Below are 144179 nucleotides of genomic sequence, written 5' to 3' on the forward strand. Positions count from 1 at the left end.
TGCACCATATCCATGGGAATATCAGTAGGGAGATCGACCTCTGCTAATGCTGACAGACCTAGCGTTTGTAGTTGATCTCTTGATAAAACTTCTTGAAGAGACGGATGAGGCTGTTGCATATGGAATTTCAAAGTGAATCTGGTTTGAGTTTTGGAGGAAGGAGACCGAGGGATTTGATGGCTGAGCACCTAAGTGTTGGCCTTCTTCTTTTTGTCTTTCACATCATCCTCATGTTGGCTAGAAGACTCTGAGTCAGAGTCAGAGACAGAGCCGGAGTACGCTTTGTAGCTCTCATCACTATGATCAGTGGAGGACAGATCGGTGAGGCCATGGCTAGGGGTTTCTAACGTCTTCTTTCTTAGTAGAACTTTGAGATGTATCAATGGGTCTGTGTTGCGACAAGAATTTCTTCCTAGCTTGCTTGCTTGTACCAGCCATGTGAATTGTTCTTGTTTTGAATTGCACTTTGTGCATGTATCCTCAGAAACTTACAAACCCACAAAAGCGTACATTCACGCAATTAGTGAGCAGAGCATAAAAAGTGTGAGATCGCTGAAAGAGGTCTCTCCGTGGAGAACAGCATAAGGAGGATAAGTGCGAGGGTTGATACGGTGCGGCAATAGACTGTAGGCAGGGGCGAGGTGGTGGGGTTAGAGTAGAGACAAGATGGGGAAGGGGTGATGGTAGGTTTGGGTAGGGGCAAGGCACTGTATGGGTATGGGCGAGGGGATGGGTGTTGAGGGGATAAGTTAAGAGAGATAGGGACGAGGGGAATGAGGGTAGGGGCGAGGGAAGACAGGGGACGAGGGGAGGGGAGATAGGGTGAGGGAGGGGTGGTGAGGGGCGAGAGGGCTTTTGGTAGGGGCAAGGGAAGAGAGGGGACAAGGGGGATGAGGGTAGGGACGAGGGGGATTAGGGTAGGGGCGAGAGTAGACAGGGGACGAGGGGAGAAGAGATAGGGCGAGGGAGGGGTGGTGAGGGGCGAGGGGGATGAGGGTAGGGGCGAGGGGGATTAGGGTAGGGGCAAGAGTAGAGAGGGGACGAGGGAAGGGGAGATAGGGCGAGGGAGGTGTGGTGAGGGGTGAGGGGATTGAGGGTAGGGGCGAGGGGGATTAGTGTAGGGGCAAGAGTAGAGAGGGGACGAGGGGAGGGGAGATAGGGCGAGGGAGGGGTGGTGAGGGGCAAGGGGATGAGGGTAGGGGCGAGGGGGAGATAGAGAGGGGAGAGGGGCACTAGATAGGTGGGTGAGGGGCAATAGAGAGGGATAAGGGCTAGCAGATATGGGGAGAGGGCAGTTAGGCCTAGGAGGAAGTAAGGGGGGTTAGGGGCAGTGAAGGTTAATGTAGGAACTGCAAGGCAATTTAGGAAACTAGAGATAGACAATTCGTGTTACTGAAAGAAGAGTGGGAACTTAGAAAACTCTCCCAATGCCCCAAGTGTGTTACACTAGAAGAAGAGAACGATGAAGAGAGTTTTACTTCATAGGAAACTATCACAGGAGACAATAAGATCTAGCCGAGGAGTTCAACTAGAGAGACCCCAATAAAAGCGTCAAACAATACAGATGATAGAAAGCATTATACAAAGAAAGAATGATTGGATTTTGAGAAGTTCAAGATGAAACAAGTACCCCAATTACACAATGTAGAGAAAGTTTACCTTAGGAGGAAATGTGGAGACTCCTACAGGCATAGCAGAGACTGAGAGTGTCCAGAGACATTAACATAACACCGGCTCTGGTGGAAAGGTAATGGAAAGAAAAGAAATGGGAGATTCAAGAACCTATACTTATAGGCATAACAATTACAGGTGGTGAAACGGCTGCAAACTGTTTACTCAGAGGGATAATAGCACTTGAGTCTGGAGCCATTTACCAGCGGCAAGGGAACACCATCCAAAGTTACAAGCTGGATCGCTCCTTGTGGAAAAATTTCATGTACCATGAATGGACCTTGCCAAGCTAAAACAAACTTCTTTGCTTTTTTCTGATATCTAGCTTGATACAGTAGCACAAATGATCCTTGCATAATTTTTGGCTTTCTGAGATGGCGATCATGCCATGCCTTGTGACGAAGCTGCTCTACTTCAAGAGCCTGAGAAGCCAAACGGTGGCTTTCTTTCAATAGGGCGAGACGAGATATAGAGGCAGACCCCAAACCCCCATTGGCACGGAGACTGCCTACCCGTGGAGATCCTGAATTGAATTCAAAGGGTGCTATTGCTTCCAAACCAAAGGCTAACTGAAATGGGGTGTGGTTGGTCGTGGCTTTGAAAGAAGTGCGGTAAGCCCAAAGAGTGCCATAGATAGCTTGAGCCCAAGACGCCGTATGTAGATGACATGCTTTTCACAGAAGGGCTATCAAAACCTTATTTGTACTCTCGACCTGTCCATTTGCTCTACGGTAATAGGAACAAGACTTACGGTGAAAAATCTTGTAGTTGGCAAGCAAGGTTGAATCCATTTCATTAACAAAGTGACTACCCCTATCACTGATGATCTCCAGGGGACATCCAAACCTACACAAAATATTTTCATATACAAACTTGGCTACAGTATTGCCACAGTGCAATTAGTTGTTGCTAGTACCTCTGCCCACTTGGTTGCATAATCTGTAGCCGCCAGCAGATATTTTCGGTTACCTAGTTGGGCTGAGCGAGCAATTGGACCCACAAAATCTATGCCCCATCTCTCAAAGGGTAGCCATGCCATAGAGACTTGCAGAGGACAGTTGGACTACTTGCTTGGTTTAGGTCCACAGCGTTGACACACATCACATACTTTCACATAGGCAATTGCACCTCGAAAAACGTAGGGCCACCATAGACCACTCTGTAAAATCTTCTGGGCGATAATGTGACCCTGGTAATGGCCACCAGTGGGACCACTGTGGGCATCCTCCAAAATATTCTCAACTTCATGAGGGGAGACACACCGTCTCAGAACACCATCTGGTCCAGACTTGTAGTGCTGACCTCCAATTGAAGTGAATGGCCTCGACTTTAAAATAAATCTTCTCTTTTGCAGTGGAGATGCATTCTCAGGGTACGGGCCAGTAGATAGCAAATGCAATACATCACCGTACCATTCCGGAGTGAAATCCACCTTAAAGAGACTGCTATCTGGAAAGTCATCTGAAACCCCTGTTGCTTCTTCACCTGTGTGAATGCGAGAGAGGTGGTCAGCAAGGACAAGATGTTTGTGGGGGCCGAGTACCACTTCAAAATAAAACTCTTGAAATAAGAGTAGCCATCGCCATACTTGACCTGCAACTTGCGGCTTATTAAGCAGATAGCACAGGGCATGGTGATCAGTAATAATTACTGTGAAGTGGACTCCTAATAAATAATGGTGCAACTTTTGTAAAGCATACACAATAGCCAAACCTTCCCTTTCTGTGGTGCTATAGTTGCACTCTGCCTTGGTGAGCAAGCGACTTGCATAGTGGAAAGGGCGATCCAAGTTGTACTACGTACTAGGTTGAGTCAGCACAGCACCCACAGCCAATTGATTGGCATCAGTATGCACATGAAAAAGAAGAGACCAATCGAGAGCCACTAGAATAGGTGCTTCAGTTAGGCATTTTTTGAGGTATGCAAATGCTTCAGCCTCAGGTTTGGACCATTGAAAGGGGACAGTAGCACTGGTGAGTCAGGTCAATGGTTGAGCCACTTGTGCATACATGCGTATAAACCTGCGATGATAGTCTATGTGGCCTACGAAGCTCTGCACACCTTTTGGGTTGATGGGAGGTAGTAACTTCAAACTTGCTACTATCTTCTCTGGGTCAGGTGCTAAACCTTTAGCAGACACTACATGGCCTAGAAGTGTACCTTCAGTGACCAAAAAATAACATTTGTTCAGATTGAGCTTCAGGCGTGCCTCCTTGCACCTCAGAAAGACAACAGAGAGCTGAGCGAGGTGCTCCTCTAGATTTTCTACTAGGGTTGAACACCGAGCACCCAAGAAAGTTGAAAAATCATCCATGAAGATACCAAGATGATCCGTAAGCAAAGGACAGAATATGATATATACTACTCGATTGAAGGAAGGTGGAGCGTTTTTCAACCCAAACGACATTCTAGTGTAGATAAAAATGCCCCAGGGAGTTACGAAAGCCATTTTAATTTGATCACCAGGATGGATGCCCAACTGATTGTATCCAATGAACCCATCCATGAAATTGTACAATACATGTCCTGCTACATCTTCTAGCACACGCTTAGTGAAAGGTGTGGGAAAACCATATGGGATAGTTACCTTGTTCAGAGTGTGGTAATCTACGCACACATGGATTTTATTGGACTGCTTCTTAGGTGCTATCACCATGGGTGATAACCACTAAGAGTGCTCCATAGGTACAATGATTCCTGCCTCTTGCATTTTTGCTAGCTCTGACTTGACACCCTCTGCATACTTTGGGTTGAGCTTGTAAGCTCGGCCTCTGACAGGTAGTATGGACATCCAATTCTGGTGGGATCCCTTCCAAATCCTTGTAGGACCAAGCAAAAACATCTTTAAAAGAGTGTATAAAAGAGACTACCTGATCGAGTAACGTGGGATGCTCCCATAACCAAGCTGCTAAGAGGACGTGCTGAGGGTTGTCAGGGTCACCCAGGTTGATGTCTTTGACTGGGTCATGAGGTGTAGCTGGAGAGGGTGCCTCAGAAGATGAAGAGTGAGCTGCCTCTTGGAGCTTCGAGACATCATGGGCTAGTTGATCGATTGGAAACTCCACATACTCCTCTTGTAACCATCCTGGTGGAAGCTCCTCGGAGGGTAAGTCTGTAGACATAGCAAAGTGCTTTTGAGTGGGCGGGACGTCAAACCCGGAAGATGTTAGAGGAAGAGGTGGAAAGTTTGCAAAATCATGCAGAGGAGATTTCTTCCCCCTTCGGTGATGTGTTATAGGTTCACCAAGGCCGACAATTTCCATCATAGGAACACTTGAATCATGGTCATCAGGGACTAGCACACTTGCTTCTTTGACTAGTACACTTTCTGTTGTAGGACTTGGGTCACTGGTGTCAACCTGAGGAGCCAGGAGAGAGTGTGTTACAGGCAGTGACGCTTGAATAGAGACCACATAGCACGGCATCTATGTGGTAGCTTCCAACCACTACAGCATGTCTTCGTCAGACCCGTTAGGTGGGAGAGGCTTCTCGGGGTCAGGGTTGGACTGTACTGACAACGAGCTGTGTTGAACCACTGGATCCATACCTCCTTCAAGTCAAATTGGTTGCATGGGGGATCCAGGAGTATGTATCCACATGGCGTCGTTTTCCCAATCATGAAGTGCCTTAGTATGCCACAACCATGGTCTACCAATAAGCAAAGGAAATCCTCCCTCCACATAGGGAAGACTGACCACCACAAAATCCAAGCTAAATGTGAAGTCTTGTACCTTTAGAGGCACCTTATCTACTATGCCCAGTAGATAGACTGTCCTCTGGTAGGCTACAGACCTAAAGCCAACATAGTAAAATTTGGCATCAGATTGATCCCGGATCCACCATCCACGATGACGCCTGAGAAATGATGCCCAGAATATATACAGTGAGATGAGGACTTTTGTAGTCGGTGAGGGGAGCAGCTGGATAAGAAATCATGTAAGACTCTGAGGGCTATACAGGGAGGTGCCCGCCATTAGGCCCTACACCCAGGTACAGAGAGTGAATGACTGAGAGGGTGTCACTTCTGAGGGTTGCATCTAGGTGGAGCATCTCATAAAGGGACACTTGTTGAAAGGTGTTCTTCAAGATTGCTTCTGTTGTGGGCTTAGCTCCTTCAATCTGGGCTTCCTTTGGAACTCTGACCTATTCCAAGTCAACCACAGCTTCTAACAAGGCTCCATCAATGTTTGAAAGCATAGAGATTCGCCTACTCTTAGCACCAATGGAGGGCTGATCAGTTTGCTCAGATTGTGGAAGTGGAGATGGATGAGATGGACCTGTTGGCAAGCTCAGACCCATAGCTGCTCTTTGTGCCCAAGTGAGTACGTTAGCGGGCTCCCCCACTTGTTGTGGCCGAACTGTATGAGTAGCAGGTGATGGCTGAGGGGTGGTGTTCACTGTGATCAGATTGATCTTTGGGAATGTGAATTCTTGTTGGTTCTAAGTTGGGCCTGAAGATGAGGATGTCCTTTTCTTGGGACAATCCTTATTGTAGTGGTCGTTAGCCTCCGGATAATGACAGCAAGGAGGAGACCCTTTAGGTAAAGGACACTTGCTTTGGTAATGCCCATATTCTCCACATCTATAGCATAAGATGGGCCAATTTGATGGACGAAACGGGGGACGAGGTGTTCTTTGTTCTTGTTGCATGGAGTTGCAAGGTGAGGTGTAGAAACTCTAAGGGGCTGAGGGAGCATGAGTATGATAAAAACTTCAAGACGGAAAAGTACCTGACATACCTTGGACAATAGGGGTATTGAGCAAAGGTGGCATGTAATTTGGATGGCCATAGGGGGAAACCATATTGGATGTTGGTGCTAGCCTTGTTGGAGAGAAGGTCCTAGACATTTTTGTATTTGCCGTAATCTCTTGATGTAGTAGCAATCCTTGTCTTCATGCCCAAACTTTTTGCATAAATGGCAATAAGAACGAAGGGGACAGTCATGTGGAGGTTGTCCTAGAGAGCGACATGAGTTGCACCATAACATAGACTTAGTCTCCTACTAAGACCTAAGCTCTTCTAGGTCTCTCTTGATTTGATCCAAAGCGTCATGATGTGGGGGCTTCTCCTGTCTAAGAGAGATTGATTTCTCCTCTTGAAGAGTGCATTGTAGTTTTAGGGCTTCAAGTTCCCTACGTAAAGAAGTCAACGGTTCAGATAGACTCTCCAAGAGTATAGAGGCAGTCTCTACCTGAGAAGAGTTGGTAAACAGCTTCCTTGCCCCCTATCCTAGTAGCAGCCGCAAAAAACTCCTCCAAGGTGGCATCAGGTCGGAGATTCTCTCTCAGTTTTTGCTGAGAAGTATTTGGAAGAGCCTTCTCTACCCATTTCTTGACCATGAACTCACTTGGTGGTTGAGGAAGCTTGGCGACCAGAGACTTTGTTCGGGTCATCAGTTCTGCAAAAGTCTCTTTGGGCTGAAGCATCAGGTTGGCCAACTCATCCAGAACCCTTTCTTGGAAGTCCCCTAGTTTGAAAGCTTCACAAAACTGCTGTCTTAAATCTGCCCAAGTTGAAAAGTGATTCTCTGCAAACTGACTGTACCACTTGTCTGCTAAACCATCCAATGTTGATGGAAACAACACCAAATAAGCATCTTCTCTATTAAGACCACGACCTCTACAGAGAGCTACAAACCTCCTTGCATGGTCCTGCATCTTCTGAGGAGAGTCCCTTGAAAGTAGGAAACTTGATGTTTACCTTGGCCAAAACACTGGTCAATGCCTCCATGGCCGCTTGCTCAGGAGCCCGTTGCTCAATAGCTTGCTGTAACAAAATGGGAGAGAGCTTTATGGGGAAGGTGACCTAGAAGATGTAGAACAGGATGGAGGAATGGATGATGCCGTATGTGGAGGTATGGGTGATGAGGTTGGTGGACTTCTACTAGGTACCAAGGGTTGACGTCTTCTGTTGTAGTGCTTCAGAGGACTCATTAATGAGCTTTGACGCTCTAATGACCACCTTGTATGTGTCATGCAGTGACCACAAACCCAACCAAGCTTTGGGCAAGAAGACTTTTAACTGGTTGAACACGTCTAGAATCTACTAGACCAGGGCAAGTGACTAGACCACCTGGCTGGACCAGGGACAAGGAAGGACTAGACCAGGATGAGAGCTTGGTTGGACCAGGGCAAGAGAGGACCATACTAGCAGGGTGAGAGACTAGGTCAGCTAGAGTAAGCTGTCTAGAAATTGGACCAGACCAGCAGGTTGCACTAGCCAGGCGAAGTAGGCAAGGCTAGGTAAAACCCAGCTAGCTCCTTGATTTGTACCTCAACAGAGAGTGAGACTTTAGTTGAGGTCCCACCGGGCGTGCCAAAAATGAGAGCACTTGTAGCGCGGATAGTGTGGCGTGCTCTCTACAGTGGGTGCTCCTCAGTGAAATGTGCATGACATCTCACTCAAAATAGAATGAAAACAAAGGAAACAATAGATAACAGCTGATCAACATAGAGACAAAGCAGCAAACCAGAACATATGGACTCAACTATCTTAAAGAACCGATACATACTCTAGCATGGCACCACACTCAGCTCCAGCCCAGAACTCACGGGTACAATGGGGGTGTCGAGGCTCATATGTGTAGGGATGGTGCATACGTGCTGTGTGTATAGACTCGCTACTCTAGACGACGACGTTGGACCATATATGAAGAAGATGATAATCCTGACCCAATAGCTACTACTCACATGTACAATCATAAAGAGCCACCAATGGCTCATAAATGTTAGCCATCTAAGTCTATCCCCAAACTGAATGGTGGTGGTGACCTAGCCACGATGTCCACTAGACCACCGTCCGTATCCCTGCCACATGTCACTGCCCAGCCCGGAGAGTTTGTCCAGTGTGAACCTGTTGCACACATGTATACTTTATACCTTATTCTTTATATGCATATGAATGAGGGGTCCACACACTTTATTCCCTCAGAGTGAAGCTCCACCCATACCATGTGCTCATATCTTCCCTTCCCCGCTCTCTCTTGTGCTCTTTTCGCTCCCACATCGTCAGCACCGACCCTACATAACTCTTTAAGATTTCGGGTACCAGAGATGATAACCCATCTCTCCATTTGCATCATAGCCAATGAAGATACATTTGTGTGACTTGGGGTCTAGCTTATTTCTATGCTCTTTAGGCACATGTGAAAATGCCTCACACCCAAACACACGTAATCTGTCATAATTAGGCTTCTTGCTATGTGCATTCTTGCGATCCTGAGAAGGACCACGACTGTGACTATGACCTCTTTGCCATTTGATCGTTTTTCTAGCTACTTCCACTAGCCATATATGCATCACCATGCCCACTAGTGTCAAGGGATTGACGTCGAATCTCTTTCGTGAGCAAAGCACTAGTAACATCACTCAAAATAAGCTTACCCTGAAGGCCAAAGTTACTAATGGCAATGTTAAACGTATCCCATGATGCAGGCAAAGAGCATAGCAAGAAAATGGCTTTGGTTTCATCATCAAAATTCAGCCCCTTTGATGTCATTTGCGTAAACAAGCTATTGGACTCCTTTGGGTGGGAATTGACAATGCTACCTTCCTTTGTGTTCAAACTCATAAGCTTCTTCACAAAAAACACTTTGTTCGATGCACTCTAACCATCTGAAGCTGAGCATAATGATTCCCATAATCCCTTTGTAGTAGTCTTGTCCATAATCGTAAAGAAAATGGACTCACTAAGGTGTAGGCAAATAGTCACCATAGCACCAGGATCAAGCTCCTCCCACTCATCATCAGTGTAAACATCCTCTTTGTGCTATTTCAATGGCATTGCAAGGCCCTTATTGACCAAGAAATCAAGAGTACGCTTCTTTCATATCGTGAATTTTGTGCCATCAAACTTCTTGATATAATACTTTTCTTTCTCAGAAGTTCCAATCATGATGACTAACAAAAAAAAAAAGAAACCAAGAGAGTGAGACTAGATTTATGGAAAATTTTGGCAGAGTCTCCTCTATTCAGAGATCACAATCTTGACCAAAAACTTAGCAAAATCACTGCAATGTCAATGCAAAAGAGTGCAATAAGCAACCTAAAGGACTCATGGAAAAAAATGGCAAAGTCTCTCTGTGCGGAGATCAAAATTTCAAGTGAAACTGAGTCAAAAAACAATGTTTAAACCAAAAAAAGTAATGATTGGGCATAAACTGGCATATACCGCTCAAAAGAAGTGTCAATGACTGCTAACTTGACGTCAAAGCACGTATACCTGTCTATACATATCCTATGACGAGGCCACGAATAGGGATCTCCAACAACTTAATCCACCTCATATTGGGTAATCCAACCCCTAGTGTTCGACTTCAAAAAACCTCATGCAACGACCCTCGCAAAAAGGTCCAAAAGCACTTAAAATCACCACAGTATGCATACACGGTCTGTATATATATCTGTAGCTTTTCAAATACCTTGCAACCGGTTAGTCAATATCAAAAAAACTTTTCAAAATTTGCACAAACTTCGTTTTGCAAAGTTGTAGATTTTAAAAAAACGATCAGGTATTGCAGGAATGGGCATGAAATGGAGGTAAAAAAAGATCTGTAAAAATTTGCAATTATCTACCCTCAACCTGTAGGCACTCTATTAAGCGTGCAAAAAAATCGGTGCATGCGTTTTTCATAAAGATAGCAGGAACCAAGCTGAAAATTGACCTTTTACTCATTCAAATTTTTGCTGCAAAAAAGTGTTGAAAATTTTGCAGTTTCATCACAATGTCTGCCGTGATGTTGCAATGATGCAAAGCATTCACTCCGTCACTTCAAGAGTGCAGGGTGCGTATAGAGTGTGAGTGACAAGAAGAAGAGCAAACACGAGCATGATGTGGGTGGAGCTCTTAGTGGGGTTTGGAATGACCTCGCTACTCCTTATTGTTCTATATGATCAAAAGAATATGTAAGGTTAGTACGATCAGTGTGATGGGTGTTCGGCCAATTGGCCTAAACCTAACATCAAGCATATTGGCATGCAATGATTTGCAAACAACTTGCACCATGGTGAGAGAGATTCCCTTCAACTCTCCCTCATTGGCCATGGTCTTGAGTTTTTGGAGAGCTTCCTTTTAATTTTTCCTCATCTTGTTGGCATGTGTGTCACTAAATGTCCCAATAGCTACAATTGTTTGAATTGCACATCTTATAGGTGAGGCCTACGAAGTTTTGCTCTTAGCTATAGTGTAAACTAGACCACAAACAATGAAATGGTAAACCAAGTGCTAGTAGTTGAGCGTAATAGATAGCCACCAATGATGATTATTGAGGTTCAAGGCATGGTCGTGATGGTATGTGTAAGTCTCATCACTTGCATGCACTTGTGCACTATGTTCATCATGCATCACATGGGTGTGGTGCTCAAAACCAAATCATTGTAATCAAGCATATATTTTTGAAAATCGAGGTAACCAAAAGTAACATTAATTGAGTGACAAGAATGTAATATGTGTCCAAATAAATTGGTAGAGAAACAACTTAGTACAAGATGACTCAATGTGGAGAAAGCCAATGAGTCTAGAAACTTGAAGTTTCTCTCAAAACATGATATTTTGTAGTTGTGTATATTAATTTGATGTGTAATCATTGCACACAACATTCAACAGAGGAGTATTACTTAAAAATTTCCAACTAGATAACATTCATTCCATAGCTTTAGGAACCATTGGACATTGTTGCTGGTAGGGATGTTGTACATTGCCTTGAAGACATACAAGCACAAGCCATCTAAAATCTGCAAGAAAAATCATAGTTTTTTGTGAATATTACTGAGAACCTTTACACGTGGGCATCAACTTATTCTTTTTGTTGGTAAAGGGTATTGCTAAAGTTTGTAGCAAAAGTTGAGTGGTGCTACGAATGCTAGTAATTCAAGCATGCAATCACTACATGCAACCCTTGAGACTCCCAAAACTATTCAAACCTTGTTGATTGACATCAAATTCAAGACAAATAACTGCATGCAAGTCCAACGAATAAAAAAGTAGTCCATTTTGGTTTCAAATAAGATAGTTGATGGAGACTGCACACTTGCAAAATTTGGGCAAGCATAATCCTAGATCACATTTGCAAGAAAATCTTGTTATTTTTCAAAAATACTTTGTTGCACTGGCTTGTGGTCTCATGGAAAATGACTTAACCACGTCAAGTAAGAAAGTGTGCAAAACATCAACAAAGACTTTGGAAGACCCTTTTAAAATGAGCATGCAAGAGTGTAAAAATGCTCTCACTCTTAAGAGGAACATAACCATTAATAGAAATTGTTTGGTTTTCCAAAGTTTGTTTCTCATTCTTTAACTATATTTCCTTTAACTTCATGATGGTAGCCAATGGCTTTTGACCAATGTGTGTGCATCCTCTTTATGTGAGATCACAATGTCTTGTATGTTTATCAAAATAAATGCATGACTTTTATGGAACTCTAATGCAATCTTTTGAATGTGTTTTTCTACACAACAATAGGGTTTTAATATGGTACAAGGGGTACCTGAGTTGATATTGCTGGCATACACTCATTGCTGACCTCTCTCTATCCCATGTTATACGCATACGTCCTTTGTGCATGTAATTTTGTTGGGAACCCTAGCCTACATACGATGAGGTCAATTTGGGATTGTAAATGGTTAGAAGAATAAGATTAGCATATTTCCAAGTAGGAGTTGGTGAATACAAGTCAAGAAATTTTGTCTTATCTTGAAAGTACCACTTGTTAGGACACAAAACCTTTAGTGGTTTCTCTATAGATGGATGCTGTTGAAAATGTGGGTAGTGCATAAATTATACATGGCAAAACACGTTGATTGCAAGATACATCCGACATGGCTATGGGCATGAAGCTGTGTGTTGTGTGATGTCTCTTGGGGTGCGCTTGTAGGAGTCTGAACTATTTTTGTTGGAAGAAACATGAGGGAAGCTCCCCAATTTCCACCACTTTTTTCAGTGTGCTCAATCCATGGACTCACGCATGTCAATTGGATGAGGGCCAAATGCTTTTTGGCATCATAGGAAAACTAGGCATATACGAGCTCATTTACACACTTAGCCATTGTGAGAGAGAAAGAGAGCACCTTTGTGACCTTGGGCGGACTACGTGGTTTTTCCCGCCGTAGAAGTCACTTGGACCACCATTGATCACTCAATCTTATAGGTATGCTCCGTATATGATACCCAAGCCTTTTATACAATCAATCATCACGCGTATTAGCAGTAGGGTGCGCAAAATCAAATCTAATATTTGTTGCATAAAGGGATTTGGAGCATCGCACCACATGACTAGCAAGAAATATTGGTTTTTTCTTAAAACCCTCGATAGAAAGCATTCAATGTAACTATTGGAAATAATGCTAAGTGTCCCACCCAAGGGTTCTGGAACTGTTCCTTTTCTAGTAGCTATAAATTGAAAGGAAAACTCTCTGATGAGGTGTATATGCATACATCAAGAAGAATTTTCTCTTAACTTTAGCAATCATAGATCATGGTCTTGAAATTCACTTCAAGAAAACAAGTGGAGCAATCTTGGATTCGAAAGGGCAAACAATGGGCACAGCAACAATCTTACAAGCTTAACATGCTTATAGTCGCTAGAGAAAGAGTCTCAACTAAAGGTTGGCAAGAGAGATTTGGCTTCCTAAGCATTGCTATGTTAAAAGAGATGCAAAAATCTAGAATACTTGCACATATGCCTACAATCTCATATATGCATGAAGTTTGTAAGCCTTGCATGACGGGCAAGCAACAAAGAAAGGTGTTTCCACAAGGGTCGGACTAGATCACAAGCTCCTCTTGAGTGGGTACATGTGGATCTTTGAGATAATTTTTCTACTTGTGCTTTGGGTGTGCTAAGGTTGCAAGAGATGGGAGGATGGATGGAGGAGAAGCACAAGCAAAGAGAAAGAGACTCAGCAGAGAACTTGAATGTGCTATTCCAAAATGCTTTCATTACAAAAAAAAAAAAAAAAAAACTATTACAAAGTTTCTATAGAGCCTTCTAGGCATATAGTAATTGACCTTAACCACTCGATACTTCAACCACTCAAACTACTGGTGCATGCTCATCATGCCTTACGTGACCTAATCCATGTATGTAGCTTTATTGCTAATAGGTTGGATGCTTCTACATTTTGCTATTAGTTGATGATTTTAGTAGGAAGATGTGAGTATATCTGATTTGTGAGAAGATTGGAGTTTCATGTGGATTCAAAGTGTGGCATAAGCTTGTAGAAATAGAAACAAAAGAGAAGGTTAAGAAGCTACCCACAAATTGAGGACAAGAATTTTCCTCAAATGTATTCAAATTATACTAAAACAAGCATGGAATCAAGCATCAACACACCACTACTCACATACTGCAACAAAATTGATTGCATTATGGTAGAGATGACATGTTGCATGCTCAAAACCAAAGAGATACCAAGTTTGTTTGGGTGAAGCAAAAAAAACAATGATGTATATCCTCATTCAAAGCTACACAACGGCTCCAAAAGTTATGACACCTCTCGAGGCTTATGCAAGTAACTAGACTTCATTTTCTCATTTCAAAACTCTTGGGTGTTTTTGTTATGCACAGAAGTGGTATTTGTGAAAGATCCTGCTCAATGGAGAAAGCAAAATTTTCATTTCTCTCATTACAGAAAAAATAACTCACCATGTGTCAATACAAACTCAGGTAAAAGTTGAGGAGGAGGAGGTGTCTCCTAATGAAGATAGCTTTATGGTGAAATTTAACCAACTTGTTGTAGCACTATAGGAAATAAATTACCAAAGTGGGCTCAATAGTTCTTTGATGATTGCAATCCTTGTGTTGACACTCCTAAGGTATCATCTTATGGTTTTCAAGGGTAAAGGAGAATAGATGAATGTAAAGGGGCCTTTTAATACATCATCAATATGGCTATAATCGTTGAGATCATGGATTCTAAGGAACCATCTTTGGAGAAGTCCATGGCCGATCCAAAAGAAGAAGAAGCAATGCACTTTGAGTGTGAAAACATAATGAAGAATAGATAGTAGATCAGCCACCAAAGAAGAAGGTCACTGTTACAAAATGGATTTGGAGAAAGCTACACAGAAGGCCAATTAGTACCACAAGGATTTTCAAAAGTTAAAAGTTTTGATTTTAGTGAAACCTTTGCTCCAACAGCTCTCATGACCACTATTTGCACAATGCTCTAGCTACTGATAAGAATTAACCAAGTTTTAGTGAAGGTTGAAGATTTTAGTCAAACCTTTGCTCCAACAGCTCGCATGACCAGTATTTGCACAATGCTCTAGCTACTACTAAGAATTAACCAAGTTTTAGTGAAGGTTGAAGGTTTTAGTGAAATATTTGCTCCAACAGCTCGCATGACCACTATTTACACCATGCTCTAGCTACTGGTAAGAATTAACCAAGTTTTCTAATGAATATAAAACTCAGCTTTTCTAAGTAGACATCACAAGGAGGGGGTATGTAGTTCAACCACCACGCTTTTAGTTGCCCCATTTTGAAAATAAGGGTTGCAAGGTGAAGAAGATTTTTAAGGCTTAAAGCAAGATAGATAGACAGTTCTTTCAAACAAAAAAAAAAAGGAGTGCTTTAATGCAAATTTTTATGCGATGAAGAATGTAATTTTTTTCATTATTATCTTAGGGATAGATTACTTGATTATCACACGTGATTGTGAAGAAATGCACTGATCATACTCAAAAAGTTTAAGTTCAAATTTTGAGTTGATAAATTTGGGGCTTCTAAACTACTCTTTACAAACTGAGATTTGGTAAACTTCAAATGGAATTTTCAATTCTTGGCGAAAATATCGAAGACAGATCATAAAAGCATTTGAAATTATAAAAAGCAAGCATGTGAGGACTCCAATGAAAATGAATGCTCTCATTTCAATGAGTGACTCTTCACTTTGGGATGTCAAGAAGTACAAGAAGCATGTTGGGAGATTTATTTTCTCCTATAATTCTAGACTAGATACTTGGTTTATAGTTGGGGTAGTGAGCAGGCTCTCCAACAAACCTAGAGAATCTCATCAAACAGCATGTATGCTCAAAGGTACTTTAGACTATGGCCTTTTCTATGGTCTAGGCACCAACACTTTCAGTGAATATTGTGATTGATTGTGATTCCAAATTAAGTTTTTGGTTATCATTGCTTACTTGGTTCAAAGACATTTTCTTGGATCGGTAAGAAACAACCAACTATGGCACTTTCTTCAAGAGAGTCAATATAAACGGCTTGCTTTGTAGCTTGTGAAGCTATTTATTTTACAAAAAGTCTTACTACTTTAGGTAGTCGAATGAAAATGACAACACTCCATTGTACCTTGGCATTTCTCCATGTGAATGCAGCTACCCAAAACGTGAACAAACCATAAATATTTGGTCCAAAGAACTACACTTTGTCCCAAGCCACTCACTCTCCCACAAAATTCACCTCCACTGGAGATCGATATAAACATTACTAATGGGTGTGTCAAGACAAGAGGGAAGGAATCTCCTACTTGCAAATTTTTCTTCCATTCTCTTACTTGCTCACAGCTATTCCATCACAATGAGACTTTGATACCATGAAAAGATGAAAGAGAGAAGAAGGGTTGAGCTCTTGCAAGCGCATGTTCCACACTCATAACCATTGACAAGAACGAGACAAGAACACAAAGGGTGTGAAATTGTACATTCTATTTTTTCTTCATGGAGTATGCAACCCTAATTGTAATAGTTAATAGCCATGAATCCTAGCTCATGTTGAGATTGACAACTCAACATGAATGCCTTCTAAGTGAAAGGTTTGTAGAGGACATGCGTACTTTTGAACTTAAATACATTGGTGGGGATGGCCTCAAATACAAAGAGCCTTCATAGCCCTGTGAAAAGCATTGTTAGCAAAGCCACAAAAGTAGAAGACCTTATGCAAAAGTTCTTTTTGGCACACCCTAAAAGTAGCTACCAATTGCTAAAAAAATGTGAGACTTGGTTTATGGTAAAGAACGCAATGACCATAGGATGCATATTTTTTAAAGCTTCCCCTTAGTGAAGTTTGAACTTTGCTTTGTTAAGTTTTTAGTTCTACTCATATTACAACCTCAAATGTAGTAGACCCATGTATTGCCTTGCAAACAACCAACACTGATGTAAAAACTTGCCTCAAAACTGATGCGTTGGCTCTCACCATTAAAGAAAACATATCATAAGTCAGGTGTTTCCCTAAAAATGTGATTGTTGATGATACTACTTTTATGGTGAACACATAAAAACATATACAACAAGCTTTTGAAGATCAATTTAAGGATATAACTTCACCTCTATATGAACAATACCATTGTACACAAGGTGAGGAACTCATAAGGGCCTCCCTATGGACATGGAAAGGTAAAGTGGCAAAAATTCAATGGTTATACAAATATTAGTGTGTATTCAAATTGTGGATGGGTTGAATTTGTGAGTAGCTCAAATGTGGTTGATTGTGAAGATGTTGAGCCTCTTGTTGGTGGTGATAGTATTAGCTTCTCCAAGCCATGTCAATCAACAATTTGGGCAAAAAGATGGAAAACTATGGTTGTGGTGCTTTGTATACAAAGTATACAAAGATATGTATCCAATGCTTTCGAAGTTGCTACAATTGGTGCATAACAAAAGAAGCGAAGTTTCTTCTTTGGTCAAAGTCAAATTTTCTTTTGGAGAGATTTGGGTCTTCTTCTTGTATTATCAATATCAAGTGCTTAAAAGAAATCTAGGTTTGATGCAATCTCCCCTATGAAATTTAGAGTTTCTTTGTAGATTTGAAGATTAGGAGATGCAAAACGCACAAAGGTTAAAGGACTTTGGTGAAAACCCCTTGAAAAGCAAGGAGTTTATGATATCTAGAATAAGCCTACTAAGGTTTCCACAGTTTACTTTTATTTCAATTCCTCCTTTGTTCAAAATAAAAAGTTGTTTTGTAAGGACTTGTGGGACTTCCCCCCCCCCCCCCCCCCCCAAAAATTGTGCTTAAAAGAAAAAAACTATGCTTATTGCATAGGTCGGACTTCATGGGATTACCTCCAAGATAATTGTGCCAATCATTGTTTAATGAGCAAGAAGACCCCCAAGCTTTTTGAGAATTTCAATCCCTATGAATCTATACCCAAAAAAGAAAACTTGAATCCCCATGAAGCATGATTGGGATCAATCCTAATGCACACACGACAAAATAGCGGAATAACTTAATGACTTGAACTAATGAAGTTAGTTAATCTCAGAAGCCAAAACCCTCAACTAATGATAAGTCAATCCTTTAAAATGGAAAGGGAGAAGCTGGCATATAAGATCTCTTACGAGGAAAATTTCTCTTTTCTCAAGAAGTACAAGTTGTGCCTTCGTTGTGAGCTACGAAGACAACGTTTTCAAAACCTTTTGGCTACAAGCTATGATTAACAAGGTAAAGGTTCAGTTTGGCAGTAAAAGCAAAAAAAGCCAAGTCATTTAAGTCTATGAAATAAAATGACCCATCAATTGACAAACTAAACACGAAGATTTCAACCATTCACATGAAAGGTGGGTCCAATCACTAATGGAAATAATGAATTTTCAAATGTCTGCCTAACTCTCCTCTCTCTAAAGCTTCTTTTAGAAAGCCAAAAATGATTGGGTGGTCAACAAAAAACAAGGCTTTGATACACTTTGACAAAAGGCTTTTAAATGGCTATAGAAAATTATGGGGGCTCCCCTCTTTACCATATGCATTCAAAAGAAAGGGTATTCTCAACCAATGTGTATTCGAACTTTACCCTACGTAAAACAATAAAGATATCTAAATTCTAAATATTTTAACTAAACCTCTAGAATATAGATGAAGCATAGGACAGCATGTTGATGTTTTTAACTCAAGCAACACCACAATTATTTCCCTAGGGCAATCTTCTATTTGTACATTCCTTAATGGAAATCATTGAGAAAAGTAAAGTTTTTCACTGTATAGATCTTAAAGAGGTGTTCTTCGAAAACATACAACTCCATGCTAGGAACAAAAAGCCCGTTAACTTGTTTCTCATGTTCCATTGTTGAGTTGCAATCGAACTAAACACATAATTACTTTAATTGTAAAATCTTTGTTATGTTGGTACCATCGTATTTTCGTGTCTTTTGTGTAAACAAAATCATGGTAACACCATTCAGTTACGTATCCTTTTGTACAAGCATCACGTTCGTAGCTAATGAGATTATACTCCATTCATCGATCAAAACCATAAGAGCTTCAAGTCCTTTACATGTACACCATCCAATTTCTCAACAAGACAAATTGCCTTGTTTTAGTCTTTATAAAAGGCGAAATAACATTCATGGTTCGTTGGCCTCATGTGTATTTTTCTGTCCTCTCCATTCTACGGCTGCAAAATAAAATCTCATTGTGGTCTATACATTGACTCAATCAAGTAGTGTATTTTAGGCTTTTGAGCATTTTCAAACTCTTTCCAACTGGAGATACTAATGCTACCAGCCCATACTCGACAGTCATGGCAGGAACATTAGAGAGGAGAGAAATTGCTGTACACAGTAGTAGTTTCTACCTCTTAAAAGGCGGTACAAACAGGAATGATTATGTATATCGATGGCAAATATGTTAGTCTTATGAGCTATGAAATGCAACACAGCGATTGGTTGCATACCTAGACATATAAGTTTACAAGGGCAAGACATCAGCATAGTCACGATACATGGGCATATCACCTGAGAAAATCCGTTGCTTTCCAGATTGCAATGTCTCTGACTAAAAAGCTGTGAAAACGAGAACCTTGTGTGTCCCAGAGCAGCAACTATCCAGAGCGGTGAAGCATGATTTGTTATGAACTTGTTTATATACACAGAATGTGGTAAACGCGTTACATTATTGTTCATCTAATTTCTGCAGTATCAAGGCGTAATTGAACTTGAAGTTCTGAAAGCCTTTTCTAGACCCATCAACTAGCTCCCCAACTTGTGGCTCTGAGACAGGAAGAGGTAAAAGTGGAGTACTATCTGCAAATACAAAAAAAGAGGGAAGAGAGGTGGACTCTCTCTCTCTCTCTCTCTCTCTCTCTCTCTCTCTCTCTCTCTCTCTCTGTGTGTGTGTGGTGTGTGTGCGCGCGCGTGTGCACGAGCGTGCTCATAAACTGCATTTCAGCTGGCAATGTCTATGCCATCCTTCAGTCTAATGTATGGATCGTGCATCATGGTAATCAGCTGTGGCCGCTTTCCGAGTCATGCTTGTGGTCACTGGTGGCAACACACATTGTCTCTCATTTGGCAGAGTCATCTACCTTTGAAGGAACGTGTTTTCTTGTGACGCTGCTTAGTGAGAGCTCTACCTGTTGGCAGTGTGTTACATGCACGGCATATTGCGCATTCCCGCTACCTAAGATGCCTTGAAGCTGAGGAGACCGTGCCACACTTACTCTGGCGTTGTCGCCACTCCAGAGCCTTCATTTGGCAAGTGTGGACTGCCCTTCGGCTGCATTTTCCTTCAGGCGCTTCTCACAGACGCTTTTGGCTTTTTGGGGTGCCTCCAGTCACCGCAATCTCAGTTTGCGGTGTTCCTTACCTGGGTCAGATTTTGGACTCTCTGCATGGCAAGCGACAAGCGGCTGGCCAAAAGAAGGGTGAAACAAAGCCCACCACCCCTTATGAGAGGGCAGTAGCCTGATCTCATGCCAGTCAGCAGAAATAGCAGTATCAATCTCTCGCATACATGTAGCAACCCCTCGACAGATCCCATAGGTGGTGCCAATAAGCTCTGCATCAACCAAGGAGGTGGCAGGCCTTAGACCAGCTATGTAAAGATGGTACCAGACCACTTTCCCATCTGGCCCAATCAATGAGTGTCCTCTCCCCAAGCTGTCAACCCTCTCAATCTGACATATAAGCATTCCAAATCAACAGCTGCCGCTCAAGCTCCTTCAAACAACGAGGGGACTGTTGAATCAAAGCACGACATAGAGTCATCCGCCACCTCAACAAGCATCGCATAAAAGGTCACAAATGAGACATATCCGAAGGGGGACACAAGGAGGACATGGAGACACGAGGAGGACATGGATAGAACCAACATTGGAGTCGGGCACAAATCTGGCTTTCTATAGAGAGCATCTTCTCCAACTCACAGGGGATGGGTTTGTGATTCGACCCAGCTATATGGATACACATCTATGAGGGATACCAGCAGCTAGCAGGATATGCCGCCTATGCAATACAGAGCCAGAGACGGAGATGCATTATATATGTCAGTGCACAGTGTATTATGAGATACAAGGTCGCTTCCACCATCTATTCAGAGAAGGCTGCGGACCCTTCTCCAAAGTCATGAGCTATTAGGACCAGAGATGAGGATGGAATCATCACCCATCGTATCTTTCTCTTCTATTGGGCACCCATTGTATCAGTGATCACACATAACCCACATTGTTCATGCTAGTAGCACTTCTAGATTCATTTAAGTATCTTTTTTTTTTGTACTCAAACATGACTCACCAGTTTGTAACAGATTCATCTCATAGGTCATTTTGGCCTTTTGACGACGCTAATATATCGTTTCATTTCATCTCATCTCATCTCATCTCATCTCTCTCTCTCTCTCTCTCGCTCTCTCTCTCTCTCTCTCTCTCTCTCTCTCTCTCTCTCTCTCTCTCTCTCTCTCTCTCTCTCTCTCTCTCTCTCTCTCTCTCTGTGTGTGTGCCTGTGCGCACGTCACCTACTGTCTGTGTGCGCGTCACCCAACTCTGCGACCTGCTGCCTGTGCACGCCTTAGACAGAGATTAGGGTTCGCGTCACCTGCTGCCTGTGTGCACGTTGCCCAACTCGGCGACCTGCTGCCTGTGCACGCCTTAGACAGGAGTCCCTGCCTGTGCCCTGTCTGCCCCGCCCCTACCTGCTCGCGTCACCCCCTGTGCGCTCTGCCCCCTGCAGCCCCGCCCCCTGCCCCCTCCTGTTGCCCCCCTTCGTGATGCTGCGCCCTGCCCCCTAGCTGGACAGCAGAAGCTGGTGGTCAGATACGCAGGCGGAAACAATGCAGACGGAGACATCATACTCGTAGATGGCGGCAAGAACGCATGGGTGGCATCATCATACACGTAGACGGCAACATCGTTCACACAGGTAGGCGCTTTTACTCCATACGCATAGGAGGGTCATCATACGCGTAGCTCAGCTGGGCATCATACGCGTAGGATTCAGTGGAAAATTCTGTGTGCAAAATGGTAAGTGAGCCCGATACATCTCTTGAACGACAAAACATGGAAGCAATCTCCCCTGCATAGGACACGGAAGCCGTCAATGTCTCACCTGTTTGCAAGTTGCGAGCAAAAGCAACCTTCATGCTCACGAACAAGCGGATGGCGCAGATGGAGAGAGAAATGAAGGAGTGGAAAACAGAGATGGAAGGATGGTGGAAGGAGAAGGCCAACCTCCTTCAGATGGTCTTCAATGAAGGCGCGCAGTGGAAGAAGGAGAAAGAGAGCCTTAACGCAGCAATACAGACACTCAACGAAGAAGTCTCAACCTTCAAACAGGAGAACCCAAACGCCGAGATACGGACACTCCAAAAAGAAGTCTCAGCCCTTAAACAGGAGCTTGCTGATAGAGTAAGCAGTGGACTAGAGGAAGGCGAATTTCAGCCCTCGGCAATAGATGAAATCAAGGAAATCAAGGAACACGTAAGGATGATCACAGAGGAAGAGAAACTGAGTGTGGCAAAGACATCTTCATGGGCGGAGATGATAACAAGGACACAAAAAAAGGCAAACGAAGCCGAAAAATGGATTGAGGTCGCCAAGAAAGGGAAAGGTCAAGAAACTCCTTGTACACCGACGCTTATCAACATGACCCTCGAAGAGGAACAAAGAAGGCGGATGCGAGCATTGCATGTGAGAGTGACCGATCTCAAGGACATAAACAATGTGGACAAAGAGGTCACAAGCCTTACATCCATGATGGGGATTGTCACGAGGACGTGGCAGTTATTAACCATGTCACAGAGATGTGGCAACTGCTAACCTTGGTTGTTGGTTTCTTTCCAATGGGGTTTATTTTATTTATTTTGAGACCCTCTTTTTGAAGTAGCAAACGGTCGGACATTGTATGGCCAATGTGAACGGTAGATTCACCCGCAGACGGGAAGTGGTCGGCACTGGAATTCGTATGGTAAGAGGATGTCTAGGCTCAGAGCAAGATCATATAGGTCCCCCCGTCGCACTTAGCAAGTTGGTGGATACTAAGAAGTGAACTCAATTAAGGCGTAAAGTCAAGGTGGGACTACCAACAAAAAGTATCCGACAGTTGGGCCACATTGCATTTTTGGATGCGGTCCCAATGAGGATAGATGGTCAGAAGACCAGTGGGAGCCCAACGGAAGCATCTCCTAAAATTTAGGGAACTGCTATTTTGGGCCACGAAATGTGTTCGCGTCATTACCTTCGGTATGACTAGGGGAACACTTTACAACTCTGCCGCGAAGTCAACTGACGCACCAGTTGAGATATTTTTAGCAGGGAAAGCCCAAACTCGGAAACTGGGCGACGTGTCAGCTTGTGAGCGATTCTGCCACTCTGGGAGGCAAAAACGAGCTGCATATCAACAAAGGGGGCGCCATTTTCAGCCACAGGCGGATTGTAACAGGTACAGAAGCTATGGAATGCTTACCTTGCCCTCTATGCACAGTATGGTGACGGGAGTGATGCCCCGCACGCTACATACTGCTCTCTTTCTCCCCTACGTGCAGTTATGTGATGCCCCACAAGAGGGCTACTCATTTGACTGATGTACAGTTGTGTGGGTTCATGCTTTTGTGCTGAGGCAAGAGCCTCCATGAGCAAGAACAGGGGTAGCTAACTGCTGCTCCAAAGCAGGCACTGGTGAGGGTCATAACCTCACCGTACAGGTGCAAAATCAGCGTTGTGTATGCGCTGTAATTTGACTGTTTTTCAGCCATACGGACGCCAGGATCATTGGGAATCGTGCCCCACTGGCAAAGGACAGTTAGGGGACTGTTTGGGGCTGAAAACAAGGCAAAAACCAGTAAATACAGCGTGCTGAATTTACTGTTTTTGGACAGGAATCAGAGGGTATACGACAGTGCAAGCGAGTTCCAGCAGGGGAATTGGTTTCGCGCAAGTTTTGGGGCTGTTATGCTGCCGAAATTTGGCCAAATCAAATGGTATCTAGGTGGATACACGTGAAGGATTCCCAGGACCTTACCTTGTAATTTACCCTCCTAAAGAATAAAGAAATACCGAAAGGGGCGCCAATTTTGGGGCCTACAGGTTGTCGGCGTCTGCTCGGAGCATTCTAGCTTCCGAGCCGTGTGTGTATTCAAGTGTTAACTCCCGTCGCAGGTTCTCTTTGCAAAGTGCTCTGTGTGTGTGTTTAAAGTAAAGAATTTCGGGTGAAAGCCAACGCCTACCGCCCTACGGGCCGGTTTCATGGTTCCATCGCCGGGATATGAATCACTTTTTCCTCAAAGAGTGAGCCTGGATTGTTCAGGGTAAAGACACAGTGCAAGAACGCGGGGATTACACTATGGCCGACAAGGGAAAGGGAATTATGGAAGAGGGTTCCTCTCCAAAGGACAGGCAGGAGATTCCTATGGTTTTTGAGATTGGCGAGAGCTCACGGCCACGTCAGTCTGTACCTCCTGCCAACGTGAATGTCCCTCCAGTAGTACAGGGCTTTATGACAGGGCAACTTGAGGATGATGCGTTTAAGACTCAGTTAGTTGCCGCGGTGAATGTCTTTTCGCAGCTGGTGCAGAATCCGAGGTTTATGGAATTCTTGCAAGCGCCACCAGTGCAACAGCAAAATAGGCAACCTACGCCGCGTACGGAGCTTGTTGAAGCTCAAGCCCAGGTACTTCATGAGGCGCAGGAGGAAAGGGAACACTCGCATGTTGCGGAGTCGGGGGCTCCAAAGAAGATTCCTCCCGTGCTTGAACAGGTGGCTAGAACGCCTATTCCACAGGTTATGCCAGTTCAGCCCGCCACCTTTCAGAGCCAGCATGCTGTTTTGAATGGACAGGGAGCTGGATACCAGGCTATGCACTCAGTTTTTCCACCACCCACGGTACATCCTGGGTATTTCGGGGGTGGATCAGTGTTCCAAAGTATGGCTGGTTATGCGTCTGGAAGTCAGCCGTACATGCCAGGAACAGTGTTCGGGGGTATGCAAGGCATCATGCCAAACCCCATGTATGGTACTATCGGCATGCAGCAAGGTTTCCACGGCAACCAGGGCCAGTTTGGGGTGCCACAGGGTCATTTTGGCATGGCTGGTTTTTCTGGACAGCAGCCAGATATCGCACCTCTGACGCAAAATGTGAACGGCCAACACGTGCCGATCATGCCTAGTACAGTGCCCATGTTACAGACCATTCCGTATGACAATTTGGGGGCACTAGAGAAGCCGAAGGCTTACAAAGAAGGTGGTGCAGCGGTAAAGTTCAGTACCTTCAGTGGTTTCGAGGACAAGACAAAGGCACTCACTTTCCTCCAGCAGTTTGATACAGCTTATGCGGGAGGGAATTTTACAGAGGCCTCGAAGGTCAGGAAAGCTGCCACTTTCTTAAAGGACAATGCGCTTACCTGGTGGACGACATTGTTAATGCAAGGACAGGCACCCGCCACTTGGGTTTACTTCAAGCAAATGTTTGCATCTGCTTGGCTATCAAATGAATTTGAAGCCGATGTCTTGACAAATTGGCACCAGCTTACGGCAGCTTCGTGCAAGAGCTTGCTGGAGTACAATAGGAGGTTTTGTAAAGCATTACTCTCAGTGACCTCCTACAGATTTGTGCCACTGACAGAGCAGATAGAGAAGTATTGTTGTGGGTTGCCTAAAGGGCTTCGCGATTACTGTACAAAGAATAGAGTGGCTACCCTTACTCAGCTTATGGAAGTTGCGAACACTGGTCTTGCCCTGTTGAAAGGAGAGGACAGTGGATTTCCGAGCAGTGATAAAGGAGGGCAGCAAAAGAAAAATTCAGCGAAGAAGCCCTTTGTGAAGACGGCTCCTGATGCGTCACAGGGGTCAGAACAGGCCACCAAAGATAAGGATTCAAGTGGGACTTCTGGAGCGTAGGCAAAGAAACAGAAAAGGAAGCCTTTTGTGCGCAAGTCGCTCGAGGAAAAGAAGGTCCTAATGGCCGAGAACAAATGCTTTATATGCGAGCAGCCTGGTCACTTTTCTATCAATTGTCCACAAAGGAAAAGGCCAGCTGACTCAGAGGATAAAGAAGACCAGAAAGGCAAGAAGCCTAAACCCACGGCAGGTTTAGTGCCAGACATGGTGGGTGACAGGCCCAGCACAGATGCCAGTGAGTTATGCAGGGCATGGGGTAAAGTTAGGGATCAGACGGCACTCATCTTCTTTGATCCAGGTGCCAAAGCCAACTTTATCTCACCAGAGTTAGCTATGAAGCTCGGCATCAAAGCTGAAGAGATGGGGTACACAGCAGAGGCAGGGTTGGCATGTCCTGGCCACTCAGAGTGTGTTACTCCTATCATTGGAAAACTGCGTCTGCATATTCAGTCGTATGTGGACACTGAAGAGTTTTACATCATGCCGCTGGAAGGTTGTGATGCCTTGTTGGGGATCCCGTGGATGTTCCGAGTGCATGGAGTCTTGGATACCTACAACAAAAAGATCACTGTACAGCATAGGGGCAAAACTCACATCTTGGATGTAAAGCTTAAAGGAGAGTCAGTCCCTATTGTATCTGCTTCTGCTATCACTTCTGTAATAAAGAATCATCTTTCTGTGTACTTGATTTTTGCACGTGATGTCTCAGACAGGGATCAGTCAAATTTATCTGTGTTAGATAAAGAAAGGTCAGCATTTTTGCAAAAGTTTAGTGACTGTTTTTCTGATTCATTACCGTCGCAATTACCGCCAGAGAGACCTGAGGACCATCGGATAGATTTGGTGCCAGGGTGTAGCCCACCAAATAGACCTCCCTACAGGGTTAGTGCGGCGCAGCAGAAAGAGATTATGGGCCAGGTTGAGGAGTTATTAGAGAAGGGGCTGATTCAGCCTAGTTCTTCACCCTTTTGCTCCCCAGTGCTCCTAGTGCAGAAGAAGGATGGCTCATGGCGCATGTGTATTGATTACCGTGCGTTGAATAAGAATACCATCAAGAATAGGTTTCCTATTCCTCGCATTGATGATATTCTCGATCGTTTAGAGGGTGCTGCAATTTTCAGCAGGATAGACCTGAAGAGTGGGTACCATCAGATTCGTATAAGCCCAGAGGATGTGCACAAGACTGCGTTTAGAACGACATTTGGTCTTTATGAGTTTCTAGTGATGCCGTTTGGGCTAACAAATGCTCCTGCCACGTTCAACAGAATGATGGACCGGATTTTCCGCTCGCATCAACAGTTTGTTGGAACATTCTTCGATGACATGATTGTGTATTCGAAGAATGAAGAGGAGCATAGGCGTCACTTGACCATTGTGTTCGAAGAGCTGCGCAGTCACAGGTTATTTGTCAATCCTAAGAAAAGTGACTTCTTCCTTGAAGAGATCCACTTTCTGGGCCACATAGTCTCAAAGGATGGTGTTAGAATGGATCCCGCAAAGGTCGAAGCTATCAAGACATGGCCAGACTTGAAGACTGTGCACGATGTCAGAAGCTTCTTGGGATTGTGTTCCTACTATAGAAGGTTTATCAGAAATTTTGCAGAGATAGCATCGCCTCTTCACGCATTGCAAAAGAAAGAGGTCACTTTCAGATGGACCCAAAAAGAGATTTCAGCTTTTAGTCTCTTAAAGGAAAAGTTGACTTCAGATCCAGTTATTGTTTTGCCAGATCTCAGGAAGTCATTTGTGGTCCAATGTGACGCGTGTGGCAGTAGCATCGGAGCAGTGCTAATGCAAGATGGACGGGTAGTAGCATATGAAAGCCGAATTTTGCAAGGGCCAGAGAGGACTATGCAAGTCTATGAGAAAGAACTCTTGGCCGTTATTCATGCGCTTTCTAGCTGGAAGCACTACCTCTTAGGTGCTGATTTTGTTGTCCAAACAGATCATCAGACCTTGCGATACTTCTTGACACAGTCAAAGTTATCCGAAAAGCATATGCGATGGGCAAACATTCTTTCCATGTTCCACTTCCAGATTATGCATGTGGAAGGCAAGAAGAATGTTGTGGCTGATGCGTTATCAAGAAAGCCACAAATTTCAGCTGTGTCAATTCCTTATCATCATGAGTTAGATGACATGAAGGAACAGTATACTGCTGATGAAGATTTTGCAAGGATCTTTGAACAATTACAAGAGGGGCAACATCACGAGCACTACCTCCTCAGAGATGGTTTTATGATGATGCATGGCAGACTTTGTGTCACTAGGCCACTGCGACATAAGGTCATGGAAGAGAGTCATGTCCCACCGTATGCAAGGCATCGTGGCATTGATGCAACAGTTAAAGCGGTAGAGACGTTCTTCTATTGGCCTACCTTGAGGAGAGATGTGGATGCCTTTGTGCGAGCATGCATAGTTTGCCAAAAGGTCAAGTTTGACAGGCAAAAGGCACCAGGGTTGTTACAACCACTGCCGATTCCGGATAAGCCATGGGAAAGCATTGCTATGGACTTTATCTTTGATCTTCCAAGGACGCCAACAAGGAATGATGGTATATGGACCATTATCTGCAGGTTCAGCAAGCAGGCCCATTTTATCCCTATCAGGAAGAAGATAAAATCTGATCAGATGGCACGCTTGTTCATGTACAATGTGTTTAAGTACCATGGTATGCCACAATCGATTATCAGTGATCGTGATCCTCGCATGACCAGTTTGTTCTGGAGAGGATTGTTTGAGAACATGGGTACTACGCTCAAGTTCTCGTCTTCGTTTCATCCACAAACTGATGGACAGTCAGAAGAGGCCAATTCTACTGTCTTAGATCTGCTGAAATGCTATGTGTCAGATAATAAGGGCAAGTGGGAACAGTATTTGCCTATGCTTGAGTATGCGTACAATAATACGGTGCATTCGTCTACTGGCAAAGCACCTTTTGAAATTGTTGAAGGCGGCAAAAAGGTTCCTCCCATTTTGCACACAAAGGACAAGATCTTTGAGGCAGATCGATATGTTGAGAACATGGATGAGATGTATAAGAAGATTAAAGTTGCCTTGGAGAAGACTCAGGCAAAACAGAAAAAGGCTGCTGATCGTCACCGTCGTGAATTGCTACTATCACCTGGTGATTGGGTTCTCTTAAGGTTCGAAAAGGCAAGATTAAAGAAGATGAAGGGCAAGGAACGGCTGTTTCCTAAGCTCAGCATGCGTTACTATGGGCCTTTTCAAGTGCTTGACAAGATCAACGATGTGGCTTACAGGTTGAAATTGCTTGATGCGTGGAAGATTCATAATGCGTTTCACGTGAGTCTTATAAGACCCTTCGTGGGTGATGTGCCAGAAGATATGCCAGTTGAGGATCAGCCAGAAGTTGAGGAACTTGATGAGATCCTGGTACCTGAGCAAGTTTTGGCACATAAGGACAGAAAAGTTAAAGGACAAGTTGCAAGACGCTATTTGGTGAAGTTCAAGAACTATTCGCCTATGGATGCAAAGTGGATGGAAGAGCATGAACTGTCAGAGTCACCAAATGTATTGCAGCTTTACCTTGAAGCCTTTGGGTTACAGCCTACTTATGCCCCAACCCAACGTGTGCAAAAGAGGGGTAATGATAGAGCTAGTACATCAAATGTACATATGAATTCAGTGCCATAGATGGAAATGGCAAAAGTATGAAGGCCTCATTAAGTCATTTGTATCTATGCATGTTACGACCTTTCTTGCGGATACATGCGATGATAAAAGAGTGTTAATAGCACAAGATCATCAGTGGCGTGTATTTATGGTATGCAATCGAGGACGTTTGCGATTTCAAGAGGGGGGTATGTCACGAGGACGTGGCAGTTATTAACCATGTCACAGAGATGTGGCAACTGCTAACCTTGGTTGTTGGTTTCTTTCCAATGGGGTTTATTTTATTTATTTTGAGACCCTCTTTTTGAAGTAGCAAACGGTCGGACATTGTATGGCCAATGTGAACGGTAGATTCACCCGCAGACGGGAAGTGGTCGGCACTGGAATTCGTATGGTAAGAGGATGTCTAGGCTCAGAGCAAGATCATATAGGTCCCCCCGTCGCACTTAGCAAGTTGGTGGATACTAGGAAGTGAACTCAATTAAGGCGTAAAGTCAAGGTGGGACTACCAACAAAAAGTATCCGACAGTTGGGCCACATTGCATTTTTGGATGCGGTCCCAATGAGGATAGATGGTCAGAAGACCAGTGGGAGCCCAACGGAAGCATCTCCTAAAATTTAGGGAACTGCTATTTTGGGCCACGAAATGTGTTCGCGTCATTACCTTCGGTATGACTAGGGGAACACTTTACAACTCTGCCGCGAAGTCAACTGACGCACCAGTTGAGATATTTTTAGCAGGGAAAGCCCAAACTCGGAAACTGGGCGACGTGTCAGCTTGTGAGCGATTCTGCCACTCTGGGAGGCAAAAACGAGCTGCATATCAACAAAGGGGGCGCCATTTTCAGCCACAGGCGGATTGTAACAGGTACAGAAGCTATGGAATGCTTACCTTGCCCTCTATGCACAGTATGGTGACGGGAGTGATGCCCCGCACGCTACATACTGCTCTCTTTCTCCCCTACGTGCAGTTATGTGATGCCCCACAAGAGGGCTACTCATTTGACTGATGTACAGTTGTGTGGGTTCATGCTTTTGTGCTGAGGCAAGAGCCTCCTTGAGCAGGAACAGGGGTAGCTAACTGCTGCTCCAAAGCAGGCACTGGTGAGGGTCATAACCTCACCGTACAGGTGCAAAATCAGCGCTGTGTATGCGCTGTAATTTGACTGTTTTTCAGCCATACGGACGCCAGGATCATTGGGAATCGTGCCCCACTGGCAAAGGACAGTTAGGGGACTGTTTGGGGCTGAAAACAGGGCAAAAACCAGTAAATACAGCGTGCTGAATTTACTGTTTTTGGACAGGAATCAGAGGGTATACGACAGTGCAAGCGAGTTCCAGCAGGGGAATTGGTTTCGCGCAAGTTTTGGGGCTGTTATGCTGCCGAAATTTAGCCAAATCAAATGGTATCTAGGTGGATACACGTGAAGGATTCCCAGGACCTTACCTTGTAATTTACCCTCCTAAAGAATAAAGAAATACCGAAAGGGGCGCCAATTTTGGGGCCTACAGGTTGTCGGCGTCTGCTCGGAGCATTCTAGCTTCCGAGCCGTGTGTGTATTCAAGTGTTAACTCCCGTCGCAGGTTCTCTTTGCAAAGTGCTCTGTGTGTGTGTTTAAAGTAAAGAATTTCGGGTGAAAGCCAACGCCTACCGCCCTACGGGCCGGTTTCAGGGATGGAGAAGCCTTTGCACACAAAGGCATAGAGGGTAGGTAAGAAAAGTGATGGCACGGGAGAGTCTTCAAAGGGGAGAGCTCTCATACTACGCTTCCCCTCGTTGGAAGAGAAGAAGGAATTCTTGAGGAAGAGGCCCACTCTCAAAAAGACAGGTATTTTCCTCGGTGATGGCCTGACTCTCTCACAGCTCGCACATGAGGCGGCAAGGGAGAAGGGAAAGATGGCCTTCTACAGAGATGGACGGGTGGTGATTTTAGAGCGGCGCATTGCATAACAGTGCGAGACCTATGGGACCACACTGAAGATGGCTACCTGGAATTGTAATGGATCTATGAGGTTTGACGTGGGTGCATTTGAGGACAGTTTCAAAGACAAGGATATTGTATTCTTCTCAGAGACTCATCAGGCCCCTGGACAGGTGATGCCACATGTGGTGGGATACAAATGGGAGACAGCTCACAGGACAAATGCGAGATCTGAGAATGGGAGTAGAGGTTCAGCAGGAGTAGCAGTGCTATTCAGAGAGGAACTACAACCATTACTGCATATTGTACGAAGAGATGATCATGCTAGATATATGTGGGTGAGAATGAGAGCTGACACATGTAGATTCCTTTATATTGCCATATATTACTTTCCTCCAGTACATCAGTGTATGCTGCATCTAGAGGGCAGTCGCCTTTCTCTATACTGGATGATGACATATGGGAGTTTTCTAGGAATGGTGATATCATTCTCTTAGGGGACTTCAATGCCCGAACGGGCAACTCGCAAACAGTCTTCTACGACACTTCAGATGAGATGCTTAGAGAGCTGGATGTGGGTGAGTTGGGACTTGACAGATGCTCAGATGACAGAGAGCAGACGGAGTATGGGAGATACCTCATGGAAATGACGACTACAGATGGATTAGCCATACTTAATGGCTTACAGCGATTTCCTGGAGCAGCCGGTTTCACATGCTTTCCACACAGACATGGGGCCAATACAGTTGATTATGTTATGACACAACCGAGCTTTGTCCACTGCATTCAGGATTTCACAGTGGGAGCCAGACCAGTGGGCATAGCAGTAGATCATGCTCTCTTGACACTGTCCGTTAAATTTCAGTATAGTACAACCCAGACATCAGGAGGCAGGTCACACACCCGCTATACATTTACACCAGAGACTGATTTCTTTTATACAGAGGAGATCTGGGACCGTCTATTGGAAGGCACGGCTAGCACAAATGGTACAGGCCTCTCAGTGGAGGAGTGCACCACTCTACTAACTGAGACACTGCATGGGGCTGCATCAATGGCATACCCACACACTCAGTCGGGCAAGAGACGACATTCTGGGAGCATGCCCCAGAATAGTTGGTATGATGAGGAGTGCAAAGAGATCAGAGCCCAGCTTCAAAGGGATCTTCTTTTAGGAGTCATCACTTACAGACAGTCTCGGATTGCTTTCCGACGCCTTGTGCAACGGAAGAAGCGAGCTTACCTAGCTCAGATGGAGCGAGACTTATATCAAATGTTCTTGAGTAGGGACTCAGGAGAGGCATGGCGACTCTTCCATGAGTACTCTCCTCCCCCAGTGATTACTTCACCTGATGTGTGGGGCCAATATGCGACGTCATTATATATGGTTCCTTGGCAGGAACCCCTTCCAGACCCTACCAAGCCTTGCCCAGCTACAAGCACTTTCTTTACATCTGAGATGGTACAAAGGGCCATTGAAAGGATGAGGACGGGAAGGCATATGATCATGACAGTCTAGTAGCGGAGCACTTTATACATGCGAGGGATATGCTGATGGAGGTTCTCGCAATGTTGTTCAATCGTGCCATGCGTGAGGGATTACCTGAGACTTGGAGGTTGTCTAATATTGTGCCCATCTTCAAGGCTGGTGACCCTACAGAGCCTGGGAACTACCGCACTATTATGGTTGGACACACATTGGCACGGTTGTATGCATCTATTTTGGAGCAACACTTGAGTAATTGGGCAAAGGGCGAGGGTGTACGAGCAAAGGGTCAGGCAGGCTTTGGGAGGGGTTTCTCCACTTTGATCATATTTTGACACTCAGGGCCATCATTGAGGAGGGCAGAGCACATGGGAGACGGATCTATTGTAGTTTTGTGGATTTTCGCAAAGCATTTGATATGGTACCAAGAGCTCAATTGATGCGCAGACTACAGGAGATGGGGGTGCCCATGGAGGTGATTTGGGGGATTATGGCTTTGTACAGATCAGTGATGGGACATGTACGCACTCCGGAAGGGGTATCTGATTTAGTTCACTCTACTATTGGAGTGAAACGGGGCTGCCCATTGTCTCCTACTCTATTTGGTATTTATGTTGATGAGGTGTCTGATTACATTGACAGAGAGGGTGACAAGGGTGCCCAGCTGGCAAGGACGTGGATCCCATTGTTGCTATATGCTGATGATATTGTGTTGATATCTGACTCACCAAAAGGTATGCAACGACATTTGGATGCACTACGCAGTTTTGCAAAGGATAGTGGATTGTGTGTAAACCTAGGTAAAACCTAGGTTATGGTGTTTAACACCACACCGCAATGGGTCAGGAGATCAGTACCTACTTTCAAATATGGTCAAGAGATTGTGGAGTATACAGATGCATACACTTACCTGGGGGTAGTCTTTCCTGGGCCGAGATTTTCTTTGAGAAGAGCAGCAGAGACTAGACTAACTAGAGCTGGTGCGGCTCTGGGAGGAATGGAGAGGATGTGTTCGCAGGTGTTCAGTTCCAGGAACCTAGGGCAAAGTTATGGCTCCTTGATACTTTGGTTGCCTCTACTATGTTATATGGGGTGCATGTTTGGGGACCTTCTGTAGGCCAGGATGGTTGGAGGCGTATGGAGAAGCCCCTGGTATCTATGATCTCTCGGCTGATTAGAGCCAAGGCTTCCGTACCGCGTGATATCATTCGAGCGGAATTGGCTGCCCCCTATGGAGATTGAGGCGCTTACCAGATCAGTCTCCTTTGTACACAGTTTGTAGGATACTGCCAGAGACAAATATGCCAGGGTGGCTCTAGAGTCCTCCAGACAATTAGCTCTTAATGGGGATACATCATGCTATGCACAGATGGCATCATGGTTTCACCATGGACAGGCTGCCTCCTTTTCAATACTCTCTACAGGCACCCTTGAGGTCTCTGACGCGGGTAGAGATTAATAGACTCATTCGTCAAGATTTGATCCAACTGGACACGAGGAGGACATGGATAGAGCCGATACAGGAGTTGGGCACAAAGATGGCTTTCTATAGAGAGCATCTTCTCCACCTCACGAGGGATGGGTTTGTGATCCGACCTAGCTATATAGACACGCATCTTTCTCATGGTTTGCGTTGTGCCATTGGCCAGATACGCACGTCCTCACATCAGCTCGAGATTGAAACTGGCAGATTCAGAAGGACACCAACAAATAGCAGGATATGCCACTTATGCCATCTAGAGCCAGAGACAGACGTACATTACATATGTCATTGCACAGTGTACTATGAGATACGAGGCAGTTTTCATTGTCTATTCAGAGAAGGTTTTGGGCCTCTATCTAGGGTCATGAGTTATGAGGATCAGAGATGTCTTGGGCTATATCTACTTGAGTTACACAGGCATAGAGAAACTTTACTGAGGAGAGCTCAAGAGAGACAACCCCAGAGACACATCACAGATTTCTTTACACTAGATATTGTACACCCAGAAGAACAGACAGAGGAGCAGCCAACAGTGGAGAGGTCTGCCCGCACTACTGGCATTCTCATAGACCGAGCATTGGAGCTAGGGAGATCTAGACGACCCCGATGGAGAAGAGGAGCTACACAGTTTCGAAGGAGGCTATAGCAAAGGATTCGAAGCATGCTTTTCCGTCGTCCAAAGTGCAGATGAAGATGAATCTCTATGAAGATGGATCTCTACTTCCCTCCCATATTGTCTACACATTGTACTGCTTAGTTCACACATTTCACGCCTTTCACCTTTCACACCTATCAACTTAGTTTAGGATTCTGTAGTATTTATACTTTGTTATCCTAGTTTTATTTATTTTGTTAATCTGACTTTGTATCAGATACACCACATTGTAACTTTCTGGTCTCATAGGTCACTTTGGCCTTTTGAAGACGTTAATATAACATTTCATTTCATTTCATTTCTCTCTCTCTCTCTCTCTCTCTCTCTCTCTCTCTCTCTCTCTCTCTCTCTCTCTCTCTCTCTCTCTCTTCAAGTATCTTGGCCTTGAGGTTCCATCCAATCATAAATGGAAGGATTGTGCAATGTGTCGCTTGGAAGCCGGAAAGAGGGCTTATTATGCATTTGAGAACATGTGCAATGCTGGAGAGATCAAGTGTTGGGCTCTCAAAAAGTACCTCTTTGACACATTGGTGACACCAATGCTTCTTTATGGAGTGGAGGTGTGGGGTGGAAGCATCGGGAAGTCTACTTGGAAAGAGTTTGAGAATGTCCAAAAGCCTTTTCTCACCAACTTTCTCCAAGTCAAGACACAAACACCCTACATGCTCTTACTTCTTGAGTCCGGATTGCTTTCCATTGAGGTCTTGGGCATGCAAAGGGTTGTGGAGTACATGCGTAAGACACAACGTAGCCCTTTGCATTGACTTCCTAGAATCGCATATGAAGCAAGTCAAAAGGTTCAAAAGACATGCAAGAGCAAAATACTAAGTTCGGGGTGGATGCTTGACATCAAGAAATGGTTTGGAAGATGGGATGCATGTCACTTGGTCAAGGATGCGTCGATCGACTCCCAAGTTAATGAGGCCTTCTTACAACGCCAATGTATCACGGCTTGGGAGAAATCTGGAGGTTCTCCCTTCAGCCATTACACCACACACGTTGCCCCAAACTACAAATCTCTCTTCTTCTCCGAACGAGGTAACCGAACACATCCCTACATCCTTGAGCCCATCCCGTTGAGTGCGATCCGCACCATTGCCTCCATTCGTCTTAGCTCCCATTCTCTACGCTGCGAGACAGGACGTTGGGGCACTGGCGAGGAGTGTCATCGACTTTGCACCTTATGCCCTCGTCAAGTGCGAGAGAGTGAGTACCACACACTACTTGAGTGCTCAGCTTTTGACCACATTAGGTCCTCTTTTCCCCATATATTCAACCATGAGCTCTCCCTACATACCTTCCTCTCCCAACCACGATGTGGACTCTATTGCGACACTCATTTCAGCCATTTTTGAGCATCGAGAGTCACTTATGACCTCCACTCACACCACGTGACATGTTCATTTGGTCCCATAGGTCATATTTAACCTCCGAGGACGATAATAGAACTCTCTCTCTCTCTCTCTCTCTCTCTCTCTCTCTCTCTCTCTCTCTCTCTCTCTCTCTCTCTCTCTCTCTCTCTCTCGGGATTCCCTACTTGATCATATCTTCACACTTTGAGCGATCATTGAGGAGGGTAGAGCACATGGAAGGAGGATTTATTGTAGCTTTGTGGATTTTTGCAAAGCCTTTGAGAGGCTCAAGAGCCAGATTGATACGGTGACTGCATGACTTGGGAGTCCCATAGGAGATTGTACAGGGTATCATGGCACTCTATGAGATAGTTATAGGGAGAGTACGGACAACAAAGGGTCTTTTAGAGCGTGATCACTCTACTATTGGGGTGAAGAAGGGATGCCCCATTTTCTCCAACTTTGTTGGATTGTGTATTGATGGGATCTCTGACTACATTGAGACAGTAGGGGATAGATCATAGAGGGGCACAATTATGAGGAATATGGGTACCTCTATTGCTTTATGCTGATGATATTGTGCTTATTTTAGACTCTCTAGAGGGTATGCTTTTCATTCCACCTTTACGAAGATTAGTTGGAGGGGGTAACTCTGTTTGACTCAAAAATCATCTTATCCTTCCAAAAGCTCACATTCTTCTCATAGGCCTCATGATAGCCTTCACAATCCTTTTGTTGATGATGATGGTCATCACACCAAATACAATTCTTTTTAGAAACAAATCATCTTGCCTCCTATCGAGGACAAGGATGGTACGTACCACAACCTATGGTACAACCAACCTACTTTGCATCGCCAGAGGCTGCTCCGATATACTCTATTGCAAATCAAGGACCCAGACCGCCTATAATTAAGCAACAACCACCGCCTAAGCAAAGGCCAGAGGCAAGTGATGGTCATAATTGTGAGCGCTTGACCATTGGAAAAGCTTGTGAAGCTTTAGACAAGATGCTATGATTTAGTCACTCGAGAAGACTTCTCTCTCCTATACTAATCATCTTGAGCAAAGTTGTTTCTTTTGGACCCTCCATCAAAATGGGTCCATTGGTTTTGAAACCTTTCTTGAAAATTAGTGTTAGCAAGGTAGTTGTTAGTGGTGGGTTAGTGATCCAACTTTGGCCGGTCTTTTGGAAAAATTGATTCGTGTATGCTAACTATAGTCTATAAGACTATAAGTTCCCCTATGGATTCCTTCTCTCCAATTGACCCAGTCTTGAACTTCTGCCTTGGATCTTCTTGCCAAGCTCTCAAGATCGTCCTTAAAGTGGTTCGATACTTATAGATCCCCTTAAAGTTTATTCTAAGAAATGGTTCTCCAGAGCCCCAAAAAACGAGAGTTTTGGACTCAAAGAGGCGCATGATTTTACTTCACCTGAAGCTAGATAGAATGTCCCCTTACTCTTCCCCATGGGTATTAGCCTTTGATTTATCGAAATTCTCAAAAAAGTCTTTAGGATCATTTGGTAGAGAATGGATCATTATATATACCTTCATAAGGTCAGAATAGTCTGAACTTACGATTTAAAAGAAGGATAAACACTCACAAAAATACAAAAGAAAGGGACACAAGAAAACAAGTAAAAAAGAAAAAGCTAATTGCTACTAAATGAAAGTAGATAAAACAATTTTTTATAATGATTTTAGAAAAGGCATAAGCAAAATAAGTTAAAGCAACTTACTTTACTAAAACTTGAATCAAGTACTCAACTTTAAACTAACAAGGATAAGACATCTCAAAGACTTAATCCTAGAAATCAAACTCCACACAACAACTTCTAAAGCAACAACTTCCTAATGTAAGCTAAATACGAGAAATGATACTACTACGAATCTACCTAGTACAAAGTTCAAAACTTGACAATATGCGACCTCAATTTCGCTGCTTGTTCAAACAAGAAGAATAAGATTATCACCTTTACCATGCATCCTTCTCAAGTCGTCAATGCCCAAGAGTAGGTGCAGGTTTGTATAGAGGTCATGCATGTTTTAAATGCACTCTATAAAACCAACAAATTGAGTTTCTATCACCCTCTAGAGAGAATGGATATGTCATATTTGTGTGTGTGTGTGTGTGTGTTATACAGGGAATGGCCATTTTTAGGTCACCATTTCCCCTTCCCAATCTAGCTTCCCCGTTACGTGTTTCAAAAGTGGACGTCTGAAACAAGAAATGGCATTTCATACGAATTGCCTTTCTGCATTCCTCGTTCCAATTTCCCATTCTTGGTGTGTGTGTGTGTGTGTGTGTGTGTGGACAGTTTGTTGGTCAAGCTTATGCGGATGACTCTTTGATGATGTGCAACAGATTATGCATACTCTTCACTTGTTTGGATTGGCAGCAAGTCTCAAAGTTAACTTTTGCAAATCCAAGCTATTGCCTCTGAAAGAGTGTGACTGGCATAAGATATTGTGGCCTAGGGAGATTGTTCCTCCCCATGTTCTGGTTCGCCATTTGGGTTATCCGCTGGGTTGGAATGTATCGGCTATTAAGAAAACGGATTGGGTGCTCCAACGTCTACATTCCAAGTTGAATTATTGGAAATTGTCCTCGTGGCCACTTCATGTGCGTCTCAAGATTGTCCAATGCATCCTTGTGGCTTATGTGCAGTTTTACTTGCCTTTGTTATCCTGGCCTCGGTTGCGCTTGCAATCCCTCATGTCCAATATTTTAGAGCATTTTTGGCGGACCTCGTCTAGCAAGAGGGGCCTTCGGCTTCTATTGATGGACAAGCTGTGTTCTCCCAAGCGGCTAGGAGGGTTTAATATTTTGGACTTGAGACGTCATCTTCTGGCTCGGAAAGCTATGTTGTTGCCCGTTTTGGTGGAGCAGCAGCAACCCTGGGCTCTCATGGTCACACATTTGTGTGCGCACACTGTCACCCCTTCTTTTGGTCATTGGAAACCGACTTATTGGGATGTTATTTTTGGGAAGCTTGAAGGACACATTCCTGGATGTCCATTTACTTCTTCTCTAATTGTTGATTGGAAGGTTGTCACTTCGCATTTGGCTTGGGATGGTCGACAATCCTCTGGGGGTAACTCTCTTCGCTTGGAGAGTCTGTATTGGAGCAGGGTTTTAGCTTCGACTTTGGTTCAACTGTCTCCTCGCCAAGCGTATTTTCTTTCCCAAAAAGGAATCTGTCAGGTGCATCAGGTGGTTGATGACTCGGGTTATGTTCTTTCTTTCGCTGATGCCGTCTCCTACTTTCGGTTGGGTCTTCACTATTCTCCTCTCTGGCAGGAGATTCAAAACATGCTTGCTGCTCATTCGCCCATTCCTCCTCTGGATGAAGACTCTCGCTTCTCAGATTGGAATCTGGCTACTACTAGATTGGACTGCATCTCAGCTGCCAGTGTCTATGCCATTCTTCAGTCTAATGTATGGATTGTGCATCGGGGTAATTAGCTGTGGTCGCTTTCCGAGTCATCCTTGTGGTGGCAACATGCATTGTCTCGCATTTGGCAGAGTCATCTGCCTTTGAAGAAACGTGTTTTCTTGTGGCGGTGCTTGGTTGGAGCTCTACCTGTTGGCAGTGTGTTGCATGCTCGGCATATTGCGCCTTTCTGCTGCCCCAGATGCCTTGAATCTGAGGAGACCGTGCCACACTTACTGTGGTGTTGTCGTCACTCCAGAGCCTTCATTCGGCAAGTGTCGACTACTCTTCGACTACGTTTTCCTTCCGGCTCTTTTCACAGACGATTTTGGCTTTTTGGGGTGCTTCGGTCACCACAATCTCAGTTTGTAGTCTTCTTCACCTGGGTCAGATTTTGGACTATGTGGGCCATCTGGCATCATAGGAACTCCTTAATGTTCCAGGGCACTTTTGTTGACCCCTTTCCCTATTTCAAATTATCTCTTGGTCAAGCGCTGCATTTTGCCTATGAAGCTGGAGACATCACTCTTAATGCCTACAAGATTTACTTTGACTGTTTCTAGCCTTCGGAGCCTCATAGTGCTCCATCTTTTGTATCCTTATCTTTTCGTGGGTTTTCCTCGCTTTGAGGTTTCCCACTTGTAAATTAATCAAACCAGATTTACAACCAAAAAAAAAATATGTGTGTGTGTGTGTGTGTGTGTGTGTGTGTGTGTGTGTGTGTGTGTGTGTCAACGTTAGGATTTGGATTTGACGGCCATCCACCATGCCAAAGGCTTTCAAATTGTCATAGGAACGGCAAAGAAGGAAACAAGATGTCCACAGCACGGTAGAATGGAAAATCGCCCATCCACGTGGATTGGGAGGATTTTGAGTATATTGTCTACGGAATGGCATCCAAAAAAATCGCTTGTCCAAAACAAATTTTGATAAACATATTTATATGTATGTTAAATAGTTATAAAAGACACTACAGAGGGAATTTGGAAACTTGGAAAGTAGAGGGATTTGGGAAAATCGATTTAGGGGCAAGGACGGACCAAGGTTGTAACTTGTAAGTTGTGGCTTGGCTACGGAGTCCGGACAGCCGAAATCAATTTGAAACTTGCTTACACAACTTACATCCAGATTTTAATTTGAAGGCCCAAGGGATAATACTTGTGCCTGGTAAGTGATAACTGGTTCGAACGAAACGCAGTGCGGCCTCAGCTTGAGCCTTGCGAACAGAGAAGTTGCGCGTTGACTCCTGAGTCGAGAGACTCGACCTGGGTCCTACTCCTTGCCAACGCAATGGCGCCCCACTTGCTACCTGTTGCCGCCCCAGTGCCCACGTTGGACTAGAAGCTTGAGAGCGAGACGCCCCCGAGGCCTGGCAACTGAACGGTCTGCAGAATGCACTTGAGTCTTGCGTCTTGGCCCCTATCCCACTTGCACCCTATCCTAACTAGTAACGTTGGTCTGCAGAACTCACTTGGCAAGTGGTAAGTACTAAGTGTCCATGGACCATTGTTAGCGTTTATTTTCAATTTTGAGAGCTATGCAATGTTCATTGTTCCCCTTACTCCTTGACTCATTTATCACAAAGAGAGTCTGACCAAAACTATTTCCTCTGAACAGTCTACAGAAACTTGAAAGGTTATAACTCGGTCACGTGCATTGTGGTCCGTGAAGCAAGAAGCCAATATCACAAAGAGAGTCTGACCAAAACTATTTCCTCTGAACAGTCTACAGAAACTTGAAAAGTTATAACTCGGTCACGTGCATTGTGGTCCGTGAAGCAAGAAGCCAATAACATCGACTCCTAAGCGTGGTGCACCGTTTGACGAAGAGATGGGGCAAGAGATTGAAAAGAAGGGTGGACTTTATCATTGTAACCCAGGTGCAATATTTATCTTTTTTCTTCGGTATTGTGTCTCAAAGAGTCTTTGGAATGGTATTGTTACAGTATTTGTTTTCCTTTCAAATTGTTTAGTCTCCTCGATTTTGTTTTTGAATTGCAAACTGAGCTATACTTAGTATGTTTTATTTTGTTATCCTTAGCAGCTAAAGTCAAGTTATGGCTGCTCTAAGAAGTCCTAAGAAAAGCAAAAAGCAAAGAACTCTTTATAAGTCTATTGGTTTGCACGCTTTGCCTAATTAGTATGTTTTATTTTGTTATCCTTAGCAGCTAGAGTCAAGTTATGGCTGCTCTAGGACGTCCTAAGAAAAGCAAAAAGCAAAGAACTCTTATGAGTCTATTGGTTTGCACACTTTGCCTAAGGAGACTGGAGAGGAGGCACTTCAAAAGGAGGAAGCAGAAAATAAGAAATACCATCGAGTGTTTCTAGAGAGCTAGAAAATAGCTCATCCATGGGCTTATTGTATCATCGACAAAGATGGTAATGAACGAGTCAAGTGTAAGTGGTATACGTTCGCTCATAGGAAAAATGTTTATGCAAAGCCGGAAAGGGCTCACTCATTGCAAAAACCTGCTCTTCAAGTGCATGAAGACTCTAGAGAGCATCATGATGCAAAGCTTTTGTGGTTAGAGCATGAGCGAAGAAGCACTTTATCCATTGAAAAAGCATGTTGCTATTATGGCAGATAGCGAAAAGGAATGCATTTTGTCATGCATGCAAACAAGCTGGTATATAATGAAAAGGTTCTTGCCTCTTGAGGAGTATCCTAATTTATGCAGTTTTCAAAGATTTATGAGAAATCCAAATATGCCACTTGCCAATGAGTATTCATCTTAAACTGGGAAAGATGCAGGCAAACAGTTTGGCAAGGCGATTCAACATGTATACTTTGAGAGACTGATGCAAGATCTAAAGAGTAGTCCATATTTCTCTATTCAAGTGGACGAGAGTACGGACATTAGTGTCAAACAATATATGATTCTCTATGTCACATACATTGAAGATGCTGGCAATGGGGCAGCATGTACAAAGTTTGTGAAGCTTTTGGAGCCTCGGAATGCTACTGCAGAAGCTCTTTATGATGTTTTGATTGAGTTTTTTAAGAGCCAAAATGTAGCTATAGCCAAGATGGTTGGCATTGCAACAGATGGTGCAACTGTCATGACAGGTTCACATGTAGGGGTAGTGACAAGGCTTAAACGAGTGGTTCGCCATATCTTGTAAGCTTTCATTGCATAGCTCATAGATAAGCTCTTGCATCCAATGATGCTTTTAGTAAGCATAAAGAGTTCAAGTACACTGACAAAATTGCAAGAAAGCTTTATAAATGGACTTCGAGGTCTCCAAAGAGACATGCTTTTCTTGCGGATGTGGTGAGAGCTTTTGGAATTGGTATAAGGGGAAAATTGAGACCCCAAAAGATGCATGATGTAAGATGGCTCTCAAAGGGTGAGGTCTTGATTAAGGTTATGCTATTGATGCCTCCGTACTTGAATATAATGAGGAGTGCAGATGCCTCTTTATAGGCATCACTCACTAATTACAAGGTGCAATTTCTTCTTCACTTTTTTGCCGATGTACTTGGAGAGTTGAATATCTTGAATTACAAGTTTCAAGAGCTGTTCGTTATGTCAACAGGAGCCTCTTGAAACTTGCAATTCAAGATATTCAAATATCCAAGTACATCGGCAAAAAAGTGAAGAAGAAATTGCACCTTGTAATTAGTGAGTGATGCATATAAAGAGGCATCTGCACTCCTCGTTACATTCAAGTACGCAAGCATCAATCGCATAACCTTAATCAAGACCTCACCCTTTGAGAGTCATCTTACATCATGCATCTTTTGGGATCTCAATTTTCCCCTTCTACCAATTCCAAAAGCTTTCACCACATCCGCAAGAAAAGCATGTCTCTTTGCAAACCTCGAAGTCCATTCATAAAGCTTTCTTGCAATTTTGTCAGTGTACTTGAACTCTTTATGCTTACTAAAAGCATCATTGGATGCAAGAGCTTATCTATGAGCTATGCAATGAAAGCTTACAAGATATGGCGAACCACTCGTTTAAGCCTTGTCACTACCCCTACATGTGAACCTGTCATGACAGTTGCACCATCTGTTGCAATGCCAACCATCTTGGCTATAGCTACATTTTGGCTCTTAAAAAACTCAATCAAAACATCATAAAGAGCTTCTGCAGTAGCATTCCGAGGCTCCAAAAGCTTCACAAACTTTGTACATGCTGCCCCATTGCCAGCATCTTCAATGTATGTGACATAGAGAATCATATATTGTTTGACACTAATGTCCGTACTCTCATCCACTTGAATAGAGAAATATGGACTACTCTTTATATCCTGCATCAGTCTCTCAAAGTATACATGCTGAATCGCCTTGCCAAACTGTTTACCTGCATCTTTCCCAATGTAAGATGAATACTCATTGGCAAGTGGAATATTTGGAGTTCTCATAGATCTTTGAAAACTGCATAAATTAGGATACTCCTCAAGAGGCAAGAACCTTTTCATTACATACCAGCTTGTTTGCAACTTTGCATGCATGACAAAATGCATTCCTTTTCGCTATCCGTCATAACAGCAACATGCTTTTCAATGGGTAAAGTGTTTCTTCGCTCATGCTCTAACCACAAAAGCTCTCTAGAGTCTTCATGCACTTGAAGAGCAGGGTTTTGCAATGAGTGAGCCCCTTCCGGCTTTGCATAAACATTTTTCCTATGAACGAACGTACACCACTTACACTTGGCTCATTCATTACCATCTTTGTCGATGATACAATAAGCCCATGGATGAGCTATTTTCCAGCTCTCTAGAAACACTCGATGGTGTTTCTTATTTTCTGCTTCCTCCTTTTGAAGTGCCTCCTCTCCAATCTTCTTAGGCAAAGCGTGCAAACCAATAGACTCATAAAGAGTTCTTTGCTTTTTTCTTTTCTTAGGACGCCCTAGAGCAACCATAACTTGACTCTAGTTGCTAAGGATAACAAAATAAGAGATACTAAGTATAGCTCAGTTTCCCATTCAAAGACAAAATCGAGGAGACTAAACAATTTGAAAGCAAAACAAATACTGTAACAATACCATTCCAAAGACTCTTTGAGACACAATACGGAAGAAAAAAGATAAATATTGCACCTGCGGTTGACCTCACGATGACAAAGTCCACCCTTCTTTTCAATCTCTTCGTCAAACGGTGCACCACGCTCAGGAGTCAATGTTATTGGCTTCTTGCTTCACGGACCACAATGCACGTGACCGAGTTATAACTTTTCAAGTTTCTGTAGACTGTTCGAAGAAAATAGTTTTGATTAGACTCTCTTTGTGATAAATGAGTCAAGGACCAAGCGCGTGAGTGTGTGTCTCTCTCCAAGAATAGCTCAAATTCACTTATGACGGTAAGTGCAGCTATAGACTCATGATAGTCAAGACTCAATCCATAAGACAATATAACCATCAACTTCGTCATGCATAGTCTATAGCGTCCCCACTAACGTCAACAATGCCCAATGATAGTTTATTTTGGCCCATATGGTAATTCCCTTGCCCCATAGGTTGCCCAATTGATGACCATTGAAATATTGACAATTTTTTTCCCGAGAAAAGATCCTTCCACAAGTTAATGAAACTGCTCATAAGGGCTACAAACCACCCCTACTAAAGAGGGCTACATCAAAAACATGGGAAGACTCTCCCAGTGAGTAAGCAAAGAATGTACAATGAGGGCTAAATCACAAGATGGGAGGAGGAAAAAGCCACACTGGCACACCCTAGACAATGGTGAAGAAAGGCCCTGGACACCAGAGTCGCAGGAAAGCCTCTCTGCGCTCCCGCATGTGGTTGGAGCTACCCTGAAGTCTCTCAAATTGATCCCTGAGAGTGTAAATCAGCTCAAGCCAAAAGTCACGAACAATCTCTGCCGATCGGACAGAGCAAGCCTCTAAAATGCGGAAGCAACAGGCCCACCAAATGAACTAGAGTGTCAGGCCACAGATGAGCTCCCAACACCTCTCTCTCACTGCACCACTCCTCGGGGGTTAAGCTCTATGGCAAACTAGAGCGTAGTTCGACCCCCCTGGATCACTATCATCCTGCTAGTGGAAGCCAACTCAAAATGGAGGGTAGGGCTCGTGAGAGTGGACCAGGCTGCAACACCCCAAGTACACTGTCGAGCTGTGGAAAGAGCTGGCATCAGCTGAAGAACCCGAAGCCAAACCTATTGTGCCATGGGACAGTCCCACAAACAATGACGCTGACTCTCCAAAGGATGGCCACAAGTTGTTGTGTACTAGCCAGCTCCCAACTGCTGTAGCTCCGTTGCAACTAGCCACTGAAACATAGTTACTATCCTCGGCTACCTGTTGTCCCACAATCGCTCCCAAAAACCTGACAAGAACTCAGTTGTGAGACCCTTCTCCTGCCAATGAAGTGTTGCTGCCTCTCTCCGTGCTACTAGTATGTGACGCTCCAAGCGAACTGTGTACTGGAAAAAGGAAGTCCCAAGGTGATCGGCTGAAGAGAAAGGATCCCGCCGGAACCACTCTCCTGGATCCCACTGCACTCGTGCCAAAGGGCAGCTCTCCCAAGCCCAAAGCCACCAATGGCCTATCTCAAGGTCTACTAGGTCAAGATCTATGATACAGGTCCTCCCACAGATACCCGCAACACGTATCCTTTGAAAGAAACACTCTGCAAACTGTGGAGCCTCTACTGAGACTCTGTGAAGGCGACCCTCTCCCTAAACCTCAAAGAACATGTGGACTCCGAGCAAGTTGGACCTGCAATGAGGACCTCCAGTCGCGTGAAGGCCCCCATCCATTTGGGAGCTGCTGCCTCTAGAGGGGTGATCCACTCAGCTGGTAAAGCCTCTGTAATATCCCAACACATGCTCTGCACCCCCCTCATGCCTCGTAGCTGGATGCTTTGAACCTCCTCGGACAAGCCTAAAACTTAAGCCAGCCACCGAGAGTGCGGGCTGGACCCTCTGCCATGGGACCACAAGAAACATGAGGCCTACTACCAACCAGGTGGTCTCTCTGAGTACTAACCATGGGGTTCCAAACAAGAGGATACCTCAAGCGCTCCTCCGTGCAAGTGGGTTGATGCTGCTCCAAGCCACTCCTCAATTGCTCCCAAGACCTAAGTAGGCTCGCATCAAATCAATCCTCCTACTCACGCTAACCCTACGCATCTCTGTAAAAATCCACCTGATGGACGGGCTCCAAGGGCCGCCCGCACGAGGGACTTGACCTCGAAGCCGGTGAAGCAACAGCTCCTTCCAGGGTTCCTCCCCTGGAAGTAGTCCTTTGACCACAAACTTCCCAAGGAGAGCTTTGCTCTCTGAGCTGGGTCAATGATCCACAGGCCCCCTAAGAACATGGTAAGGTGATGACCTACAATGCAACTTTGGCCCGGGCTAGCTGGGTGTCGCGCCCTGACCACATAAAGTTTCTGATCATTTTCTCTAGCTGGCTGATTCAGGAGCTCGAGAAGATCCAGCAAGACGTGCAGCACCTGGTTGGCCACTATGACTCTGCCTGCCAAAGAGAGCCGTGCCGAACTCCAGTGAAGCAGTTTCCTCCTGATGGACAAGAGGAGGGGAGCAGTCTGCTGCTCAAGGGACAAATCCAAGCCAATCTCACAACCCAAATAGCGTATTGGAGTCCTAGGGGGAATCTACCTGAAGCCCTCACCCGACGACCAATCAAGCCTAGAAGCACTGCCAACCCAGAAAGCCATTGTCTTCCCCAGTTGATCGGTGCTCCTGATGCACAACAAAACACCTCAAGAGCCTACTCACACCTGTGCAGATTGGCCTCTTGGCCCTCCAGGTACATGGATGAGTCGTCAGCAAACTCAGCGTCAAGTAGCTCGTCTCCCCTAGTAGGGAGCTCTAAACGTCGCAAGCCAACCTAATGTGAAGTCAAAAATCTGCTCATCGCCTCAACATAGAAAAGAAAGAGGAAGTAGGCATGAGGGCAACCCTGTCTAACCAAACTAGTGAGTATGAAGCGTTTCCCTCTTCCCCCAGCCAAGAGCCCTGACTGTGCGCACATTTGTAGAGACCTGACACACCTCTGATCCAAGCATTTGAGAACTCCATCTTCCGTAAAGTGCCCTCCAAGACATCCCAGCCAACTCTGGCGTAAGCCTTCTCAAAATAGAGTATCACAAGATCCTCTCCTCGGAAACGTGCCAGGGTAGATGCCTCCAAGAAGGTGAAAATGTTGTCAAGGGTACTATGCTCCTTGAAAGAACCTATTTGGGTCCCATGAATAATGCTCTCAAGTAGCAGCTGGATACTCAAACTCAGAGCCTTTGCTAAAATTTTGTAGGTTGAGTTGAGAATGGTGATGGGTCGCCACTGCCGAATCTCATCCAAGGAGCCTCCCTCCTTGGGAATAAGGCAAATCAAGCCTCTCACTCATGCTGTCACGCATCTCTCAAGTGTGCAAGATGTACTAATAGGCCTTGAAAAGATCCAAACCAAGCAAGTCTCGATACTCCAAGAAGAAGTTGGAGATCCTCCCTTGGACAGCTACCTCGGTGGAGTGCTCTGAGGGCCTCATGGAGCTCCTCTGGCTGGAGAGGAAGCTCTAGTCTCTGAAGACTAATGTGTCTCCTCAATAACAAGGCAAGGCATCTCCACCCAAACCTGCTCTCTGCATGCATCCTGACGCTCTGATTACGACTAAGTTGATAGCAAATCACGGTAAAAGTCAGTAGCAATTACACGCATATCCTAGGCTCTAAAGCAACTGACCCGTCGGGTCTCCTCAACTAGCTAACACTGGTGTGCGCATGGCGGGGCCCAAAGTCTAAAGAACTCCCCAGTAACTCTGTTACCCACCTGGGTCCACTGAGATGCCTGTCAATAAGGCAAACTCATGACGCCGTTCCTCAATGCTAGTTAGCTCCTGTCGAGCCTGTTGCATTTGCTCCTCCAACCAAGGACTATCTGGGTGGTGTTCCTGCAACCGCTACAAGGAAGCAATGCCCCGGCGGAGACGCTTCTCCTCCTTGGCTGTAGTCAAGCGAGCTTCACACTCTTGGAGCAAGAAGCGACTAAGCTCAGTGAGTCCAAAGGCCACTCTACCAACAATGATGTCTTCAATGTCCAAACTCTTTGTCCAAAGTGCCACCATCAGCTCTCTGAACTCTAGATCCAACAAGACCCTCTCAGGGATGCGCAACATTGTACTCCCACTCCTTTGTTTGTTTGTCACAGTGAGAATCACTAGCGCATGGTCAAAAAATGTAATCCTTGCCAAAATGCCAACAAAGTCACAGATGTGGTCACTGGCGTAGAAGCGATCTATCCGAGATAGATTCACTCCTTATTCTATATGGTCAGAGCGAGAGAAAGACAAGCTGTCTAGGGGCCGCACAAAGCCTACATCCTGCCAAACATCAGAAACCCTCAAGATCATACATAGACTGAAACCGGCCCGTAGGGCGGTAGGCGTTGGCTTTCACCCGAAATTCTTTACTTTAAACACACACACAGAGCACTTTGCAAAGAGAACCTGCGACGGGAGTTAACACTTGAATACACACACGGCTCGGAAGCTAGAATGCTCCGAGCAGACGCCGACAACCTGTAGGCCCCAAAATTGGCGCCCCTTTCGGTATTTCTTTATTCTTTAGGAGGGTAAATTACAAGGTAAGGTCCTGGGAATCCTTCACGTGTATCCACCTAGATACCATTTGATTTGGCCAAATTTCGGCAACATAACAGCCCCAAAACTTGCGCGAAACCAATTCCCCTGCTGGAACTCGCTTGCACTGTCGTATACCCTCTGATTCCTGTCCAAAAACAGTAAATTCAGCACGCTGTATTTACTGGTTTTTGCCCTGTTTTCAGCCCCAAACAGTCCCCTAACTGTCCTTTGCCAGTGGGGCACGATTCCCAATGATCCTCGCGTCCGTATGGCTGAAAAACAGTCAAATTACAGCGCATACACAGCGCTGATTTTGCACCTGTACGGTGAGGTTATGACCCTCACCAGTGCCTGCTTTGGAGCAACAGTTAGCTACCCCTGTTCCTGCTCAAGGAGGCTCTTGCCTCAGCACAAAAGCATGAACCCACACAACTGTACATCAGTCAAATGAGTAGCCCTCTTGTGGGGCATCACATAACTGCACGTAGGGGAGAAAGAGAGCAGTATGTAGCGTGCGGGGCATCACTCCCGTCACCATACTGTGCATAGAGGGCAAGGTAAGCATTCCATAGCTTCTGTACCTGTTACAATCCGCCTGTGGCTGAAAATGGCGCCCCCTTTGTTGATATGCAGCTCGTTTTTGCCTCCCAGAGTGGCAGAATCGCTCACAAGCTGACACGTCGCCCAGTTTCCGAGTTTGGGCTTTCCCTGCTAAAAATATCTCAACTGGTGCGTCAGTTGACTTCGCGGCAGAGTTGTAAAGTGTTCCCCTAGTCATACCGAAGGTAATGACGCGAACACATTTCGTGGCCCAAAATAGCAGTTCCCTAAATTTTAGGAGATGCTTCCGTTGGGCTCCCACTGGTCTTCTGACCATCTATCCTCATTGGGACCGCATCCAAAAATGCAATGTGGCCCAACTGTCGGATACTTTTTGTTGGTAGTCCCACCTTGACTTTACGCCTTAATTGAGTTCACTTCCTAGTATCCACCAACTTGCTAAGTGCGACGGGGGGACCTATATGATCTTGCTCTGAGCCTAGACATCCTCTTACCATACGAATTCCAGTGCCGACCACTTCCCGTCTGCGGGTGAATCTACCGTTCACATTGGCCATACAATGTCCGACCGTTTGCTACTTCAAAAAGAGGGTCTCAAAATAAATAAAATAAACCCCATTGGAAAGAAACCAACAACCAAGGTTAGCAGTTGCCACATCTCTGTGACATGGTTAATAACTGCCACGTCCTCGTGACATACCCCCCTCTTGAAATCGCAAACGTCCTCGATTGCATACCATAAATACACGCCACTGATGATCTTGTGCTATTAACACTCTTTTATCATCGCATGTATCCGCAAGAAAGGTCGTAACATGCATAGATACAAATGACTTAATGAGGCCTTCATACTTTTGCCATTTCCATCTATGGCACTGAATTCATATGTACATTTGATGTACTAGCTCTATCATTACCCCTCTTTTGCACACGTTGGGTTGGGGCATAAGTAGGCTGTAACCCAAAGGCTTCAAGGTAAAGCTGCAATACATTTGGTGACTCTGACAGTTCATGCTCTTCCATCCACTTTGCATCCATAGGCGAATAGTTCTTGAACTTCACCAAATAGCGTCTTGCAACTTGTCCTTTAACTTTTCTGTCCTTATGTGCCAAAACTTGCTCAGGTACCAGGATCTCATCAAGTTCCTCAACTTCTGGCTGATCCTCAACTGGCATATCTTCTGGCACATCACCCACGAAGGGTCTTATAAGACTCACGTGAAACGCATTATGAATCTTCCACGCATCAAGCAATTTCAACCTGTAAGCCACATCGTTGATCTTGTCAAGCACTTGAAAAGGCCCATAGTAACGCATGCTGAGCTTAGGAAACAGCCGTTCCTTGCCCTTCATCTTCTTTAATCTTGCCTTTTCGAACCTTAAGAGAACCCAATCACCAGGTGATAGTAGCAATTCACGACGGTGACGATCAGCAGCCTTTTTCTGTTTTGCCTGAGTCTTCTCCAAGGCAACTTTAATCTTCTTATACATCTCATCCATGTTCTCAACATATCGATCTGCCTCAAAGATCTTGTCCTTTGTGTGCAAAATGGGAGGAACCTTTTTGCCGCCTTCAACAATTTCAAAAGGTGCTTTGCCAGTAGACGAATGCACCGTATTATTGTACGCATACTCAAGCATAGGCAAATACTGTTCCCACTTGCCCTTATTATCTGACACATAGCATTTCAGCAGATCTAAGACAGTAGAATTGGCCTCTTCTGACTGTCCATCAGTTTGTGGATGAAACGAAGACGAGAACTTGAGCGTAGTACCCATGTTCTCAAACAATCCTCTCCAGAACAAACTGGTCATGCGAGGATCACGATCACTGATAATCGATTGTGGCATACCATGGTACTTAAACACATTGTACATGAACAAGCGTGCCATCTGATCAGATTTTATCTTCTTCCTGATAGGGATAAAATGGGCCTGCTTGCTGAACCTGCAGATAATGGTCCATATACCATCATTCCTTGTTGGCGTCCTTGGAAGATCAAAGATAAAGTCCATAGCAATGCTTTCCCATGGCTTATCCGGAATCGGCAGTGGTTGTAACAACCCTGGTGCCTTTTGCCTGTCAAACTTGACCTTTTGGCAAACTATGCATGCTCGCACAAAGGCATCCACATCTCTCCTCAAGGTAGGCCAATAGAAGAACGTCTCTACCGCTTTAACTGTTGCATCAATGCCACGATGCCTTGCATACGGTGGGACATGACTCTCTTCCATGACCTTATGTCGCAGTGGCCTAGTGACACAAAGTCTGCCATGCATCATCATAAAACCATCTCTGAGGAGGTAGTGCTCGTGATGTTGCCCCTCTTGTAATTGTTCAAAGATCCTTGCAAAATCTTCATCAGCAGTATACTGTTCCTTCATGTCATCTAACTCATGATGATAAGGAATTGACACAGCTGAAATTTGTGGCTTTCTTGATAACGCATCAGCCACAACATTCTTCTTGCCTTCCACATGCATAATCTGGAAGTGGAACATGGAAAGAATGTTTGCCCATCGCATATGCTTTTCGGATAACTTTGACTGTGTCAAGAAGTATCGCAAGGTCTGATGATCTGTTTGGACAACAAAATCAGCACCTAAGAGGTAGTGCTTCCAGCTAGAAAGCGCATGAATAACGGCCAAGAGTTCTTTCTCATAGACTTGCATAGTCCTCTCTGGCCCTTGCAAAATTCGGCTTTCATATGCTACTACCCGTCCATCTTGCATTAGCACTGCTCCGATGCTACTGCCACACGCGTCACATTGGACCACAAATGACTTCCTGAGATCTGGCAAAACAATAACTGGATCTGAAGTCAACTTTTCCTTTAAGAGACTAAAAGCTGAAATCTCTTTTTGGGTCCATCTGAAAGTGACCTCTTTCTTTTGCAATGCGTGAAGAGGCGATGCTATCTCTGCAAAATTTCTGATAAACCTTCTATAGTAGGAACACAATCCCAAGAAGCTTCTGACATCGTGCACAGTCTTCAAGTCTGGCCATGTCTTGATAGCTTCGACCTTTGCGGGATCCATTCTAACACCATCCTTTGAGACTATGTGGCCCAGAAAGTGGATCTCTTCAAGGAAGAATTCACTTTTCTTAGGATTGACAAATAACCTGTGACTGCGCAGCTCTTCGAACACAATGGTCAAGTGACGCCTATGCTCCTCTTCATTCTTCGAATACACAATCATGTCATCGAAGAATGTTCCAACAAACTGTTGATGCGAGCGGAAAATCCGGTCCATCATTCTGTTGAACGTGGAAGGAGCATTTGTTAGCCCAAACAGCATCACTAGAAACTCATAAAGACCAAATGTCGTTCTAAACGCAGTCTTGTGCACATCCTCTGGGCTTATACGAATCTGATGGTACCCACTCTTCAGGTCTATCCTGCTGAAAATTGCAGCACCCTCTAAACGATCGAGAATATCATCAATGCGAGGAATAGGAAACCTATTCTTGATGGTATTCTTATTCAACGCACGGTAATCAATACACATGCGCCATGAGCCATCCTTCTTCTGCACTAGGAGCACTGGGGAGCAAAAGGGTGAAGAACTAGGCTGAATCAGCCCCTTCTCTAATAACTCCTCAACCTGGCCCATAATCTCTTTCTGCTGCGCCGCACTAACCCTGTAGGGAGGTCTATTTGGTGGGCTACACCCTGGCACCAAATCTATCCGATGGTCCTCAGGTCTCTCTGGCGGTAATTGCGACGGTAATGAATCAGAAAAACAGTCACTAAACTTTTGCAAAAATGCTGACCTTTCTTTATCTAACACAGATAAATTTGACTGATCCCTGTCTGAGACATCACGTGCAAAAATCAAGTACACAGAAAGATGATTCTTTATTACAGAAGTGATAGCAGAAGCAGATACAATAGGGACTGACTCTCCTTTAAGCTTTACATCCAAGATGTGAGTTTTGCCCCTATGCTGTACAGTGATCTTTTTGTTGTAGGCATCCAAGACTCCATGCACTCGGAACATCCACGGGATCCCCAACAAGGCGTCACAACCTTCCAGCGCCATGATGTAAAACTCTTCAGTGTCCACATACGACTGAATATGCAGACGCAGTTTTCCAATGATAGGAGTAACACACTCTGAGTGGCCCGGACATGCCAACCCTGCCTCTGCTGTGTACCCCATCTCTTCAGCTTTGATGCCGAGCTTCATAGCTAACTCTGGTGAGATAAAGTTGGCTTTGGCACCTGGATCAAAGAAGATGAGTGCCGTCTGATCCCTAACTTTACCCCATGCCCTGCATAACTCACTGGCATCTGTGCTGGGCCTGTCACCCACCGTGTCTGGCACTAAACCTGCCGTGGGTTTAGGCTTCTTGCCTTTCTGGTCTTCTTTATCCTCTGAGTCAGCTGGCCTTTTCCTTTGTGGACAATTGATAGAAAAGTGACCAGGCTGCTCGCATATAAAGCATTTGTTCTCAGCCATTAGGACCTTCTTTTCCTCGAGCGACTTGCGCACAAAAGGCTTCCTTTTCTGTTTCTTTGCCTACGCTCCAGAAGTCCCACTTGAATCCTTATCTTTGGTGGCCTGTTCTGACCCCTGTGACGCATCAGGAGCCGTCTTCACAAAGGGCTTCTTCGCTGAATTTTTCTTTTGCTGCCCTCCTTTATCACTGCTCGGAAATCCACTGTCCTCTCCTTTCAACAGGGCAAGACCAGTGTTCGCAACTTCCATAAGCTGAGTAAGGGTAGCCACTCTATTCTTTGTACAGTAATCGCGAAGCCCTTTAGGCAACCCACAACAATACTTCTCTATCTGCTCTGTCAGTGGCACAAATCTGTAGGAGGTCACTGAGAGTAATGCTTTACAAAACCTCCTATTGTACTCCAGCAAGCTCTTGCACGAAGCTGCCGTAAGCTGCTGCCAATCTGTCAAGACATCGGCTTCAAATTCATTTGATAGCCAAGCAGATGCAAACATTTGCTTGAAGTAAACCCAAGTGGCGGGTGCCTGTCCTTGCATTAACAATGTCGTCCACCAGGTAAGCGCATTGTCCTTTAAGAAAGTGGCAGCTTTCCTGACCTTCGAGGCCTCTGTAAAATTCCCTCCCGCATAAGCTGTATCAAACTGCTGGAGGAAAGTGAGTGCCTTTGTCTTGTCCTCGAAACCACTGAAGGTACTGAACTTTACCGCTGCACCACCTTCTTTGTAAGCCTTCGGCTTCTCTAGTGCCCCCAAATTGTCATACGGAATGGTCTGTAACATGGGCACTGTACTAGGCATGATCGGCACGTGTTGGCCGTTCACATTTTGCGTCAGAGGTGCGATATCTGGCTGCTGTCCAGAAAAACCAGCCATGCCAAAATGACCCTGTGGCACCCCAAACTGGCCCTGGTTGCCGTGGAAACCTTGCTGCATGCCGATAGTACCATACATGGGGTTTGGCATGATGCCTTGCATACCCCCGAACACTGTTCCTGGCATGTACGGCTGACTTCCAGACGCATAACCAGCCATACTTTGGAACAGTGATCCACCCCCGAAATACCCAGGATGTACCGTGGGTGGTGGAAAAACTGAGTGCATAGCCTGGTATCCAGCTCCCTGTCCATTCAAAACAGCATGCTGGCTCTGAAAGGTGGCGGGCTGAACTGGCATAACCTGTGGAATAGGCGTTCTAGCCACCTGTTCAAGCACGGGAGGAATCTTCTTTGGAGCCCCCGACTCCGCAACATGCGAGTGTTCCCTTTCCTCCTGCGCCTCATGAAGTACCTGGGCTTGAGCTTAAACAAGCTCCGTACGCGGCGTAGGTTGCCTATTTTGCTGTTGCACTGGTGGCGCTTGCAAGAATTCCACAAACCTCGGATTCTGCACCAGCTGCGAAAAGACATTCACCGCGGCAACTAACTGAGTCTTAAACGCATCATCCTCAAGTTGCCCTGTCATAAAGCCCGGTACTACTGGAGGGACATTCACGTTGACAGGAGGTACAGACTGACGTGGCCGTGAGCTCTCGCCAATCTCAAAAACCATAGGAATCTCCTGCCTGTCCTTTGGAGAGGAACCCTCTTCCATAATTCCCTTTCCCTTGTCGGCCATAGTGTAATCCCCGCGTTCTTGCACTGTGTCTTTACCCTGAACAATCCAGGCTCACTCTTTGAGGAAAAAGTGATTCATATCCCGGCGATGGAACCATGAAACCGGCCCGTAGGGCGATAGGCGTTGGCTTTCACCCGAAATTCTTTACTTTAAACACACACACAGAGCACTTTGCAAAGAGAACCTGCGACGGGAGTTAACACTTGAATACACACACGGCTCGGAAGCTAGAATGGTCCGAGCAGACGCCGACAACCTGTAGGCCCCAAAATTGGCGCCCCTTTCGGTATTTCTTTATTCTTTAGGAGGGTAAATTACAAGGTAAGGTCCTGGGAATCCTTCACGTGTATCCACCTAGATACCATTTGATTTGGCCAAATTTCGGCAACATAACAGCCCCAAAACTTGCGCGAAACCAATTCCCCTGCTGGAACTCGCTTGCATTGTCGTATACCCTCTGATTCCTGTCCAAAAACAGTAAATTCAGCACGCTGTATTTACTGGTTTTTGCCCTGTTTTCAGCCCCAAACAGTCCCCTAACTGTCCTTTGCCAGTGGGGCACGATTCCCAATGATCCTCGCGTCCGTATGGCTGAAAAACAGTCAAATTACAGCGCATACACAGCGCTGATTTTGCACCTGTACGGTGAGGTTATGACCCTCACCAGTGCCTGCTTTGGAGCAACAGTTAGCTACCCCTGTTCCTGCTCAAGGAGGCTCTTGCCTCAGCACAAAAGCATGAACCCACACAACTGTACATCAGTCAAATGAGTAGCCCTCTTGTGGGGCATCACATAACTGCACGTAGGGGAGATAGAGAGCAGTATGTAGCGTGCGGGGCATCACTCCCGTCACCATACTGTGTATAGAGGGCAAGGTAAGCATTCCATAGCTTCTGTACCTGTTACAATCCGCCTGTGGCTGAAAATGGCGCCCCCTTTGTTGATATGCAGCTCGTTTTTGCCTCCCAGAGTGGCAGAATCGCTCACAAGCTGACACGTCGCCCAGTTTCCGAGTTTGGGCTTTCCCTGCTAAAAATATCTCAACTGGTGCGTCAGTTGACTTCGCGGCAGAGTTGTAAAGTGTTCCCCTAGTCATACCGAAGGTAATGACGCGAACACATTTCACGGCCCAAAATAGCAATTCCCTAAATTTTAGGAGATGCTTCCGTTGGGCTCCCACTGGTCTTCTGACCATCTATCCTCATTGGGACCGCATCCAAAAGTGCAGTGTGGCCCAACTGTCGGATACTTTTTGTTGGTAGTCCCACCTTGACTTTACGCCTTAATTGAGTTCACTTCCTAGTATCCACCAACTTGCTAAGTGCGACGGGGGGACCTATATGATCTTGCTCTGAGCCTAGACATCCTCTTACCATACGAATTCCAGTGCCGACCACTTCCCGTCTGCGGGTGAATCTACCGTTCACATTGGCCATACAATGTCCGACCGTTTGCTACTTCAAAAAGAGGGTCTTAAACAAATAAAATAAACCCCATTGGAAAGAAACCAACAACCAAGGTTAGCAGTTGCCACATCTCTGTGACATGGTTAATAACTGCCACGTCCTCGTGACATAGACAGACACTCCGAAGCTGCCAACTCAAACCCGTGCACAGTAGTATGGCTACCTCCAATCCTGTTTGAGGGGTCCTCCAACGTGTTGAAGTCTCTCCCTAGACAACACTGCTCTGCATGCGGCAAGGACTCTACCATATGTGACCAAAACTCAGCTTGTGCATTTGCCACATTGGGCGCATAGATGTTCAAGAAGCCCATGAGGCAACCCTGAACCTGCATAGTAATCCACTGGGCCTTGCCTGGCACAATAATACCTCTGCCCACAATGGCCTGCTACCATGAGTCCGCAATAATCATACATACCCCTCCCTGAGTGCCTTTAAGCCCGAATGCAGCTGACCAAAATGTCTCATAACAACCACGCAAAATCTAACCACATCGTCTAATGAGGCTCTCACAAAGATGGTGCTCCTGAAGCATAAGAATATCAAACATACGACGCACAAGGCATCCCTGAAGCTCCTGACGCAAGCGACCCCGCCGACGTTGAAACTGGGGTCCACCTACGTCACAAAAATACGAAAGCGTAAATGTTAAATGCAATTCATATACTCGAGAGAATTTGGAAGAGAGAGAGAGAGAGAGAGAGAGAGAGAGAGAGAGAGAGAGAGAGAAGCTTGACACATCATTGGGGACCAGAAGATGGGCTGGTCCCCAATGATGCATCAAGCTTTTCTCTCTCTTCCAAATTCTCTCGAGTATATGAATTGCATTAACAGTTACTTTACGCTTCCGTATTTTTGTGACAGTTGTATCAGAGCAAGGTCATCTCTCTCTTTCTTAAGGGATTGACGACTCTTGGCAAACTGCAGAAATGGAAGGCCGTGAGATAAACTTCTCTCCTCCATCAACAGGTGGCAAAGTTGCAAAAAGCTCTCTCCCATCCAGAAGTTCAGAAGATTCTCCATACCCTTGAGAAAGGGAAGGAGAAAGTGTCAATGGAGTCGGGAGAAATCCCGCAGAAGCCAAAGACGCAAGAACGAAAGAAAGATCCTTTAATTGGAACCTCCCGCATGCACGAGAGACAGAAGAAGCCTCCAGAACGTATGTGCGGTTTAATCCAAACGTTCAAGAGGAGGATCTTCCTGATTCTTCTCAGTTTTCTTTCATGAAGGATCTGGATGACATAGTCTCTCGAGAGGACATGTTCCTTGATGATCCGCCGCAGCAGGAAGTGCAGCCAAAGGATAGAGCTCTTGACTACAAGGAGTCGAAAGGCAGAAAGAAGAAGCATCATAAAAAGAAGCACCACAAGCAAAAATCATTTAAGTCAGGTGACAAAGATGTAAAATTTGAGACCTAGAACGGACGGCGGGACGACAACAAAGCTTTAGCTTTCATTCGCCAGTTTGAAGTTGCATTTGCTGAAGGGAACTTTAAAGAAAGGTCCAAGCTTCGCCATGTCAATATGTACCTGAAAGGCACAACCAGCACTTTGTGGCTCACTCTAATCCTTGAAAAACGCAAGCCTCAGGATTGGACTGCCTTCAAGAAGGAGTTCTATGCTCAATTCCTTCCTCCAGATTATGAGAAAGAAGTAAAGAAAGAATGGGACCGACTTTCTCAGTTAAGGAACGAAATTGTTCCACAATATGTGGACAAGTTTTGGGATGTTCTCTTGAAAGTTACCCCATTCAGGAAGATTGAAGATTCGGAGAAGATACGGAAGTTTGAAGCCGGGTTGCATGAAGCTTTATCCTCGAGGCAACCTACAAATACTTATGGAATCAGCTCACATAGCTGATGCTATACACGAGAAGGGAACTCCCAGGAAGATGGAGCAAAGCACCTATCATGCCAAGCAGACACTCTCCATGAACGGCCTACTTCCACTTCTTCTTCTCAAAAGAAGAAAAGAACCACCTCCAATGCAGAAGCAAAGCCAAATCAGCCCAAGAAAAAGAAACACCTCTCTCCTGCTGAATTGAGAACCTACATCAGCGAAGGAAGATGCTTCAAGTGTGAACAAATTGGACATATGGAGGGTGATTGCCCTACCAAAACCATGCAACCACCTTCCAATGCAATTCCAGATGTACAAGGGAACACAACTAAGGATGGGAAAGAAGATCTCTTCTCAAAGCATAGGATAGCACAACAATCAGTGGGCACTTATCCTGCTTGACCCAGGCAATACAAATAACTTCGTCTCTTTCAAGTTAGCCGAAGATCTCAATTTACAGCCCAATCGCTTTGGAATTTCTACAAGCTTGTCAACAAAGGCATATCAAAAAGCTGCAAGTTTAGGCAGTTTTGGAAAGAAGTGGTTTTATGACCTTTGCAAACTTTTGCTAGCATTTCAAAATGCTACTGCAAATTGGCAGTTTTTGGGTGAGCTTAATGGCATCCAATGACTGGAAATTCACATGCTCTTACCGTTAAAGTTTTGGCATCTCAAGTGAACTGCGCAAGTGGCAACCCGATGCCTCCATTGTATACACATTCAGTTATTCATTGCCAAGGTTGATCGGTTCAGGAGACTCTCTCTCTCTCTCTCTCTCTCTCTCTCTCTCTCTCTCTCTCTCTCTCTCTCTCTGGTTGGAGACGTATGGAGAGGCCCTTGGTATCTATGATCTCCCGATTAATTAGAGCCAAGGCCTCCGTACCTCACGCGATCATTCGAGCAGAGCTAGCTGCCCCCCCCATGGAGATTGAGGCGCTTACCAGATCAGTGTCCTTTGTGCACAGCCTATGGGATACTACTAGAGACAGATATGCTAGACTGGCCCTTGAGTCTTCCAGACAATTAGCTCTACAGGGGGACACTTCATGCTGGTATGCACAGATGACTTCATGGTTTCAGACGCATGGCTTCACCATGGACAAGTTGCCCCCTTTCCAGTATTCTCTTCAGGCACCCTCGCTGTCTCTTACACGGGTGGAGATCACTAGACTCATTCGTCAGGACCTGATCCAGCTCGACACCAGGAGGACATGGATAGAGCCGCCTCAGGAGTTGAGCACGAAGATGGCTTTCTATAGAGAGCATCTTCTCCACTCCACAGGAGATGGGTTTGTGATTCGACCCAGCTACATGGACACACATATGTCTCATGGTTTGCGTTGTGCCATTGGTCAGATACGCACATCCTCACATCAGCTCGAGATTGAGACTGGTAGATTCAGAGGGATACCAGCAGACAGCAGGATATGCCGATTATGCCAGAGAGAGCCAGAGACAGAGTTGCACTACATATGTCATTGCACAGTGTTCTATGAGATACGGGGGCGTTTCCACTGCTTATTCAGAGAGGGTTTTGGTCCTCTATCTAGGGTCATGAGTTATGAGGATCAGAGATGTCTTGGACTATATCTACTTGAGTTACACAGGTATAGAGACACTTTACTGGGGAGAGCTAGAGAGAGGCAGTCCCAGAGACACATTACAGATTTCTTTTCACTAGATATGGGACAGCCAGAGGAGCAGCCACCACTGCAGAGCTCGTCCCACACTCATTCGACCACTACTGGCACTCTCATCGACCGAGCATTAGAGCTACAGAGATACAGACGACCGCGACTGAGGAGAGGAGCTACACAGCATCGACGGAGACTACAACAGAAGATTCGAGCCATACTCTCTCGACATCCAGAGTGCAGATGAGGATGGATCCTCACCATTTCTTCCATCTTTGTTTCACACACTGTTACATCCAGTTTACCGGGTACCTATTGTATCAGCTGCTACACCCACGTAGTTTTAGATTGTAGTAGTAGTAGTAGTATTTTGTTCCACTTCTAGTTCTTTTCTAGTTCTTTTGTACCCAGACATGGTATTAGATTCACTATTTTGTAACTGATTGGTCTCATAGGTCATTTTGGCCTTTTGAAGACGTTAATATAACATTTCATTTCATTTCATTTCTCTCTCTCTCTCTCTCTCTCTCTCTCTCTCTCTCTCTCTCTCTCTCTCTCTCTCTCTCTCTCTCTCTCTCTCTCTCTCTCTCTCTCTCTCTCTCTCTCTCTCTCTCTCTCTCTCTCTCTCTCTCTCTCTCTCTCTACACCACACAGGCATGAGTCACTCGAGCAGAGCATCAGTTCACATTTAGAAGGGAGATGGTGGAGCAGGTATGGTCTTATGTATACTTAGGAGTGACTTTTACAGGCCCGCGCTTCTCATTGAAGCAAGCAGAATATGCTAGGTTGGACAGGGGCTTTGCAGCTTTGGGGAGGCTTGAGAGGCAGTGTGCTCATGTACAGTTTTAGGAGCCGCGCATGAAGCTTTGGTTGTTCGATTCGTTGGTCACCCCGGCATTGTTGTATGGATCCATGGTGTGGGGGCCTAGCCTCAGTACAGAGGAGTGGAGGCGTATGGAGAGACCACTAGTTATGATGATTGCACAGATGATCCGGTGCAAGGCATCAATACCACATGCTATTGTCAGAGCTGAGATGGCAGCATCCTCCATAGTGACAGAGGCCATATTTCAAAGTGTGATAGGCCTACATCGCATATGGGAGCTCCCCCCCGAGAGATATTCGAGATTGGCACTGGATTCCTCCAGACAGTTAGGAGAAGATGGGGTTCATGATTGTTGGTATGCACAGATGCAGACATGGTTTGGGAGACATGGACTACAGATGGATGCACTTCCACCCTTCCAGTATAGCTTGGACTGCCCGCACCTCCAGCTTACGCACACTGAGCGCAACCAGGTGATCAGATCATATATTGTGCAGCTGGAGACAGAAAGGACCTGGCAGTGACCTCCAGAGCCATTAGGCACGAAGATGGCCCATTACAGAGACCACTTCTTGCATGTTTCGTTGGAGGGTTTTGTGATTCGGCCAGCATACATGGATGTACATCTCTCACATGGGTTGCACAGTGCCACTGGACAGATTCGTACCTCCTCCCATCAACTACACATCGAGACAGGCAAATACATGCAGATGGCCCGGACAGATAGGACATGTCAACTATGCCACCAAGAGGTGGAATCTGAGGAGCATTACATTTGCCGCTGCACAGTCTATTACGAGATCAGGGGGAGATACCACTGCCTTTTCAGAGAGGGCTTTGGACCATTACGTCGAGTGATGGATTATGAGGACCAGAGATGCCTCGGACTCTTTTTACTAGAGCTGAGGAGGCACAAGGACAAACTATTACAAGACAGTTCTCCACCCGCAGATCGACAGCGCACTATGCGTGACTTCTTCAGTAGAGAGGGAGAGGACCTTGGGACACAGACTCCGTCTACGGATACAGTCACACCCCCAGGACCACGTCCATCGAGGCCTAGGAGTCCGTCTTGATCAGGCCACTGCACACGGTCGTACTCGCCGTCCTCGACCACCCGGTCCTTGACCCAGACCCAACCATTTGCACCAAATCAGAGCTGTCACAAAGTGATGACGTGGCGGACAGCAGAAACCCTAATTTCTGCCAGAAACCCTAAAATTCCTGCAAACCCTAATTTCTGCCAAAAACCCTAATTTCCGGAAATCGCGGAGGCGGATTATTAAATTAAAAAATATATTTATTTATTTTTTTTGGAAAATGATGAGCGACGCAAATTTCGCTTTTTCTCTACTTAAATGAGAAAGAGAGAGAGAATGCTTTTGCTTTCATGTTTTGACTCTCTGTGAGAGAGAGAGCAATTGCTTTTGATTTGAAGCTTTTGGGGCTCTGCTTTTGGGCATCCCTTGTAACCTTTAAATTAGTGGTGAGGGCCTCACTTCTCAGAGCATCTGGACGCAGAGTCTGAGAGTGAAACCCTAACCGCTCTCTTGTACTTTGATGATTGATTAATACAAAAAGAAATACCGAAAGGGGCGCTAGTCTTTGGGGCCAATATCTCTAGGCACGGAACTCCGTCGGGCCAGTGCAAATCTATTGTGATCTGTGAATTGTTTTGAAGTGGTTATTTGGTGCTGTCGCGGTTGATTCTTGACTTGGAGTGTCCAAGTCTGTTACAGTGGTATCAGAGCACGGCCGATTTCTCTTCTACGGGAAATCCGATCCCCGAATTTTTTTCCGCGGCACCTATGGCTTCAAGCAATGATCAGTCGACTCCCTCTGCATCTGGAGATGCGGGCTGGGATCACAACGAAGATTCACACAGAGAGTATGGCCCGCCTCGGCCTACTCAGGCGGAGCAAAGAGAGTGGAGCGTCGTCAATTGATCAGCGATGCAACAAAGATGATGCTCAATTTTGCCAAGGACCCGAAGATGGCAAAATATATGAACCAGACCTCTTTGGAAGAGGTATAGATGGAGTGGCAGAGAACCACAACCACTCCCGAAACCCGCTCTCAAGAAACCTTCTGCCTCCAAGGAATATACGGAGAAGGAACTGGAGAACGTGGTTGATGCACGGATTGCTCAGCTTTTCGACGTGCAAAAGAAAGGCAAAAAGCACGGCAAAAAGCAGAAGAAAAGCACTGACTTCCCGGGATTTTTGGGTTGTCGGTCGACATTTGACAAGGCAAAGAAATTGAAGAAGCGCGTCAAGTTTGAAGACCTACCCAGTTATACTTCTTCTTCTTCTTCTTCTTCTTCTTCTGACAGTTCTTCTAGCTCCTCGGATTCGAGCGAAGAAGACAGGAAAAGCAAAAAGCGAAGCAAGAAACAAAGCTTCGGAAAGGGCAAGAAAAAGGCAAAGAAGGCTACATCTTGCCCAGAGACTGACAGTCCTACTGAGGACTCGTCTACAGACAGCTCAGATTCCGATGACGGAAAGTTTTATGCGAACAAGAAGAATTTTTACAAAGCCAACCAGTATGACTTTCTCGAAGATGAAAGCAAGAAAGTCCAAGAGTTTAAGGAAGGTGGCCACTCGATCAAGTTTGATACTTTTTCAAGATACTCAGATGCTTCGAAGGCTTTGTCTTTAATATAGCAGTTTGACATCGCTTCCGCGGGAGGACGCTATTCAGAGCACTCCAAGATTCGGAGAGCTGCCTCTTACTTTAAGGGGAATGCTCGTACTTGGTGGTCCACGCTTCTTTTAACAAGAGTGCGCCAATTAAATGGCTGAAATTTAAGAAGCTTTTTATTTCTTCTTGGTTGACGCAAGAATATGAACGAGATGTACGAGCTGCTTGGAACCATCTCCGGATGACCAAGAGCGATACAGTGAATTCTTATTGTGAAAGATTCTGTAGCTCTTTTCTACCCGCCTCTTCATTCAAAAAGATCTCGTTCAGAGAACAGATTGAGCGGTTTACCTTGGGTCTACCTACAGAGATCCGAGATCACTGCTTGGAACAGAAGTCAGCTTCTATTCAAGAGTTGATGAGTCATGCGAAGCGGGGCTTTGCCATTCACTATGGCAATATGACCTACCCCACAGATAAGGCCATGACACAACGAGCCGAACAGACTTCTGGGAATGAAAGTAGAAAGAAAAAGAGCAACCCAGAGAAAAAAAAAAAAAAGGATGCACGACCCAAGCTTACTCCTGAGGAGAGAGCTCGCTTCATCAGAGAGGGGAAGTGCTTTGGATGCGGGGAACATGGACATATTTCCGCGAAGTGCCCTGATACGGCACAGAAAGAACAGAATGATAAAAACGACGACAGGTCTAAGAGTTCAAGAGCAGCTGAGGAATGTGGCAGAAAAGGCAGATAGAAAAGCAGAACTGGTACCACATGGCGTGGGACCTGCACCGAATCTAATGAATGAAAGTACAAACTTTGCCGCTTTCGGGGCAAAGTGAAGGATCAGGAAGCTCTTTTGAAGGAGCCAAGGCCAACTTCTTTTCACTTGGAATTGGCGGCTCGATTTGGAATTACGCCCGACAGACTGACGCTACAGGCAGAGGTAGTTCGACTAGCACCCGGATGGGATGTTGCCATTACACCGAGCATTGGCAAACTTCGTTTGCAATGACAGGGGTGTTCAGGGCACGCGAGTGACGTTCTACTCGGGATCCCTTGGTACCACAAGAACTACGCCGTGGTTGACTACTGGGCCGAGAAAGCGACTTTGATAAATGAAGGGCTTAGAGATTGTACTTGATGAACTTGAGTTTTCTTACTCATTCTTTTGGGAGAACTAAATGATGGATAAAGGTTGAATATGTTTTGACCTGAAGAAAAGAACGCCAAGATTTTTTTTCTCCACGCTCATGCCGATTGCTTTTGAGAGGGCCTGAAGATCATACCATTGATCTGATATCTGGAAGCACGCCACCGAATCGGCCACCTTATCGTGTGAGCCGAGTACAGAATGAAGAGATTATGAACCAAGTGAAAGACCTCTTGGAAAAGGGTCTTGTCCAGCCTAGTACTTCACCGTATTGCTCTCCAGTATTGTTGGTTTTGAAGAAAGACGGATCTTGGAGAATGTGCATCGATTATAGAGCTCTCAACAAAATCACCATCAAGAACAGATTTCCGATTCCTAGGATCGATGATATACTCGACAGGTTACAGGGATCCTCATGCTTTAGCAGGATTGACTTGAAGAGTGGATATCATCAGATCAGAATAGCGCCGGGAGACGTCTACAAGACAGCTTTTCGGACGACTTTTGGGTTATTTGAGTTTTTGGTGATGCCTTTTGGCTTAACCAATGCTCCTGCGACATTTAACCGGATGATGGATAGGATTTTTCGAGAGTACAGGCTATTTGTTGGCACTTTCTTTGACGACATCATTGTTTTCTCCAAGAATGAGGCAAAACACAGAGATCATCTGCTTCAGGTCTTTCAGGCATTACGAGATCACAAGTTAGTGATTAATGCAAAGAAAAGTGAATTTTTCCTACCAGAGATACACTTTTTGGGACACATTGTGTCAGCCGCAAGAGTGCAAATGGATCCGGCCAAGATAGAGACTATCCGTGATTGGCCCGATTTGAGGAATGTCCATGAAGTTAGAAGCTTCTTGGGACTGTGTTCGTACTACAAGCGGTTCATACGTAAGTTTGCAGAGGTTGCTTCCCCTTTGCATACCTTGACACAGAAAGGAGTACCTTTTTCGTGGGGACCCACAGAGGTGACTGCCTTTCGGACATTGAAAGAGAAAGTGACTACAGGACCAGATTTGACTTTGCCGGACTTGCAGAAGTCATTTGAAGTATATTGTGATGCTTGTGGTCGTAGTCTGGGTGCGGTCTTGATGCAAGAAGGCCATGTCATAGCTTACGAGAGCCGTTTGTTCTCTAGGCCGGAGATGACAGCACAGATCTATGGAAAAGAGCTTTTGGCGGTTATCCACGCTCTTACTCAGTGGCGGCATTACCTACTCGGAGCGGATTTTACTGTCTTTACGGACCATCAGAGTTTGCGCTACTTCTTGTCACAGACGCAGCTTTCGGAAAAGCAGATGCGGTGGGTGAACATCTTGTCACAGTTCCACTTCCAGATTGTCCATGTGCAGGGACAGAAGAATGTGGTGGCAGATGCTTTGTCTCGAAAACCGTTGGTTCTGGCTATTTCCGCGATACATCATAGGAGCTTCGAGGATATGGTCGATCAGTGTGCCACAGATACAGATTTTGCAGATATTTTCACACGGATACGGGATGGGGAGACAGTAGCTGGATACTCCCTTCGGGAAGGCTACTTGATGAAAAAGACTATGTTGTGCGTTACACAGCCGTTGAGGGAAAAGGTTATGACTGATTGCCACTGTTCACCTTTTACGGGTCACCGCGGCATTGCTACCACCATGAAAGGGATAGAGAGAGATTTCTTTTGGCGGAGACTGAAGAAGGATATGGAAGAGTTTGTGCGCACTTGCTTGGTATGCCAGAAGGTCAAGTTTGACAGGCATAAGGCACAGGGATTGTTACAGCCTTTACCCATACCCACCCGCCCCTGGGAAAATATTGAAATGGATTTCATTTTTTTTAATCTCCCGAGAATACAGAATGATCACGATGATTTTCCGATTACATGGCGCGCCTGAGACGATTGTCTCCGACAGAGACCCCAGATTTATGAGTTTGTTTTGGAAGGCAATTTGGGAGAACATTGGCACGCGGTTGCAGTTTCTCGTCATCGTTCCACTTGCAGACTGACGGGCAATTTGAGATTGCCAATTTAGTGATTTTAGATTTATTGAAGTCTTGTATCTCGGATCAGAAGACTCAATGGGAAAAGAACTTACCTTTGGTGGAATTTGCCTACAATAACACGATACACTCTTCGACGGGGAAGACGCCATGTGAGATTGTTGAAAGTGCTGCGAAGGTTCCATCCTTCCTGAGCACGAAAGATTAGATATTGGAAGCGGATGAATATTCGCGAGATTTGCATACGGCTTTTGCCAAGGTTCGTGAGACTTTACAGGAGTCTCAAGAACGACAGAAAAAGGCAGCAGATCGCCATCGTCGCGACTTGAAATTGAAGGAGGATGATTGGGTGCTCTTACTTTTGAGAAGGCACGCCTGCGAAAGAAAAAGGGAAAGGAGAGGCTTTTTCCAAAGCTTAGTATGTGATACTACGGACCTTTCCAGATCACTGACAAGATAAATGATGTCTCCTTCCGATTGAAACTGCCAGATACTTGGAGGATTCACAATGCATTGCATGTGAGTCTCTTGAAACCTGTTAAGGGTGATGTGCCTGATGATGGGGAGCCTGATGAGCAACCCAAAGTGGAAGAAAACGAGGAGATCCTTGTTCCTGAACAGATTTTGGCACATAATGATACGAAGAAAGGTAAAGTCCGAAGGCGGTTCTTGGTTAAGTTCAAGAACTTTCCTGCATTTGATGCGAAGTGGATGGAGGAGGAGGACCTAGCAGATACTCCTCGGATTGAGAAACTTTACCTCGATGTTTTGGTTTAGCATAGTCTACTCCAAACGGAACCCAGAATTCAGCTTGGCCGGAGATCTGGTGCAGTGGGATGCACAAGAGGGGAGTCACTCCACTCCTTTGTCAACAGATGCCTCGATTTTGATACTAAAGTCACTGATGTCTCTTTGAGCTTCAGGGATACTGAGAGCTGACAGTATTCTGCTGGATGACTTTATGAAATGGAATTCCTGATTATGATACTGATTTGTTCTTGACTTCTTGTGAGTGCAGGAACTAATAGCCGAAATGACTGCAGCATTTTGGTCTGATTGATCTCGAATAGACATGGTTGCAATAGGGGTTAGTCAATCGGACATCGATGAGGTCCCGATTGGACCTAGATGTGATTGCTAGCTACATTGCCAATAAATCATGGTCTAAGATCCGAATGAATGTTGAATGTCATGTGATGTCCTGTGATGTCTGGTGAAATCCTGTGATGTCGTGTGATGTGACTGTCGATTTTGTACATGTGCTAGATGTGTGTTCCTAGTACGTAGGTACTATCAGTCAGTGTCTGCTAAGACAGTTTATGGCTTTTGTCGATTTTGCAGGCGTAATCGCGGTCGATTACAATGCTTTCAAGAGGGGGGTATGTCACAAAGTGATGACGTGGCGGACAGCAGAAACCCTAATTTTTGCCAGAAACCCTAAAATTCCTGCAAACCCTAATTTCTGCCAAAAACCCTTATTTCCGGAAATCGCGGAGGCGGATTATAAATTTTTTATTTTTTTAAAAAAAAATTTTGGAAAATGATGAGCGACGCAAATTTCGCTTTTTCTCTACTTAAATGAGAAAGAGAGAGAGAATGCTTTTGCTTTCATGTTTTGACTCTCTGTGAGAGAGAGAGCAATTGCTTTTGATTTGAAGCTTTTGGGGCTCTGCTTTTGGGCATCCCTTGTAACCTTTAAATTAGTGGTGAGGGCCTCACTTCTCAGAGCATCTGGACGCAGAGTCTGAGAGTGAAACCTTAACCGCTCTCTTGTACTTTGATGATTGATTAATACAAAAAGAAATACCGAAAGGGGCGCCAGTCTTTGGGGCCAATATCTCTAGGCACGGAACTCCGCCGGGCCAGTGCAAATCTATTGTGATCTGTGAATTGTTTTGAAGTGGTTATTTGGTGCTGTCGCGGTTGATTCTTGACTTGGAGTGTCCAAGTCTGTTACAAGAGCCATCATCGCTCGACATCGGAGACAAGTGCCACCTTTCAGCGGCCTCTCTATACTGGATCTATCCATCTGGGATATCTTGGGATAGAGGACAGGGAGATAGAGAGTTGATGGTCAGATTTGGATGGGATCAGTCATGTATTTGTACATATTCTCAGTTTTAGCTTTGTAGACTCAAACATCACTATGATGTTGAGTAGATCTTTTTTTTTTTTTCTATTTCAGTAACCGAGAGATGTATTACCAGATGTATAGTTTCTTGTCTCATGGGCCATTTTGGCTCTTTCGAGACGTTAATCTCTCTCTCTCTCTCTCTCTCTCTCTCTCTCTCTCTCTCTCTCTCTCTCTCTCTCTCTCTCTCTCTCTCTCTCTCTCTCTCTCTCTCTCTCTCGTGCTCACTCCCCTTGGTCTCTACGCTTCCGCATCGTCGACTTTGACCTGGTATCAGAGTTGTGTGCTCCTTGAAGGCCTTGGACGTGGAGGAGCAACCCAAAAGAGGAGAAGAAGAAGCGGTCTCTTCCCTTGTCGTTGCTGTCACCATCCCCACCCCCCCTCTCTCTCGTAGCTGCATATCAAAATACTGGCGTTTTCTGCTAGCCGAAGAAGAAGCAGCACCCTGCAACGTTTTGAAACGTTTGCAACCTAGCCTACTACGGTCGTCGACCCCCCTTTGCACTACAGCATTTCGAAACGCTACCCAGGCGGTCATTGATTCCTCCCATTCTGTCTTGCGTTTTGAGACGTCGGAGTCCGCCTAGTCAACATCGCTGATCTCCCCCACGCTCTCCCTGCGTTTTGAAACGTGTGGCAGCTAGGCGCTTCTCTCCATTGCAACAGCGTTTCGAGACGCTGTCTGTCGCTAACCCCTACATGGCCCTTGCTTCTCCTCCAACGGTCCCTACCTACAACATTTTAAAACGCTGCCAGTGGCAAGCAAGAGAGAGGCTTGGAGTTTGTAGAATGGTTTTGTCGAGCCTTAAACCACAAGGAACGAGGTGTATGGCTCTTAAGAGAGAGAGAGGTGCAAAAGGACACTTGTGAAGCTTGGAGCAATTTTTGTGCTGCTTGGAACAATTTTTCAACCCTTGGAGTGCGAGGAGTACACTTTTCCAGATCTTGCAACTTCAAAACGGCCTCCCCTTGCTCGAGCACCCGCGACGACATTGGCCAAAAAACCAACCAGAAGCTATGGATAACGGATTGTCAACCATCCATTTAGCGGCCTGTACACCGGCAAAGTTCTCAAGGAACCCGACAAATTGTTTGGCTCGAGTTTGTGAAGTCAAAAGCAAACGGCGAAGGTCGCTAGAGGACAGCGGCAAAGGACAGTTGGAGAAGGATGACAGTACCAGTACTCAGTTAGCTGCCTCGGTACCCGGGAGGTACGACCACAATCATGATTGTGGTTCGACGCTTTGTTTGGCTCAAGAGTTTGAAGCCAAAGGCAAAAGCAGGAACTCGCAGATAGACAAAGTCAAAGGCAAGTTGGACAGAGATTAAAGAACAAAGAGATACAAGAATTGAATCTGGTGAAAGATACGACGCGCTCGCTGCTGTTGTATCTCCCGCTGCGCCATTGCTATCCCCCCCCCCCCCCCCCCCCCCAAGCGCTGCCCGCCAACCCCCGCTGCCCCCACTACCCAGCCTGCCCCCTCTCACCTCCCCTGCTCGCCCGCGTATTGCCCCTGTTTCGCAGAGGTGGGCAAGATCTTGGACGTACAGATTCTCGGACGAGGTTACTATCAGATCGAGTTTGAGACCTCCGAGATGGCATCCAAGGTCATCGCCATGAGTCCATTGACCATCCGAGCAACACATGCCCAATTTCAACAGTGGAGACATGGTTTCGACTCTGCTTCGGATGTTCTAGTAGAGGAGACAGACATCCCCATCTCGGTCTGCTTTCCGGGTTTGCGGAGGGAGTACTTACCACTGCTATCCAGGATCGGCTCAGCCATTGGGACTGTCCTGGAGACACCTCGTCAGTAGCTGCCAAGGCGGCTAGCATTCCCTCAGTTCGAGTTTTGGTCAGAGACACTCACACGCTCCCGAAGGTTATTCTTTTGCCTCGGGTGAGTGGGGGTTGGTTTAGACAGTGTGGAGTATTCGGGCCTCTCGAACCAGTGCTTCATTTGCCGACAGATGGGCCATCTAGCGAAGGCCTGTCCGCGGAGGAGGCCTTGACCTACACCACAGCCTCAGCCCCAGCCTGCAAGGGCTGGCAAGCAGCCACAGACAGAGACACAGCGCACACATGCAGAGCCACCCTCTGAGCCTGGGGCTCCAGGGGAGGAGGGATGGCAGCAAGCCCGTGGTAGACGACGTCAGGGGCCACAGCGTCAACCTGGCACTCAGAGTGGCCCTCAGGCGCCTACTCAGCAACAGTGGGTTCCCACGAGGAACCGCTTTGGTCCTCTTGAGCAGGAGGAGGTCCCTGCTTCAGCCCCCACCCTAGCTTCACCCTCGACAGCCCCTCCCCCTCAAGAGTTTCCCTCCTCTTCCTCATCCTCCCCCTCGCCTCCTGCTCCCACCGCCTCTTTACCCCACCCCTCTGCCTCTTTCGCCCCCTCCCGCCCCTCTTCTCCACTGCTTCCCCCAGCTCCCTCCCCCCCCCCCCCCCCCCTCCTACTCCAATTCCACAGTCTACCCAGGGGGCAGGGCCTTCTCCGACGGCTAGGAGATCTCTTGGCAGCGCCTTTGCCACGAGTCGCCTAGTGAGAGAGGGTCAGCCTTTCTTATGGCCCCCTCTGCAGGTACAGACATCTTCCCTTGCAGCTATCCCTCGTGGTCTGACGAGCGTCAACATCCGGCGTCGATGGGACTTCTTCAACTACGGTTTCACTCGCTTTCTCAGAGACCCCTCAGCAGACCATGATGCTGCCTGCTTCAAGGTCCATGCTCTCTTCCTTGCCGCTAGGGGGACAGAGGCCTTGGACTCGGCAGTTGGTTTCTCCTTCCCCCTTTGCCGCAGGGCCCAGACAGAGTGGACTCTCGACTCAGTGTTGGGATGGTTGCACACACAGGTCCTAGAGTTCTCTCACCACATGGGAGAACTAGGAGTTACAGACATGTTACAGACTTTGTGGCCATTGGCCAAGTTTGCGGTGACACCTCCAGGCTCAGCAGGATGTAGGCACATTGTGGTTTACTTCTTTGCTGATACACAGTGCTTGCCATGCTATGTATACATTCGTGAGGACTCCTGGACAAAGGAGGTTGCTTTACGTACGGCTCCCTCTGCTTGGGCTTGGGCTAGGCACTCGTTGCGGTCACGCCTATCTAGAGGACACTCGGATGCGGATTACTCCCCATCCAAGCCAGCCTCGAAGATAGCCCGTCTAGCTACTGCGGCAGCATCTGTTCTCTCTCGCTCCCCATGAGGATCGTCTCATGGAACGTGTAGGGACTAGGTGGGCCCCAGTTTCAGCGTCAGTGGGGCCGACTACGTCAGGAGCTTCAGCGTTGCCTTGTGGGAGGAGAGATTGATCTCCTTATGCTTCAAGAGCACCACTTGTGTGAGAGCGGCATTCGGCGATGTGGTCAGCTTTTGCGTGGACGATGACACTTTTTGGTCAGCTGCTTTTGGACCTGGAGGCATCAAGGGTGGGGTATGTATGACTATTGCGGACTCATTACAGCAGGCCATTGTGGGCAGAGGGATTATGGTGCCAGGCACGGCTCAATGGATTACTATGCAGGTTCAGGGTGGCCTTGTGGGTTTCCTGAACATCTATGCGCCCAATGTGGCGAGTGCTCGTGCAGAGTTTTGGTCACAGATTGTTGAGTCTCTGCCGCAGGCAGAACATTGGTGCATAGGAGGGGACTTCAACATGTTGGAGGACCCTTCTGACAGGATTGGTGGCAGCCATGCTATTGTGCATGGAGTTGAGTTGGCAGCTTGGGAGAGGTTTTGTATGACTGAGGGTCTCGGATGCGTGGCAGCACTCTGGTTTTGTGAGGCCCCCAAACAGTCTTGCCTTCTCTCGATCGGACCGCAGAGTGGGAGGAGTGAATCTATCGCGGATAGATCGCTTCTACACTAGTGACCACTTCAGTGACTTGGGAGGGTCAGTGGGCATCCTGGGAGGGACCTCCTCCTCGGACCATGCACCAGTGATCCTCACAGTGGCAGAGAGGCAGAGGAGTGGGAGCACGATGCTTCGCATCCCAAAGAGGGTCTTGTTGGACTCAGCACTCAGAGAGAGGGTTCTTTGGCTGGCAGAGTAGTAGTTGCCAACCAGGTGTTGTTGGCGACTATGTGGTACATCACTTCTTGCTGGATCTTCTCGAGTTCTTGTATCAGCCAGGTAGAGAGGCTGATCAGGAACTTCCTTTGGTCAGGACGTGACACTCAGATAGCCCGAGCCAACGTGGCTTGGCAGGTCATCACTCTTCCTTGTTCACACGGAGGGTTTGGGATCATTGATCCAGCACAGCAGAGCAGAGCTTTCTTGGGAAGTTCATCGTCAGAGGACTTCTTCCAGGTGAGGAGCTCTGGAAGGAGTTCTTGCTACAGCGGCTTCGTGCTAGGGTGCCTCAATCAGGAGGCTCTTGGCAACCTTCAACCAGATGGATCTTTATAGAGATGCGCAGAGTTGGTTTGAGCAGGAGACTGGAGGACCGCTTCGTTGTGAGTTTGCTTTGATCTCGGGAGCTCTTACGGTGTGGCCTAGAGCAGAGATAGTCAACGTGCACGGAAGAGCACCTACGGCAGCCCCTCGTCTGGAACCCCATGGTTAGCACTCAGAGAGGCCACTTGGTTGGTAGTCGGCCTCATGTTTCCTGGGGTCCCATGGTAGCAGGTCTAGCGCGCTCTCTAGGTGACTAGCTAGAGTTCACAGGTTTGTCAGAGGAGGTGCAGGGGCTCCAGCTACAGGGCATGAGAGGGGTGCAGGGCATGTGTGAGGACATCTCAGAGTCAGTTCCAGCTGAGTGACTTACGCCTCTCCAGCCAGTAGCACCCCGATGGATGGGAGCCTTCACACAACTGGAGGTTCTCATCTCAATCAGGGCCTGCTCAGAGACTGTCCCAGCCCTGTTCTTCGAGCTTTAGGGTGGGGGACGCCTACAGCGAGTTACAGTAGAGACCCCGCAGGTAGCACAGTGTTGTTTTCAGAGGATCCGAGTAGTGGGCATCTGTGGGAGGACTTGCGTCATAGACCCTGACCCAGCAGCTCTTGAGACTGGACACTGGGGGCTGTGGGCTTGGGAGTGTTATCCACTGGCACGAGTACAGTGGGATCCTGGTGAGTGGCTATGGAGGGACCCCTTCTCCTCTGCAGACCACCTAGGAGTCCCGTTCTTTCAATACATTGTTCAACTGGGACGTCACATACTAGCAGCACAGAGAGAGGCCCGCCCAGCTGCAGCACCTCATTAGCAGGAGGAGGGTCTCACAGTTGAGTTCTTGGCAGCCTTTTGGGAGAGGTTGTGGGACTCCAGACAGCCGAAGCGAGTCACCTTGTTTCAGTGGCTGGTCGCACACAGAGCTACAGCAGTAAGGAGTTGGCTAGTGCATAGTGGTCTCTCGGCCGCATGTGCAGCTTGTGACCATTTGGTGGAGAGTCAGCGTCACTGTCTTTGGGACTGTCCCTCGGCCCAGCACGTGTGGCTACGAGTTCTTCGGCTGATGCCTGCTCTCTCCACGGCTCGACAGTACACTTGGGGGGCAGCGGCTTGGTCCACCCTCACGGGCCCAGCACTTCAGTTTGAGCTATCTTCCACCAACAGGATGATAGTGATGCAGGAGGGGCAACCTACACGTCAGCCTGCCACAAAGCTTACTCCACAGGAGTGGTGCAGTGAGAGAGGAGTGTTGGGAGCTCATCAGTGGCCTGACACTCTGGTTCATCTGGCGGGCCCGCTGTTTCCGCATCTTTGAGGCTCGCCCTGTGCCACCAGCAGAGACTGTTCGTGACTTTTGGCTAGAGTTGATCCATACTCTCAGAGGACAGCTTGAGGGACTACAGGGCAGCTCCGACCACATGCGGGAGCGCCACGAGGCTTTCCTTCGACTCTGGCGTCCTGGGCCTTTCTACACCATAGTCCAAGGTGTACTCCGATGGCATTACCAACCACCTGTGTGGCTCTTCCCTCCCCCTATCTCTTGATTTAGCCCCATTGTACATATACTGGTTTTATCATTGGGAGCGTCTCCCACCATGGTTGTTATAGCCCTCTCTTGAAGAGGTGGTTGTAGCCCTATGGGCAGTTTCAGTAACTAATAGAAGGATCTTTTTCTCAAGAAAAAAATTTGGACAGAGATTACAGTAATAAAGATTTGGCAGAGGAGATCGACATGGCCCTTGTGGCAATGGCCACAGTGGCCTCGACGTCAGACTTCTAGTCAAATGACAGGTGTCACCGCTAGCTTCACCCAAAGAGAGGCTTGTGAGTGGCACAGAGGGGCAATGACTACTCCCTATAATAAATTTGGACCCTTCTATTGGAGTTCAAGTTATTGGTGTTTGGGCCCATAGGTCGGAGTTCAAGGCACATGCATTTGGCAAGGAACCAATCAGACGTCTAAAACACTATGGATGGGCACGCCAATTCATTGTTGTTGGTCAGATTATGGGCAAGATGTGTTCCAATAGTTCATTATCTTGGAGTTTTATATTTTGGACGTGATGTGTTCACAGCTCACGAATGGGGATTCTTGGACGTAGTATGGTCTACAGTTCAAAGTTTCTACAAAGACAACCGATGCTCAAGATGGCATTACTTTCAGGTACAAAGTTGAGGAGAGCAACACCGAGGTGTATCAAGTATCCCGGCCGGTGTTGGGGTGTCCATGGTAGCTTCTACATCGACTTGGTCTCACTATTGATGTCCACTATGAGTTGCAGAGAGGGTGTTAAAGTTTTGGCATCTCAAGTGAACTGCCCAATGTGATCCCATTATTTAGTTTGGCTTTTAGGTATTTAATTTACTTATTTGTCAAAGTCTTGGGTAGGGCAATTTCCTGGGATTGCTATATAAGCAACCCCTTGCCTCCATTGTATACACATTCAGTTATTCATTGCCAAGGTTGATTGGTTCAGGACTCTCTCTCTCTCTCTCTCTCTCTCTCTCTCTCTCTCTCTCTCTCTCTCTCTCTCTCTCTCTCTCTCTCTCTCTCTCTCTCTCTGTGTGTGTGTGTGTGTGTGTGTGTGTGTGTGTGTGTGTCACACTCCCCTTGGTATCTACGCTTCCGCATCATCGACTTTGACACTTACAACATATCAAAGCACTCCTACAACATAGAAAATCTCAGAATTGATTATCATAATTTGGATAGTGATGCCAAAGAAGATCAAAAGGGTGACTCCAATATTAAAGTTGATATGGAAAGAAAGCTAGTGATGACTTTTTCAATGATTTGCTTCGAGCACTCGGTACATAAAAAACACGAGAGTATAAAAACAGTTTGCCCTATTAAGTGTCATAGCTTTGTTCAAGGTTTCTCTTCGTCAAGACAATTATATATTTTCTATCAAAAGACTTGTTTTAGGATGTCGGTTTTCAGTTATTTCCATGTTAAATAAATTGTACGGGTTATAGACACTACCACATACAAAGTGGTAAGACCTCCCGAAATTCATATGTTCTCAGCCTATTGTCCCTCTCATGAGGTTATTGGGTACATCTTAAACCCAAGGTTTTGAAGTAAACCAAAAACTCCGCATGTCGGTAGCTATTTTGACCTACACCCTATTTGTTCCGAGGGGGTTTCACTATCATAGCACCAGGTTATGGGTGTACCAAAACCCTTGGTTGTGAGAGAACCTAAAGCTCATGGTTGACGACTACACCAAAAACTCAAGCTATCATGAGAGTGGTTTGTCTAGTTCGGGCTTGAGCAGGGGATTGTTAGGTTTTCAAGCCCTCTACCCGTGGGAACAAACTCTATAGCATGCAGGCGAGGGCAGTTTACTGGAGTTTTTGCATGGCAACTCCTCTTTTATATATGTAAGGTTTTTCAAGTCAATTAACACACAAGCGTGTCTTTTGCTATCGTGTCGACTCCTGCTCTCTCTCTCTCTCTCTCTCTCTCTCTCTCTCTCTCTCTCTCTCTCTCTCTCTCTCTCTCTCGCTCTCTCTCTCTCTCTCTCTATATATATATATATATATATATATATATATATATATATATATATATATATATACTATGCACGCTCCTTCCTGTCGCCATGGCTCCACGCTATCACCCGCCATAGCCATGCACCCCTTTCAAGGGTCAGCGTGACGCTTTCATTAGATTGTGATGGCCAGAACCATTCTTCATAGTGGGCATTGCCTCAATTGGATGTGCAGGCCCCTTGGTTGGTTTTTCCCCTCCCACTATTTGTTGTAGCCATTGTATATGTTGTGTCTAAGAGAGTTCCCCCTCTTTATACAGTTTTCCCTCATGCTAGGGATTTTGTACTAACGGATCTTTCCTGTGAGAAAAAAAAGTGCTCATGCCTTGCCATCACGGCCTTTGATAATGAAAGAGTCACCACCATCAATAATTCCAATGGGTATTACAGCCTTCGACCTTTCTTGATATGTTCACCTTGAATTAATACTATCTAAGCCTTTCAGCCTCGGTTTCAATGTTCCTTCTTTTTTTTAGTGCCTGCCATAGGATGTTTATATGTCCATTCTCTTATCACTGCTATAACCTCAGACACACAATGCCCTTATTACTGCAAATTGAATGTAAATTCTTTCAGAGGATAACATTTCAATGTAGCAGTACGCTTGTTCCAATGTAAAAAATTTACCTTTAGAAGATGGCTCCAACTTCTGACCTGATAAAGGCTTGTGGCGAGCAATCCAAGCTTTGAGAGGCCTAAACAAATACATTAAAAAATTATACATCTCTGGACTGAATGAACCCCTTTGAAAAAGCTTCACCAAAGTACACATATTCTCACCCTACAAAGGGTGTAACCATGTAATACTTCATGCCATTTGCACCACGTGAATAAGAGGGTTCATTGCCACCCATAGGAAGCCCATCAATCCTATGCCAAAAAATGTCCTGCAAGCTCCAAAAAAAGCCACTAGATGATCGTTTATATTTACCAGTAAATATAAAAGCAACAAAACCAAGTACTTTTGGAGGGACATACTACAAAAAGCTAGAACATAAGGCTGAAGGTATTAGGAAAAAAAAAGCAGCATTAATTGATTGAATCGAAACGAATGCTTTCAGAACAGAGGCTTGCATAGACATAAGATTTTCCTGACAAAGGATGCTTCCATTAGGATACTGTTAAAATTAAATAACTGTTCCGAGAATTATGGTTTAGCTTCACTAATTAAACTGAAAAAGCACTTACTAACAGCAGCAATTTTATTAAAAAAAACAAAAGATTTCAAACAACACAGCAGTAGATGCAGTTGAAGCTATGCTTCCTGTGAGTAACATGGTTCAGCTAGCCTGATGAAACCCGAAACCCACTTGTTGATAACAACAGCCATTCTAGAAAAATAAACTTTTCAGAAAAATTGACAGTACATGTAGAAATGAGCTTCTTCAATGATCCAATGCAACAAGGCAGAATTAACTTACACTGATTTCATTTTTGGTCCGTGGAGCAAACAAAGTGCTCTCACTAACACCTCCAACGATGAAGAGACGTATTCTTTGCTCGCCTATTACCACCTCTAAATCATCCTCAACTTTTAAAAGTTCCGAAACATCAAATCCTGTCTCTTCCCAAACCTACAGAAGAGTGCCAAAACAGGAAACTTTGACATAGTGCAAAACAAAAGTTATAGCTACTACAGAAACTCAGTATTAAACAGATTGGTAGCTGATAAAGGAAGCGGCCTTAACTCTCAAGAATGTGAACAACCATATTCAAATAAGGTTTTTTATTCATCAAGCATGCCCATGAAAATTCTGAGTCTAGCCCTAGCCAGTAAACTGGTGAAAGATGGTAATTACGACATCTATGGTTAAGTTCACCTGTAATATGGACACGTACTAGTCCTTGCGCACAAGAAATAATGTCAGATTGTACAATGGAAAGGGGAAAAGAAAGGGGGGAGAGAAATGAAATATGTAATAACGTCTACAAAAAGCCTAAAAGACCAAAAGAGGTTACATCATCACGATCATATGATCCATATCCCGACATGAAAAAGAACAAACAACCTACATAACATTCACATCACATGAAATCTCTCATAGGCCTATGCCTCATGGCCTCAATCTCCTCCACTATGAAGAACATGGTAGGAGCCACTCTATGCCTCTCAATGATGGCCTTAATACAACGATGAAACATATGGCATCGATGTAATCTACCGGTCGTCTAATCTGTGTAGCTCTATCTATAAGAGTCTCCTCTATGGTCTAAAGATTCCTCTGGATCTGCCACGGATGACCCCCTCTAGAGAAATCAATGACCTGCCTCTGTGTCAATACTCTGACTGGAGCTAAAGTCTGAAGTAATGTCTTTGTATCTCCGGTAGAAAAAGCCCAAGACACCTCTGATTGATGTAGTCCATCACTCTCGCAAGAGGGCGGAAACCCTCTCTCAAACAGTGGAAGCGGCCTCGTACCTTGTAATGCACTGGGCATCTACATATGTAATGCTCCTCTGTCTCTGGCACTAGGTGGCATATCCTTTGATCTGAAGGAACTGATGTATATCTACCAATCTCTATCTGGAGCTGGTGTGAGGATGTACATAGCTGACCTGTCACACATTGAACCCCATCTCAAAGATGCTCATTCATGTAGCTCGGCCATATGATGAAGCCATACTCAGTGGCATGCAAAAAATGGTCTCTGTAGAAAGCCAATTTCTGAATCCAAGATAACCCAAATTCACCCTTAAAGGAAAGTGCAAGGTATAGGCCCATGGTAGTCCCCACAAGACAATATAACAATCAGCTCCATCATGCACAGTATTGATCAAATACCACAACATCCCCACTAACATCGTCAGCGCCCAATAGTGGGTGTAGAACTAGGTACTAAAATATGCTCCCAAACACAACACACAACACATGCACACACACATGAGCATACATCAACACAAAGTTCAGCGTAGTTTCTGTCATGACTCCGGAGATCAAGGGCAACCTCAGCCATAATGAGGCCTAGCACTAAAAGAAACATTAGATCGGAAAATTTATCACAAAAATGAGGTAGTTGATCTACACACCACAAAAGATACAAAGAATTAGCACAATCGTCGTAACTCAGACAAAAACTTCACAATGTGAGTCTACATGTCCGCTATACAACTAAAGAATACACCTAGATGAATCCAGGATAAACCCAGATTCACCCCTAAAGGAAAGTGCAAGGTATAGACCCATGGTAGTCGCCCACAAAACAATATAACCATCTCTCGCCATGTTAGTGAAAGTGATGGTGCATCCAATGAGTATTGAAAAGGTAGTAGTTTATTCATAGTAAAGCCATGCACTGAAGCCAAGCTAACACCTGTACATACCAACATGAGGAGTCTCCTCCCATAGCAAGGTATCGTGGATGACTCTAGTGCTAGTATAGCATATCGATTATGTAGAAGCTCCCATAAGCGATGTGTATTTGATACTAAATTACTAATCTCATAAGTGCCTTGACCACAATCGGAGTGGTTTCCAACTCTATTTTGACAATCTCATGTGGAACTGTGACCTCACATCTCATCAACCTAGATATCGTAGTCACTAGAGGTCTCTCCATTGCCAGCGTCACCGTGAAACGCGTTTCAGCAAGCCTGAAACTAGAACGGCCGAGACGTTTCACCTTGCTAGTGAATATCTGAACTCAAACGGCTGAAACTTGGCCATTAAAAAATTATTCATTTATTGGTATGTTACTTCAAGGTTGACATAACATGTGTCTTTTGTTTGCTACAAGCAACACTATCATCCACATTGATACCGCTTAATGATTATTCTTAGATGAACTTCTTGGTGCTTTCTCTTCTTCTTCTTCTTCTTCTTCTTCTTCTTCTTCTTCTTCCTCCTCCTCCTCCTCCTCCTCCTCCTCCTCCTCCTCCTCCTCCTCCTCCTCCTCCTCCTCCTCTCCTCCTCCTCCTCTCTCTCCTCCTCTCTCTCTCTCTCTCTCTCTCTCTCTCTCTCTCTCTCTCTCTCTCTCTCTCTCTCTCTCTCTCTCTCTCTCTCTCTCTCTCTCTCTCTCTCTCTCTCTCTCTCTCTCTCTCTCTCTCTCTCTCTCTCTCTCTCTCTCTCTCTCTCTCTCTCTCTCTCTCTCTCTCTCTCTCTCTCTCTCTCTCTCTCTCTCTCTCTCTCTCTCGGGTCATGAGTTATGAGGACCAAAGATGTCTTGGGCTATATCTACTTGAGTTACACAGATATAGAGACACTTTACTGCGGAGAGATAGAGAGAGACAGTCCCAAAGACAAATTACAAGTTTCTTTTCACTAGATATGGGACAGCTAGAGGAACAACCATGACTGGAGAGCTCGGCCCACTCTCATTCAACCACTACTGACACTCTCATCAACCGAGCACTAGAGCTACGGAGATCCAGACGGCCACGATTGAGGAGAGGGGCTACACAGCATCGACGGAGACTACAGCAGAGGATTCGAGCCATACTCTCTTGACATCCAAAGTGCGGATGAGGATGGATTCTAGTAGTAGTATCTTTGTTCTAGTTCTTTCTTTTGTACCCAGACCTGGTATTAGATTCACCATTTTGTAACACATTGGGTCTCATAGGTCATTTTGGCCTTTGGAAGCGTTAATATAACATTTCATTTCATCTCTCATCTCTCTCGGGTTGTTTTTGCTAGAGCTGCGCAGACACAGGGAAAGTCTCTTGAGGAGACCAGGTAGTGGGAGACATTCACAAAGGGAGATTACTGACTTCTTTAGCACGGACTCAGCAGCCCAATGAGCATGCTTCACAACAAACTTGAAAGCCCACTGCTACCTAAGGTATATTAGTGGACAGAGCCATTGAGCTCGTGAGAGCTAGACGCCCAAGTCGATGGGGGCGACCACAACATCGACGGAGGCTCCATCAGAGAATCAAGACTATTCTAGCACGACATGGGAGATGCCCAGTACGACTATTTACAGAGGCGGACATTGACAAAGCTCTTCAACGATCGATGCAATACTTACTCGAACAACACCCGATGCCGGGCATCCTCGGGCATGGATGATGATGATTTTCAGACTAACGATTTTAGTATTTTCGTTTACTTCATTTTATTTTTGTACCCTGACATTGGATTAGATCCACAAGGATTGTATCCGTTTGGTCTCAAAGTTCATTTTGGCCTTTTGAAGACGTTTAACATAACATTTCATTTCATCTCTCTCTCTCTCTCTCTCTCTCTCTCTCTCTCTCTCTCTCTCTCTCTCTCTCTCTCTCTCTCTCTCTCTCTCTCGTGTGGAAAAGGAAACTGTATTCGATGTACATAAGAGACCTCTAGAGGTGCACAATGACCTATCTCCCAAAGGAAGTACAAAAGTGGGCTAACAAAGTATGAGCTATATATACATCAAGCTGGTTTGTATGTTGAGTGTAAAAGGAACCACTGTGGGGGTGCATAATGCCATATGATGTGGCCATGATCACGACGGCTCCTGACGCAATCCGCCCCGCTGTCGCTGAAACTGGGGCCCACCTAGTCCCTGCACGTTCCATGCGCAGCAGCAAGACGGGCAATCTTCGAGGCTGGCTTGGATGGGGAGTAATCCGCATCCGAGCATCCTCTAGATAGGCGTGACTGCAGTGAGTGTCTAGCCCAAGCCCAAACCCAAGCAGAGCGAGCCGTGCGTAAAGCAACCTCCTCTGTCCAGAAGTCCTCATGAATGTATACATAGCAAGGCAAACACTGCGTATCAGCAAAGAAGTACTACACAATGTGCCTACATCCTGCTGAGTCTGGGGGTGTCACCGCAAACTTGGCCAATGGCCACAAAGTCTGCAGCATATCTGTAACTCCAAGTTCTCCCATGTGGTGAGAGAACTCTAGGACCTGTGTATGCAACCATCCCACCACTGAGTCGAGGGACCACTCTGTCTCGGCCCTACCACAGAGGGGGAAGGAGAAACCAACTGTTGAGTCCAAGGCCTCTGTCCCCCTAGCGGCAAGGAACAAAGTATGGACCGTGAAGCAGGCTGCCTCATGGTCTGCCTGCGGAATCGCCGAGAAAACGAGTGAACCCGTAGTCGAAGAAGTCCCAGCGGCGTCGGATGTCAATGCTCGTCAGACCACGAGGGATAGCTACAAGGGAAGATATCTGAATCTGCAAAGGGGGCCGTAAGAAGGGCTGACCCTCTCTCGCTAGGGCGACTCATGGCAAAGGCGCTGCCAAGAGATCTCCTAGCCGCCGGAGAGGGACCTGTCTCCTGAGTCGACTGTGAAACTGGAGCAGGAGGGGGGGGAGAAGGAGCTGGGGGGAGCGGAGGAGAAGAGGGACAGGATGGGGCGACAGAGGTAGAGGGACGAGGTGGAGAGGCGACGGGAGCAGAAGACGGGGGGGAGGATGAGGAAGAGGGGGGGAACTCTGGGGGGGGAGCGGCTGTCGAGGGTGAAGCGGGGGTGGCGGCTGGCGCAGGGATCTCCTCCTGCTCAAGAGGACCAAAGCGGTTCCCCGTGGGAACCCACTGCTGCTGAGTAGGCACATGAGGGCCACTCTGAGTGCCAAGCTGATGTTGTGGCCCCTGGCGTCGTCGGCCACGGGCCTGCTGCCACCCCTCCTCCGCTAGAGCCCCAAGCTCGGAGGGTGGCTCTGCATGTGTGCGCTGTGCCGTTGACTGTGGTTGCAGGCCAACCCTGGCAAGTTGGGGCTGAGGCTGTGGTGCAGGTCGCGGCCTCCTCCGTGGACAGGCCTTCGCTAGATGGCCCATCTGTCAGCAAATGAAGCACGGTTCGGGAGGCTCGAGTACTCCACACTATGTCTAAACCAACCCCCACTCACCCGCGGCAGAAGGATAACCTTCGGAAGCATGTGGGTATCTCTGACCAAAACTCGAACTGAGGGGATGCCTGCCGCCTTGGCAGCTACTGATGATGTCGTACGAGGTGTCTCTAGGACAGTCCCAATGGCGGAGCCGATCCATGAAAGAAGTGGTAAGTACTCCCTCCGTAAACCCGGAAAGCAGACTGAGATAAGGATGTCTGCCTCCTCTACTAGAACATCCGAAGCCAAGTCAAAACCATGTCGCCACTGTCGAAAGTGGGCACGTGATGCTCGGATGGCCAGTGGACTTATAGCTATGACCTTGGACGCCATCTCGGAGGTCTCAAACTTGATTTGATAGTAACCCCGTCCGAGAATCTGGACATCCAAGATCTTGCCCACCTCTGCGAGAAGGCAAGCCTGGAGAAGGTCTCGCAGCTCTCCTCTGCTAGGTCGGGTGTCGAGAATCTTACAGATGACCGAAGTCGCCTGCAATCGCTCTGCCTCTGCGGCAAGGCTCGCTTGCTCTGTCGGCGAGAGAGCAAGTCGAATGGTGGGCTCAGCGGGGTCGGGCAAGGGGGCTTCTAGCGAGTCCCTCTGTGGCGAAGCTGGAGCCTCCATTTGTGTCTATTACTGTGTCGTAGGAAGATGTCAACGGGAGGATGCTGCAATCCGGCGCAAAAGGCACCGCCCCAAGAATTGAAACAAAGCTGAATGGGCCGAATAGCAGGGCTATCGGGGTAAAACCCAGACGGGCGGGCAGACGGGCCCCGGGGGGGGGGGGCTAGGGCAAGTGGGAGCGCTGGCGGCAACAGGAGGGGGTGATGGGGGCGGCAGTGGTAGGTAGGCAGTGCGGGGCAGGCAGCGGGCGGGTGGGCAGGCAGGGGGGGCCAAAGGCGGGCAGGCAGCACGGGGGCAAGCAGCGCTGTCAGGCAGGCAACGAGGCCGTTAGGGCAGCAGGGGGGGAGGCAGCGGGCAGCGCTGGGGGGGGGGGGGGGAGCGAAGGCATGCAAAGGGAGCAGGAGCAGCAGTAGCGAGCCAGCGGGCTGTTTTGTACTCATAAATATAGGATCTACTGTATGACTTTATGAATATTGAAAATGAAAATTCCCGAACTTGAACCTTATTGATGTGTACTCTCTCATGTGATTTTGTTCGCGTCCAGGATTGAAAGACGAAGTGACTTCAGCATTTCGGTCTTGAGAATCTATAGACATGATCACAATAAGAATTAGCTAATCCGACGTCAGTGAGGTCTGGGATGGATGAGATTGCTAAATACCTTACCAGGAATCATGGTCTTAGATCTGGAATCAATTTCTATGTGATTGATATGAAGTGAATGTGCACTGACTGAGTCGTCTTTGTGCAAGAGCTAGATTTATGTTGGTCTAGTGCATCGGTACTTAGAGTCATTGTCTACTAAACTGGTTTATGGCCTCTCTCTATTTTGCAAGCGTAATCAAGGGCGATTACAACTCTTTCAAAAGGAAAGTATGTCACAAATTGATCATGTGGCATAACCATGAATGTCCCCAACTTATAGGGCACCTGCCAACAATGCCCTAGGGACACTAGAGTATAAAAAAAAAAGAACATCAACGACTAGCAGTGCAAAAATTTTTGCAATTCGCGTTGATGGTGCTGACGTGGTTGGTCGTACGGATTTACGCAAAACGCGTTGCTGTGGTGACATGGTAGGTTGTATGGATTTCCGCTTGTGCGTTGGTTGCTTTTGGAGAGCCTAGTGCTTCCGAGTTAAAAGCTTTTCATGTACTACTTTTCACCAGGCCAAGGGCCTTTAAATAAGCCCCTTGGGTTCTCTTTGGCTCACTTTGTGCTAACGAGCCGGTGAGCACAGGCGACCCAACAGCAACTGTACTTTTCTCAAGTATTAATACAAAAAGAAATACCGAAAGGGGCGCCAATCTTTGGGGCCAATCTCTCAGGGCACGAAACTACGTCGGGCCGTGTTGACTCAACTGAACTATGATTTAAGTGTGGAGTGTTTAAAGCGATTCTCTCTCGTGTGTCGTGCCAGATTCCAGACTTGGGGTGTCCAAGTTTGTTACAGCCCTTCGCACCTTGGAGTAATCTGTGAACAAACCTCTAGAGAAGGCGACGTCAAACTGTTGTACAAACTCAAGGGCTCGATGGGTAACCTGGTAGCCTAAAAACGTCTCAAACCTGACGGCCTGACTCCCTTCCTTGAACACCTTGGTCTTCTTGCTCATCTGGTCACTGTCAAAAAAGGACGAGCTCTCCTCCTTTGAACTACTAGATGGCCTTCTATGCCGTCTAGACTCTCTCAAAAATCTGCTTTTCTTGCTTTTTCTCCGCTTCATAAATCTTGTCTTCGATGCTCAGAAATGGTGGGACCTTCTTAGCACCCTCGACTACCTCAAATGGCACCTTCCCCGTCGATGAATGAACTGTGTTGTTCTAGGAAAACTCCACCAAGGGCAAATATTTTTCCCATTGAGTCTTTTGATCCGAAATATAGACTTCAACAAATCCAAAACCACTGAAATGGCTCTCAAATTTCCCATCTGTCTGTGGGTGGAACGAGTACAAGAACTACAACCGTGTGTCAATGTTCTCCCACATTTCCCTCCAAAACAAACTAGTAAACGGGGGATCTCTATCTGAAGCAATGGACTTAGGCATGCCATGTAATCGAAAAATTTGTGAGAGAGAGTTTCGCCAAATGATCGGGCTTAGCTGTCTTCTTTACCAGAATAAAGTGGGCTTGCTTGTTAAATCTGTCTGACTGTCCAAATCCCATCATGCCCACTTTGGGTCTTGGGAAGATTAAAAAATGAAATCCATAGCAATGCTTTGCCAAGGGTGGGAGGGTATGGGTAAAGGTTGTAGAAGTCCTCGTGCCTTATGCTTGTCAAACTTGAAATTTTGGCATACTAAGCAATTGCAAACAAACTCGTCCACGTCCTTTTTGAGCCTTGGCCAGTTAAAGTAACACTCAACACCCTTCAAGGTGGTATCTATGCTGCGGTGGCCCGAAAAAGGTGGAGGACAATGGCACTCTATCAAAACCTTTTCCCTCAAAGGCTGTGTGACACACAACATCGTTTTCCGCAACAAATAGCCGTTTTGTATGGAATAGCCTGCAACTAGCTCCCAACACTGTATGCGGTGAAAGATATCTGCAAAATCAAGATCGGTGTCGTACTGATCAATTATACCTTGAAGCTTCGATGATGTATCTCGATAATAGCCAGAACCAAGGTCTTTCTAGACACGCATCTGCCACTAAATTCTTTTGTACTTGAACTTGGACTATCTGGAAATGAAACAGTGACAAGATGTTAGCCCACCACATCTACTTTTCCGGAAACTGCTTCTACGACAAGAAGTAGCGTAAACTCTGATGGTCTCTGAAGTCAGTAAAGTCAGCTCTGAGTAGATAGTTTCGCCACTGCATAAGAGCATGGATAATTACCAAAAGCTCTTTCTCATAAATCTGTGCAACCCATTTAGGAAGTGAAAACATCCTGCTCTCATAAGCTATGACATGGCCTTCTTGTATCAAGACTGCTCCCAGATTGCGACCACAAGCATCAAAGTAAACTTCGAATGGCTTTTGAAAGTCTGGCAAGGCCAACACTGATCCCGTAGTCAACTTTTCCTTGAGAGTCTAAACAACAATCTCTGTCGGGCCCCAAGTAAAAGGAACCTCTTTCTGAGTCAATACAAGAAAGCTTCAAACCTCATGAACATTCTTCAAATCAAGCCAATCACAAATAGTCTCAATTTTGGCCCAGATCCATCTTTACCCCTTCTGTTGAGACGATGTGTTCCAAGAAATTTATCTCGGACAAGAAGAAACTCGCTCTTTCGCATTTATCACACTTTTATGCTTCCGCACTGCCTGGGAAACCTACAACAAGTGGTGTCTGTGTTCTGCTTCATTCTTAAAGAAGACGATAATGTCGTCAAAGAAAGTGCCCACAAACAATCGGTACTCTCTGAAAATCCTATCCATCATGCAGTTGAATGTAGCCGGAGCATTTGTATGGCCAAATGGCATCACCAAATATTCATACAGACTCAAAAGTCATTATGAAATCTGTCTTGTAGACGTCTGTAGGAGCAATTTGGATCTAATGATAGCCACTCTTCGGATCAATTTGGCTAAAGCAAGTAGAACCCTTAAGTCTGTCAAGTTTATCATCGATCCTCGGAATGGGGAATCTGTTTTGGTTCATTATTTCTTCATTTTGGGCTTGGCTAACTCTGTAAGGTGGCCAGTTTGGTGATGTACTACCAAGAATCAAATCACTCGTGGAGGCAACTCGCCTGTAAGCCCTCAGAGAAACAATCAGCCTGAGCTTGCAAAAAATCTTCTTTTTTTTTTCGAGGTCTGATATATTCGACCTTTAATCATCATTCGGTTCTTTCAAGAAAATCAAATAAACAAACAAAAAACTGGATTTCATCAAGTGGGACTAGCTCACCTTTCAGTTTTACATCAAATACAATCTCTTTGCCCTTTTCATTCTTCAAGATGTCCTTCCTTGCCTTATAATCGACCATGGCGCTGTTCTTGGGGAACCAAGGAATTCCTCGGAAGACGTCACACCCTTCCAAAGGCATGATGTAAAAGTCATCGTGCCCTAAATACCCCCGACAATGCAAAAGTGGTTTGCCAATGACAGGTGTAGTGGCAACATCCTGTCCGGGTGCCTCTAGAACAGACTCGGCCGATGGCTCCATTTCCCTGGACGTAATTCCAAGTCAAGCCGCCAATTCGGTTGAAATGAAGTTGGCCTTAGCTTCTCCATCAAAGAAGATAAGGGCTTCCCGGTATGGCACTTTGCCCCATGCTTTGCAAAGTTCAGTACTTTCGTTCAACTGGTTAGCAAGCTTCTTGAAAAGAACATTTTTGGACATAGACTTACGATTTTGGAGGTGTCAATCAAGATAATCATAAGACTCCGTATTTGTGATACTCTTGTCTATGATGTACCTTGTTAAAGTAGAGTATGAAACTACTCCAAACAAACCCTTTTATGAACCATTAAATTACTTGGAATAAAGATGTCAAAGTTTCCATGTACGTCAAAGAAAACTACCCTATCATATATGAAGTAGGCAAGCATCACCTATGTGGCAATGCCTTGGCTAGCACCGGCAGAGTAAGGAATCCATTCAAAGAAAACGTCACACTTGGCAGTTTGGTAAGAGGACCATGAGACAGCCCATACAAGAGCCATCTATAGCACGCCAAGGCACAACTGAAGGAGAGAGTTCTCACAATCGATTCAACACCAACAAAACTTGAAATATCTCAAAGCAATGAGACCTGAAAGAGGACGTTTTTATGAGCAAGTGACCTTCAAAGAGAAAGAGGGAGAGAGTGTGGTGAGGGGTACACTAAGTCTCCTCTTGGAAAAGGGTTTTTTGTGAAGGTAAAAGAGTGATAGCACAAACTATTCAGAAAGGTGGAAACCTTCTCCAACCAAGGGAAAATTTTTCTCAAGATTCACGCTCAATTCCTACTTGGAACAAGCTTTACTTACTTTTGGTTCGCCTTATACAATGGTACCCTTTGCTTGGGGTACAAGAGCCTTGTTCTCCAAGAAAAACAAAAGTCTTCTTTATAAATTTCACACTCAATTCTACTAGGAGAACTTTTAAATACCTATACTACCTAATGGCTCTACTCTTGAAAAATTGAATCAATTCGTTGTATGATTCCCTTTACCCAATGGCTCACATTTAAATTTCACACCTACCATCTAAGAAATGTGAATATCTATGAAAGAGATATAGATATGCAAATTGAAAATATTTTCTGGCGTGCAAGATTTGCCTTTTGTAGGAAATTGAGACTTTTCTTTTCATCTCCCCTCCTAGACTTTTTTGACTTTTCAACAACTTTTTACCTTCATCTCCTTCTACACTCTTGCCTTTCCACATCCTTGAGTCCACCCATTTTCCTTACGAGACTTTACAAGTGTTTTTCTTCTAAGGTTTGTCGTTCACTCTTAAAGAATTCTTCAATTAAAACAAATGGGGGGCACCTATTTGCTGCCACTTGCTTGCTTTAGACAAGGGCACCTTTGTTCCCTTTTGAGGAGCAAATGAGAAGCATAGAATTTAGCCTCTTTTGTACCCTATGACCCACTTTGCCTCCTAAAGTTTCAAGAAGCCACCTATTTTGTGTCCGACAATCTTCACATATAATTGAACAAATTAGTTCTCTCTCACCTGCTATTCTAACCTCAATTGTAGATTCTCACATCAAAAATATTACACTAACATCAAATAGATTGACTAGGCTAAACACTTGGAAATGAGATTCTGATAAATGAGCTTAGAAATGACAAGTTTTGGTGACTTTCCAAAAATAATCACCCTGCTCTTTTCAAGTACTACACATCTACCAAAAAAAGCAACTTTATGCCGCCATAAGGTCATAATAGTCTTCTGAACTTAAGAATTATAACAGGGGATAAACCATTCACAAAAACACAAAAGCAAGGGACACAACAAAAAACATTTTAAAAAAAGGAAAAACTTACTTGTTACTGACAAAACTAAGGAAACAAACCATTATTCACTTAAAAATGCTTTAGAAAAGGCATAAGCAATATAAGTTAAAGAAGATTACTTGACTTAAACTTGGAAACAAGTACTCAACTTTAAACTAACAAGGATGAAACATCTCAAGAACATAATTCTAGAAATCATACTCCACAATGCACACAACATCTTCTAAACGAATTTTTAAATCATGATGTAAGCTAAATATTAGAAAAGAATACTAGAAGAGACAAAACAAAACGAAAGTAGTACAAAGTTCAAACAATATGCTACCTCAATTTTACTCCTTGTCCAAACAGGAAGAATAGAATTATCACCTTTATCATGCATAGCTTGGACAACAACTATGACATCCCTACTCACGTCATCAATGCCCAAGAGTAGGTGTAGGTTTGTATTGAGTTCATTCATGCTTTGAATGTACACTTAAAAACCAACGAGCTGAGTTTCTATCACCCTCCACATTTGTCAAGTAAGAGAAAAATTACTAAAAGCAATAAAGATATAAACAACAAATTAGTGTGTTACTAACTCAACCAATTAGTGGACTTTAAGCTCCCCACTTTTATTGAATTTACTATTGATTACCTTGAACATTTGAAAAGAAAATAAACTTACTATGACGCAAAAATGAATTTTCATAATTCTTTTGAATGAGTATCCTTTCTCGACGACTAAAGAAATAAGATGGCACGATTGAACAACGAAAGCATACTTACTAGAACAAAGACAAGAAAATCTAGAACAAATTACACCATAATTAGCAAAAAGAGAGATGTTCAAAGCAATGTGAGGCATACAAATGATATTTATATTGACATATTCCGGTTCAAGTTTATCATAGATATCTACTTCCAAACTCAAGGGAGTTTGCATTATCTTAAGGTCTAAAAAAGCAAGCAACAATATTAGTGGTACAATTAAGTTCACAAGACTCCTTGGGATATATTCCTCCACCTACAGAACTCAAATCCAAGTACATAAAATCTTGAAAGGAGGACAAGACGTTCCATAAAATCAAACTCATACGCAAAAATTATCCAAAAGAAAATCCAACCAAGATATGATATCAGGCTTATCTACAATCTTGGTGAATCTCTTTCTCCCTTTGTCTGCATCTACATTCTTACTTTTTAATCATAAAAATAAAGCAACTTCTCCACTTGCAGAGCTATCTTAGATTTACATCACACCATGCAACATACAGCAACCAAATTAAGTAATCTTAACACCCTAAAACCTAAAAGAAATTCTTTGATGATAATACCTCTCTAATAGCACACTTGTGATCTTCCTCATCTTTATTTTTTTTGCCACGTGGAAAGCTCCAACTTGCTCCTGCTTTCCAGCCTTTCACCAAGAGGCACTGCAAGAAAAGAAATACTAAAACAATAAGAAAATACCTTGCAGAGATACAACATTTATAACCAAAACTTGAGCACAAAACATAACAGTTGCGACTCAGCTTTTGGTACTTATGGCACTTAAGATGATATGTTGACCCAACAAGATTTTACAGGATGAATTGGAACCCTTCAAGAGATTACTAAGCCAAAAGTAGCCTCAATTCAAAGAAGTCTTACCTAATTGGATGTCCTCTTCCTCATTCTAGGTCACAAAACATATTAAAGAATGACATATTTAGAGGCTCTTTCTTCAGACCGATGCGTAGATGTAAATTTACATATCACCAAAAGTGTAAGTGCAAGAGAGAATAGATAAAATTAAGCAATGACAATCAAAAAATGCTTATGTAACCTTTGCAAACCCGGAAGTTGAGATTCCCAAGGAAGGACTTCGCCTCCAAGAAAGCAGAGTTGTTCTACACGAGGAGGATTATGAGAACGGAGTAGGAAAAGAGTTGTAGGGATGCCATGCCCTGAGTCTGAAAGGTGAGATCCAAAGGCGAGAACCTTGATTCTCAAGGATTCAAAATAAGGAACGGAGGTTCCTTCGAATAGGGTTTTGCCCTACGAATGGCTTCCGAGCACCATCAAGTCTGATTCTAGAACGAACATGGTGGTAGGAGATGAAGGTGCAATAACAAGATGCTCCATAAAAGTAGGGAGTTGGTCCTCATGAAGATCCTCCTCTCGATGTCCAAGTAGTGAAAGCTCGAAAACAAGATTGTCCTCAATAGAAGACATCTCAGCTATCATAGCCTCGCTTCAATGAGAGTTAGCGATAGTCTCCACTACACAATCTAGTTCATTTACCTCGGACAGGAGCATGATTCACTTGCTCTCAAACTGGAGTCACCCGAAAAATGGTAGAATCCGAGGCAAGAATCTTGAAGTAGAGCACGAGCCCATCTAGAAGGAACCTTGGGCTTCACAAGCGTGACAGAGGATACCGGAGTAGAAGAACTACACACAGAGGGAGAGCGAACAATTGATGAAGAGGAAAAATGGATCATACCACGAGAGGATGTAGATGATGGACGGGGTAAAGAAGAACCAACAAGTAGGAGCAAGGTGTAAAGGTACGTAGTGTTTGATTCGTAATACTTGATTATATTAATTTTAAGGTTTTTAGAAATTCGGACCATATTATAAAAATAACCCAAAATATTAAACAAAATAGGATTTTCGTAATACATCTTTAGACATACAAAATCAAGTAAGCAGGATAGGGTTTTTGTAATATAGCTATAGACATATAAGACAAGATGTTGAGATGTGGATGGGATCATACGGTATGAGGCTAAGGGCTAAAAATGGAAAACGCTAGTGTGACAAGTCAGTGACGTGGCACCACCAAGTTCCAACCAATGGATAAATCCCGGCCAAGGGGTTTTAATCCTAGCCCACTTTGTCTTTTAGGCCACTCAACTCGTCTTGAGTAAGTTGGTATATTTTCTTCTTCTTCTTTTTGCTAGGGTTTAGGCCCCTTGGTCAAGATCTATTCCATTGGTTGGAACTTGGTGTTTCCAAGTTCATTGACTCGTCACAACTAGTGCCTCTGACTTGGATCTGCAACTACGACGAGGCTATGGACTAATCTACTAGTGCCAATGTCGAGGGTGTTCATGAGCATGACAATAATGCCTAAAAACTGAAAAACGTTGATATCGATGATAGATCTCAAGCTTGAAAACTTCTAACGCCGGCTAGTCTCTTACTACATTGCTGATTTGCTACTGTAGGCTGAAAACACTAGGTTGAGAATGGGTTTGCTACTGAAGATGGCAATGTGTAACACATTTGGACACCCCTAGTCGGAAATCTAGCACGACACACGAGAGTTTCACTTAAAAACAATTCACAAACTTTATCACAATTCAATAGGGTCGACAGGACCCGGCATAGTTCCGTGCCCAGAGGTATTGGCCCAAAGTCTGGTGCCCCTTTCGGTATTTTCTTTTATATTAATTAATGCTTGAGCAAAGTTACAAAATCCGAGGGTCCTCTCTGCTCAATGCTCGTCAGCAAATCTAAGTGCAGGAGGCCCTCTCGTTACATATTTAAAGGCCCATGGCCTCTTAAACGAACGAGGAGAAAGGATCTCCCGGCTACACGGACCGCCTACAGACACACGTCGGACAAACCACCCGACCATAGCCACCATCCGGCAGCTCCCCCGTGCTGGGGCCAACGTCTGAGGACGTAGGCGTGCACCTGTAAGACCGAGCGTCCCATACCACCCGGCCTCACCCCCTCGAGGTGACCTCGCGCACTCCTAGCCTCATGGGCTAACCACTGGCACTCTGCCAATGGGGGTCGATAACTGCAAATGAGGCCTTGGCCTCCCTTTTATAATAATGGCCGACCACACTGGCCGGGTTCACACTACGTCCGCCCGGACACTGGATGCCCATCCCGACGGCATCTGGGCTAGATCCCCTCTCCTGTGAGAGGAACATAACATACTTCCCCCCTTAAGAACCATTGATGTCCTCATCAATGAAGTGGGGATATTGAGCCTTCAAAGCTCTAACAGGTTCCCAAGTAGCAAACCTTTCAGATTGACCCTTCCATTTAATTAAGTACTCGTCATAAGCCTTTTGGCGCGAATGACGGGTACGATGATCTAAAACTGCTTCTGGTTCTCGAGGAATGTACTCAATTTGCATATCTTGCCATACATTTTCCTCGATAGGCACAACGTCGGCTTCGCCCAATTTCACTTTAAGGCGGCTGACATGAAACACTGGATATACACTAACATCCGAAGGAAGAGCTAGCTTATAGGCAACTTGGCCAATTTTCTTTGTGATCAAGAACGGACCACAAAAGCTAGCTGAAAGCTTATAATGCTTTCATGTTCGCATAGTCTTGGAATCCTTGGGTATCTTCAGATAAACCCATTGTCCCACACCTAGAGTCCTTGGAGACCTCTTTTGATTAGCATAAGTAGTGACTCAATCACGAGCCGTTCTTATACTATCCTTAGCCAATCCGAGCATTTCCTGCATATCATACAGGAAATCACGAGCTTGGCGTTCTTTGACTTTCTCTAAGCCAATAGCAATTGGGGATTTAGGCTCAAATCCATACATCACCATGAACGGACTAAATCCCGTAGCAGAATGCTTGCTACTATTATAGGCAAACTCTAACTGTGGAAGATACCTTTCCCAATCAAACTGCCTATGAGAGACATAGGCTCTCAACATGTCCTCTAACATCTGATTCATCCTCTCAGTTTGTTCGTCGGACTCAGGATGGTCAGAAGACGACATACTCAACTTCGTTTGAAGATGAGCGAACACATCTCGCCAAAATCGGCCAGTGAACTTAGTATCTCGATCACTGACGATATCCTCTGGGAGACCATACAGCTTATAAAGATGATCGACAAATAAAACCGCCAACTCATGGCTTTTTACTGTCAACTTCGTTGGTATAAACTTCGCCATTTTTGTGAGTCTATCGACCACAACCCAAATAGCGTCATTGCCCCAACTAGTATTTGGCTAACCAACGAAAAAGTCCATGGAAATACTCTGCCACTTGGCATTTGGGATTTCCAATGGATATAGCAGGCCAGCTTTTCTAAGGCGCTCTGCCTTATTGACCTGACAATGAGCGCATCTCTTCACATAGCTCTCTATGTAAGAGCGCATTCTTGGCCGATAGAAATATCGTTTGACCAAAGCCAAAGTTTCCGGATGCCTGGGTGCCCAGCGCTAGAAACATCGTGGCATTTGCACAAAATCCCTTGTCGAATCTCACTGATTTCCGGCACGCAAACTTTACCATTTCTGAACAATAGTCCACCTCTAATGGAATATTGTCGCTGTCTTGTCTCTCCAGCACGACTCACTTGGGTCTCCGGACCACCCATGCGAGTCATGCCCCGCTTCGACCTCGTTCCATATCTTGCCAAAATGGCCATCAGAACGACATAGCCCTCGGAGAGAGAGATAGAAATCCGTCGAGATTTCAGCCATAGACAAGGCATTGACCTCAGGAATCTTGCTGAGCGCATCGGCAACTCGATTGATGGATCCTTTTCTATAACGGATCTCAAAGTCAAACTCTTGCATAAGCTCAACCCGTCTAACCTTCCGGCCACTGAGATCACCCTGATCACAGATATAGCGCAAGGAATGATGATGTCCATGCAACAAACGTAGAGCCATACAAGTAGTGCCGCCATTTCCTCAGGGCGTGGACTGCGGCGTAAAGCTCCTTCTCGTACATTGGATAACGCATCTCAACGTCAGAAAGCTTCTTACTTTCAAACGCAACAGGACGTCCATCCTGGTATAACGCCGCACCAATAACATAATTGCTAGCATCCGTTTCAACCACAAACGATTTGCTAGGATTCACAATGTGCAATATTGGCGCAGTAGTCACCAAGTGCTTTAGTGTCCGAAAGCTCTCGTCGAGACGCTCATTCCAGACAACAAGGGGATTACCTTTACGACAAGGACCCGAAGTCTTCGGCCCTTTCACCCCTCCTTTTAAAAGTTGCGTGAGCGGAGCAGCAACTTTAGAGTAATCCTTGATAAACTTGCGAAAGAATCCAGTAAAGCCTAAAAAGGACTTTACTTGGCGTACATTCTTCAGAATGGGCCAATTTCGCACTTTATCCAATTTTTCAAGGTCGACGAGAGAATTCCATCGCAAGTAGTGATGTGACCCAAGTACAGAAGCTCTTTCTTAAAGAATTCACACTTAGAAGCCTTAGCGTAAAGCTTCTCAATTCTCAGTACTTCGAGAACAGTGCGTATATGCACTAGGTGCTCAGACAAACTTCGGCTGTAGATCAAGATATCATCGAGAAATACAACAACGAAGTTCCCAAAAATGGTCTCAGCAGATCATTCATCATCTGCTAGAACGTAGCTAGAGCATTGGTCAAACCAAAAGGCAAAAACTCGTAGTGACCATAACGCATATGGAAGCCTGTCTTAGGAATATCTTCCAGTTTGATCCGTATCTGATGATAGCCTGATCGCAGGTCTATCTTCGTAAAATACAACGCTGCATGGAGCCGATCTATCAGATCGTCCATACACGGAAGCCGATACTTGTTCTTGACAGTGAGCTTATTCAACCCTTTGTAATCCACGCAGAAGCGCATAGTGTTATCCTTCTTTCGAGAAAGTAGCATTGGCGCTCCCCACGGGGATTTGCTAGGCCGAACAAAACCCTTGTCGAGATAATCCTTCAGCTGTCGCTGAATCTCGTCCTCGGTTTTACTAAACCGATAGGGTTGCTTTGAGAAGGGCTGACTACCAACCACCAACTCAATGCCATGATCTACTCCTCTCGAAGGCGGCAAGCCAGGAGGTAGATCATCAGGAAAAACATCCTTGAAATCAGTCATGATTTCTCGGATAAGATTGGATTTGTCAGAATCCAACAGAAGAACATGAAACATTTTTACGAAATTCAGTGACAGAAGTACCAAGCACTAATGAATCAAACCAAGCAGATGGTACACATTGATAAAAGTCAAGATTAGAAGACTTTATTTCTTTATACATTTCCAAGACAATAACAACTGGTATTGCAAAATTATTATTTACAGACTTCTGATCACAAAGCGACAAAGATACATGAGGCATGTTTTGCTTAACAAAAACAAGAGAGTGATGTACATAGTCTATATACAATGAGTCTTGTTTATCATAAAACCATGGAATTCCTAAAATAACATCTGCTCTGTCCATGCGCATGATGTGGAAATCCAAGTTCTCTTTGTAATCAGTCAGCTCAAGCGATAAGTCTGGAACCATCCGATTCCATATATCTGTATCCACGCCACGAGCCATCTTCACGCAATACTCATGGTCACTGTCCTGCGTCCGCAGGTTCAGTTTCTGCACCAATTTTGCATCCACAAAATTGTGTGAGCTTCCATTATCAAGGAGTACGGTCACGTCGTGACCATTGATCTTCCCCGGAAAACGGAGAAGATCGTGCTTATCAAACACTTTGGTGCTAAAAGCACAATTAGTGCATGCACTGTGCGCTAAATGATGGATTTCAACTTGAACAACATCAGAGTTACCTGAGATCTCGTGGATTTGAACCGAAGGACGCCTTGCGGTTTTTGCGTCTTTTTCTTCTTGGGGTAATCCTTGATTTGGTGACCCGTCTGGCCACATCCGAAGCAAGCCCCCTTCTTCACTACATCAGCAACTGAAGCATTTCTGGCTTTCTTCTTCTCCTGAGAAGATCTCGACAGTGATTTAGACTTATGCTGGAATCGGGGTCGCTTCCTCGAAGCACCCTCACCGGATTGATGGTTGGCAATTCTTTTTTCTCATAATTCGCTCCATTTATCAAATGGAATGTCCTGGCCTTTGCCACTGCATCCTCGACGTCAGTCGAGGCTTTATCCTTTATTAAGGCCCAACGGTAGTCCTCATGCAATCCCAACAGATACATGTGCACCGCGTGCGTAGAGTCCACCTTGCAGAAGGTGAGCGCCTCTTTGAAAGCTGTCGTATATTTATCAAAAGACAGAGTTTTCATCGAAAGACTCTGCAGTTTGGCATAAGCTTTCAAAGGGTCCATTTTGGCGAAATCCCTCTTGAATTTCACACAAAAGTTAGTCCACGTCGTAGGCTTCTCTGTCATGTCACGCCACCAGGTAAGCGCCTTACAGCGCAGATAGAGAGGAATCGTCTGAATTCTCCGTTCATCATGCTCCCCATGGAGATCAAAGTATGTGGTCCAGAGGTACAGCCAGTTATTCACGGCCAATTCCGTACACTCCTTCTCTTCACCTGACAATTTGTAGTTTTGTACGGAATTGTGGCAGTTGGACCACCCTGCAAACGCCCAAAAGCAGCAATCTGCATCCGCAATTGCTGGAGATGGATTTCCCCCCCAGAAATACGCGCAGTCGTCGACTGAGCCATATTTTCAAGAGTAGAAAGTCGGGAACTGAGCCCCTGTACAACCCCTTCGAGAGAGGCCAAGCGAAGGTTTGTCTGAACATTCGCGTTGTCCAGAGCGATAACACGATCGAAACTCTGGAAAGTGCTTGTAATCCATGTGTAGAGAGCATGCATGAATGGAATTTGGATGTTACCTGGTGCGTCGTCACGCTGCGTATTTGAGCTGGAGGAATCCATGGCGAAGTGCGTGAAAAACCTGGAGTTTGCACGCGAAACCGGGCCTTTTCTGCAATTTTCGATCGTGAAAAAGTGAAGTTCGAGGAGCTCCACGCATCCGCGTGAGCGTCTGAAGGCGAGCAGGTGATGGCGGGAGCACGGGAGTGCAAGCAGATGAGAGAGAGCAGGCTGGGGAGAGAAGCAGGAGTCTAAAAACTCATTTCTCTGCAACTTACAGGTCTCTGTAAGTGAGTTTTTTAATAAACTCAGGTTTCAGACCTTTTAAAAAAAAGTCAAAACTTAAAAGGGCTTGGCCACTTTAAATTAATCAAAGTGGTCACTTATCAAAAGGGCGAGCGTTAAAAAAATTAAAGCCAGCAGCGTGGGTTCTTCGAAGGCAACGCTTGTCAGAGTACTGACGCGTGGAGGAAAAAAATCGCCCCCCCCCCCCCCAAGGCTCGTGGGTATATGTGCCCAGCACACGCCATGAGCGCCACACTGGAGCCAACGTATACAAACTTCTCCACGTTGGAGAATTAACGTAGCCCTGGCAGAATGATTTGGAGAGTTAACGCAGGCTTGGCTCTTCGTTCTGCAGGTGGTCACCCCCAAGCAAAGAGAGAGGTAGCACTCTCTCTCTCTCTCTCTCTCTCTCTCTCTCTCTCTCTCTCTCTCTCTCTCTCTATGCTTCGCACAGAGGAGAAGGAGATTACAGAGAAAGCTTATAAAGGATGCATGCTGAATTTTAATCTAAAATCAGTCACTTAATAAAGTATTCACTGATTTTCGTCAAAAATCAGCAAAACTAGTGAAGGAGCTGCGATTTTCAGTACCTCCTGATGTGCTGATTTTTATCAAAAATCAGCGACCAAACTTTAATTTTCACCTGCAAACATGCTCATGAGAAGAAAAATGATTAATTAAATAACTATTTCATCAAAAATTGCATGAAACAAAGACTATCCGACTCGAACCTATCCGTAGGTGTGCACACAGTCCCTCGGGCAGCCAAGCCGGCTCTCATACCATGAAACGAACGAGGAGAAAGGATCTCCCGGCTACACGGACCGCCTACAGACATGTCAGACAAACCACCCGACCATAGCCACCATCCGACAGCTCCCCCGTGCTGGGCCAGCGTCCGAGGACATAGGCGTGCACCTGTAAGACCGAGCGTCCCATACCACCCAGCCTCACCCCCTCGAGGTGACCTTGCGCACTCCTAGCCTCGCGGGCTAACCACTGGCACTCTGCCAGTGAGAGTCGATAACTGCAAATGAGGCCTTGGCCTCCCTTTTATAATAATGGCCGGCCACACTGCCCGGGTGCACACTACGTCCGCCCGCACACTGGACGCCCATCCCGACGGCATCTAGGCTAGATCCCCTCTCCTGTGAGCAGGACATAACAGCCTCTCAATAGCAATACATGAAAAGCTTCAAACTCAAAAGCTTCACGTCCCAAAATCTTGCGCCAAAACCAGCCAGCACGATTTGTGGAATTTCCGTATGCTGCCACATCAATAGTCAACGTAAAACGTGGGGCTATCTGTACAATTTGCCACGTCAACATCCTTCATACGATTTCCTTTTTAATTATTCTTGTGTCCCCCAAGGTCCCATTGAACTGAACGGGACCCTATAAGTTGGAACAACTTATAGCTTTAAATCTTGTCAATTTTTGGACAGACATGCCACGTCATCATTTTGTGAAATACCTCCGTCTTGAAAGAATTGTAATCGCCCTCGATTACTCCTGCAAAATCAGACATAAGCCATAAACTAGTTCAGTAGACATTGACTCTAGTACCAACGCACTAGACGACACAAATCCAACACTTGCACAAAGACTACAGTCATTGAACATCAAATCACATTCAAATCGAATCACATAACATCCCGAGATCTAGGACCATGATCTCACGGCGACGTGTTTAGCAATCGCACCTAGATCCACACCGGACCTCACTAATGTCGGATTAACTAATTCTTATTGCGATCATGTCCATAGAATCTCAAGACCGAAATGCTCCAGTCATTTCATCTTTCAAACCTGCACTTAAACAAAATCACATGAGAGAGCACACATAAATCAGATTCATTTCCAGGAATTCCCATTTCAAAATACTTCATTCATAAAGTCATAAAGCATAATACGGTCAGCACATCCGTATCCCACTTCAAAAATCTTGTCTTTAGTGCTTAGAAATGGAGGAACCTTCTTAGCACTCTCGATTACTTCAAATGGCGCCTGTGACTACCTGTAAGCTGTAGCCACTACGAGCATATGCAAATCTCACTACTATGAGAGAGGGTACAAAGAACACCAATCGTTTCCGAAACTGACAAAACCTATCAAAGTGAGAGTAAAAAACTCAATTGTGTTCAAAGAGGGAGTCACACTCGACCACTAGACCATCAAAGAGTAAGTTGCACATACGCCAAACCATGGCGAGAATATGGAAAAAATCGGACAAAGTTTTCCCTGAAATTTGAGCTAAATCTCAAAAATCTCACAAAAACTGCATAAACCATGAACATACATTCAATGTCTCAATAGAAAATCCACATGTGGTATGTATAAACTGCCAAAATCCTGGAAATCAAGCTTACTCCTGAACGAGTGGCTCTATGGACAACTGCACCTATCCAAAATCCCTATAAACCTGTGAATCTGCCACTTGTGAGCTGTAACTAGCTCACTCTATAACTGCATATGCATACATATTAAAAAGCGCACAAAATCATGCTGAAAATACTCTTTGGAGTGACCCACATAGTCATACATGAGTAGTACCAAGTGTGCCACATAATCCGTATTGGAAAGAAAGCAACATGTAAGCAATATCTTGAAATCTGGCACACTACCTCGTCGGTTGAAAAACTCATCGATTAAAATTTTTAGACGCATAGAACAATCAACCACATGTGGTCAAAAACATTGTCTAGGAGCCAAACTCGCTCATGAGAAATCCACTCCAAAAAGGTCCATCGGAGCCGTATGTGTCATGGATGTGTGTCGCCAAAGGAGGGAATCAAGCCATCGTCGAGGAGACTATGTCAATCCCGAGCTCCGGATGTAGGATAGAGGAGAGCCGATGCCGCTCTCTCTTGATTTGTCGCGTGCTAAGTCAAGGCCGGGATGCCAGATAAAAATCATGGAGCAAAATCGCTCTAGATGAGAGTGGGAGGAAATTGATGGCGAGGCTATGCCGGAGGAAGGTAGCTAATGCCAAGGCTACACCGGAGGAGAGCCAGATCGCTCTCTCACTCTTGCTATGTCAAAGTCGGGAAGAAGAAGCTGATGCTATCTTTTACCGTTGTACGGAAGCTGAAAAACTAACGCTATGCCTAAGGAGAGCCAAGCCGCTCTCTTTGGCTCTCGCTCGCTACAAGTGCCGAGGCAGGAAGCCGAATGCAGATGGTCAACAAGATGTCCGAGTCTCTCATCGAGAGACTCCCTTCAATCACACCGCCTGAGGAGAGACGAACCACTCTCTCGCTTTCGCTATGCCAAAGTCCACTACCAAGTGCCGAAGGCGAGTGTACACCACTCTTGCAAGTATATGTGTATCCATGTTATGTACACACCTCCCTGTCTCCTACTTTTCGATGTTGAGAGCTGATGTTGATAGAAATTTGTGTGTGTGTGTATGTGTGCATACGTATGCACACACACAATCCCTATCTTCTTGATTTGTCAACCATGGAAAGAACCGTGTGTGTGTATGCACACACACATACAGTTGCCAAGATGTCAACTTTCACATGCTGAAGAGGAATCACCAAGAAATGATGAATTGTCCCCGGGTAACCGTCGAAACGGGGGTCCCGCCTCATGCCACCCTATTGGGTGAGCAACACAGTGAAGTGCACTGCCGTGAACAGGTACGTCTCCCTCAAGTACGGTCGGGCACAACCACAAAAAAGTCCTCGCTCCCTAATCTGCTCCTAGGAAATATTGAAGCTACCACTGAACTCTAAGAGTACCTTATGTGGTGCAAACTATAGTATGATAGTATCTCTGATGAGAGATCCATGTACACAAAGCAATAGCACCTTTTGGCAACTAGCAAAAAGAGTTTAAAGCAGAACAACACCAACACAAGGCAAGGCTTGAGATTGTCAAAGGTGTAGCGGAAAAGGTGAATCGGATGACAATCAAGCCTGCAACTCAGCAAATCTCCTCTCGAACATAGTTACCGGGCAACGCGTTCCCTAGGCCCGGGAACGCCGGAACGCCGTTCCCTTCCCCCTTGCAAGGCTGGAACGGCAAAACCGTTCCAGGTGACCACTCGATATTGGAACGGCCAGCCGGAACAGCTCCGGAACGGTCAACTTTCAAAATGGGGAGAAAAAGGCAATTTTTTGCAAATTTGTAGTGAACATTAGGTGTTTTCTAAAGTGTGCAAGGACTCAAAATGCACCCCCTCACACCCATTTCCTTCTCAAGCAAATCCACATGCCCTCAAGGTCTAAGGCTTAAGCCTTAAGCTCTCTCAACTCTCAAGTCTCAAGCTCTCCTCTCTCTCTCTCTCTCTCTCTCTCTCTCTCTCTCTCTCTCTCTCTCTCTCTCTCTCTCTCTCTCTCTCTCGCATCATCCATGGCCTAGGGGTCTTCAAATCGAGTTTTTTGTGAGTATTAGAGTCAAAGGACTTTAATACTACTTGTATTCAAGTTTCAAACATGTAGAGCTAAAAATTGCATTATTTGGGTGTTTTTATGCCTCCCGTTCCGCGCCATTCCCGTTCCCGACCCCTGGCCGTTCCCCCGTTCCGCGGGGGTCCTCGTCGCCGTTCCCGTTCCCGTTCCATGTTCCAGGTAACTCTGCTCTCAAACACGGACAACCACCAGATCTCCGATCTATTGCGATAAAACTCCTATGAATCAACCTCCGATCAATGTGCAGCTCGCCCGCACGAGCCTAGGGCAGCCAAGGATGTCCTCTTCCTGCAAGAAACACTACTAAGGACAAGGCGAGAGAGAGAGAGAGAGAGAGAGAGAGGATGACATCGCTAGACAGATAAAACATTGCCACATAACGACGCAAGAGCGCGTTTGGAAAACGCTAGAGGGGTGAGTGAAAAAACGTGGAGAGAGAGAGAGAGAGAGAGAGAGAGAGAGAGAGAGAGAGAGAGAGAGAGAGAGACCATCCCAAACGCTAGCTCATTGCTATGCTAAACTGATGTACAAGGAAGAGGGGCGCAAATATAGGGGGGGAGGGGGCGGCGGCCTCCCCTCACTTGCCCGATCCAAATCTAAATAAACACCACGGTTCATAAATGGGAGCGCCAGCAAAATGCCACATCACCATTGAAATAATAAGCCCCTGACATAATTATGCCAGTTATGCCACAACATAAAGACCAAAGGGGGAAAACTGCAGTACACAAAGATCTGACCACACGAATGCCCAAGAGAAGTGGTTCCGTCTCATGCCAGCCTACCGAGTGTGCACTAACATGGCTTGCACTGTCAAAAAAGGTGTGTATACAACCATGCACAACGACAAAACAGCCCTCACTCCATAATCCACTCCTTGGAGATATTGGACTATCTGGATGGGGAACCAATCCAAGGGAGCGGGAGCTCGCATGAAAAGATAATGTTGCTTGAGATAGAGGTTTGGTTAAGGTATCAACAAGGTTATCTGACGTAGAACAGTACTCATGACGTATAACCATCCAGCCTGGTCTTCTCCCAAATAAAGTGATACTATATCTCTATATGCTTAGTCCCAGCATGAAACGTTGGGTTCCTTGCAATAGCTATACAACTCTGGTTGTTGAAATACATGATGGAAGCAAACTTCGTAACCGAGCAGACTCATGTGCGCTTCAAATTCTCTCTCTCTCTCTCTCTCTCTCTCTCTCTCTCTCTCTCTCTCTCTCTCTCTCTCTCTCTCTCTCTCTCTCTCTCAAATCCTTTGTTTTTCAAAAATTTTATTCCATTTTAACTTAGGCAGTACAATCTATGTAAGTATGATCTCTTGTATTGACCCTTCTCAAACTTTGAAATAAGTCATTATATTTAAAACCTAAAAAATGAAGCTAAGCTCTGTGGTAAACAAAGATGAAGAAAGATCTACAATAGAAGCAAGTTTGATCAACTTTTCGTCAAAAAATAGGCCACCATTGTTACATACCTTTTCATAAGATTCATCTAAAATTATTGCGCCTGTTACGGGGACCCTAACTTTGTAGGAGGTAAAGTCCTTGTAGATGTCGTCAATGTTTGCAATATAAGGACGAAGTGCTGCACAGCTCTGGAACACTATAAAGTTGGTCAAGAAAAGCCTTTTGCCTTTGGTCCTAAGGTCTACTTCTACAATTATGCACCAAACAAGAAAAGTCCAAATGGATACTCAATGCCGTAAACTCGCGAGCGGTTAGTGATTTCAGAGACGGATGCTGCTCTCTTGAATTGTCCTCATAGAACCAATGGGCTTGCTCGATAAGAAAGAGGATCCTTTCAAAAGACTGCAACTCTTCGTCAGGTGCATTGAGAACAAAACGACTACACAAAAGATGTAGCTGGGATCAAACTATGCACCACACATGATTAACAGCAAGGAAAAACCAATGGATGAGTGTGCAAATGCAAGGATAGCACACACACGGGCGGACCCACACATGTGCACCAGAGGTTTCTATATATTTCTGACCAACTTGAAAATGCTTCATTATCCTTTCTGAAAAAACTCTTAATATATGCACAATGCAATCGCCTGGTGTGTCTGTGTGTGTGTGCGCGCGCGAGAGAGAACTTTTTAAAGAAGCTACCTGCAAAGGTCGTCAAGGAGCTCCTGAGAAGGCATGTGAGAAGGCTTGTGCATGCGAGGAGGAGGCCCGCCCCCGCTCGCGCTTCGCGACAGTATTCCCGCCATGACAACTCTAACGCAAAGGTCGCATAACGCAGATTTACGAAATGCTCGACTAATATTTAAATGCGTCTACTAAAATGCGATGTCATAACAAAGAGCTCGCTCGGAGGGCCTCAGGACTAAATCCACGGGGTCTTTAATGAAGACCCCATCATGGGATCTATGGCGGAGAACTACGGACACGCGATGCCAGGTAAGTTCGGCCATCCGATTGTACCCGAGCTTGTCTAAGTTTACTTATAATGCATTTGTTTTCCCCCATGGGCACTATATGCACACGGGAGGGTTGGATAGATCATAAGCCTCGCACAACGGTCGCCCGGGCTCATGAAGGGTGATCCCACCATTCCCCATCATTTAATAACTCGTGGCATTCCAGGCTCGCAGGGTGTTTACACACTGCCGTATCAAAATGGACGTGTGTCCAAAATATGGTACCATATTTTGAGATGGCGGGGAGGTTGCATGTGGGTGTGAATGCACACTTATTTTATAATGCAAATGAACTCAAAGTATGGATGTGCAATTTGATTGGTCATCAGCAATATAGCAAGGGCTTTGCCATTTTGGGTGGAAGCAGAATCCCGTCCAAATGGATGCTACATTTTTGGCGGTGGCATGGATGCCAACAAGGATTCGGTGTGCCGTGTGATATGGCAGAGTGTAAAAAATTCATCGCCTAGCAATTGTGTGGTTGTTTCTGTTGGAAATAGGGTTGTAGAGAAACGCGCACAGCTTGGAGAAGACGAAGGAAGCTCAAGGCACACAATAGAGAGTGTATTACTTAGTGTGCAATGGAAAGATAGATAGCCCTAGAGTGATGGGCGTATATACAATGCTCGAGGGAAAAAACCTCTTAAAGAGGGAAAAAATGCCCCGACGGTCCTAGTGTGTTCACACATGTCACTACCACATGTATATGGTAACAAATCCCCCCTGGAGTGATGCGGTGAACGAGAGCTGGCACATGAGTAAAGGGAAGTGCCATGCCTTGAGGACATGATCAGTCCGCAAAGGGGAGTAAGCCCAAAGCTTTGCGGAAAGCTTCAAGCTTCTCACGAGACAATGCTTTGTGAAAAGATCTGCAAGGTTGTCTTGTGTTGGCACATAAGCCAAGCTAATCTCTCCTGTTGAGAGCCTCTCCCTGACATAGTGGTAATGCACCTCAATGTGCTTTGTGCGAGCATGAAAAACTGGGTTTCTCGCAACTGCCAATGCGCTCTGACTGTCAGTGTAGATAGTGTTGGCAATGTCCTCTCCAACACCCAAATCAGCCATAAGGCATCTGAGCCATACACACTCAACTGTAGCTGTGAAGATTGCCCTGTACTCAGCCTCATAACTCGAAGTGGCCACAGTAGGTTACTTCTTGCTCAACCATGATATACATGAACTGCTAAGCATGAAACAAAAACCACTTGTGAACACTCGCATGTCAAAACAAGCAATCAATGATCCCCCATTGGGATAAAACAAACCAAGATGTAAAGTGCCACTAAGGTAGCGGAAAATCCTCTTGACAGCCTGCCACTGCTTAGACCCTGGGCTATGCATAAATTTGCTGACCTGTGAGACTGCAAACTGAATATCCGGTCTCGTGTTGCATACATAAATGAGGCAGCCAACAACAGTTTGATAAAGAGTGACATCAGCAGGATCGCCAGCATCATGTAGACTCAACTTCAAACCTGTTTCTATGGTAGTGGCAATAGGTTTACAATCCTCGAGTCCAAACTTACATAGCAATGTCTCTATGTAACTTTTCTGACACAAGGCAATACCACCATCACACTGCTTAAACTGTATCCCCAAGTAGTGATGCAACAGCCCCAAATCTTTCATCTTGAAAGTAGCATTCAAATCAGCCTTAAATTTAGCAATATGTCTATCATTTCGTCTAGTGATCAACAAATCATCGGCATAAAGAACCACAATGAGAAGTACATCACCCTCACGCTTTACATATAATGTGCTTTCTGTTGGACTGTTACGAAAGCCTCATTTGACCAAATGAGCGTCAGCTTTCTCATACCAAGCACGAGGAGATTGCTTCAACCCCATACAAAGCCTTCTTACATCTGCACACTTTGTCCTCTTCTCCTTTTATGACAAAACCGCGAGGCTGCGTTACATTAACTTCCTCAAATATGTCACCATTCAAGAAAGCAGTAACAATGTCTGATTGATGTACATCCCAACCAAAATGAGCTGCCAATGCACATAGAAAACGCACAGTAGTCATACGACAAGTGGGAGCAAAAGTCTCTTCATAATCTATGCCTTTTTGTTGTGCATAACCCTTTGCAACAAGTTGAGCCTTATGGCGATCCATCTCACCATCCGGCTTGCGTTTCAACTTGTAAACCCACTTTGTACCAATGGCCTTTTTGTCAAGAGGCAAATTACATAAATTCCATGTGTCATTTTCTATAAGTGCCTCGTATTATGGTTGCATGGCAGCCATCCAATTTTTTGAATTATGTGCTTCATCAAAAGACAGAGGCTCCTCAACATCATGTAAGCTAGACACAGCCAAAGCATAACAATCTGATGCATAAGATGCATGCCGAGAGCATGAACGAGTATGACTAGACAAAGGTGCATCCAATTTACTGTCACGCAAAGTGTGCACCAGCCATTTTGGAATACCTCTAGCCTGCTCATTTTCATCCCTTTCCTCATCAAGTACATCATGTACATCTGCATCAGTAATAGGCTGATCTAAAACATTTTCAGAAACCCCCATAGGCTGTACATTTGCCTCATTGGAACTTACATTCGTATTTGCACCACTGAAAAGAGGCAACAAAGTGTCATAAATGTCCTGTGAGCTTACATTACTGTCTCTAGTACATGACAGCAAGGGCTGAACAGAATCTTCCACAAACACTACATCCCTTGAAACCAGAATACGTTTTGTTTGCGGATGATACAACTTGTAACCTTTGCTTTCAGCACTATAACCAACAAAAATACATTTGACAGCCTTATCTCCAATTTTTTGCGTTGTGTTTGTGGCACCAAAGCATATGCCAAACAACCAAAAATACGCATGTGCTCAATAGAAGGCTTTCTATCATGCCATGCTTCATATGGAGTAATAGACTGCAAAGCTTTCGTAGGACAACTGTTTAGTACATAAGTGGCACACATGATGGCCTCAAGCCAAAAAGAATGCGGCAAAGCTTGACTTTTGACCACACATCGTGCCATTTCCGTAAGTGACCTGTATTTCCTCTTAGCAACACCATTTTGTTGAGGTGTATACGGCACTGTACATTGGTGTTTTATCCCACGACTAGCCAGAAATGTATTGAATTCATGAGACATATACTCCCCCCCTCGATCGGAACGGAGGGTGCCCATAGTACATTTCGAGACATTTTCAGCCATAGCCATAAATTTTTTGAAGCACATAAAAACTTTGGACTTCGCTTTAAGCGGAAATACCCATGCATGCCTGGAGTAATCATCAATGAAAGTCATGAAGTATATAGGTAATTGCCCAAGGACGGAGTTTGCATGGGCCCACAAGCATCACTATGCACAAGCTGCAACCTACATGTGGCCCTAACTGAACCATCCTTTGGAAACTTAGAACGCTGCATTTTACCCAAAATACAGCCTTCACAAACATGTTTGACAGGTGCTTCAAGAGGTGGCAAAGAAGCAACCATATCAGATTTCTGCAAATGCAGCAAACTGGAAAAATTCAGATGACCAAAACGTGCATGCCAAAGTTTTGCATCTGAAATAGCCCTTGAATCTGCAACTGCAGTTGCAAAATTTTGTCCACACTTATCATACAAAGTGAGCTTATATAGCCCACGGCACAAAAGGCCAGATGCAACAATTTCATCACCAAAACTGAGATCATGAACTGTACATCTATCATCCACAAATTTGACTACAAGTCTGAGTCTAGCAAGTGCGGATACAGACAAAAGATTCTTCTTGATCCCAGGTACATAAAGTGCATCAACAAGTGTGAAAGAACTGCCATTAGCAGCAGTAAGCACAATCTTTCCAACTCCCTGAACCGGATAAGAGGCATTGTTGGCACAAGTGACTGAATTGCCGTGAGGGACAGACACGAGAGAGGTGAACAATTCACGATGTGAGGTAATGTGCTTTGTAGCACCACTGTCGAAATACCACACATGTGAAGCTACAACAACTAACAAGCATGCATCATGGACAACAGGATTGTAAGTGCACTCTGCGCTAAAAGCCCATTCTACATCAACATCAGCATTACAGTCTCCTTTTACAGAATAGTCAACAATGGCTGCATTTGTAGTGGAACCAGCATTTGCAGTGGAACCACCCTCTTTCTTCTTAGCCTCTTTGGCCTTCAACTTAGGACACTGCTTGATCAAGTGACCTGCTAGAATATCCCAAGTCTGTTTTGCAAATTTTGTTGAACGGATGTGAGGAACAATGGTGCGCTTCACAGAAAACGCAATCAATGCATGAGCCTGCGCATCCTTTACATCCCAACAATCTTGTTCTACCGTAGGCAAAACAACTCTAATAGTAGCAATCCTTGCAGTAAGACCTGCAACATCCTCAACATCGCCTACATCCTCAGAACCAAGACGTACATCAATGCCCTGCACAACATTCCAGACGCCCTTTGACACAAGAACATGTTGCATCATGTAAGCCCACATAGGGTAATTGTCCACATTCAACCTGTCCTTAATAGCAAACATCTTGAACACATCTGTGTTGTTGTCAGCCATGGTAAATGCTGCACCTAATGTGAAAACTGCTCAAAAAGAGGAGAAACAAAGCGGGAACAACACGTGCTATATAGCACAAATTGTAGAAGACTGTAAGACACCTGTTATGCAGAAAATGGCACTGACAGAAATTCAGTACAAAATGAAGATATAGACTGTGCAGACCTGCCTGTAGTGGAGACGGAGGCCGAAATGAGCCCGAATCAGAAATCTGAGCAGACTGAGCTCTATGAGCTTATCCGAAATATTTGTCGACCATCGAACGCTCGCCAAAACTCACTGGAATTGGAGAAAGTGAGCAGGCGTGTGCTGGAGCAGTTGGCGACTAAGCCCGAGAGGACGTTACCTGCTCTCATACCAATTGTTGGAATTAGGGTTACAAAGAAATGCACACAGCTTGGAGAAGACGAAGGAAGCTCAAGGCACACAATAGAGAGTGTATTACTTAGTGTGCAATGGAAAGATAGATAGCCCTAGAGTGATGGGCATATATACAAAGCTCGGGGGGAAAAACCTCCTAAAGAGGGAAAAAATGTCCCGGCGGTCCTAGTGTGTTCACACACATCACTACCACATGTATATGGTAACAGTTTCTCATAGGCCCTACTCATGGAAATTGTGAGGATTGCACGTAGTGTGTAACCTACCTCAAGCCCTAGGTGTCATTGCAACTTGGAACTTAGGATAGAAGCATTTAGCTTTCATTGCCTAATTTGGGCTCAACTCAAAGGGTGCACGGAGTGTAGAATGAGATAGCCTTCTCATGAAAGAGACAACTCTTGGAGCATAGCTAAACACATCTTTGAATTCATTTACTTGGCATAAGGTGGAATGAATTTAAAATAGAAAAGATTACAAAAGTCTCTATGGAAGGGAGAGATGCAGCCCCCTTTGAGTAAAATTTGACTTGCCAAGACCAATACTGCAGGTAGGCAATTTAAAGCTAAGATACACCAACCAAATGGGGCATAAGGAATACCACACAAAACCGAGTTTGGCAATCTGTGCCCATCTAGCAAAAAGAAATTCGGCTTTTTTGTAACCAACACAAGGCTTTGTTACCATATACATGTGGTAGTGATGTGTGTGAACACACTAGGACCGCCGGGGCATTTTTTCCCTCTTTAGGAGGTTTTTTCCCCCGTGCATTGTATATACGCCCATCACTCTAGGGCTATCTATCTTTCCATTGCACACTAAGTAACACACTCTCTATTGTGTGCCTTGAGCTTCCTTCATCTTCTCCAAGCTATGTGTGTTTCTTTGCAACCCTAATTCCAACAATTGGTATCAGAGCAGGTCACGTCCTCCCGGGCTTAGTCGCCAGCTGCTCCAGCACACGCCTGCTCACTTTCTCCGATTTCAGTGAGCTTTGGCGAGTGTTCTCAGGTCGAAAAATACTTTGGGGGGGCTCGAAGAGCTTGGTCTGCTCATAATTTTGATTTGGGCTTATTTCGGCCTCCGTTTCCACTACAGGCTGTACTGCACAGGCTATTTCGTCATTATGTGCAGAATTTCTGTCAGTGCTGTTTTCTGCATAACAAGTGCCTTATAGTCTTCTACAGTTTGTGCTCTATAGCACAGGTTGTTCCCGCTCCGTTTCTCCTATTTTCGGGCAGTTTTCACATCAGGTGTAGCATTTACCATGGCTGACAACAACAACACGGATGTGTTCAAGATGTTTGCTGCCGAGGACAAGTTGGATGGGGACAACTACCCTATGTGGGCTTATATGATGCAACATGTTCTTGTGTCAAAGGGTGTCTGGAACATTGTGCAGGGCATTGATGTACGTCCTGGTTATGAGGATGTAGGCGATGTTGAGGATGTTGCAGGTCTTGTTGCAAGGATTGCAGCTATTAAAGTTGTTTTGCCTACGACAGAACAAGCTCATTGGGATGTTAAGGATGCGCAGGCTCATGCATTGATTGCGTTGTCTGTGAAGCGCACCATTGTTCCTCACATCCGTTCAGCAAAATCTGCAAAACAGGCTTGGGATATTTTAGCAGGTCTTTATGCAAGCCGCAATGAGGCTAAAATTGCTTTGCTACGTAAAGAGCTGGAGTCAAAGATTATGCATGAGGAAGATGATATGGACACTTTCCTTGCTAGTGTCAAGGATATCAATGAGCGGCTTATTTCTGCAGGTGAAGTCATTTCAGACAGTTCCCTTGTGCAGACTGTTCTTGATGCCTTACCAGATTCCTACCAGACTTTTGCTAGTACTTGGAGACTGATGACCCAAGGAAATCCTGAAGTTGTCAAGTTTGATGCATTATGCACATTGCTGTTGCAAGAGTCACTTTCTAGAAAAAACAGAACTAGGCAGCGTGCAATTGAACATGCTTTTATTGCTTCTCAAAGAAAGGGTGGTAACAGTAATTCAGCCACTTCTTATGGTTCTGCTGTGAGTGGAAAAAATTCTGTTCCTAATGCTTTTGCTGGCAGCAATTCGTATGGAAATTCTGGTGATAAGGACAAAAAGAAGATGCGCTGCCATTATTGTAAAGCCAATGATCACTTGATCAAGTTGTGTCCTTAGTTGAAGGCCAAAGAGGCTAAGAAGAAAGAGGGTGGTTCCACTGCAAATGCTGGTTCCACTACAAATGCAGCCATTGTTGAGTCTTCTGTCTGTGTTGCTGATGTTGATGCAGAATGGGCTATTAGCGCAGAGTGCACTTATAATCCTCCTGCAGATTCACATGTGTGGTATTTCGACAGTGGTGCTACAAAGCACATTACCTCACATCGTGAATTGTTTACCTCTCTCGAGTCTGTCCCTCATGGGAATTCAGTCACTTGTGCCAACAATGTCTCTTATCCCGTTCAGGGAGTTGGAAAGATTGTGCTCACTTCTGCTAATGGCAGTTCCTTCACACTTATTGATGCACTTTATGTACCTGGGATCAAGAAGAATCTCTTGTCTGTATCCGCACTTGCTAGACTTGGACATGTAGTCAAATTTGTGGATGACAGATGTACAGTTCATGATCTCAGTTTTGGTGATGAAATTGTTGCATCTGGCCTTTTGTGCCGTGGGCTGTATAAGCTCACTTTGTTTGACAAGTGTGGGCAAAATTTTGCAAATGCTGTTGCAGATTCAAGGGCTATTTCAGATGCAAAACTTTGGCATGCACGTTTTGGTCATCTGAATTTTGCCAGTTTGCTGCGTTTGCAGAAATCTGATATGGTTGCTTCTTTGCCGCCTCTTGAAGCACCTGTCAAACATGTTTGTGAAGGCTGTATTTTGGGTAAAATGCAGCGTTCTAAGTTTCCAAAGGATGGTTCAGTTAGGGCCACATGCAGGTTGCAGCTTGTGCATAGTGATGTTTGTGGGCCCATGCAAACTCCGTCCTTGGGCAATTACCTGTACTTCGTAACTTTGATCGATGATTACTCCAGGCATGCATGGGTATTTCCGCTTAAAGCGAAGTCCAAAGTTTTTATGTGCTTCAAACAATTTCTGGCTATGGCTGAAAATGTCTCGAAATGTACTATGGGAACCCTCCGTTCCGACCGAGGGGGGGAGTATATGTCTCATGAATTTAATGCATTTCTGGCTAGTCGTGGGATAAAACACCAATGTACAGTGCCTTATACACCTCAGCAAAATGGTGTTGCTGAGAGGAAAAACAGGTCACTGACGGAAATGGCACGATGTATGGTCAAAAGTCAAGCTTTGCCACATTCTTTTTGGCTTGAGGCCATCATGTGTGCCACTTATGTACTTAACAGGTGTCCTACGAAATTTTTGCAGTCTATTACTCCATATGAAGCATGGAATGATAGAAAGCCTTCTATTGAGCACATGCGTGTTTTTGGCTGTTTGGCATATGCTTTGGTGCCACAAGTGCAACGCAAAAAATTGGATGATAAGGCTGTCAAATGTATTTTTGTTGGTTATAGTGCTGAAAGCAAAGGTTACAAGTTGTATCATCCGCAAACAAAACGTATTCTCATTTCTCGGGATGTAGTGTTTGTGGAAGATTCTGTTCAGCCCTTGCTGTCATGTACTAGAGACAGTAATGTAAGCTCACAAGACATTTATGACACTTTGTTGCCTCTTTTCAGTGGTGGAAATACGAATGTAAGTTCCAATGAGGCAAATGTACAGCCTATGGGGGTTTCTGAAAATGTTTTAGATCAGCCTATTACTGATGCAGATGTACATGATGTACTTGATGAGGAAAGGGCTGAAAATGAGTAGGCTAGAGGTATGCCAAAATGGTTGGTGCACACTTTGCGTGACAGTAAATTGGATGCACCTTTGCCTAGTTGTACTCGTTCAGGCTCTCGGCATGCATCTTATGCATCAGATTGTTATGCTTTGGCTGTGTCTAGCTTACATGATGTTGAGGAGCCTCTGTCATTTGATGAAGCAGAGAATTCAGAAAATTGGATGGCTGCCATGCAATCAGAATATGATGCACTTATAGAAAATGACACATGGACTTTATGTGATTTGCCTCCTGGCAAAAAGGCCATTGGTACGAAGTGGGTTTACAAGTTGAAACAGAAACCGGATGGTGAGATGGATCGCCATAAGGCTCAACTTGTTGCAAAGGGTTATGCACAGCAAAAAGGCATAGATTATGAAGAGAATTTTGCTCCCACTTGTCGTATGACTACTGTGCGTTGTCTATGTGCATTGGCAGCTCATTTTGGTTGGGATGTACATCAATCAGACATTGTTACTGCTTTCTTGAATGGTGACATATTTGAGGAAGTTTATGTAACGCAGCCTCGCGGTTTTGTCATAAAAGGACAAGAGGACAAAGTGTGCAGATGTAAGAAGGCTTTGTATGGGTTGAAGCAATCTCCTCGTGCTTGGTATGAGAAAGCTGACACTCATTTGGTTAAACGAGGCTTTCGTAACAGTCCAACAGAAAGCACATTGTATGTAAAGCGTGAGGGAGATGTACTTCTCATTGTGGTTCTTTATGTTGACGATTTGCTGATCACTGGACCAAATGAGAGACATATTGCTGAATTTAAGGCTGATCTCTTTAGGAGGTTTTTCCCCCCGTGCATTGTATATACGCCCATCACTCTAGGGCTATCTATCTTTCCATTGCACACTAAGTAACACACTCTCTATTGTGTGCCTTGAGGTTCCTTCGTCTTCTCCAAGCTGTGTGTGTTTCTCTGCAACCCTAATTCCAACAGGCTTTCCATGTTTGTAGCAGATGCCTTGTAATGTTGGAGTGTTGCTTGCGTAAAAGTTTTGTCCACTTTTTCCATCCTAGATGGTTGTTGTAGTTCATAAGGAGGAACAGGAGGAACTCTTTGGAGCAAAACCTTGATGAGCATATCCTTCCAATTGGTAGAGGGCAGCACTAAAGCTACATCTAAAGAAGTGTGTTGTGTTGATATGAGATGTCCAAACAGACTATCATGTTTTTGTGGAACCATATATATCCAACATAAGTGTGCTCTAGCTGTGTGTCAAAAAACAACATCGAGCCCATGACATTCACCAACATGATCTCTCTCCATGTGAAGGGTTGGTGGATGAAAACGAAAAAAAACTAGCATGCAACAACTAAAGAAGTTCTTTGCTAGCAGGACAATATCCTCCTCTGAAGTTTATGTATGCAGCATAGTCCATTGCCAATTCCAAAACTTTTGGCCTTACTTGAAGTCCAAACATCCTTATGTAGTAGTAGCCATAAACAATGTTGTTTGTTTGCTAGTAGGAGAAAAGGCCCATATACTCTTGACTCTATATCTCCATTAAGATTTGTCCCATCTTAAATGGAGTTTCTGTAATAAAGAGAGCTCAACTTGAATTGATTGTAGGCATCTATTCATGTTGTTGTGAAAGCTTGACCATTTCCCGAGCATTTGCACGTGCAATTCCTTCCCACGAGGTAAGAATAGCATCCAAAATAAATCTTTCCCTTAATAATGCTATTTGCTCCTTGAGGATAGAAGAGTCCATTAAAAGGGACAGTCTTTGGGCTAGAATTTGAGTGTACCAAAGAATTTGAGACATTCTTGCATGTCATATTAGAGATGAAGGCTACCTAAAACATTATACTTGCAAATAATCCGGTCCCATTTCAATTGGTGCATGCAAAGAACTTGCATAGCCTTGTCTCTCTATTTGGGGTGTAACATTTACTACCGGAGGTTGTCTCATAACTAGCACCTCTACCCTAGAGGTCTTAAATTTGAGCACAAGGGATGGTTCTCAATTACCCTTTGAATCTACCCCTCAATCCCTTTGGGATTAGAGGTGCACTAGATATAGTTGGTCAAGTGCGAGAGAGAGAGAGAGAGAGAGAGAGAGAGAGAGAGAGAGAGAGAGAGAGAGAGGAGTAGGTTGAAGAGAGATATGGGGGAGAGGGTGACTGAATAGACAAAAATGTGAAGGAAATATTTTTAAGTCCACATAGATAGGTCGTTAGTCATTGTAGTGTACAATTGACTATACACGTGTGTGTGTGTGTGTGTGTGCGCGTGCGTGCGTGTGCTTCTTACAAACACAAATGCCAAACAAGATGAGATCTATGATAAGTTTCTACTACCAATTTGGTTTTACACATTTGTATTAGTAGAATATGTGCACGTTCTATACTACATGTGAGCATTAGTTGTACATATTTCACACATTATCTTTGCCTAAAGAAATGGAGTCTTTGAGTTGAGTTCCCATCTTCCGCTTTGCTTCATCAAAAGTAAATTTTCTATTTAACTAGGTAAGTACACAAAACCTTACATTGTAAGTTGTCCTCATCTTCTAGGATGCTTTTTTGGTTATCCCATCTACCTCCTGAATTTATGAGGATCTTCTTGAGTCGACTTTGTAGGAGGAGAGCCCTAAACGGCTTCAAAAACCTTACAAGGAGTTGGAAGCTTAAGCTTATGTGCCATTTCATTTATCTTTGCCTAAATTTGGAATGGCCCAAAATATTGACGAGCTACCTTTGACATAAGCAGACGTTTGAGAAACTTGAGCAAAATCCCAATCATTCTCCTTAAAAGACTAAGCATAGTAATGCTTATCATCAGCTAGCCTTTACTTGCATTGAGAGTAACCTATGGAAGCTTTGACTTTTGAAACACAATCTATGGGTAATGCACATTTTGTTGAATAGCAAAGTTCTTATTATGTGTTTTCAATATGGGGAGGAACATTAGACCTTCATTTGATAGTATCAAATGGAGAGGAACACTTGACAATATCAAATGGAGTCTTTTCAATAGAACATTACAACCTTCAATTGACAATATCAAACAAAGTCGTTATAAGAGAAATAGACACCACGTTATACGCAGATTATTGTAGCCATAAATAGTTTTTTGAACTAACTTTTTGGAACAGCCTCAATGGCATAATTTTTAGAAGATCTAAGACATTGGAGTTGACAGTTTGATGTGTAAATCCATTTTTGGGTGACAAGTAGAAGAGGAATTCAACCTAGTGTGTAGATTTTGTAAGTAGTCAACAGTCTTTACAAGAGACAATTTAGTTTGCAAGGCATGAAATTTATGTATGTGAGAAATAAAGAGATTAGTTGTTTGACAAGGTTAGTCTTCTGGGTAGGAATTCAACATGCTCATTTACAAAACTATCTATAAGTGTTCGAAAATGAATGTTTCCATGAAGAAACGATTTGGGAAGACTTTATAACCAAACATGTGGGCTGTAATGAACAAGGCATCCACATTTAAAGAAGTTTAAAAAAATCCACACACAAAAATCTCTTTTTTGTTTTCCTCATTCATATAAATTGTTTTTGTATACATAGAATGTTTGAATGCATACAACAAGTTACGACTTCTCAAGCACCAAGTAGATTGAAAGTCATTGGAGACATATTCTCTACCATTATGAGTCCTTAGGCACGTAAAATGCTTGTTTGAGTGATTATGATTATACCAAAACTCCTTTTCCATAAAATGTATATTGTAATGGAAATGGCCCATGAACTTTGAGAATAGCGGAATTAAGAGAATTAAAGAGAGCATTTTTGTGACGCTACTTTGAGAACATAGAGGGTGAACTTCATTAGCGGTAGAAACATAACCATTATACTTAATTCACTTGGCATGAACAATACTTTTGCGAGAGAGAGAGAGAGAGAGAGAGAGAGAGAGAGAGAGAGAGAGAGAGAGAGAGAGAGAGAGAGAATTAGAGAACTTGACAACAATTGAGGACCGGATTTGTGTGGAGCCGGTGCCCCCTCCAATAGGCTTTTGTATTATAGATTCTCCCATAAAGAGGGACTTGGTATAATACAATCTTTGTGGTCCTTGTGACCTTGGTGATGCTATGAAGATGGAAAGCTTCATGCATCACGAGCATAACATAAACTTTGTAAAAGCATTAACCATCCCCGGCCTCAGTCTCCAAGCCTCAAACACCTTCAAAGGTGGAGAGAGTTAGCGGGGAATGAGGGTAGGGAAGAGGAAGTTGGTTGAATTTGCATTCCATAGCCAAGAGTGTCGGTGTAGGCTCTCAACTTCTCAACCAGCTTGGAGAAGGAGATGGAGTTCTTCCACTTTCACCAAGTGAGAATGTGTGAAAAATGAGTGTGTGCAAGAGTGTATACCCCCAAGCACACCCCTTGCTTGCTTTGGTCGACCCCTCCTTGTAGCTCAAGCTTGAAGCTCATTGGACCCCTCTAAGCCTAGCCAATCACATGCACAATTCATTTCAAGCAACATGGGTAGCTTTTGGACAGCTTTCCCCCTTCTTTGTAGGGTCTCTTTTTGACTCAAGCACCTTACCTCCCATGCATGGGAAGCTTTCAAGCACCTTAGTCATTAAGCATGACAAGCACCTCAAGCACCTTAATCAGCAAGCACGACAAGCACCTCAAGCACCTTACTCATCAAGCATGACAAGCACCTTAGTCAGCAAGCACGACAAGCACCTCAAGAACCTTACTCATCAAGCATGACAAGCACCTTAGTCACAGCAAGCACGACAAGCATCTCAAGCTTGGGTCGGGTTCCCATCTCAAGCACAGCCCTAGCTTGCCTAAGGTCTAAGGACTTTTAACACTAACCTTTGGAGGTCTTTAATGAAGCTAACCCTAAGGTCTTTAAGCTCCATCAGATGCACGTCACTCTTTGATAGACTGTCTCCTTTTGGACCCTTGTTGAGATGTAACCATCTCTCCTCTTGGTCCCCTGTTGAGATAGTCTAGAAGCACTTATTGCACATTGCTCTTGGGTAGACCGTCTCCTTTTGACCCCTATTGAGATGCAACCATCTCTCCTTTTGGTCCCCTCTTGAGATAGGTCTAGAAGCACTTATTAAACATTGCTCTTTGACCATCTCCTTTTGGACCCCTATTGAGATGCAACCATCTCTCCTTTTGGTCCCTTGTTGAGATAGGTTTAGAAGCACATGTCTCTATTCTGACTCTTGGTCATGTTTATTCTCCCACATTAAATGATCAATTTGATATGAAAAAATCATTTGGGTTAGCTAGATATTAGATTTTATGACATTACTTCTCTCTTGAAATCATAGTCTTCCTCCATTATGAGGTAGAGAAGATAGATCCTAGTCGTTAGTCCATGTTTTTTAGCGGGTAGAGGATACCTTTTTACCCTATAACGTCATCCGAAGATGGATGACTTATCCATTTGGTGCTCGAGACACTTAGCTGCCGCAAGCACGTGTGCTTTTTAGTCCATATCATACTTCCAAAGTAGAGTGATAAGTTCTACTTGGTGTTTGGGAGACGTCGTCACCACAAACATGATCCTAAGCATGCATACTATTTAAATTTGTGCACAATAAAAAGAGAACTAGTTTTATAAGACAAAAATATTGTTCCTTTTAAATGCATTTTTATATGCTTACTTTAAGGAATTATTGTAAGCATTGACAAGGTTCATATTATCCTTAAGCTTCTTTGCATCCATTTAGCATCTTTAAAAGGATAATTCTTTAACTTAATAAGATATACCGTTTCTTAATACCTTGTTTTCATGTCATAGGATGACTCAGATTGAAATACTTCTTCTTCATCTTTAATTTTTGGAGGGTCTGTAACTATTGCTTCTTTTGGTGGCGCTCCTTTGTATGGCTTACATAGGCTTTCATGGAAATTATTGTGCATGAGTCAATGGTTGGGCAACTTTAATTGATAAGCCATCTCATTGATTGGCCTAAGAATTTAAAAAGGACCATAATATCTTTTGCTAGTTTAGCATAATACTCTTGGTGGCTTGTAGGATTCTTGCCCGTAGTATGCCTTAGACGAGCCTTGAGAAACTTTAGCAAGACCCAATCATTTTCCTTGAAAGTTAAGGCTTTTCTGTGCTTATTAGCAACAACCTTTTTTGCCTTTGCTTTGAGATGGATATAACCTCTTTAATCTTTAGAAAAGATTCTTGTGAGTCTTGGTTATATTCATCAGTAGCGAAGATCTTCCCATGTACTTTAAGTAGTAAGGGACTTTTGGATCTTCCCTCTTTAACCTCAAAAGGTGCTTTCCCAAATAGAAGTATGTACAATGTCATTATACACATACTCTATAAGAGGTAGGTACTTCTCTCATTGAGAACGTTGATCTACTTCCATGACATAGGCTTTTCGTAGATTCAAGAACCGTTAGATTAGTTATTTCACTTTGGTAATCCATTTGTGGATGATAAGCCAAAAGAGAAAGTTAATCTACTTTATAAATTCTCAAAGAGACCCTTCTAGAAATTACTGGTCATTCTAGGATCTTTGTCCAACACTATGGATGTTGGCAAGCCATGATACTTGAAAATTTGAGATCTAAATAGGGTTGCCGTTTGATGTGCCTTAATAATCTTTTTGACAGGCATAGAGTGTGTTTTCTTGCTAAGCCTGTCGACTGTAAGAATCCAAGTTGCTTCTCAGGGCCGCTTTTCAAATTTTGCTCCACCTCTCTCTTGGTATGCACTTGGTGGCAAGGCTTCAAGGACCCTAAGAGGAGGAAGGACCTGATGCATGAAAATCACACAAAAAATCTATGTATTTATTTTGTACATAGCTATGGTTTTGACACATTTGGATCTCAAAAATAAGGAGAGGCAGGAGCAAACCCTACGTAAAGGAAAAAAATAAAAATAAATAAAAAATCAATGGGTGCTGATTCTACCTGACGGTCACTATAGGTGAAGAGTAAAAGTCAATAGTGAAAGGGAGGAGAATCTTATGTATTATTGAGTTGAAGTCAACAAAATATTATCAAATTCAAGCATAATTCATTTGTGGACACAAGGCTTGCACATGGAGTCAAGAGGGTACCACCTGGAAGACTTTGGGAAGGGAAAAGACGGGCACATATTTTTGTGGGATTTTTCTCTATTATTTTCATTCTGAATTGAAAAAAGTTTTCAACAACAAATTTCTAGGCGTTGAGCTGACCTTTTGGTTCCTAATTTTTTTATATTTTTTGAAGCTACGATTTTGGAGATATGACTGAAATGGTGGAGCCTATCTGTCCACATGGGAAGAAGTCATGATTATCCAGCTCCACACACACAATTTCTTATAGGTTTCTCTCCATTATTGCTGAATTTTCTCTTATTTTATCAAGATTCTTGCAAATAATATAAGGAAGCTCTTGGACTCAAGCTATGGAAGGTGGCATGGAGACAAAGCTCGCCATGATGAAGGCGATTAGGAGGAAATTGGTCAATAAGTAGGGCACACGAAGCTCTCTCATTGGGGGAATGCCTCCAATTGAGGTTACTTTGTAATAACTCTTTTTGTTCATAATCTCTTCCCTAATCACTCTCTTGGCCTATAAAAGGAGGCCTCCTCTTTTGTAAACATAGATACTACACACACACACACACACACACACAATCCCATACCCACACACCTACACATACACACCCTTGTGCTATATGCTAGTAGAATGAACCCTAATCACATAATCACAACACCATCACCATCACCATCACCATGCACAAAATGAGCAACATATCTCCACACACTTGTAATGAAGGATTGAAGGCACGATTTCAAGAAGAAGAATGACGGGGCTACACTTATGATATTCCTCCCTGTCAACTCCCATCCCTCCATTATGCATCCTACGGTCTTGTCCCCTTCTCATCTTCTTGCCCTATGTTACCTATTGTATTCATCTTTTGCAAGCAATCAACACACTCTATCTTGGTGCTATACCTTGTGTCGTTTGGGATATACTTTATTGTGAATATGGTTTATGATTGTTTCTTTCCATTTTATGCTTATGTTGAGGTGTGCGGATTTTCCACCATACACTCTCTCTCTCTCTCTCTCTCTCTCTCTCTCTCTCTCTCTCTCTCTCCTTCTCATATTCCTATCATCTTGCTACTTGTATCTTAATGTATGCGGATTTGCCACCTCTGGTATGAGAAGTGAGCATACTTGCATGTTTTCCTTACCTCACTATCTTCCTTACTACATGCACGAGTAGCAAGCCCATTCTCACTCACTCACCATTCCTCTCATCTTGTTTTCTGACCACCCCATCCCACACTTGGGCGTGGATCTTGAAATTGTTTTCCATGGCATGTTTGATTGTGTATATGTACGCATCCTAGCCACATATCTTGCTAGGTGGTGCCCCTATTGTGTACCCCCATGATGAGGCCATCGTCCATAATCTTGGTGTAGAGGCCACCCAATCTGTTTTGCACTTCCGCCTCTCATTTGATGCCCCCACTGAGGAGGGCTTTGCAAAGACCTTCAGTCAACAAAGGGTAGCGATGCATGCCATCAATCATGGATGAGTGGCTACAAGATTTTTCAAATTGGAGGACTCAAGAAGAGGAGATTGTAGAAGCACTCAAGGCCTTCATCGAAGTGCTACTGCCAGGCTGTAGCGTCATCAATATCCAAGAGGTAGTCTCCCCATCTCGCATTGCTCATTTTAATCGCAAATCAAGAGCATCAAGAGGGAGGCCTACAAAATGTAATCATTGTTGTCAACCAAAGCATTCTGTTAATGAGTACCGGCAGAGGAGGTGAAGAAAGAATGATGAGTTTTGCTTTTGAGAACCGCATCAGCACTCTCATATCAGTCAGATTTGTGTAGCACCAAGTGTTTTCTCTCCAACAGTTAGAGAAGATTCATAAAACTACATCAACTACAAAGTCCAAGCCACAAAGCCTAAAGCATTTGGTAGAGCTTAGTCTGCTCAGATTTTTGATTCGGGCTCATTTCGGCCTCCGTTTCCACTACAGGCAGGTCTGCACAGGCAATTTCGTCATTTTGTGCAGAATTTCTTTCAGTGCCGTTTTTTGCATACCAGGTGTCTTACAGTCTTCTACGGTTTGTGCTATATAGCACGTGTTGTTCTCGCTCCATTTATCCTATTTTCGGGTAGTTTTCACATCATGTGCAATATTTACCATGGCTGACAACAACACAGACGTCTTCAAGATGTTTGCTGCTGAGAATAGGTTAGATGGGGACGATTACCCTATGTGGGCTTATATGATGCAACACGTTCTTGTGTCAAAGGGCGTCTGGAATATTGTGCAGGGCATTGATATACGTCTTGGTTTTGAGGATGTAGACGATGTTGAGGATGTTGCAGGTCTTGCTGCAAGGATTGTTGCTATTAGAGTTGTTTTGTCTACGACAGAACAAGCTTGTTGGGATGTAAAGGATGTGTAGGCTCGTGCATTGATTGTGTTGTCTATGAAGCGCACCATTGTTCCTCGCATCCGTTCAACAAAATCAGCAAAATAGGCTTGGGATATTATAGCAGGTCTTTATGCAAGCCGCAATGAGGCTAAAATTGCTTTGCTGCGTAAAGAGCTGGAGTCGAAGATTATGCATGAGGAAGATGATATGGACACTTTTTTTGCTGGTGTCAAGGATATCAATGAGCAACTTATTTCTGCAGGTGAAGTAATTTCAGACAGCTCCCTTGTGCAAACCATTCTTGATGCCTTACCAGATTCTTAGTAGACTTTTGCTAGTACTTGGAGACTTATGACCCAAGAAAATCTAGAAGTTGTCAAGTTTGATGCATTATGCACATTGCTGTTGCAAGAGTCACTTTCCAGAAAAACAGGACTAGACAGCGTGCAATTGAACATGCTTTTATTGCTTCTCAAAGAAAGGGTGGTAACAACAATGCAGCCACTTCTTATGGTTCTGCTGCGAGTAGCAAAATTTTTGTTCCTAATGCTTCTGCTGGCAGTAATTCCTCTGGAAATTATGGTGATAAGGGAAAAAAGAAGATGCATTGCTATTATTGTAAAGCTAATGATCACTTGATCAAGCAGTGTCCTAAGTTGAAGGCCAAAGAGGCTAAGAAGAAAGAGGGTGGTTCCACTGTAAATGCTGGTTCCACTACAAATGCAGCCATTGTTGAGTCTTCTGTGAAAGGAGACTGTGTTTCTGATGTTGATGCAGAATGGGCTTTTAGTGCAGAGTGCACTTACAATCCTATTGTCCATGATGCATGCTTGTCAGTTGCTGTAGATTCACATGTGTGGTATTTTGATAGTGGTGCTACAAAGCACATTACCTCACATCGTGAATTTTTCACCTCTCTCGAGTCTGTCCCTCATTGAAATTCAGTCACTTGTGCAAACAATGCCTCTTATCCGGTTCAGGGAGTTGGAAAGATTGTGCTTATTGCTGCTAATGGCAGTTCTTTCACACTTGTTGATGCACTTTATGTATGTGGGATCAAGAAGAATCTCTTGTTTGTATCGACACTTGCTAGACTCGGACTTGTAGTCAAATTTGTGGATAACAGATGTACAATTCACTATCTCAGTTTTGGTGATGAAATTGTTGCATCTGGCCTTTTGTCCATGGGCTGTATAAGATCACTTTGTATGACAAGTGTGGACAAAATTTTACAAATGATGTTGCAAATTCAAGGGCTATTTCATATGCAAAACTTTGGCATGCACATTTTGGTCATCTGAATTTTGCGAGTTTGCTGCGTTTGCAAAAATCTGATATGGTTGCTTCTTTGCTGCCTCTTGAAGCACCTATCAACATGTTTGTGAAGGATGTATTTTGGGTAACATACAGCATTCTAAGTTTCCAAAGGATGGTTCAATTAGAGCCACATGCAGGTTGAAGCTTGTGCATAGTGATGTTTGTGGGCCCATGCAAACTCGGTCCTTGGGCAATTACCTATACTTCGTGACTTTCATTGATGATTACTCCAGGCATGCATGGGTATTTCCACTTAAAGCGAAGTCCAAAGTTTTTATGTGCTTCGAACAATTTCTGGCTATGGCTGAAAATGTAACAAAATGTACTATGGGCACCCTCCGTTCCGATGGAGGGGGGAAATATATGTCTCATGAATTTAATGCATTTCTGGCTAGTCATGATATAAACACCAATGTACAGTGCCTTATACACCTCAACAAAATGGTGTTGCTGAGAGGAAAAACAGGTCACTTACGAAAATGGCACGATGTATGGTCAAAAGTCAAGCTTTGCCGCATTCTTTTTGGCTTGAGGCCATCATGTGTGGCACTTATGTACTAAACAGGTGTCCTACAAAAGCTTTGCGGTCCATTACTTCATATGAAGAATGGCATGATAGAAAGCCTTCTATTGAGCACATGCGTGTTTTTGGCTGTTTGGCATATGCTTTGGTGCCACAAACATAGCGGAGAAAATTGGATGATAAGGCTATCAAATGTATTTTTGTTGGCTATAGTGCTGAAAGCAAAGGTTACAGGTTATATCATTCGCAAAAGAAACGTATTCTGGTTTCAAGGGATGTAGTGTTTGTGTAAGATTCTGTTTAGCCCTTGTTGTCATGTACTAGAGACAGTAATGTAAGCTCAGAGGACATTTATGACACTTTGTTGCCTCTTTTCAGTGGTGGAAATACGAATGTAAGTTCCAATGAGGCAAATGTACATCCTATGGGGGTTTCTAAAAATGTTACAGATCGGCCTATTACTGATGCAGATGTAGTTGATGAGGAAAGGGCTGAAAATGAGCAGACTAGAGGTATGCCAAAATGGCTGGTGCACACTTTGCGTGACAGTAAATTGGATGCACCTTTGTCTAGTCGTACTCGTTCAGGCTCTCGGCATGCATCTTATGCATCAGATTGTTATGCTTTGGCTGTGTCTAGCTTACATGATGTTGAGGAGCCTCTGTCTTTTGATGAAGCAGAGAATTCAGAAAATTGGATGGCTGCCATGCAATCAGAATATGATGCACTTATAGAAAATGACACATGGACTTTATGTAATTTGCCTCTTGGCAAAAAGGCCATTGGTACGAAGTGGGTTTACAAGTTGAAACGCAAGCTGGTTGGTGAGATCGATCGCCATAATGCTCGACTTGTTGCAAAGGGTTATGGACAACTAAAAGGCATAAATTATGAAGAGACCTTTGCTCCCACTTGTCGTATGACTACTGTGCGTTTTCTATGTGCATTGGCAGCTCATTGTGGTTGGGATGTACATCAATCAGACATTGTTACTGCTTCCTTGAATGGTGACATATTTGAGGAAGTTAATGTAACGCATCCTCGCGGTTTTATCATAAAAGGACAAGAGGACAAAGTGTGCAAATGTAACAAGGCTTTGTATGGTTTGAAGAAATCTCCTCTTGTTTGGTATGAGAAAGCTGACACTCATTTGGTCAAACAAGGCTTTCATAACACTCAAACCAAAAGCACATTGTATGTAAAGCGTGAGGGTGATGTACTTCTCATTGTGGTTCTTTATGTTGATGATTTGCTGATCACTGGACCAAATGAGAGAATATTACTGAATTTAAGGCTGATTTGAATGCTACTTTCAAGATGAAAGATTTGGGGTTGTTGCATCATTATTTGGGCATACAGTTTAAGCAGTGTGATGGTGGGTATTGCCTTGTGTCAAAAAAGTTACATAGAGACATTGCTATGTAAGATTGGACTTGAGGATTGCAAACCTATTGCCACTCCCATGGCAACAGGTTTGAAGTTGAGTCTACATGATGTTGGCGATCCTGTTGATGTCACTCTTTACCAAACTGCTGTTGGCTGCCTCATTTATGTATGCAACACGAGGCCAGATATTTAGTTTGCAGTCTCACAAGTCAGCAGATTTATGCATAGCCCAGGGTCTAAGCATTGGCAAGCTGTGAAGAGGATTTTTCGCTACCTTAGTGGCACTTTGCATCTTGGCTTGTTTTATCCCAAGGGGGGATCATTGCCACCAGATTTACATGCTTTTTCGGACTCAGATTGGGCTGATTGTTTTGACACTCGAGTGTCCACAAGTGGTTTTTGTTTCATGCGGCAGTGCATGTATATCATGGTTGAGCAGGAAGCAACCTACTGTGGCCACTTCGAGTTGTGAGGCTGAGTACAGGGCAGTCTTCACAGCTACGATTGAGTGTGTATGGCTCAGACGCCTTATGGCTGATTTGGGTGCTGGATAGGACACTGCCAACACTATCTACACTAACAGTCAGAGTGCATTGGGAGTTGCGAGGAACCCAGTTTTTCATGCTCGCACAAAGCACATTGAGGTGCATTACCACTATGTCAGGGAGAGGCTCTCAGTAGGAGAGATCAGCTTGGCTTATGTGCCAACACAGGACAACCTTGCAGATCTTTTCACAAAGGCATTGTCTCGTGAGAAGCTTGAAGCTTTCCGCAAAGCTTTGGGCTTACTCCCCTTTGTGGACTTATCATGACCTCATGGCATGGCACTTCCCTTTACTCATGTGCCAGCTCTCGTTCACCGCATCACTCCAGGGGGGATTTGTTACCATATACATGTGGTAGTGATGTGTGTGAACACACTAGGACCGCCGAGGCATTTTTTCCCTATTTAGGAGGTTTTTTACCTCGTGCATTGTATATACGTCCATCACTCTAGGGCTATCTATCTTTCCATTGCACACTAAGTAACACACTCTCTAATGTGTGCCTTGAGCTTCCTTCGTCTTCTCCAAGCTGTGTGCGTTTCATTACAACCCTAATTCCAACCGATGTTTGAACCTTTGTGAATCACTAAGTCATTCCAAAAATAAAAAAAGTTTTAAAAAATTGTGATTGTCTGCTCATTGATTTACTACCATGGCAAGCGTCTCTTCTCCCACATTCAGCGGCAAGAAGGGAGAAGATATCACCTGTGTTTTTTTGGATAACTTTGACATCGCTTGTGTGGTTTCCAACAAGGATTACGACGCCTCACAACTATGAATCTTTCCTTTATTAATGAAAGGAGAGGCCAAGTCTTGGTACAATGCTTTACCCCAAGCTACCAAGGATGCATGGGATTCACTACATGTTACCTTTGTGAAGAGGTTTGGTGGAGGCACAACCTCAAAAAAGTTATGGCAGTCGCTGAGAGAGTTAAAGCAAGGAGGTATGCTATAATATGCCACTTACGAATCCAAGTTTGTGGATTTGTGGGAGCGATGTGTTGCCTCACTAGAGGAAGGTGAAGGAGCACCTAATTTCTGTGGTCGCCGCTTAAAGAGAAGTGAAGGGGAGATTCCCTATAACGTATGAGTTGGCAGTGGAAGTAGCCCGCTTTAAAGACAAGAAACTGTGCATGCAAGCGAGAGTCAACGAGTTAGAGGAATCAAGCTCGGTCCGACTAACCCTAATAACTACAACAACTCATAGAAACCCAACCACAAGAGGCATTAGAAGAGCAGTAAGACCTATTGAGTCACATCACTACTCAGATTGAGAATCTATCTATGCCTTTGGTACAGCAAGGGCATGCATACAACCGCAATCAAGATCAAGTAGAGGACAATGAAGGCAGAACCAAGAATACCACTGCTACAATTGTGGGGAAGATGGCAATGGCATGTATTATTGCCCACAACCAAGGAGGCAAAATTTCAATGGAGGAGCCAAACAAAACTAGAGTTCACCATCGAGAGAAGACCACCACCACTGAGGGCACCACAACAAGCGCCACCTGTGAAAATCCTACAACCACCCGTTTAACCACATCCACCACCACTAGCATAACCTCTCATTCCACCCTTACCCCACCACCAATCGGCAACCAAATGGTAAGTGTCATTAGTCTTGAAGGTAAGGGAAAGGAGAAAGTGAAGGAGGATATCAAGGGAGTGGCAAAAGGTAAGACCAAGGTTAAAGGAGTAGATGCCATGGGGGTAAAGCACGCTAGGCATGGTGAATCTTCCCAATAGGAATAAGACATGAAAACTAAAGGGTAATCTAACGAAAAGCTATCCAAGTCACGACGTAAAATTGACATTGTAGATTTCTCTTTAGGTGAATGTTCTAAACCATATGATTGGTTCAAGATGTTTCTATGCAGGGCAGATGCCGCGGGAAGCGTGTGCGAGTGCAGAGAGAGGGTGGAGCGCACATCAACATAATCCTGTTTTGCAGCTCCTTATTATTTTTGTGTATTAAAGAATAAGTGTATAATGGTTAAGTTAGTAGATGGGTTAGTAGTAAGTGGGATGTCCGGCGAGTTGGCTTGAATCCCAACAAACTCCCACTTGAAGGCCAACGCAACCCAAGTGACCTGGTATGTACAACTGTGAAGCAATCTAGTGGATTCAACCTTTACCCATCAACTCACTGCAATGTATAAAAAGCTCCAAAGCTAAGCCTTTCGTCAAAGTATCTGTTGGGTTGTCGTCAGTGTGTACCTTGACCAAATCAATGAGCTTTTCGGACAAGAAATCTCTTGCGAGATGATACCTGACTTCAATGTGTTTCGTGAAACACGGGATTCCTTGCCAATGCAACAGCACTCTGATTATCACAATATATCACTGGAGTCTCATCAATGCCAAGATTTCTGACCAAACGAGATAACCATACAACCTCTTTACTTGCATTCGACAATGCAACGTACTCTGCTTCCGTAGTGGCAGACGATTTACAATCTTGAAGACATGACCTCCAAGATACTGCTGCTCCAACAAATATGAAGACATAGCCAGATGTCGATCTCATATTTCCGACACAACCCGCATGGTATGCATGCGCATAACCCATGATTGATGCATCACTGTCCCCGAAGCATAAACACCTATGAACCGTACCTTTGAAGTACCTAAGAATGTGCTTCACTGCTTCCCAATGCTTGCTGCCAGGAATTGCCATATATCGGCTCACCGCTCCCACTGCAAAAGCAATGTCTGGCTTGTGGCTACCATAGCATACATGAGACTGCCCACACTACCAAAGAATATGGTACCTTAGCCATTTCAGCTCGCTCAGCATCAGATTTGGGTGCATCTTCCTTGCCGAGTTTCAAGAATGCCTGCATTGGGGTACTCAATGCTTCCCCCCCCCTGCATATTGAAACGCTGCAAAACTTTCTCAATGTATGCTTCCTGAAATAACTCAAGAATACGATGTTTGCGATCTCTTTTGATTTGCATGTCAACATACAGAACTAGAATGATCATGGACCCAACATCTAGCTTTCTTGTGTACAAGCAGTGATCCTCTTCGCTCCTTTTATACCCTTGAGACCTCATACATGCATCAAATTTATGATACCACTGCCTTGAACCCTGGTTTAAGCCATAAAGTGCCTTTTTGATCTTACATACTAGCTCCTCACGAGATGCGTTCTCCTGAACAAACCCTTTAGGTTGCTGCATGTAAACATCCTCATCAAGATCCCCGTGAAGAAATGCTGTCTTCACATCCATTTGGACAAGTTCCATGTCCTAAATCACTACAAGACCTAGTACGGTTCTTGTCATCTTGACCACAGGCGAGAAGATTTTATCATAATCGACTCCCTTTTGCTGTTTGAACCATTTGGCTACAAGTCTAGCCTTGTACTTTGGATTTGGATTACCTAAGGTAAATTTCTACCCATTTGAAAGGTAAAGCTTTCACATCATTTGGCAGTTCTACCAAGTCCCAAGTGTCATTAGCCAGAATCGAGTTATACTCAGATTCCTTAGCTTTCTCCCACTTCACCACATCATCCGTCATCATGGCTTCTTGGTAGCAGCTTGGCTCACCGCAATCGGTCAACATGATGTAATCAAGACCTAGCTTGAAACGCTCAGGTGGACGAGAGACTCTAGTAGACCGTCTCACTCCTTGACCATTGCTATTCTCTCCCTCTAGAGCATTCGTAGTGGAAGGTACATCACTAGCACGCTGAGTTGATTTCACTATCTCTGAGGCAACATCCTCAAACGTGACTCTTTAATTCTCGATTTCCTTGATAGGTTGTTTATGCATCTTCGACCCATTGAAGATCACATCTGAAGTATGGATGACTCGACGAGATTTCGGGTGCCAGAGACGATATCCCATCTCTCCATCTACACCATATCCAATGAAAATACATTTGTGTGACTTTGGCTCTAACTTCTGTCGAAGTTGTTTAGGCACGTGAGCATAAGCTTCACAACCAAAAACACGTAGATGGTCATAGTGGGGCTTATGTTTAGACCATAACTCTTATGGAATCTCATAATTCAATGGCGTACTAGGCGAACGATTTATAATGTGCACTGCGGTCAAGACGGCGTCTGCCCAAAAGCTTTGTGTGAGATTTGCCCTAGAAAGCATGGTTGTGACTCTTTCCTGAATCGTACGATTCATACGCTCAGCAACTCCATTATGAGCTGGTGTGTATGGTATAATAAACTGCCTTTTAATCCCCCTTCTAGCATAGAAATTGTCAAACTCCTTGGAGACATACTCTCCACCGTTGTCAGTCCGTAACCTCTTGAGTTTCTTGCCAGACTGATTCTTAACGAGTGCTAAGAATTTTTGGAACACAGCAAGAACTTGATCCTTATGTTTCAAAAGATATGCCCACACCTTTCGAGTAGAGTCATCTATGAATGTCACAAAATAGCTTGCCCCCCCTAGAGATTTGGTTGACATAGGACCACAAACTGTTGGAATTACGGTTGCAGAGAAACGCACATAGCTTGGAGAAGACGAAGGAAGCTCAAGGCACACAATAGAGAGTGTGTTACTAGTGTGCAATGGAAAGATAGATAGCCCTAGAGTGATGGGCGTATATATAATGCACGGGGGAAAAAACCTCCTAAAGAGGGAAAAAATGCCCTGGCGGTCCTAGTGTGTTCACACACATCACTACCACATGTATATGGTAACAAATCCCCCCTGGAGTGATGCGGTGAAGGAGAGCTGGCACATGAGTAAAGGGAAGTGCCATGCCTTGAGGACATAATTAGTCCACAAAGGGGAGTAAGCCTCTCACGAGACAATGCCTTTGTGAAAAGATCTGCAAGGTTGTCCTGTGTTGGCACATAAGCCAAGCTGATCTCTCTTGCTGAGAGATTCTCCCTGACATAGTGGTAATGCACCTCAATGTGCTTTGTGCGAGCATGAAAAACTGGGTTCCTGGCAACTGCGAATGCGCTCTGACTATCAGTGTAGATAGTGTTGGCAGTGTCGTGTCCAACACCCAAATCATCCATAAGGCGTATGAGCCATACACACTCAACCGTAGCTGTGAAGACTGCCCTATACTCAGCCTCACAACTCGAAGTGGCCACAATAGGTTGCTTCTTGCTCAACCATGATATACATGAACTGGAAAGCATGAAACAAAAACCACTTGTGGACACTCGCATGTCAAAACAACCAGCCCAATCTGAGTCCCATAAACCATGTAAGTCTGGCGGCAATGATCCCCCCTTGGGATAAAAACACGCAAAGATGTAAAGTGCCACTAAGGTAGCGGAAAATCCTCTTGACAGCCTGCCACTGCTTAGACCCTGGGCTATGCATAAATCTGCTGACCTGTGAGACTACAAACTTAATATCTGGCCTCGTGTTGCATACATAAATGAGGCAGCCAACAGTAGTTTGGTAAAGAGCGACATCAGCAGGATCGCCAACATCATGTAGACTTAACTTCAAACTTGTTTCCATGGGAGTGGCAATAGGTTTGCAATCCTCAAGTCCAAACTTACATAGCAATGTCTCTATGTAACTTTTCTGAAACAAGGCAATACCACCATCACACTGCTTAAAGTGTATACCCAAGTAATGATGCAACAGCCCCAAATCTTTCATCTTGAAAGTAGCAGTCAGATCAGCCTTAAATTCAGCAATATGTCTCTCATTTGGTCCAGTGATCAACAAATCATCAACATAAAGAACCACAATGAGCAGTACATCACCCTCACGCTTTACATACAATGTGCTTTCTGTTGGACTGTTACGAAAGCCTCGTTTAACCAAATGAGTGGCAGCTTTCTCATACCAAGCACGAGGAGATTGCTTCAACCCATACAAAGCCTTCTTACATCTGCACACTTTGTCCTCTTCTCCTTTTATGACAAAACCGCGAGGCTGCGTTACATAAACTTCCTCAAATATGTCACCATTCAAGAAAGCAGTAACAATGTCTGATTGATGTACATCCCAACCAAAATGATCTGCCAATGCACATAGAAAAGGCACAGTAGTCATACGACAAGTGGGAGCAAAAGTCTCTTCATAATCAATGCCTTTTTGCTGTGCATAACCCTTTGCAACAAGTCGAGCCTTATGGCGATTAATCTCACCATTCGTCTTGCGTTTCAACTTGTAAACCCACTTCGTACCAATGGCGTTTTTGCCAGGAGGCAAATCACATAAAGTCCATGTGTCATTTTCTATGAGTGCATCATATTCTGATTGCATGGCAGCCATCCAATTTTCTGAATTCTGTGCTTCATCAAAAGACAGAGGCTCCTCAACATCATGTAAGGTAGACACAGCCAAAGCATAACAATCTGATGCATAGGATGCATGGAGAGAGCCTAAACGTGTACGACTAGACAAAAGTGCATCCAGTTTACTATCACACAAAGTGTGCACCTGCCATTTTGGCATACCTCTAGCCTGCTCAGTTTCAGCCCTTTCCTCATCAGGTACATCATGTACATCTGCATCAGTAATAGGCTGATCTAAAACATTTTCAGAAACCCCCATAGGTTGTACATTTGCCTCATTGGAACTTACATTCGTATTTCCACCACTGAAAAGAGGCAACAAAGTTTCATAAATGTCCTGTGAGCTTACATTACTGTCTCTAGTACATGACAACAAGGGCTGAACAGAATCTTCCACAAACACTACATCCCGAGAAACCAGAATACGTTTTGTTTGCGGATGATACAACCTGTAACCTTTGCTTTTAGCACTATAACCAACAAAAATACATTTGACAGCCTTATCATCCAATTTTCTGCGTTGCACTTGTGGCACCAAAGCATATGCCAAACAGCCAAAAACACGCATGTGCTCAATAGAAGGCTTTCTATCATGCCATGCTTCATATGGAGTAATAGACTGCAAACCTTTCGTAGGACACCTGTTAAGTACATAAGTGGCACACATGATGGCCTCAAGCCAAAAAGAATGCGGCAAAGCTTGACTTTTGACCATACATCGTGCCATTTCCGTCAGTGACCTGTTTTTCCTCTCAGCAACATCATTTTTCTGAGGTGTATAAGGCACTGTACATTGGTGTTTTATCCCACGACTAGCCAGAAATGCATTAAATTTATGAGACATATACTCCCCCCCTTAATCGGAACGGAGGGTGCCCATAGTACATTTCGAGACATTTTCAGCCATAGCCAGAAATTGTTTGAAGCACATAAAAACTTCGGACTTCGCTTTAAGAGGAAATACCCATGCATGCCTGGAGTAATCATCAATGAAAGTCACGAAGTACAGGTAATTGCCCAAGGACGGAGTTAGGCATGGGCCTACAAACATCACTATGCACAAGTTGCAACCTGCATGTGGCCCTAATTGAACCATCCTTTGGAAACTTAGAATGCTGCATCTTACCCAAAATACAACCTTCACAAACATGTTTGACAGGTGCTTCAAGAGGTGGCAAAGGAGCAACCATATTAGATTTCTGCAAACGCAGCAAACTGGCAAAATTCAGATGACCAAAACATGCATGCCAAAGTTTTGCATCTGAAATAGCCCCTTAATCTGCAACAGCATTTGCAAAATTTTATCCACACTTGTCATACAAAGTGAGCTTATACAGCCCACGACACAAAAGGCCAGATGCAACAATTGCATCACCAAAACTGAGATCATGAACTGTATATCTGTCATCCACAAATTTGACTACAAGTCCAAGTCTAGCAAGTGCAAATATAGACAAGAGATTCTTCTTGATCCCAGGTACATAAAGTGCATCAACAAGTGTGAAAGAACTTCCATTAGCAACAGTAAGCACAATCTTTCCAACTCCTTGAACTGCACAAGAGGCATTCATGGCACAAGTGACTGAATTCCCATGAGGGATAGACTTGAGAGAGGTAAACAATTCACGATGTGAGGTAATGTGCTTTGTAGCACCACTGTCGAAATACCACACATGTGAATCTGCAGCAACTGACAAGCATGCATCATGGAGAGCAGGATTGTAAGTGCACTCTGCGCTAAAAGCCCATTCTACATCAACATCAGCATTAAAGTCTCCTTTCACAGAAGACTAAACAATGGCTGCATTTGTAGTGGAACCAGCATTCGCAGTGGAACCACCCTCTTTCTTCTTAGCCTCTTTGGCCTTCAACTTAGGACACGACTTGATCAAGTGATCATTGGCTTTACAATAATGGCAATGCATCTTCTTTTTGCCCTTATCACCGGAATTTCCAGACGAATTGCTGCCAGCAGAAGCATTAGGAACAGAATCTTTGCCACTCGCAGCAGAACCATAAGAAGTGGCTACATTGCTGTTACCACCCTTTCTTTGAGAAGCAATAAAAGCCTATTCAACTGCACGCTGTCTAGTCCTGTTTTTTCTGGAAAGTGACTCTTGCAACAGCAATGTGCATAATGCATCAAACTTGACAACTTCTGGATTTCCTTGGGTCATAAGTCTCCAAGTACTAGCAAAAGTTTGGTAAGAATCTGGTAAGGCATCAAGAACAGTCTGCACAAGGGAACTGTCTGAAATAACTTCACCTGCAGAAATAAGTTGCTCATTGATATCCTTGACAATAGCAAGGAAAGTGTCCATATCATCTTCCTCATGCATAATCTTCGACTCTAGCTCTTTACGCAGCAAAGCAATTTTAGCCTCATTGCGGCTTGCATAAAGACCTGCTAGAATATCCCAAGCCTGTTTTGTAGATTTTGCTGAACGGATGTGAGGAACAATGGTGTGCTTCACAGACAACACAATCAATGCATGAGCCTGTGCATCCTTAACATCCCAACGAGCTTGTTCTGCCGTAGGCAAAACAACTCTAACAGCTGCAATCCTTGCAGCAAGACCTGCAACATCCTCAACATCGCCTACATCCTCAAAACTGGGACGTACATCAATGCCTTGCACAATGTTCCAGACGCCCTTTGACACAAGAACATGTTGCATCATATAAGCCCACATAGGGTAGTTGTGCCCATCTAACCTGTCCTCAGCAGCAAACATCTTGAACACATCTGTGTTGTTGTTGTCAGCCATGGTAAATGCTGCACCTGACGTGAAAACTGCCCGAAAATAGGAGAAACGGAGCCGGAACAACCTGTGCTATATAGCACAAACCATAGAAGACTATAAGGCACCTGTTATGCAGAAAATGGCACTGACATAAATTCTGCACAAAATGACAAAATAGCATGTGCAATACTGCTTGTCGACCTGCGAACGCTCGCCAAAGCTCACTGAAATCGGAGAAAGTGAGCAGGCGTGTACTGGAGTAGCTGGCGACTATGCCCGGGAGGACGCAACCTGCTCTGATACCAATTGTTGGAATTAGGGTTGCAGAGAAACGCACACAGCTTGGAGAAGACGAAGGAAGCTCACGGCACACAATAGAGAGTGTGTTACTAGTGTGCAATGGAAAGATAGATAGCCCTAGAGTGATGGGTGTATATACAAATCACGGGGGAAAAAACCTCCTAAAGAGGGAAAAAATGCCCCGGCGGTCCTAGTGTGTTCACACACATCACTACCACATGTATATGGTAACACAAACATCACTATGTACTAAATCTAGAGGTTCAACGCGCTTTTGACCCGATGGTAAGTGCACTGACCTAGTCTGTTTTCCATAGATACAATGCTCACAAACAGGAAAGTCAACATAAGACAAGACATGTAAGTAGCCAAAACGAGTCAGAGTTCTCATTCCTTTTTGGCTAATATGACCTAGTCGGCAATGACACAACTCAGTAGACGGCAGCTCAGCTATAGATATGTAATCATGACCAACATCTGACACATGCATGGAATACAAGGTACCATGATTTTGGCCTCTGAGTACAACAAGATTACCTTTGCATACTATCCATGAACCATTGCCAAATGTGGTGTTGTAGCCCAAATCATCAAGCTGGCCAACAGAAAACAAGCTCTTAGTCAACTTGCGCACATGTCTGACATTACATAAATTAAAGTGCGTGCCATTTCTTAGATGCAATTTGATGTTTCCAACACCCTCAATGTCTATTCATAAGCATCACCAAGTCTCACTTTGCCGCAAGAGTGAGAATAAGTAGAGAACCACTCTCTATGTGGTGTCACATGAAAACTCACATCTGAATCTACTATCCAATTCTATGCATACTGCGCATCTTCTGTAACAAGAGCCTCGACATGTAGATCTACTGTGAAGACCAATACGTCAGAGGTAAGTGGCATAACAACCACTAGAAGAGTCTCTCCAATAGGAGCATTTGAAGAATCTAGCACATTGATCTCCTCTAACTTTGCATTGCCCTAGTTTGAATCATCATACTTAGAAGTGTCACCGGATTGTTTATCCTTCTTGCTTTGCTGCCATTTCTTGCAATCCCTCTTCACATGCCCTTTTTTATGGCAGTGATAGCACTTGACATTATGCATAGAACCTTGAGACTTACTGCATGAGCCCCCACATTCCTTGCTTTTGGCACGACTTTGAGTGCGCCCCTTTGTCTATCACTAGAAACATACGCATCACCATCCTTCTTGCCTTCAAGAGATTTCCTATGAATCTCCTCGGTAAACAAACTCCCAAGGACGTCATTGTACACTAGACCGATACCAGGTGTTGAGTTGCTAATTGCAGTATAGAACGCATCCCAAGACGAGGGTAAACTGCATAGCAAGAAGATACATTTGATTTTCTCATCGAAGACCAAACCTTGAGTGGTCAACTGAGTGAAAATGATATTGAACTCATTGATGTGAGTAGAAATAGTGCCCTCTTCCTTCATACGAAGGTAAAACAACTTCTTCATCAAGAAAACCTTATTAGTGGCACTTTTGTTCTCATAACTGGAACACAACTTATCCCATACATCTCTAGTAGTCCTTTCTCCAAGTATAATAAAGTACATAGATTCGGCCAAATGCAAACGGAGGGTAGATTTGGCCTTAGCATCAAGTCTCTCCCACTCAACATCTGTATACTCGCCCTCTAGACGCTCCATGATAGGATCTAGCTGGCCATTTTGTATGAGAACATCTTGAATTTTCTCTTTCCAGATAGCAAAATTTGTCCCATCAAATTTTCGGATACTGTAAATATCCTTTTCACCGCTAGATGACATGGCTGCAAGCTAAAGATAATATGGCGATAAACACTGGTAATTCTGGGAAAAATTTGGCAGAGTTTCCCCAAAAAAACTCACAGAATCTCAATCCAAGACTGTCACAAGAGATCAGTAACACATCAAACGTAATGCTCTTAGAGCATAAGACAGACACATCAACCACTAACTGTGCATAAAAAGTCAAAAGTTGACCAAGACTGCCAACACGACGTCAAATGCACCTAGCCCTCTCTATACATGTCCTATGACAAGGCCACGAAAAAGGGATACTCCAGCAACCTGTATCACCGAGAGGATCTCAACATTCGAGAATCCCCCAGTTATGGAGACAAGAAACCAACCCAGTCTCAGAAAGGGCCTCCGAACCGAGTCTCAAAAATGGTCGGGACTGCTAGAAACAAGCCAAATTGGCTCCACAAAAGGGACATATGGCAGTTTTTGCAACTCAACGTACATCCACTATCAGCAATACTACAAGGTGTAGTATACACGCTCAAACAGGCGCCAAACAAAATGTGCAAGCAATAAACAAATCCCTGCGGGGAGTAAAACCGCTCTCAAAAGAGCTCAAGCACTATCAAAAGTGCATAAACAATGCATATGTGCATCAAGTACTCCCATTGAAATTTGTTCGGATGCTAAACACTGCAACCTGTAAGAATCCTGGATGTTTTGTATGTATGCAAGAACCTGTGAGGAGATGGATGCCTGAAAAACCCAAGACAATGTCGATGTCGAAAAGCGCTCCTAATCAGCCCATAAATAGTCTCAATAACACATAATAGCCATATAAAAGGCTATATACCATCCCAAAATAGTATGTGAACAACCTGCACCTGTGTCATGTACATGTACCTGTAGCTCTAGCAAAAGTGGAGTTGAAAAATACAACTCCTGAGGCGTAGCTTGGATGAAGTTTTTGACTGCACGAACAGCTTTGAAAGGGGAGTAAGCTACAGGACACCTGCTGGAAACGCTCTCGGAATGCTGAATTTACCGATGACAAAATCAAAAACCTGTTTGCAATTTTCTAAGTGCACGCGTGTAGACACAAAAACGGCAAGCACAAACCCTGCTCTGATACCAGTTGAAGGTGCCGTGGGAAGTGTGTGCGAGTGCAAGTGCAAGAGCAGAGAGAGAGAGACCTGCTTTGGGTGGAGCGCACATCAACGTAATCTTGTTGCATCTCCTTATTCTTTTTGTGTATTAAAGAATGAGTGTATAATGGTTAAGTTAGTAGATGGGTTAGTAGTAAGTGGGATGTCCGGCCAGTTGGCCTGAATCCCAACAAAAATCACCTAGCCCCACTTACTCTACCTAGCACCTAGGGTGAGGAGACAATGGACAAAGATGGTTAGCACGAGATGAACAAAGCCAAAGATAGCTGGGGGTATCTTTGGGAGGAATCTAGATGACATACTACCCGTGATGGATGCTCACATCAAAGGGTAGCACATCTCCAATATCTCCCTCGATGGTGGCACACAAATATGCATCATGAGTGAAAAAATGATGCACCGTTTGGGTTTAGAGTTGAGTAGGCTAGCACCATGCCGAGCCAAAATAGCAAATAATGGAAAAGTTCAATGTGTTGGTGTTATAAATGCAGTTAGGATAAAGATGTTCAACATCGAAGTAGAAGTGGACATTTTTGTCATGCCACACAAGGGGGAGGGCTATCCTATCATTCTAGGGAGGCCTTGGCTTATGGCTAGGAGAGCTAAGCAAGACTGGGACATCGCCATAATCCAGATGAAGGATGCCAAAGGGAAGCCAATACTTTATGACATGAAGACAGGTCGGCAATGCGACATGGATCTAGAAACCTCTGGGGATGAGTTTTATAGTAGTGACTCTTCAACCACTTTAGAGGAGGAGTCAACAATGACCGAATAAAGTGATAGTAGCATTGAGGTGATGGGGGTCATTCTCAAGGACCCTAAGAAGATGGAGCAACTTGATGCCTCATCATCAAACCAAGGGGAGGCACCAGGTATACAACCTTTAGTGGAAGCAAGTAAGCTACTTCAAATGCCCTCTACTGGGTTGTGTGGGAAGGAGCGTGAAGATTATATTTTGATGCTAAGTAATTTTACCACATTGTTCATTGATCAATATGATAAAATCATTGGCATCACAATAGTTCAACATCACATTAAGCTCAAGGAGGGAAGTAAAATTGTAGTGCAAAAGCTCAGACGACTAGGAGTAATTCTACAAGACGCCTTGCTCAAAGAGGTAAGGAAACTGCTAGAAGTAGGCTTCATCTATCCTATTGAAGACTCAGAGTGGGTTTCTCTAGTGGTAGTCACACCAAAGAAAAATGGTAAGTGGAGGGTTTGTGTTGATTACAAGCCCCTTAATGCAGCCACAAAGAGGGACCGTTTTCCTCTTCCTTTCCAAGATGAAATTCTTAATGAGGTAGCAGGACATGAGTGCTACACGGTATGTGATGGCTACTCAGGTTACTTCCAAATTAGCATTGATGAAGAAGATCAAAAGAAGACAACCTTTATTACACTGCGGGGATGTTTTTCTTACAAAGTTCTGCCTTTTGGTCTCACTAATGCTCCAACCACTTTTCAGTGCTATGTGACATTTGTTTTTCATCTATTCTTTGGAAAATCAATCTGTGTTTTTATTGATGACTTTTGTGTCTATAGCTCCCGCTCTCTTCATTTGAAGAAAGTTTAGGAAGGTCTAGGTAGGCTGCAAGCTTTGGGTGGCCAACTCAACGTGGAGAAATGCCACATTGGTCAAAGCAAGGTTACTCTTCTTGGCCATGTGATCTCTGTCAAGGGCATTGAAGCTGACCCAAGCAAGGTTCAAGCCTTGGTGGATTTTCCCTCTCCCACCACAACAAAGTAGTTGGTCTCTTTTCTTCAAAAGGTGAGGTATTTGAGTAGGTTCATTCACTTGCTCTCTCAAGTGGTTCTCCCTTTACAACAAGTTACCCATCAAGAGATCTTCGCTTGGAGAGAAGAAAATGAACATCAGTTCAATGAGGTAAAACAAATTCTAGCCTCACTTCCCACCATTGCACCTCCAAAGTGGGACAAGTCATTTTATGTAAACCCGAGTGTGGGGAATGACACACTTGGGGCAGTATTGATGCAAAAGGATCCTAAACTTCTTTCATGCGTCCTATCTACTTCTCTAGTCTCATGATGACTCCATTGGAAAAGGGATGCACGGCACTGGAGCACATGGTGCTTGCATTAATGGTTGCTACCACCAAATTTTGCTCTTATTTATTTTCTAGACCATTCATAATCTTAACATTGGAAGAAGTATTTCCTTATGTAATGCAGCACATGGACGTTTCTTCTAGGATTTCCAAATGGATCACAAGGTTACAAGAGTTTGACTACACAATCCAAGTGGAGATCTCCACAAGAGCTAGTCTAGGAGGCATTCTCACTCATTGCCACTATGAAAAGAAGCTGAAGATCAAGACAAGTGACAAAGAAGTAACACCTGTGTTGGAAGTCACTAAGATAGAGAGAGCTCACTCTCTTTTCTTTGATGGAGCCTATAAGAGGACAGTGGACAACGGGCATTGTGATCTTCAACAAACAAAGGGAAAAGGTGTTCTCCATTGGGCATCTCTTGGATTCCCACTCCAAAAATGAAGCAGAATATGTAGCCTTAACTCTTGGGTTAGAATGGTGTGTGACACAAGGTATTCAACGATTAAATGTATTTGGTAATGCCATGCTTTTAATAAAACAAATACAAGGAACTTGGGCTTGTAAAAATCATAGCTTGCTGGGCCATTTGCACCAAGTTAGGAAACTTTTAGGGAAGTTTCAAGCTGTACAATTACATCATGTCCCTTGAGAAAAAAATCAAGAAGCAGATGCTCTAGCTAGAGAGAAGCTACAAGATGTTCTGATACTAGAGAATGCGAGGCTTGTATTGACATTGCAGGAGCTCTTGTGCGTGTGTATGCATCGATACTGCATAGTGTGGGCTTGGTGATTAGCTCACAAATTGCAGTGTGATACTAGAGCAGGCGAGGCTTGTATTGACATTGCGGGAGCTCTATTTTGGAGTGTGTCTCACAGGTTTTACATTGTGTTTCTAGCCATATTTGTAGATAGTTTCCAAGTGTTGTTGGTGAGGTGGTTTTGCTATCTAGCTTGCTACTTGTGCTCATGGCAGAGACAGGTGATCGATCAGATTGTGACCTCTCACAGATGCGCGTGTTTGATGGGTCAGACTTTGCAGCATGGAGAGAGTGGTATGCTTGATGCATTGACACAGTGAGGGTTGCATCGACCATTGAGCGGTGATGCAGGTAGACCTTCAAACATGTCTGACGATCGGTGGTAGGAGCTAGAGGAGATGGCACTATCTACACTCTCTTTGCACCTTGCGGAATCTGTATATGCTCTTGTTATGTATGAGACTACTTCGAGAGCACTTTGGCGCAAATTACATGATATGTATGATAGATCTGAGTCATCAAGGACTTGTGTGAGACATGTACATTCATGAGTACGCCGACAGGTGATATGTTGGTATTGTGGTCATTCTGGACACATCAGACGGTGCTATTTTCGTCGTATGCGACATCGTAGGAAACATGGCAGTCTTAGAGATGTATGTAGTGATGCCATGGATTCAGTTGCTTTGACAGTTGAGGCAGATGTAGTGTTGGAGTATACTAGTGACGGGGATGTCACTTTTACCTCGAGCTATGCACGAGATGCTATACATGTGGATAG

The 144179-nt window shown here is 44.6% G+C and overlaps 1 protein-coding gene and 3 pseudogenes across 2 annotated transcripts; 2 read left to right on the forward strand and 2 right to left on the reverse strand.

The window, feature by feature from the left end:
• Positions 1-18781: 18781 nt before the first annotated feature.
• Positions 18782-106337, reverse strand: LOC147426264 (mRNA-decapping enzyme subunit 2-like). 2 transcript variants are annotated; one of them, XM_086498901.1, is made up of 8 exons: positions 106164-106337; positions 105746-105897; positions 105527-105654; positions 92132-92230; positions 78961-79113; positions 78320-78426; positions 78167-78234; positions 18782-19021 (listed from the first exon to the last, which is right to left on the reverse strand). In XM_086498901.1, the coding sequence occupies exons 1-8, from the start codon at positions 106265-106267 to the stop codon at positions 18972-18974; spliced, it is 861 nt and encodes a 286-aa protein (XP_086355027.1). In that variant the 5' UTR covers positions 106268-106337; the 3' UTR covers positions 18782-18971. The 2 variants fall into 2 exon arrangements, with proteins under 2 accessions (XP_086355027.1, XP_086355026.1); XM_086498900.1 differs by lacking the exon at positions 18782-19021 and adding an exon at positions 19136-19649 and having other exon boundaries at positions 106164-106336.
• LOC147426265 (uncharacterized) lies at positions 34316-34951 on the forward strand (annotated as a pseudogene).
• Positions 41364-42824, forward strand: LOC147426266 (uncharacterized; annotated as a pseudogene).
• LOC147426267 (uncharacterized) lies at positions 43638-44628 on the reverse strand (annotated as a pseudogene).
• Positions 106338-144179: the final 37842 nt, after the last annotated feature.

The sequence above is a fragment of the Adiantum capillus-veneris genome, chromosome 24 (assembly GCF_014529385.1).
Source record: "Adiantum capillus-veneris isolate H3 chromosome 24, ASM1452938v2, whole genome shotgun sequence".
Taxonomy (NCBI): domain Eukaryota; kingdom Viridiplantae; phylum Streptophyta; class Polypodiopsida; order Polypodiales; family Pteridaceae; genus Adiantum; species Adiantum capillus-veneris.

Coding starts and splice junctions, on each gene's coding strand:
- LOC147426264 (XM_086498900.1), bottom strand. CDS start 106,267: ATGGCGGGAATACTGTCGCGAAGCGCGAGCGGGGGCGGGCCTCCTCCT. Junction 105,655..105,745: donor TCGCGAGTTTACGGCATTGA/GTATCCATTTGG, acceptor CCAACTTTATAG/TGTTCCAGAGCTGTGCAGCA. Junction 78,235..78,319: donor ATGGTTACACCCTTTGTAGG/GTGAGAATATGT, acceptor GTATTTGTTTAG/GCCTCTCAAAGCTTGGATTG.